This window comes from Triturus cristatus, chromosome 4_1, assembly GCF_964204655.1.
Source record: "Triturus cristatus chromosome 4_1, aTriCri1.1, whole genome shotgun sequence".
NCBI classification, from domain to species: Eukaryota; Metazoa; Chordata; class Amphibia; order Caudata; family Salamandridae; genus Triturus; species Triturus cristatus.
Window position 1 is genome coordinate 1,168,945,120 of NC_140585.1, and position 144,179 is coordinate 1,169,089,298.

General features: G+C 45.1%; 1 protein-coding gene across 2 annotated transcripts; it reads right to left on the minus strand.

Moving 5' to 3' along the window:
- Positions 1-15,645: 15,645 nt before the first annotated feature.
- LOC146856276 (C-type lectin domain family 4 member G-like) lies at positions 15,646-89,519 on the minus strand. Of its 2 annotated transcripts, XM_085654371.1 has the most exons (9): positions 89,392-89,514; positions 79,774-79,917; positions 60,503-60,628; positions 59,187-59,249; positions 57,617-57,679; positions 51,829-51,918; positions 49,099-49,247; positions 43,407-43,513; positions 15,646-15,954 (listed from the first exon to the last, which is right to left on the minus strand). In XM_085654371.1, the coding sequence occupies exons 1-9, from the start codon at positions 89,468-89,470 to the stop codon at positions 15,822-15,824; spliced, it is 954 nt and encodes a 317-aa protein (XP_085510497.1). In that variant the 5' UTR covers positions 89,471-89,514; the 3' UTR covers positions 15,646-15,821. The 2 variants fall into 2 exon arrangements, with proteins under 2 accessions (XP_085510497.1, XP_085510498.1); XM_085654372.1 differs by lacking the exon at positions 57,617-57,679 and having other exon boundaries at positions 89,392-89,519.
- Between the last annotated feature and the right edge of the window lie 54,660 nt (positions 89,520-144,179).

Sequence of the window (144,179 nt, forward strand, 5' to 3'; positions counted from 1 at the left end):
GAGAGCTAACAGAGTGGAAGAGAGGCCTAGGTCCCCTTCAAGGGAATCTAACCACTCATATCACTCTGACAGAGAATATGTCCATCAGAGGAACTCATACTCTAATAGAAGAGAGCCCTCCTCTGAAAGAAGGTACAAGATGCTCCAGTATGAGGAAGCAAGACTTGCGCTCAGAACCAAGCAATTGGCCTTAGATATAGAAGCCTTCGAGCTCCAGAGAGCTTCTAAGAAAGAGAGGTTAGAACCCCCTGGTGGCAGGAACAGTGTCCCTAGAGGCAGAGATTACATTTCAGACCATAGGAACCTGTCCAAGGTTGTTCCTCCCTACCAGAGTGGGGATGATATCCACAAGTGGATAACTGCTATGGAGAGGGCCTGTAAAGTTCAACAGGCCCCCCAGAAAAAGTGGGCAGCAATCTTGTGGCTCTCCTTTTCAGATAAAGGTAGAGACAAGCTCCTCACTGTTAGAGAAGAGGATGCTGATGATTATGATGTCCTGAACAGTGCATTAATAGAGGGGTTTGGCTAAACCACTGAACAGTACAGGTTGAAGTTCAGAGACACCCAAAAAGCAAAGAATCAGGACTGGACAGACTTTGTAGATTGTGCAACCAAGGCTCTGGAGGGTTGGCTGGTTGGTAGTAGAGTTACTGATTTTAAGGGATTGTATAATCTTATGATGAGAGAACAGATCCTTAATAATTGCCAAAACCAGTTGTTGCATCAGTACCTGGTGGACTCTGATCTGACTTCTCCCCAAGAATTGGGAAAGAAGGCAGACAAATGAGTCAGAACCAGGGCGAGGCAGAAAATCCAGAACCAAGGGGGTGACACTAAGAAGCAGGATCCTAAAGGCTCAGAGAAAGGAGGGGATAAGGCAAAAGACCAGAAGTCTTCAGAAGGGCCCTAAAAATCTGCATCTGTGGGGGATTAACAGTCTATAAAGGGAAAAGACCTAAAGAAGCCCTGGTGCAAATTCTATAAACAGAAAGGGCACTGGACTTCTGATTGTACCAAGTCCAAAGACCAAACCACCACAACTCCTGCCCCTAAGGCAACTGTTCCCCCTAATGCAGCTACTGGTGGCGGTGGTAATCAGAATAAGGGTGTAGTAGGGTTGACCCTGGGTTCTGATGTGGACTCTGGCCTTGTCAGAGTACCCACTCAGGCATTGCTGGTTTGTGAGGGAGACCTTGACATGTCCTTCCTAGTGAGCCCCAGTAATCTGGGCACATACAAACAGCAGCCTATAATAAATGGCAAACAGGCTTTGGCATTCAGAAACACAGGTGCTAGTGTCACCATGGTGGCAGAGGATCTAGTGGACCCTGCATAGATCATCCTGGGTGAAATTTACCAGGTTACCAATGCAAGCAATGTCAGGACCAACCATAGTCTGGCAGTTGTGAATTTCTCCTGGGGAGGGGTAACTGGCCTCAAGAAGGTAGTAGTCAGTGCAGACCTCACTGTTGAATGTCTGTTGGGCAATGATCTGGAGACTTCAGCCTGGTCTGAAGTGAAGTTAAGGACTCATGCTGAGATGTTGGGCATACCTGCAGAGGTATTTGCTGTGACCAGGTCACAGGCCAAAATGCATAAAGCTGAACCAGCTCTGGATCCTGAAACTATGGACCAGATGCTACCCAAGAAGAGGAGCAGTAGGGTTAAGGCAGTGCCTTCCCCTCTGTCTCAGATTCCCCTCCTGAGGGAGGAGAAGCAGAGCCTGAAGAAGGAACTGCCCCAGAGGAACTTGAGCCTGGTCAGGTTGAGTTCTTGGGGGCAGGGGGATCTTCCAGGGAAGATCTGAGTAAGGAGCAACAGTGCTGCCCCTCTCTTGAACCCCTCAGACAGCAGGCTGCTGCTGAGGCTGCTGGGAGTGCTAGTGGGTCCCATACAGTTTATTGGGAAGAGGGACTCCTATATTCTGAGGCTAGAGATCCTACCCTTGGACCCACCAGGAGGTTGGTAATACCTCAGAAGTTTAGGGGGTTCCTCTTGACCCTAGCACATGATATCCCATTGGCAGGACACTTGGGCCAAAACAAGACCTGGGGTAGGCTTGTTACACATTTTCATTGGCCACACATGTCAGAGGACACAAAGGAGTTTTGTCGCTCCTGTGTCACTTGCCAAGCCAGTGGCAAGTCAGGTGGCACAACAAAGGCCCCCCCTGATACCACTACCTGTGGTGGGGGTTCCCTTTGAAAGGGTAGGGATTGACATTGTTGGTCCCCTTGACCCTCCAACAGAATCTGGGCACAGGTTTATCCTGGTGGTAGTGGATCATGCCACCAGGTACCCAGAAGCAATTCCCCTCAGGACCTGTGGTGGCAAGAGCCCTCATTGGAGTTTTCTCCAGAGTGGGTTTCCCTAAGGAGGTTATATCTGACAGAGATACAAACTTCATGTCAAGGTATCTAACTGCAATGTGGAAGGAGTGTGGTGTAAACTACAAGTTCACTACTCCCTATCACCCACAATGCAATGGGTTAGTTGAAAGGTTCAACAAAACCCTAAAGGGAATGACTAAAGTCCTCCCAGAAAAGCTTAGGCGAAAATGGGACCTTTTACTTCCCTGCCTTCTGTTTGCATACAGGGAGGTTCCACAGAAGGGGGTTGGCTACAGCCCTTTTGAACTTCTGTTTGGGCACCCTGTAAGAGGTCCATTGTGTTTGGTGAAGGAGGGCTGGGAGTTACCTCTCAAATCTCCCAAACAGGATGTGATGGACTATGTACATGGTCTCCGCTCCCGGATGGCTGAATACATGAAGAAGGCAACTAAAAACCTGGAGGCTAGCCAAGAACTACAAAAAGCTTGGCATGACCAAAAGTCTGTACTGACTGTCTATCAGCCAGGACAGAAAGTGTGGGTGTTGGAGCCTGTGGCCCCAGCAGCTCTCCAAGACAAATGGAGTGGCCCCCATACAATTGTTGAGAAAAAGGGAGAAGTCACCTACTTGGTGGATCTTGGAACTCCCAGGAGCCCCCTTAGGCTGCTCCATGTCAACAGATTAAAGTCATATGTGGACAGGGCTGACATGGGCTTGCTCATGGCAACTGATGAGGAACAGGAGGAGGAGAGTGACCCTCTCCCTGACCTGTTCTCACAGAACCCTGATGATGGGTCAGAAGATGGTGTTGCTTTGGCAAGCAGCCTCACTGACCATCAGCAAACTGAGTGCAGACAAGTTCTGCGGCAGTTCAGACATATGTTTAGCCTGACCCCTAGTCAGACTTCCTGGTGCACCCATGAGGTGGACACTGGAGACAGTCTGCCTGTCAAGAGTAAAATCTACAGGCAACCTGACCATGTCAGGTACTGTATTAGGACTGAAGTCCAGAAAATGTTGGAATTAGGTATGATTGAGCCTTCAGATAGCCCATGGGCTAGTCCAGTGGTCCATGTGCCTAAACCTCATACCCAGGGTGGTAAGAAAGAAAAGAGGTTTTGTGTTGACTACAGAGGCCTCAATGCAGTCACCAGGACTGATGCCTATCCAATTCCCAGGGCAGATGAGCTCATTGATACTTTGGCCTCAGCCAAATATCTGAGTACATTTGACCTAACAGCTGGCTACTGGCAAATCAATTTAGCTGATGATGCTACGGCCAAAAGAGCATTTTCAACCCCTGGTGGGCACTACCACTTTGTGGTGATGCCCTTTGTTTTGAAAAATGCACCTGCCTCTTTTCAGAGGTTGGTGAATAAAGTTCTGACAGGTATGGAAACCTATTGCTCAGCTTATCTAGATGATATTGCTGTCTTTAGTTCCACCTGGCAGGATCACCTGGTCCACCTCAGAAATGTTTTGGAGGCCCTGCAAAAAGCAGGCCTCACTATCAAGGCCACTAAGTGCCAGATAGGGCATAGTCAGGTTGTGTACCTGGGCCACCTTGTAGGTGGAGGCCAGGTTCAACCATTGCAGAGCAAAATCCAAACCATAATGGAATGGGTAGCTCCAACAACCCAGACACAGGCTAGAGCCTTTTTAGGCCTGACTGGGTACTATAGGAGGTTTGTTAAGGGATATAGATCTATAGTGACCCCCTTGAATGATCTTACCTCTAAGAGAATGCCAAAAAAGGTTCAGTGGACAGCTAGCTGTCAAAAGGCATTTGATGACCTGAAGCAGGCCATGTGCACTGCTCCCATCTTACAGAGTCCAGACTACACAAAAAAGTTCATTGTCCAAACAGATGCTTCTGAGCTGGGTGTGGGAGCTGTACTGTCTCAACTGAATGATGAAGGTCAAGACCAGCCAGTAGCTTTTACAAGCAGGAGGCTGACCCCTAGAGAGAAATGTTGGTCAGCTAGAGGGAGGCCTTTGCTGTGGTATGGGCCCTGAAGAAGCTGAGGCCATACTCGTTTGGCACTCACTTCATAGTTCAGACTGACCACAAGCCCCTCCTATGGCTCAAACAGATGAAAGGTGAAAATCCTAAACTGCTAAGGTGGTCCATTTCCCTACAGGGGATGGACTGTACAGTGGAACATAGACCTGGGACCCAACATGCCAATGCAGATGGACTCTCAAGGTTTTTCCACTTAGAACACGAAGACTCAACTGGTCAAGGTTAGTTTAGTGTCCCTTCGTGGGGGGGGGGGTTGTGTAGGAGAGTAGGATCTGCACTTATGTTGTCCCCACTTTCTTTCTGATGTTAACACTGGTTTCTGGCTATAGTCTGGCTGGGTACCTGCTAATCAGGGCCCCAGTCTCTCTGTTCTCTCTAAACAACTTGGAGTGCACATTAGATGCACTAGTGATTGGATACTCTGGTACCTTATGAGCCCCTAGTATATGGTATATTAGGTACCAAGGGCATAGGTACTTCACAGGCCTACCAGGGGCTGAAGCATGCATTATGCCACCCCTGGGAAGCAGACTAAATCTGACACCACAGGCCTGCTACTGCAGCCTGGTTGAGGTGGTGTTAGCACTCCTCACTGAGGTATAGATTCCTAAATCTCACCATACACACACATATAAACCTATCAGTCACCCCTAAGGCAGGCCCTATCAATCCTGAGGGCAGGGTGCTTGATTTACAATGTGAGGGGGTGCCTCTGCCTGAGCAGGGCCCCTCTGCAGCTGGCATGGTCTATTCCCTGTGGCTGTTTGTGGATGCGGTTAAACCATATACTCTTAAGTACATTATAACCTCCCGGTAAATGCTAACTTTGGAATGACTGCATCAAAACATGTTGTGCTTGGTGTCAAACAACTTGGAATCATAGCCCCACACCAGTAATTGGTGTGGGAGTATGATCCCACCCTTCTAGAGGGGATGGCATGTACCCACTGTGGAAACACGGTAGAAATCTGAAAGAGCCCTGGCATCACAAAATGGATGCCACCAGCACAGACACTGGGCTGCCCTCCTGCTGCTGACTGAAACTGGCAGTGGAGGAAGCCCAACAATAGGCATCCTGTCACAGGGAGGTGTCACCATCTTCCAGACAGGAATTAGTGTATTGGGGCTGGGTGGGTGCACTCCTAGAGGGCTTTGAAGCCCTGCACTGGGGGAGCAGTAGGCTACTCTGTGCATATGCCAGCTCAAACCGGTTCAGGGGCTACCTGTCCCTGCTCTGGCCCGAAACTGGACAAAGGGAAGTGGTTGTAACCACCTCCTACCCTGACCCTCCCAGAGGAGTGGTCATAGAGCTAGTCCCTCCCTGTCTTTTAGTAAAAGATAGGGAACCCTTGCCATGGTAAGTTAGATATCCCTGGGCAACGCTTTACAAGAAGAATCCTGGTACTTCGATGTTCCACTACCTTTGGAAGACTCTCCCTTGGAGTCAAGGAGTGACTCCCCTGCTTGGCAGGCACCAAAAACTTGAATCCACGGTCAAAAACGTTCCCGCTCCTGCTGGAGCCCAAAGTCCCTGCAGCCCCAGAAGCAGATCTCCTGACTTCTCGACGGCCATTGTGAGCCTCAGCAGAGCTGAGACGAGTGGACCCCACGAGTGACGAGGAACAGCAATACCCGGGTACCGTGCACTATTGTCAAGTGCAACCCCTTCTCGATGTTCTACAAACTTGTGCTTTAGACCATTTATGGCCCAATCCTCCAGCAGGTTCTGCATCGAAAATCAGAGGCCTACCCTGTCCCGAGTGACCGTGGGCTCCTGTGAAGCATTTCCTCAGAAGGCGTCTTTGTGATCCCTTGCTCGTTGGCTTGTGGGTCCCCTGAAGACTTTCTGATCAAACTAAAGGACTCCCCTGGTTGCTCCAGGCCTGCCCTCACTTACCCTCGCTGGGTGAGTCCCTCAGACCTTGCTGGTCTGCACTATTGACTTAATTCCCTTTTCATGAGACTTGCTATTGCCAAGGCTTGTTGACTCCAATCCAGTTGCCGACACCGCAGTCAGCTGCAGACCTTGTGGCACACTCCAAATCCAGCTGCTGGTCATCATCGATCTCTCCTGGTCCTCGTGAGCGAAGAGTCAAAACACCCTTGATCGCCTGAAATCACCCAACATCTGTGGGCATCCATCTTCCTGGCCCCGGGTCACTGGCACGTGACTGGGAACACTGTCCCTTCTGCTTTCAGGTCATCTTCATCTTGAATCCAGCCTTGGATTCCACCGGACACTTCTTCAGTCTTCGCAAGCAGCAAATCTTCTTTGGCTTCCATAGAAAACAGCGACGCGACCCGACACCAAAAGACACCTATGCACTCGGCTTCCCTGGGTGAGGTAACTCGTGCACTCCGGTGCCGTAGTGTGTGTTGGCCCTCGAATTACTTCCCTTGTAAGTGGCTTGCTTGTAGACTTCCTCGAAGTACCCTAAACCTTTAAAAATCCAACCGCGACTTGCTCCATTGAAATCAATAGGGAACCCGCGGCTGTGTTCTCACACTGTATGCGCCTCCCGTGGGCCTGTTATTTACCTGCTTTTGCTGCATTAGTGAAGCCCCAGCGATTCTACAGGCCCTTTGTCTTGTCTCCTTGCAAGTCAACTTTCCTAAACCTCTTTTTTAGTATATGGTCTGGTACGCCCCTAGTGCCCCAGCCATATGTGTGCTTAACTTATTGTGAAACGTTGATATTTGAATGTGTTCCTGACTTCTAATCTCATAAAGAGATTAGTAGAGTGTGTCTAGAAATAAATACATATATATTTGATATATATATACCTGTGTGGTGTCCTTTCATTTGGTAATTCAAGAGATTATAAGGTAAAACAAGCTGCTTTACATTCCTCTGAGACCTAGCCTGAAGGCTGCTCTCCACAGCTACCACTAGGATAGCTTTCTTTAAAAGGTTGTCTTAAACCTATCTACCATAAGAGTCGAATTGGACTGGTGCAAGGTGGCCACTATAACTAGTGACCAGCATATGCCAGGCCAACTTCTCACAGTGATAAAGCCCTGCCCTTAATGACCGCCCCGAAGGCCCCCCATAGCGTCTCTGCAGAGTCGACTGAGCCAACATTTTCTGCAAAATAATCCGTGTCTTTGTGGAGAGCATCCCTAATGTGTGGAATTTTCAGTGTCCACGAATGCACGGAAATGGAGCAGGGGCATCCCCCAGTGCGAGAGCCTAGAGCCGTCAGGACAGGGTAGTGATCAGAGATACTGCGGGCCAGGCAGCCGGACATCGTAAAAAACCAAACATCCTGGACATGAGTGAATAAATAGTCTATCCTGGACTGACTACCATGCACCCCGGACTGGAACATAAAGCGGGTGTACGATGGGTTGAACCACCGCCAAATATTCACAACCCCCACAGCATTCGCAAACTCGGACAATTGTGATCCTCTCGAAGAGTCCTCCCGGGGAGGAAGGCGGTCTACAGAACCATCCATCGTGAGACTGAAGTCCCCTCCCAACACCAACACCCCGGGTGGCAGGTCCAGCAACAGGGTCCCTAAGCCATGTAGTGTCGGGCGCTGCAGTCCAGTGGGGGTGAGACCGAGACGACGTTAACAACATGACCTCCCAGGTGCCCAAAACCGCAGCGTATCTGCCCTGGGGGTCAGTCCAGGAGTTGTGGATAATGCAGGGACAACCATTCCGGAGTAAAATCCCCACCCCCCTGGAGCCCGAGGTAAAGCCAGAGTGGACCACCATTTTGTACCCTTTCCTGTTCAGGGCACCACATGAGTTGCCAATCACGTGTGTCTCCTGCAACAACACCAGGTCAAACTTGTTGCGCTTAGCGTACTGCAACACAATGTCCCTCTTAATTTTATTGCCCAATCCATTAACATTCCAAGTGGACAAATTAAGCGCCAGACCACGTGCCGCCATTTCCATCTAGTGGGAGTCCAATAGTGATGGATAGTCAAGCATGTGAGGGAGCGGCCTAGGCGGAGGCCCCATATGCCCATGACAAGTGAATGGAGGAGGAGAGTGGAGAGGTGAACAATATTGTGTACCGGTGTGGAAGAAAACAAAAACAGAAACAAATAACATACCTGAAACAAAAACACTAAAAAGAACACCCCAAAACGATCCCCCCCACCCGCCCCACCTTCCCAAATTGAGCACCCCAAAACCCCCCACCCTGCCTCCCTGCTCGGCGGTAACACAACCTCCCGCCCCCCAAACTAGCAGAGTGCCTATCGCCCACCCTTCCAAGAACTTACAGGACCGTAAGGCCGAGCCAAGCACACAACCCCAAGGAATCAAATAGTGTCCCAAAAACGAATCAGAGCAGCCAACATGTCTCTAGTACGAACAATGAGAAGGGCCAAACCCACATCCCACCTACCCATACATGGTCAGCAGGGGAACAGGGTAGGCGCACTGAGTTGAGGCCAACTAGGACAGCTATCACAGACTATCTGCGGTTGATGAGTACCAGACCATGCTTTATTGAATCAGACTCCGGTGCGAACTGTTCATATAGAGTAACTGCGCCCCTCAAAGGAGAAAAACATATGCAGACCACTTATTCGGCCCCTCCCGCAGCTTCCAGCAAGTCTGTCTGTGGCGACCCACCACCGGAGGCTGGGGATCATCGTCCATCCTTGCACCCCGGGTACGGTGGGAGCGGCAGCTCGCCATTCGCCATCCCTCCAGCCAGTCCCAGGTCTCCTCCGCAGTGGTGAAGAACCAGGATTTCCCCTCTGTTTCCACCCTCAACTTGGCCGGGAACATCATCGCATACTTCAAGTCCTTATCACGGAGTGCCTTCTTAACTTCCAGGAAGCTTCGCCTTTGCCGTTGCACCCTGATGGGGAAGTCCGGAAAAAAGGTAATGCGACTATTCTGGAATTCCATTGGCGGGGCGGAGCAGGCACATTGCAGGATGATATCCCTGTCATGGAAATTAAACATGTGTGCGAGGAGCGGTCGTGGGGGGGCTCCAGGCCTCGGGCGGCCCCCGGGCACACGGTGCACCCGTTCCACCGAGAAAAAGTTGGAGGGCCTGCGTGGCTTAAGGTGGTTAGTGATCAAGTCCTCCACGAAAAGGTCTGCAGATGGCCCCTCCGCACGTTCCGGCACCCCAATTATACGGACATTGTTGCGCGTGGAGAGCCCTTCGTAATCGTCCAGCTGACCCTCCAGCTTTGCGGTGTGCGTTTGCAGGTTTCCCACCTTCTTTTGGAGCTCAGACGTATCTTCCACCAGGGAGGTTGCCTTAATTTCGACATCCTTTAATCGGGAGTTCATGGTGCGCATATCCTCCCTCATGAGCGACACCTCGGTGGAGACCGCGTCGATCCACGACTCCAAGGACGTACAGATGGTAGTAATGGCGTCAAGAATGTCCTTCAATGTCGGGTCTTTCTTCTTTCCGTCGGGCTTGGGGTTGTCGGACATGGCGGGCCCTCCATTCGGGCTCGAGCCGGGACCTCCGTCCCAGGCGAATTTCCAGAGTTTGGTCTGGAGTGCTGCCCTTGAGCCGCGTCCCCCCGCCATAGAAGAAGCAGGACGTCACCACCGATCTTCCTGATAGTGGAATCAGAGCACAAGTTGTAACAGCTGGGAATGAGGTCTCCAGTAGCCTCCCATCGCACCAGACAGTCAGCGAGGAGGTGGACTGGTTCCGTTAATGGCGCTCTCTGGGCCGACCTTACAGCCATTGGGCGCGTGCACTCCAGCGTCTGGATCGCCCAAGGTAGGTATCACGGCCGTAAACACTGGGAGAAGCACAGGGGGGGACAAGGTCAGTCCAGCATAAGCCAATCAATGGCGGCCGACGGGCAGTGGTGCAGCTATAGCAGCGGTCAGGTGCACCAGGCCGCAACGCGATTTCACTGGGCAGTCACGGGGATCCTCACCGCGTTTCTACGCACGCTGCAGTCACGTGGGAGACCACAGGCCGAAATGAGCCACCCAACACCGGCCACAGCCCGACTGGCATGAGCATGTAGGGCGGGCACGAAGCTATGCCGCCAGCCATGATCTTGGGTCCACACCCGCACAGATTTCACAGGGCCGCACAAGGCCCTCCTGGAGGTCGGGAGTGCGACCTAACGTCGTGCCGCACACCCAGCTGGCTCGGGGCAGGGCACCAACCTCGCTCCACTCGGTATCTGGTAACGGCTACTGCGTCAGGAACCAACACCGCCACCCCTGCCGATCTCGCCGAGACGCCCCGACAGGTTTTCCAGTCTTCCGATTGCTGCAGCACCAGGTCTTCAGCGGCACACACGTTGTCTCGCAAGAGTCGCAGCGAGCAGCAGCAGTGATATGTGTCTGCCCCAGTGGGGAAACTCTCGCTGGTTCCCCGTCCTCCACTGGCACCAAGGGAGTCCGCCGACGCCAGTGCTCTCAGCCCGCCAGCCGCACGGTCGCACACACGGCCCCGTCCATCCCAATGTCGCAGGTCATGGCGCCGAGTCTCCACAGCCCCGTTCAGACCACAACTAGCAGCAATCAGACGTTTAGCCCTTCCGGAGAGTGATTTTGGTAGTTCAGCGGCAATTTGGGGATTCAGGATCGGATATTTTGATCGGATGTAAGCTCGGTCGGCAGAGCCGATAGATCAGACGGCCATCTTTGTGCTTGGCTTGGCCACGCCCCCGCATATTCCTATCTTGAAAGAATTGTAGACAGGGATGTATGACAACATCCTGTGCTTCCTTGAGGCAGGCGTAAGGAGGGGAACTATTTTCATTTCTCCTAGTTTTTCACTGTTTGCTTGTGTGCTGCATTCTACATCACCAATGCAAAGTGGAAAATGCCTTAAAGCATAGTTTTTGTAGTGGAAGGGCCCCTTACTGTAAAAAAAAAAGAGATGCTTGTCACAATATAGACACTCTTGCGCTATAATGTAAGGGTGTCTGCATTGACACATAACAGCCAAAAGCGCAGAGAGCAGGCCGGTGCTACATCTTAGTAGATATGGTGCTGCCCTGCATTCTCCTGTTAACACACTGCAGTGCAGCAACTTTGTTTGCTGTGCTGCTTTGTGTGATCTTTTTTAAATTAACCTGGGCCCTAATACGTATTTTATTTTTACTTAAGACCCAAGCTACCATGGTTGGTTTCTAACCTGGTTTGATTGGTGTCTCCTGTTACCTTCTTTACTTCACAATGTCTTAGCATAGATTTTGTCATCTTCATCTCAAAACTACTATAGGCTTACTTGCAAAACCACTGCGTGCCATTTCCTTATCTATGAGTTTTGTGTAGTTGTTAAGTTTAATGTAATTGTTAAGGGTAATTGAAATGTAAGGGTGATTAGATTAGGGTTTTGTTAGTGTCAGGATTAGAGTTAGAGAAAGGATTAAGGTTACATTTAGGCTAAATGAGAGAGGGTGAGAGTAATTTACAGGGTTAGTCCTAGCATTAGCATTTTGGGTTAGGATAAGATTTAGGGTTAGTGTTGAGTTAGTGTTGGAAAACGAGGCAGCATCTGTGAGGCCTGCACAAATAACATGACTACATTTGTCCTTCACTGGGAACCAAACACCCAATTGTTGCTCCTGACTCTCAGAGAGTAGCGTTGCAGAGCAGTCTGAGGCTTACTCAAGGGAGGTGGTGTGGGCTAGTAATCGCCATTTGCAGGTGCACAAAAATAACCCTCAATAATTGATTGTCCAGTCTGTACTTTGCTTTATAAAAGTAAGAGTACATTTATTAAACACACACACTACTCAATACTATGCACCAATTTACAAATACACATAAGCTGTTGGAATTACTTTGTGACATTGCATAACATCTCCACCCCTCCCGCAAAGGGAGGGGTGGGGTCTAGTACCACCTCTCCCATGTATGCACATCAACTTGACCTCCAATGCAGATAGTTGAACATAACCTGGAGCGAGGGCTCTGCGCACTGGCACCATCCCAGTGGCGACCCACCCCATTACCTCAACAAGCATTAAAAAGGGGTAAACATGCCTTGGTGACACATGACCCTGACTGAGCATCTCCTGCTGACCATAAAGTATGCACCTCTATATCTTAAGGGCTAGCAGTCTGGGGTCTTCACCTAAGCGCAGCAGCAAGAATCCATGTTTACGCACACTTTAGAATGACAGTACTCATCACCTTGGTTGATCATTTGAATGCATTGCAATTACAGCCCCTAAAAGCATCACAGATGAAATCACAGGATTGCGCATATACAGCCAGACACCCTAGCAGGACTGTCTGGCAACATAGCCCCACTTGGCTTATGACATCTCCTTACACATGTGACTTACAGTCCCTTTAAAAGAAGTACTCCTGGCAACTACACTTCTCCTGCAGTGCGCCTCTTCACTTTAAAAGGAATCACAGGTAAAAGCATGGGATTACGTAAATACAGCCAGACCCCCTAGCAGGAAGGTACAGCAACATAACTCCATTTAGCTTAACATCACCTTACACAGGTACTTCACTTTACACATGTGACTTTCAGTCCACCTAAAAAGAAATAACCAATAGTAAATGCATTTCGGTGCAATTACACCACTTCACCTCCAGGGGATGCCCTTCTCCAGACATCCCCAACTCAGCCCTTCACTCCATGATGCACTTCATAGTACACCCTCAGCTGTAGAACATAAGTTCCAGCCTAGAAGGTGTTAAAGGCTGGCTGAGCCCTTGAGGGGTTATTCTTTCAGAAGCCCCGTGAAATTTATGGCTGGACTGTTCTTCTTTATGCTGGGGGAGACTGCGGTGCTCCTGCAGCCCCCCTGCACACCTTTTCACACAAGAGGGTGACCCCCTCCTGTGGGGGCCACCAGGCACCAAAATGTCAGATTTCTTCGTGCTGGGGGGGGGGGGGAAGACTGCGCTCCTCCAGCAGCTCCCCCAGCACCTTTTCACAAGTGAGGGTGACCCCCCTCCTCTGGGGGCCACAAAGCACCAAAACGGCAGATTTCCAAATGCCTGGCAAGGCATTATGGGGCGCTTCATGCTCCTCTTTACCAGCCCCAACCACTGGGAACACTCTCCTCCGCCCTCTGGGTCTCTGATTCAGCAGGGTGCTGTCTTCACTGGTTCCCTGCGCCAGCCTTTTGCCTGGCTCTCCTCCGTGGCCTCTCTTCTCCCTGCGCAGAGGCCACTGCTCCTGCGCACCGGTCCTGGGCTCTTCTTCTGGTGCTGTTAGGGTCCTGGGGGCAGTCAGGGGGTCTCTCCTTCCAACTGCCCATTGCACCAGGCTCTAGCACCTTCAGCCTCAGCAGACCACACCCCAGAGAAAGCTCCTCTTCCTGTGCAGGCACTTTTTAAAAGTTGAGTAGGGGGCTGGCAGGAAGTCTCTGTTGGTCCTATCAAACAGCGACACATCACGTCCCTGCCCCTGCTCCCTCCTTCTTGTCCAGTCTCTGGGTTTGTTAAAAATGGCGTCGTCCAGTGTCTCTGGCCACATGGCCTCTGAAACCCAACTCCTTCCCTCCTTGGTGCAGCCTGGTGCCTGGCACCTAGTGATAGATGAGCCTGTAGCCCCACCCATCATCTCTTCATGGAGAGGAGGCCCTCGCTTGTGGAAGAAAGGTTATCAATCCATTCAGCTGAGGTCAGCCCTCAGCCTGGGTCTGGTCATGGCTGGCTCAGAGAAATATGACAGTTCTGGATGACCCAAAAGCAGTACAAATATGACTTTGGACTCTGCAGAATACTTATTTTCACATTCGCTACATTGGACTTTAGTGCGTGTCTGGAATATGTAGGCCTAACGGAAGTTAATCTAGCCATGGGCCCCACATTCCCATAGGGGAATAATGAAGTGAAAACACAGTAAAACACACTGACTTTCCCTGGCATGTTTCTTTTCAGGGTATAAAGCCTATTCCATGTCACCACCAAATACTGCATAAGTCCTGCCACACCATTCACTTTGTAGCTGCTCCTGGACTGTGCACGCTAGGAATCTCCCCTGCGCAGCCCGTACACTTGTGCTCACGCGTGTACACATGTGTCTACATGTAACCAGCCCGTTGTCCCTTACTCCAGCTGCTGCGCAGTGGCCTGGTCAAGCCAGGGGAACACCAGTAAAATCCCCATGCAGTCTCTTACATCCTGAGTTCACTGTGGGTGAGTCCCAACTTATGAGGCTCCCCCACAGTAAAAGCTCCACAATTAGGTGCTCAAAAAGCGGAAAATCCGGGCGGCCCATAGTGTCAGAACCACCTTCTAACAGTTAGGTTAATGGTGTCACAGTTAAAATATTTTACATATTCATGATGTATGATGAGAAATTTTGTTAAGGCAATGGACATCAAGGTTGGGGCAGAAAGATGTAGTGAGAATATATTAGATTCAGAACATAGCTAATCATTGTACCTTTTTGGACAAATCAATCTCTCTATGTCTAAAACTTTCAACATTTGATATACAACGTAATTATTTTATGTAAATGCTTAAATCCTCCTTGATATTCACGATTTGGAATAGTCTAACAACCCCCAGTGAAGCATGGTTTGCCCCTCCCCCATTTTGGACTGCACTAAATAAATCCAAATACACCGGAGTGGTGGTGTGTGATTGAGTGTGACAGCACAACATTTTCTTTTGTATGAATCTATGAATTTAAAGGTTACTTTTAAATGATCACTGTTATCAAATGAACTAGACCTTGGTTAATGAGGTAATAGCCATCCATCTAAAGAATTAAAACAAATATCCAATAGACAGTGCAGACAGACTGAATTGTGAGCAGTAAGAGCTTGACAGAAAATACTGAGAGCCTCACTTACGGTTTTGATGCAGGGCAGAACAGCAAGTCACTTTTCTGCGATGTCCTGCGTCAAAAAGAAAGGGCAGGAATATGCCATATTAATGAAATATGCTGCATTCTTGTCCTTTCTGCCTACGCCAGTGCACAAATTTGTGCCTAGCGTCAATGCAGGCACCCTTCCACCATGGTGCACAGGTGTCTGCGTTGTTGGCACAATTGTTTTCCTCTTTCTATGTGTGCTGCACAATGCATAATACATAGAAGGAGGTAAGAATTAGGAGAAATAAAGCGATATCTTCTTGTTACACCTCCTCTGGGGAGGCGCACAATTTTAACACATGTCCAAGTTTACCGATCCTTGTACATCGGGGAATGTGTCAAACCCGATGGGTGTTGCAATCCATGAAGTAGGGCAAGGCAACGCAGCGATTTGTGCTGCCTTGCCTTACTCCATATCTATGAAGCATTGTATAGCCACGCCTGTGCCACCAGAGCGTCATAAAATGTGATGCCCCGGCGGTGCAGAACTCTTGTAAATGAGGCCCTGCATTTCAAAAGACAAAGGGTGAATTAAGTAAATCTGATATTGTTTTAATGTACATGCAATGCCATTTTTATTTACATTTTCATAATGTGTTCTTAATAGGATCTACATGCTGCAGGCCAAACAGGAATTGGAAACTAAAATTATTTTTTACAATCTCTTTACTTTTATGATTCTTGTCCATAAGGAGGCACTCGTTGGGTAGAGTCAAAAGTGACCCTTTTCACAAATCCACTTGTTGTACGTGCTGCAAGAGGCATCATTCCAGGTGGCGGTGTGTTCAATCTCGACACAGTCCTCAAAGCCTTTTGCATCGTTAGGTTCTCCAGTTCTCCAGAAGCTGCAATAGAAAGCATTGCGTAAGTGTTAACAAACTTTTTTTTTTTTTACATTTATTTATTCAAGTATTCTGAAACGTATATCCAGCATAGAATGTAGAGAACACAGGTAGTGCATGCTTGTCAAAGAGATTTAGAGAACAAGTAAATGCATTCTATGGTTCGGAGCAACGTGAGTATCAATAGGCACATCTGAATACTGTTCGTATGCAGCAACTTCACAGGTGACATCAGGGAATATATCTGAGCAAGCTTAATACACATTTTTGTTGCAAAATATAGACATATATCATACAAAGGCGGGCAAAAGTCAAATATTGTGTTCAACTGCTAGCTACGTGTGTAGAGTTGATTGCATCAGCAGGGTGTTCTAGAAGATACGCCTTTAGGGGGTCCCAGATATCTCGAGGGCGCGAAGTGATAAGGAGGGGTTCTGCATATGTGTACATTTGCTCCTTCCAGAACAACATATCATTAATCCACTCCTTAAATTTAGGTGTCCTACCACAACCCCATCGGCATGCTATTCTTCTCTTACTTAGTAAGAGACCAAATGAAACAAATTTCCGATGCACCATGACCAGGTTTTCTGTGTATCCTAGTAAGGTCAACATGGGAGATGGCTGGAGTTTTAGGGAGATCATCTGCTCCAGTGCTGTAAGCACTTGACAACAGTAGGCTTGGACAGCGTTACAATACCAGGCAAGGTGCAGGATGTCTGATACTCTGCCCCACACCTGTCACATTTGTCGTTGTCACGTAGTTTATATTTGCGCATTTGACAGGTGTGTAATATGTGCGATGCAGAAATTTGTAGTGCGTGGTGCGCAAACGGCCGCTAGAAGAGACTTGTTCTGTTTGTAGACAACAATATGTCCATTGCTCGTCAGTGATACCATGTCCTAACTCAGTAATCCATTTTTCCCTAGAAGCACAGGAGGTTGAGGTTATGTTGGTGTATAGACTGTGGTATAGCGCGGAGACTAAGTGTGAGGCAGTGTCAGTACGCAACATTGTGCGCAAAGGGGTGACCTCCCGAGGTGCTAGTAGGTATGAGGAAGTTTATTCTTTGATACCCTGTCTCAACCTGACATACAGGAAGATATCAATAGTGGAGGATGGTTGTTTTGAAAATAACTGTTGAAGAGTACAGAATTTCCCATTTAAATAGAGATCTCCCCAGCTAGTGATGCTGTATTTAGCTTTAGTTTTTTTAAAGGCACCCTCCTGCAAAACTGGCACGTTGGGGTGGTAAACAAGGGGAAGTAGAGGTGAGTACAGCATGGGTGCTTGTAACTGTCTGGCGATGTATTGCCATGCCTTCACCGTGCAGGCAACAGAGGACGGGTCAGTCGCCTGGGGTTAGACTGTGGTGGATATGGCACCTTCCAGCGGGACGGGATCCGCCAGCCAATGTTCCGTTGCCACATGCCATTTCTAGGGGGGTGGAACCAATAGTGGGCATAGTGTGCCTGAGCGCAAAGATAGTAAAGTTCCAGATTAGGGATATCCAACCCTCCCTGGGAGTAAGGTCTGGTAAGTGTTTCCCACTTCAGCTGAGGTTGTCTGCCCCCCCAGGTCAGTCGGATCAGCTCCGAGCGGAGTGCGGAAAAGAAATGTCTGCCCGGGTCATACGGGATGTTTAAAAATAGATAAAGTAATTTGGGGAGGACGACCATTTTTATGAGAGAAGTACGACCTGCAATGCAAAGCAGGAGAGCAATCCATCTTGTTATACTGCTTGCAGTGTTCTCCAATGCTCTGCCGTAGTTGAGCCGCATAAGTTCTTCACGGTTGGCAGTGATGTGCACCCCTAAGTATTTCCCCTCAGTAGTGCACCACTCTATGGGAAAGTCAGGGGTAAATGCTGTCACCGAAGTAGTGAGTGGGAAAATCAGGGATTTCGCCCAATTAATGTGAATTCTGGAAAGTCTCCTGAATCGCACAAATTCACGGAGCAGTGGGTTAAGGTTGTTGTGTGGTTCTCTAACATATAGGGTGAGCATAGAGAGAGATAATTATTGGGTTGAGGAAGCAACGTAGTGCCTTATCTTGATGATGCTGTTTAATTTTGGCCGCAAGGGGTTGGATTGCTAGCGCAAAAAGGAGTGGAGGAAGAGGGCATCCCTGGCGGGTACCCCAGGCAAAAGTGAAGGGGGTGACATGTGCCCGTTGATTAGAAGCCTCGCTTCCGGAGCCTTAAATAAAAGGCGTATCCATGAAAGGAAGCCTTTAGGCAGCCCCATACATTGAAGAATGACAAATAGATAGTCCCATTCCACGCAATCAAAGGCCTTTGTGACTTCTAAAAAGACCGCCACTAGTGCCAGCTGCGGATCTACGTTTTGTAGGATGGAGAAAGGGTACGGAGGTTATAGGACGTCCTCTACCTGGAATAAATCCAGCCTGATCTGGAAGGACTAACTTCTCCATCAGGAGCCTAAGCCGGTTTGCCAGTATTTTGGCGAGGATTTTGTTATCATTGTCGATGAGAGAGAGAGGACGGTAGGAGTCACAACTGTCCGCTGGTTTTCCAGGTTTCAGAAGAGAGGTGATGAGAGCCTCTCTCATCGAGCCGGGAAGTATTTCAAGCTCTTGAGCCTCTATGAAGACTTGTTTTAGTATTGGAAGTAAATGATCGATATAGGTTTTGTAGAAGTTGATGGGGAGGTCATCTGAGCCCAGGGCCTTCCCAGACTTCATCTGCATAATTGCAGCACATATCTCGTCGTCTTTAAAAGGTGCTGCAAGGAACTCTCTCTGGGAATCCCCCAGCCATCCCAGAGCTATGTTCTTCAGGTATATGGACAGTTCCGGGGGCTCGTTTCTACGAGTGCTATATAAGTCAGCATAAAACTTGGTGAAAACACGAAGGATATCAAGACTGTCTCTATGACATATACCTTCATTATCACCAATTTCTAGGATGTAATTAGAGAAGCTGGGCTGTCGAATTTTCATCGCTAATGCTCTGCCCGGTCTCTCACACTCCCCCTATTTAAGTGCTGCAATGTATTTTCCCCAGAATCTAGTTTCGCACTCTGCAGTCTCTTTGTACTCAGATAGTTTCTCTCTAAATGTTGCCCACAGGGAACCGGAGGTGGCCTGCCAAAGGACACCATCTAATTGTTTCAGCTTCTCTCCAAGTTTCTGTAGACTACGATGGATGTCTCTTAAGACTCCGAAGCTTTGAGCTATACAAAAACCCCTGATCTTACTTTGAATGCCTCCCAAATCGTGCTAATGTGCATAACTGAGCCTGTATTTCTCTGGAAAAAATCAGTAATTTCTGCACCAAGTTTAGCCTTAAATGCAGAGTCCAATAAGGCCTCTGGCATGAGTTTCCAACACCTTGGGGTGGCAATCGAACTGGGGGTAAAATCGTTATACGAACTGGTCAGAATATGTTCTGGCTAAGTGCTCGACAGTGTGTATCCATGGCCCCCCGGGAGACCACCCAGTAATCTTAGCGGGCCCATGTCGAGTGTAGTGCCGTACAATGTGTGCCTTCCTTTCTATTAGGGTGGACGTGGCGCCACGCATCTATGAGACCGTGAACGGAAAACATATTTGCCAATGCGTCCTGTGTTTTGGTGTAGTGGTGAGGGAGTGGGTTAGACCTGTCAACAGAAGGGCAGAATGCAGTATTAAAGTCACCTCCCCGGATAATATGAGTGGATCCTACCTTAAGGATTTGTCCCCACAGTGTAGTGAAGTAGCTCGGAATATCTAAATTCGGCCCACAACAGCACACTAGTGTGACCGATTGTGTACCCAGTGTACCCCAGATCATACAGCTCCTACCTAACGAGTCATGATACGTACCACCCAAAATGAAAGGAGTGCTTTTTTTAATAAGAATTACGGTGCCCCTCGAATATGTAGAGTACGATGAGAAGACTCAGTCGGAGGCCCACTTATTAGCGTAACCAGGAGTGAGGTGCGGGTCACGATGTGTCTCCTGTAGCGTAGCAATGTGAATCTGCTGTCGGTCAAGATATGAAAGGATTTGTCTGCATTTAGGAGGATCTCCCAAACCCCTGACATTCCATGAATGTGTTCAACTTGCTGTGTATTAGGCATATCGCTGTGAATGCATCTCTCTATGAATGTTTGCATGTCTGCCTGCTGAAAAGTGAGCATAGTTCATACTGGAAATAACAATAACCATCCCCCCCCACAACAGCACCCCAATCGTGCTGGCATTTGTCCGCCCACCCACCTCCCAAACATCCTTAGACATAGTAGTCTAATTCAAATACCCCTGGAAAAGAAAACAGTAAAGGGGGAATACCCACGTGGGGGTCGCTAGTGGGCCACGAGATTCTCCCTTCTTCCAGATCTGACAAGGCAGCCTCCCAATGGTATGGGATAGAGGGGGGGAAGGGGGCGCTCGGCTTAGTTCAAAGTTTAGAAAAAACATGGGTAAGACCGTGCCCGCTGCCCAACAATGAGTACATATTTCTTGTGTTTATCACTTATCTGTCCTTGTTGTTCCAGCAACCAAACGACTATACCGCCATGGAATCATGGCATGTTGCACTCAAAAGGGAAAAATCTGTTTCACCTTGTCGCCGCTCGGGTCCCACCAAGCCTCAGATGTAGTACGTGCGAGTCATGTAGTTGTAGGAGATGAAGACCTGGAGGGGCTTTCCCTGGGTTCTCGATGTGGCGAGTGTTTCTTGACGTGTTTGAGAAAAATGTCTACTTGTTGTGAATTCGTAAAAAAATGCTGTTTGAGCTGATATAGGACCCGCAGGCATGCCGGGTACATGAGCGCATACTTAATTTGCGCCTTCCGGCGTTTTTGTTTGGCCGGTATGAATTTGCGTCTCGCCTCCTGAACCACAGCTGTGAAGTCAGGATAAATGGTGAATTCGGTGCCTTCATGATGGAGTGCAAAAACACTATTGATGGACAGAATGCAGAACAATGTCATACATTCACCCCAGTACAGAGATCTGGGCCTAAATCCATCGTTTTTTTGCTCACCATGCCATTCCAGTTTGGACCCAGCCATATGCAAATCAGTTTTGACCCTGTGCCTTATGGGAACCGTCCAGCCCGAACTGCCAGTCCAGGTCCTCCCTGGACTGGAAACAAGCATGCTAGGACCAGTTTCGGGGTTTCACCCCTCTTCAGCCAGGATAGCTTGATTCCAGTGACATGGAGAGCACGGGACTCACATCTGAGCATACCCGTCCCACTCGGGGTGACAAATGCAAAAAGAACTATTGATGGACAGAATGCAGAACAATGTCATACATTCACCCCAGTACAGAGATCTGGATGCTTCGTTCCAGTCCAGGGAGAACCTGGCTTGGCAGTTTGGGCTGGACTGTTCCCATGAGGCACAGGGTCAAGACAGATTTGCATATGGCTGGGTACAAACTGGAATGGTATGGTGAGCAAACAAACGATGGATTTAGGCCCAAATCTCTGTACTGGGGTGAATGTATGACATTGTTCTGCATTGTGTCCATCAACTGTTGTTTTTGCATTCCTGATGGAGCGTCTTTTTTTCTCTGGCCAGTTTGAGCGCTACATCACGGTCCTGGTAGTTAAGGAGACGGGCTACCATCGGGCGTGGGGTGCTGCCTGGTGGTGGCTTGGGGCCAAGTGATCTGTGCGCCCTTTCCACTATTAAGTGGAGAGAAAAGGCCTCAGTGGCAAAGGCGTTGCACAACAGGCGCTCTATGTATTCCCCCATACACCCAGTGTTGGTGCTCTCCAGTATCCTAATGACGCAGATATTATTACGACGGCCGTGCGCCTCTAAATCCTCATTTTTGGCTGCAAGAACTTTAAGAAGCTTGTCCATTTGTGCAATTTGTTGTTGTATCTGAGTTGTTGCATCTTCGTTATCCGAGATCCGATTATCCGCCTCTTTGATTTGACCATCATGTTTATCTACCTTCTGAACTTTAAAATCCATGCGGCTATTCATGGAGTCCATTTTGCTTGAAATGTCTGTGAGGTTATGTTTCATGGACAGCAGGAGAGTTTTGACTTTGTCATCTTGAGTGGTCTGTGGAGTCTGCACATGTTCTTCGCTGGGCTGCTCTGGTTCCTCCAAACTGAATCGCGTGACAGCCTTCTTGTTTTTGAAGAGGAGTTTGGATTGACGACCATCAGGTTCCCCATTTGAACGCTGCAGGTAAAGTAACCCAGGGGAAGGAAATGGTTCATGTTGGTGTGTCTTTGAAAAAGGGAAAGCAGCAAGGAATTGGGCTAGCCACACCGTCAGTGCTCTTCCCAGAGTGCGTCCAAGTAAGTTAATAAATCTCCGAATGACAATGTCCTGTAGCAGGCAGTAGGGCCTCGATCAGTAAATGGAGAGCCGGCTGAACAAAGTCCAAGAAAGAAGAGAATTGAACAGTGCACCTCTCATAACAAGCGTGTTGACTGTAGACCCTCGCGTGCTCAGCAGAGGAACGGATTAGGGCTGCAGCAGCAGTGCATATGGAAGAGGCAGTTAAAATGGGTGTGCCAGTATTGAGGGTGCGTTTGCCCCGCTATAATAGGTTTGAGATTGGAGCCACAGCAAAAGCAGGTGCAGAGGTGAGCAGTTCTCTGTCCCCCTGCGGTATGGGTCTGAGACAGACTATATGGCGTCTGTGGCAGTTAATATCTGGCCATTAGCGCTCCCTCTCCTCGCATCCAGCTCAGTGTAGGGAGGGCAACGTTGAGCAGTGTGCAGTAGAACCGTCTTTCCCAAAAGGGATCAAGTGGACTGGAGTGGCAGACCCTCACACAGTACCACGCTACGTTATACGCTTAATTAGGTGCACCAGACTACAATAGCAGCGTCACTCAGACGGTAAAGTGCGTGGTGTCTGGACAACTATGCATCCACAGGCAGAATGTCTTTTTGTTTTTGTTTTTGTTGTTTTTTTTCCTCCCTCAACTTAACTTGATGTCCTAGTAGCTCACTAGCTGTACACACAAGGGTCCGATGCAGCGCACTCAGAGCAGTGTCTTTTTTTTGTTTTTTTTGTTTTACGGTCTCTAGTGAAAGCTTCTGCCTCTTACTGAGGCCGCCCAGGCGAAGGATGATGGGTGTCTCAGGGCGCGTGGCAGTCCGAATCCATACGAACAGTTCAGGAAGCCACCGTTATCAGTGCGAGACGACCGGGGTCTACACACCATGTGGGCACCCCCAGGACTCGTGTGGCGGGTGCAGCCGGGCAGGTCACTGACCATGTCATGAATGATGTAATATGTGACATCATCAGCAGTGCATTGCGGGCGCGCGAGTTATAGTTAGCAGAACTAACTATAACGGAGGAATTTCTATGGTTTTGTACGATTGAAATGTCAAGCTAACTATAACACTCCTGAAACCTATGGTTTTTTCTGTGAATTTCTAAGGTTTTTTAAATGCTAATTTCTAACTATAACATCTCTGAAACCTATGTTTTTTTCAGTGAATTTCAAAGCTTTTTTAAATGCTAATTTCTAACTATAACGTCTCTGAAACCTATGGTTTTTTCAGTGAATTTCAAAGGTTTTTTAAATGCAAATTTTTAAGTATTATAGTAGTTATACCTATTTTTTTGTACTGATTTTCTACAGTTTTTTAACTGTTTATTTATAAATATTTTATTCATTAAATAACATTATATATTTTTCTGAAAATTGCAAAACAAAATAAAAAATTAAAACTGAAATATTATTAACTTTTTTTGTTTTATTTTTTTATTTTACTATGTTTATATTATTTTCATTTTTAATTTTCCAACTTTTTTTCGGAGTCGCGCACCCAAAGCGTACACATCACGGTGGGTGCACGGATTCTAGCCGCCATTTTAGAAACGTCGTCAAGGATCCGCGTACGGTGTGCAACGGCTTTGTGTTTTTCAGTTACATCATATACATTTAATATTACGTGATGTGCGCGATTGGTATGCGACCAGTTCGCGACTCCTTCTCCCACGCATTTGCGACACATGCGCATTACGGTACGCGACGCTAGCGCGTGGTGGGTCCCGCGTGATGTCATATATGTGCTGGGGCGCGCTGGGTGCGCGACTGCCGCAAAAAATGTTTATGTTCTAAAATGATATGTACGTGTATTTAATATCCATATTAGGGCAAGAGATATTCATAAAAATGATATATTTGTACTTATAATAAACGTATATTATTTTTAAATATATTTTCACAAAGTCGCGTCGGGTGCGTGCTTCATGAGCGCAGAGTGCACAGATCCCATGTGACCTCAAAAAAAAAGATTTCATTGGTTCATAACATTTACCACTGTAACTATGAAAGGACCGCACGCATTTTATTCATTCTTGTTGGAGCATCTTTAGAGAGACATCTCTTTTCCTTTCTTTTTGCTTGTTTTTTTTGGTGTTCTTCAAAAAATATCAAACAAAATGGCATCTGGACAGCAGCAGCAGCAACAGGAAGTAGCTTCTGAAGAAGAATTCTTGCAGGAGGCACCACGTCCACAGAGGCCGGAATCTGTCGTGTGGAAATTCTTCACTGGAGAGAAGAAAGTAAATGCGAGAAAGGTGACGTGCAAAATTTGTGACCGATTCCGTCAAGAGGCAGTGAAAAAAAATACTTTTGTGGCACTGCTTCTATGTACAAGCATCTCCGGACCACACATCCTCTCAATCTTGCTTGGGAGGAAATGAGGCGAGCTGCTTTGAATCCCTCACCTGCTGTGGCAAGTACATCTGGAGCGTCCTCAGTAACACCTGCAATGGACATTAGGCCGGAATTTGCCTTTCTCAAGCAACACTGCGTGAAGTGTAAGAAGCTTATATGCATCGGTGAGCAGTCGGTGGATGCAGTTTGTGCTCTGCAACGCAACCATCGTTGTTAATTTTTTTGTTTTTTGTTTTTGGAATGAATTCCATATGTTTCCTGTTTTATTCGTTCTTTTTTTAATTCATTTTTTGAAAAAACACCAAAAAAATACAAAATTGTTAAAAAAAATACAAAAAAATACAAAAGAAAAAAGAAGAACAAAAAAGTTCTTATCAGAACTACCTTATCTGATTAAAGAAAGAACTATAATTGCAAGGTAATGTGTGAAAGTTTGGTTGAATATATGTATACAGCATGATTGCATTAGTAGTGTATGGTGAATTTATAGGTGAAGATTTTTGAGGAAGTACTGCAGCATGACAATGCAAGCTCTTTAGCTGCACTGCACTGTGGCAATTCCGCAGCACAGGGATGTGACATATGTACATGAATATGTTGCAACTCTGTGCTTCCCTTTGCACTGCTGCACAAACTTCAGCCATGCGGTTACACATGTGGAGATTGTTTTAGTGTAGGAAGGGACACCTTCCTGCACAAAACAATCAGTAAAGGCATTTTCCTCTTTCAATGTATGCTGTGGAATGCATTATGCATTGAAAGAGGAAAAAATGAAGAGAAATGAAAACAATTCTCCTCATTGCGCCTTGCTACACCAACTCGAAGAAGGCACAGAATTCACACACATCTCCAGATTTACGATTTCTCATAAATCTGGAGATGTGTCTTGTTCTATGGGTGTTGCGTGGGAACACCCACAGCAACACCTATGGGATGCCCCTTCAACGCAAAGTTCTGTGTATGAAGGGGTCGTATTTACAAGGAGAGGAAAAACCACGCAGGGTGGCTTTTCCACTCCTTGTACATATGAAGGAGTGCATGGCGCCATCACTACGTTACAAAAAGTGACGTACTGGTGGCGCAGGGTGCTTGTAAATCTGCCCCATAAGTGCTTAGGTATTGGCAGACTGATACAATAAGAACATAGTGCTGGATGGGTGATTGAAGAATTGCATGAGACTGACAGGAGGTATCCTACGCTGCATGGGTACTACTTCAGTGTTTAATGGAGTGGACCAATAGTATGTATCTGCTTACAGATGTGTAGGGATTATGCACAGAATATTTTATGTGTACTTGTGTAGGTGCCTAGGTCATTTTATAAGAATACCACTAGAAACTGGAATGATGACAGTGCTGCAAACAGAGTGAACACTTACTTTATAGGTGCTTACGTATTGGTGGAGTGATAGGATAAGTAGATAGTGGTAGATAAGTGATTAAAAAAGTGCATGGGACAGACTGGATGATTCCTACAGTGCATGAGTACTAACTGGGTATTTAGAAGAGTGTATCAATAGTATGTAGCTAGTTAGAGGTCTGCTTGGATAGTGCACAAAATATTATAGATGTACTTGTGTTAGTAGCTAGGCCATTCCATAAGTTCATGACTAGTAACTATAATAATTACAGTATTACAAACAGAGTGTATAGTGAATTTATAAGTGCTTAGGTATTGGTGGAGTATTAGGATAAGTAGATAGTGCTGGATGGGTGATTGGAGAAATGCATTGGACAGACAGGAGGATTCCTACACTGCATAGGTACTAACTGGGTATTTAGAAGAGCGTATCAATAGTTTGTAGCTGGTTAGAGGTGTGCATGCATAGTGTACAAAATATTGTACCTGCACTTGTGTTTTTGACTACACCATTCCTTAAGTATATGACTAATAACTGGAGTAATTTCAGTGTTGCAAAGAAAGTGCGTGCTGAATTTATAAGTGCTTAGGTATTGGTGGAGTGATAGGATACGTAGATAGTGCTGGATGGGTGAATGGAGAAGTGCATGCGACAGACAGATGGATCCCTAGACTGCATAGGTATTAACTGGGTATTTAGAAGAGTGTATCAATAGCATGTAGCTGGTTAGAGGTCTGCATGCATAGTGTACAGAATATTGTACCTGCACTTGTGTTAGTGGCTAGGCCATTCCTTAAGTATATGACTAATAACTGGAGTAATTTCAGTGCTGCAAAGAGTGTGCATGCTAAATTTATTAGTGCTTAAGTATTGGCAGAGTGATAGGATACGTAGATAGTGCTGGATGGTTGAATGGAGAAGTGCATGGGACAGACAGAAGGATTCCTAGACTACATAGGTACTAACTGAGTATTTAAAAGACTGTATCAAAGCTATGTAGCTGATTAGAGGTCTGCATGCATAGTGCACAGAATATTGTAGCTGTACTAGTATTGGTGTGTCTATGGTTTCGAGAATGGTAGTCTGTATTTTAGGGTGTGAGGAGGTACATCAGATGAGCACCTAGATGATGTCATCAGTGATGTCATTAGAGATGTCATCAGTGATGTCACTGACCATGTCATGAGTGATGTAATATGTAACGTCATCAGCAGTGCATTACTTTAATCCAAAAAGCTGGTGGCCATATTGGCCTGGTCACGATGTGAAAATTCAGGAATTGATACAATAAAGAAAATAAAACAAGTGTTAATATGCACACAATGTCATTTCAGCATATCTTGCCCCGTGACCACCATACCTGTATGTTCGTCAACGTGACTTATTCATAATAAACATACTTAGAATTGCAACCATCAACATAAACAATGGACTACACATTACTTTAAAGTGAAAGGCTATCGGCCATATTAATCTGGGCACGTTGTGTATTATAATGGTTCTTACACGAAAGAAAATGAAAAAAAGGGGTGTTAATATACACACACTATCCCTAAATAAAGTTGTAGCGATTATAGTTCCATTCCATTCACAGCTCATTTGAGATGTCATGAGTGATGTCATGAGTGATGTAACTGACCATGTCATGAATGATGTAATGTCTGAGGTCATTAGCAGTACATTGCGGGGGCGTAAGTTATAGTTAGCTCAGGTAACTATAACTGTTGAGTTTCAATGGTTGTGTATGAGTGAAATCTGAGTCTAACTATCTAACTATACCGTCCCTGTAATCTTTGTTTTTTTCAGGAAATTTCTAGGTTTTTTTTAACGTTAAGTAAGATGCATATCACAATGGATGGTGGGGGGTTGGAAGCAGGGCCTGGCATTGTGCTGCCCCCACCCAAGCTTGCTGCTCCTGCCTTTCCTCCTCCTAGCCATCCATTGTCCAAGTCCATGTCCCTGCTCCCTTATTACAGCCCTGTGTGGCTACTGGCCTTCCCGCCTTCTCTGAACAGTTAGCTTGCTGCCCCATCCACCTCCTCCCTATCCTCTGTTTTCTGAATCCATGGGCTAGCCTCCTCCCTCCTGCCATGCATGGTCTGATGTGCTGCCACTGCCCTCCATTTAGCATGATGTACCAGTCCACTCCTCCTGCCCTCCATTGCCCAATTCTATGCCCCATCATTGACCTCCTGCTTAGCCTCTGTGCTTAGCTTGCTGCCCCTATTCTCCTTCCCCCTGCCCTCCGATGTCTTTGTGCATGCCCCTGCTCCATCCTTTTTGCCCACCATGTTCCATGGACCTGCCACTCCTATCTACTCTGAATGTTCTGTTGAGCTGCCAATCCCCTCCCACTTGCCTAGCATTGTCAGATGACTGTAACCTGTCCCTGCCACCTCCACCCTGCCTGTCCACATTCCATACCCCTATCCCCTTCCTCCTGTCCTCCATTGTCCATTTTACTGCCACACCCTTCTGCCCTCCCTGGTCTGTTGTGCTGCAACTGCTCCTTCTGCCTGCCCCGCGTGGTCTGTTGTGAGGCCCCTTCCCCTGAACTCTCTTGTCTGTGCCCAGGTCCTGACCCTCCCTTCTATCCTCCATGGTCCTTTGTGCATGCCCCTGCACTCTCCTTCTTGCCCATCATAGCCATTGTGCTGCCACTAATCCTCCCGCTTGCCATGCATGGTCTTCTGTGCTGCCACAGCCCCTCCCACCTTCCCTGTGTGGTCAGCTAGCTGCCCCTGACCCCCTCCCACCTTCCCTCCATGGTCTGTGGGTATGCCATCATAGTCTCACTGTTGCTCTCCATGGTGTGTCTTGCTTTTAGTGCCCATTCTGCCTGACCTACATGGTCATCTTGCTGCTCCTGCCCTTCCCCCTTGCCCCCAGCCCTCTGTTTGCATGTGCAGACCCCTATTCCCTCTCTCCTGGCTTGTCTGTTCCATTGTAATGCCCCTGATCCGTCCCTCCTGCCCTTTATGGTCTGTTATGCTGTAGCTTTCTCTCCTGTCTGTCCATTATGGTCAGCTAGCTACCATTGCGTCTTTCCCCTCTGTTCTCTGTTGTCCATGTGCATGGTCCTGTCCCCTCCCTATTGCTTTCTATGGATTGTTGACAGGAGACAGATCAAATAAAGCCCATTTGGGCTTAAAAACATTGAACGTTTCTTGGCTGAATCGGGTCTGTTGGCATGTATGGTTGTACTACCACTGCCTCTTCCTTCTGCCCACAATGGTCTATTATATTGCCACAGCCTCTCTTGCCAGTCCTGTATTGTTGGTTTGTTGCCCCTGCCCCCCTTTCCACTGCCCTCCATAGTCTGTTGTGCTGCCACTGCCCTTCCTGCCTGCCCAGTGTGGTCAAATTGTTGCCTCTGCACCCTCCTCCTTGCCTTCAATTTTCAGAGTCTGTGCCCCTGGCCTCTGCCTCTCAACAGTATCCTAATGAACAACTAGATTGCTAACATTCTATATGTATTACAAAAGTGTGGAACGCCTGACGTCATCTTGATGTAATCAAAATTGTAATACCCAGAGCATTTCCTTTAGAAATTACATATATGAGTATATGAGAGGGCCCTATTTGCATCAAAATTATGGTTAGTGCTCTAAAAAACTAAAATGAGGACATATTTTCTGAGTTTTCAAATAGCGACAAAGCACTTTTTAATTATTTGTTATCTTTATGTTTTTTTATCCAGTTGACCACTTGATTAAATGTTGCACTTAGGGGAGAGGATGTGGTGTTACTTCCAGAGCTGCCGACTTTGCAACTGTGGAACCAGGTTGGAGTTTCTGCTTCAGCTCGACATTCTGTGATTCCGGTCAAATCACTTAATGTCCCCATGTCTACAACCAAAATGAATTTGTTCTTGTGTTATGTAACCAATGCTCATGTAAAGCACTCCAATACCTGACAAGTCTGCACTATATAAAACTGCAAAAACACAAAAAATAAAAAGTGTTTTGCACACTTCTGTCATTGGGCTACATGTAGGCTACATCTGGGTGGTATTTGTGCTACATTTGGGCTCTTTTGTCTCTGGTGGCTATCTAGGGAGATTTATTTGTTATGAAGTTTCCTAATTTCCTCATTTACTGCAGTCTCCTCAGTAGGAAATGCTTTCAGTTTTTTACTTTGATTCCATCAAGAAGGTATTCAGATATGTCACACATTTGCCATAAATTCTGAATGTTAGTACTCTAGTTGCTCATTAGATCACTGTAGTAAAGCTACTGCTCACCACAGAAGTCTGCTGCTGGTATTAAAAGTGCATCTTTCAGTCTGCATGTCAGAATTTTTTAATGAAATAGAAGACGATTTGAGAAGTTACTCAAAATGTGCCCTAATTTTTCTTTCTTCAGCACTAATCATAATTTCTATGGCAAAATGAACCCCCTCATTGTGTTCCTTTTTAAATTAAATGTTTTAAGTGTTACCAGTTTATTCCAATCAAGATGGCTTCAGGTGTGCCATACTTTTGTCATAAGTAAGACAGTAAGCGCTCTAGTTGTTCTTAAGAACACTCTTGGACATTCTGTCATTGGGCTATACTTGGGCTACATCTGGGTGATTTTGTGCTACATTTGGGCTCTTTTGTCTCTGGTGGCCATCTTGGGAGACTTATTTGTTATGAAGTTTCCTAATTTCCTCATTTACTGCAGTCTTCTCAGTAGGAAATAGTTTCAGTTTTTTACTTTGGTTCCATCAAGAAGGCATTCAGATTGTCACACATTTGCCATAAATTATGAATGTTAGCACTCTAGTTGCTCATTAGATCACTGTAGTAAACCTACTGCTCACCAGGGAAGTCTGTTGCTGGTATTCAAAGTGCATGTTTCAGTCTACATGTCAGAATTATTTAATGAAATAGAAGAGGATTTGAGAAGTCAAAAGGTGCCCTAATTTTTCTTTCTGCAGCACTAATCATATTTTCTATGGCAAAATGACCCCCCTCATTTTGTTCCTTTGCAAATTAAATGTTTTAAGTGTTATCACTTTATTCCAATCAAGATGGCTTCAGGTGTGCCATACTTTTGTCATAAATAAGACTGTTAGCGCTCTAGTTGTTCTTTAGAACACTCTGGGACATTCTGTCATTGAGCTATACTTGGGCTACATCTGGGTGATATTTGTGCTACATTTGGGCTCTTTTGTCTCTGATGGCCATCTTGGGAGACTTATTTGTTGTGAAGTTTCCTAATTTCCTCATTTACTACAGTCTTCTCAGTAGGAAATACTTTCAGTTTTTTTTACTTTGATTCGATCATGAAGGCATTCAGGTGTGTCACACATTTGCCATAAATTCAGAATGTTAGCACTCTAGTTGCTCATTAGATCACTGTAGTAGAGTAAAGCTACTGCTCACCAGAGAAGTCTTCTGCTGGTATTGAAAGTGCATGTTTCAGTCTGCATGTCAGGAGTTTTTTAATGAAATAGAAGAGGATTTGAAAAATGTGACCTAATTTTTCTTTCTTCAGCACTAATCATACTTTCTATGGCAAAATGAACCCCCTCATTTTGCCTTTTTAAATTAAATGTTTTAAGAGTCACCACTTTATTCCAATCAAGATGGCTTCAGGTGTGCAATAGGTTTGTCATAAGTAGGACTGTTAGTGCTCTAGTTGTTCTTTAGAACACTCTGGGAAGCTGCAGTAGAACACAAAGGAATCAACAGACAGTCTCTGCCCTTGTTGGATGTACATGTATTACTGAGAATGTCAGACTTCATTCTCACATGACTGAGAAAGATACTGTGAATTTACAGAAACTATGCTCTCAGTTCAGCTTATAGATCACCTTCCAAACCTCTGTGGGAAAAGCATGAGAAAATTGTTTTCTCTCAAACACGATTCATGATATCCCAGCAGAAGGCTTTTTCACATGGTAAAATCACCTTAGAACACACCACAATTCCTAAAATGAGTATGGTACCATCAACAAATGATTTATAATGTAACTAAAGTCTTAAAACCTTATATTAACTGCAATGCTTTTCAATGAGGTGCTAACATGTCTTTTGGTCCCAAGATGGCTGCCAACACTTCTTGGATGAAGTGCTGACAGCCAATCAGATCTCATGATGAGATGTGTTGTTAGGCTTCGCCCAGATATATATATTTATTTTTCCATTAATATTAACTACTGAACGGATTTACACCATTTAATCAATCAATCAATCAATATAAACTTTATTCGGATACAAATACATATCCATAAAAGTGCAGACAAACAGCAGCATATTCAATGAAAAATATCAGCAACAAAAGAACAGTTAAAAAGAATCCAGTTGAGATTAAAATTAGTCCTCCAGTAGTACAGTACACAGGATAGAAAGTGCAAAGTCCAATAAAATGAGATATAACTTAAAAGTTAAAATATCAAGGTAAAATACAAAGGATTTAGCAGGGGCACATAGAGTTCCGAGTACGTACCGACGCCTTCAAGAAAGAGCAAACCCGAAAGGTTAGCTCATCATTTTTTAAAGCAATGACCTTCCCATATGCAGCCTTATAGTCAGTCTCCAGTGAGGCTTTAAAATACGGAAGAAAAAACCTTTTAGTGAGTATTGAATAATAGCAGCAGAAAAATAAAAAGTGCAACATCGATTGTTTCTGTTGGCTATTACATGGACATGGCAATAGATAAAGGTTAGAGGTAAACCCAGTGGGAAAAGAGAGCATAAATTTCATGGTGTCAGTCCTCAGCCGGAAGAGTAGCCCCCTTTCCCAGCTACTAATTGGTTTTAATAAATAGCTAGAAGGTGTACGTGAAACATTCTCAATACACATATATCTAGCGACTGACACTTTCTTGCGCTCTTTATCCAATCTGGCATCCCTATAGAATGCATAGAGAGCCATCTGAAGGGATTTACTGCTAATAGTGCCGAGGTCTAAAGGATTAGAAAATAAGTGTTCGCAATTCACACTGGATAAACTTTTGTGTACCACTGCCAACCAAGGTATGTTCATTTCCTTATCACATTTCAAACAGTCTGATATTATCTTTCCGGTTAGTTGGGCCGCGGGATTTCTCCAAACTCTCAGCCAAAATAATGCTGGGCGAGCCTTAATGTAATCTTCAATATATGGCAGGTTAAGTTCACAGTGACAGGCATATTTAGAGGAAGAAATAGATGCACCCAGGATTTTGCGACAGAATCTATTCTCCTCATCCTGGATGATGCCACTATTAGTATGTCCCCAAACTTCAGCGCCATAAGTGGAGATAGGTATACATTGGAGTCTAAAATTTTTTAACAGTGGCAGATACCACCTATGTATTCCTCGGCTTTGATAGCCCGAGTATCGTGTTAGTAGAGTTTGTGAACTTCCTCCTGCAATAAGCCACATCGTCCGCCCATAATCCATTTGAGGCAAATACCAGACCTAGATATGGGAAAGTGAGAGTGCTCTGTAAACTATTGGAATTTAAAACTATTGATGACTTAAAATACTTCTTTGACCCACAGCCATTAAAAAAGATTTTTTGAAATTAGTGCATAAATCCAAGGCGGCCATAAACTCTACAAAACCACGAACCAGAATACGAAGGGCTTTTGGGGTGCGGCCCATCAGCACCGCGTCATCGGCATATAACAGGGCCGGAAGTTTAATGCCGTTAATGCGTGGGTCGTCTTGGGTCAGTGTTATCAGAGACTTATTCAGATCGTTGATATACAAGATGAATAAAAGAGGGGCCAGGACACATCCTTGCCTGACCCCTCTACCAACTTCAATAATTTTTGAGACCTCCCCGTCCCTGCTTATGCGCACTCGGGCGTGTAAGTCTTTATGCAGATAAGCTAAAAAGGATACAAGGGACTCATCCAGACCATAGTTTAAAAGGGTAGTCCACAGCCGAGACCTGTTAACAAAGTCGAAGGCCGACGTGAGATCCATGAATGCCAGATATATAGGTGTTTTCTTAGCTACATTATATTTGCCGATAATCAAGTTGAGGTTGAGGCATTGTTCAACAGTACCAATATTACTCCTCAACCCCAACTGGCAAGGATTTAAAATCTGACACTCCTTGGCCCATGACCTAATTTTGTTATACAGGACCCTCCCCAAAATTTTCAGCGTATTATCAATCAGGGAGATCAGCCTGTAACAACTCGGGTTTGAGCGGTCCCCCTTTGTGAAAAAAGGCACAATAATACTGGATGACCAGGTAAGGGGTATAGGGGTATTAATTAAATTATTAAAAACATTCAACAATAGGGGCGCCCAAAAATCAGGATGACTTTTGATAAGGTCGATGGGCAAGCCATCTGGGCCAGGGGCTTTACCTCCCAGGCTCTGATCGATAGCCTCCTCTACCTCCGATAGGTCAATCGAAACCCTGTTAGTCATTATATACTCATTAATGATTTTAGGTACAGCCAGAGCAGAATAGATCTTACTAAAATGCGCTTCCCAGGACTCACTAGAGATATTGCAACTAATAGGAGACATAGGGTTCCCTAGAGACCTCATGCCTTTAACAGCCGACCAAAAATCCTTACCATTTTTTAACGCGGTGGCCCGTGCAAGATTGTCCCAATGCTCTCTTATGATTGCCTCCTTTCTAGTTGCTATAGCTCTTTTATAACATAATCTAAGTGATTTAATAAGGGAACTATCTCTGGGTTTGTTAACAAGTGCCCTGCGCAGGGCTCTATTAGCTGAGGCGCAATCAACATTGAACCAACCTGGGTCCAGGTGGGCTTTCTTATTAGGCCTAGACAAAAAGGTTTTAACTCCTGCACAAAGCTGTGAGAAGGCGACGACTACCTCCGGGTTATGTTCCTTAAACGACAGACAAGTGTCGATCAATTCAGGGTGAGTTCTTACCATCCTGCCAAATATGGCTTTGTTGTCTATTCCACGCCAGACCAATCTGAGATTGTCAGTAGAGGGGGACAAGTCCCTAGCACCACACTCTATATCATAGATTGATCTAGACATAGAACTCAGGGTTAGATTGACAGGATTGTGATCCCCCTGTAGTGTGGGAATCACCTCAGCTTTTAATACACAATTCCCTAAAGGGGCAGTAGTAAAAATATAATCAATAGTGGAAGTCGAGCCCCTGCCTCTATAGGTGGGTTCAATATGGCCCTCTCTAGTCGACACTTCTGCGAGCTCCATTATGTTTGTAAAGTTGTTAATACTTATAAGGTCTAGTAATTGGGCCCCCCTATGACATAATGGTGCCATGTTCGTAGGATAGATAGCAGAGTGGATGCCCCTCGGGACCTTAACATTAAAATCACCCCCTAGGCAAATGCCCTCAGGTTTAATGCCGCGGTTAGATGTCTGTATATTGGAGATGAAGTTAAACAAACCAATATAGTTCATTTTGGAACATTCTTAAAATCATTATTATAAAAATTAATTAAATAAAACGAAATTCCCCGTTTGTAGACCAGGGCTTGAAATTTGTTGTTATTGGTGGTGAGCGCCCTAGCACGGCCCCCTGCCCTAATTTTAATCCAAATTGAGAGGCCTCCAGCTGGTCTTCCAGAGTCTGGAATGGGGGCTACAGTATTAAAGCATTCAAACACCTCTAAAAACAACTCTTGTGTGGCCCAGGTCTCTTGGAACATTACAATATCTTGTTTATGAATTAACTCCAAACAGTCAGGCAAATTCATTTTAGACGCGAGACCTGCCACATTCCAACTCGGTATTTTGAGAGTGGGTTCAGCGTTAAGGGTGGCTCGGGTGTCGAGTTCACAAGACGGGGATACAATTAAAGAGGGGACTAGCTCTACTAAATCTAATTCTGGTCGGGGAGAAGATAGTCAGTCCTGGCTATCCAAACCAGATAAGGGCGTGAATCTGTTGTGTAGCGAGAGGGGGTGGGCGGCAAAAGGCATATCAATAAGAGATGCCTCCAGGGAAGGTTTATAGAAATACCCCAATGGCAGGGCACAGATACAGGTGTTTAAATTAGGCTGGGCCTCCTGGGACTATAATATTGATCTAACCAATGAAGGTCTGCGAAAATTAATAGCTATACAGTCCCCTTTAATACGTTTTAGGGAGTCTCCCACCCAACCAACTCTCCGTACCATAATAATATGGTCAGTAAGTGATGCCCTGAACCCTTTATGTTTGGATAGCCAGTCTAAGCTCTTATGGCGTAATTGCTCCCATGATTCTGTCTGATTTGGCCTTAATGGGGGCACACCTGCCATGACCACGACATAAGGGCACGCCTCGGTGGGTAGATTTAGCACCTCCCTACAGCACAAAGGGTCTGATGATCTTGAGATATCAATACCACCCTCTCGTGGTATGCTGCCAGCATCCTGAATATTAGAACGAGCCACAATGGGGATACTGACAGTAGGCGTAGTGCGAGTCACGTTCTTAGCAAGTGGGCGATTTACACAACCATTGTCAGAGATGCCGTTTTCTCCACCATTGCCCTCAGGTGCAAAACACAGCTTAATTTTCTTACACACATCACAAGAAATAATTGCTGAGTTCAAGTTGGTCGCACCGGTCAAGGTATTTGTACAGGTTGACATATTATTACAAGATATAAGTGGCATTCCCAAAGCAGTAGACGCAATAGAATCAGTGTGGGTGGTAAGAGTCTTGTTTGGGAGCTCAAGCTGAGGCAAGGGCAGATGTTCTCTCAAAGTGGCGAGGAAACTGTCAAGTGCACTTTTAATAAGTTCAGTGACGGTGTCCACAATATAACGCATGACAGCTTCGCTACAGCCCTGACTTTCAAAAAGAGGCAAGCCATTCTCAGTCTGAGTTCCAATAGAGCGGCAAGAGTCAATAGTTGGAATGTGAACCTGGGCAACAACTGTTGGAGAATTAGGAGGAGGGCGTATCCAGGAGCTCAGTACTGAGCGAGATGAGCAAGGGCGGTTAGGCTGCTTCCTCTTAGCAATTGTCACTTTTGCTGGCTTCCTTTTACGTTTTGCCCCAGTAATTGCCTCAGTGCCCACTGGGGTGTCTAATATAACCACATCTTGGGAGGGAGCTTGGGATGTAGTATCGCCGTCAGAAACTGCACAACTGGTAATAGAGCTGTCTGGTGCACTGTTATTCGAGTCGGCGCCCTCCAGAATGGGAAGTGGGGGGAGAGGGGATACCCCCAAACCAAGGGAAAGATGCCTCTCGGTCAGTTCAATCTCGTTACTCACAATACTAACAGCTCTGACATCAACCAAAACCGCAGCCCGATCTTCTCGTTATTTCCTCTTTGTAGTTGTGTTCACCGAAGTGTCTGCTTCTGGCAGCCTACGCGATAACTAACGAACCACGTTTCCCAAAACGCTAGCGCGCTGCGCAATTGGCTGTCAATAGGGTCAGCAGACCCCCCTTAGCGTGACCTCGACGACTTACTCTTGTTGCAGGGATTTCAAATGAAAAGTAATTGTTTTGATTAAAATTTCTAAGAGACCAGGTTTCCTGGAGGCAAACAATTGCTGCATAGTTTTTCAAACGCGAGTGTAATTTTTGCGGTTCGCAATTTAGGCTGAGGAAATGAATGAGGGTCATCCGACAATAGATAACTGCAGTGGCTGCCCTCACCCGTGAGACAGGCCGCACCGGCCTAATTCTGGCTGCTTCCGTCTACATGGGGAGTGGGTAGCGCTGCAAGCCTCATCTGCCTTTCTTCTCAGGCGTTACTCCTTAAATGGTTCTAGCCTCCGTGGCACCCGGGTCCCCTTTACACCTGCTCGCTCGCCATTTAACTAAAAGAAATGACTCTGAACCAAGGGCTACCTTTTTGCCAAATTTGGTGTAAGTACGTTCAGCAGTTCGGGTTGTAGCTGCGACTAAGGGTTCCTAAGGAAAATTGCATGAGGAAAACACGTTTTGGGACCCCTCTTTTTTCTCAGCCCCCGCTTGCCGAATCACCCCGAAACTTTCAAGATAGGAGCCGACCGGAGAGCCCCACGAGTTTTGAAAATTTCACAAAGATTCGTCAAACGGCGCCAAAGTTATTGGGAATAGAATGTTGCGATTTTCCTATGGTAACTAGGTCCTAACTATAACTACCTACTGGCGCCTGCCAGTAGGTGATATATATATATATATATATATATATATATATATATATATATATATATATATATATATATATATATATATATATATATATATATATATATATATATATATATATATATATATATATATATATATATATATATATACATGGAAAGCTTTGGGGTGATCCTTCAAGTGGGGCAAAGATAAAGGGGGGTCCCAAAACGAGTTCATATTTTCATAGGAACTTCAGACACAGCTACAGCCCAAACTGCTGAATAGATTTACATCAAATTTGGCTGAAAGCTAGATCTTGGTCCAGACTGAGTGTTCTTTGTGATTTGATGTAAATCTGTTCAGTATTTTTTGAGCAATTAATGCTGAAAAACGTTGGATATTTCACACCACAGGGGATATGCAGAGCTGACAGATCTCCTGCTAAAATCTGATTAACTGCCAGCAGGAAGTGGTGGCAGCCATCTTAGGACCTCCCCGAGCTTCTGAGAGGCCCCGGGGACCCCATTACCCGGGGCTGAGGTAAAAAAGAGAGATCTCCCTCCCAGAGCCTAATCAGGCCCAGAGGACCCACCCCCTGGGGCTTAAGTTCATTAAAAGGGGAGCGGGCCTTTTGGCTGCCCTCCGGCAGCCTAAAAAGGCCCCAGGGGCTGAGTAAATAAACAAAGGGAGGGGGCCTGCCCCATCTCTCTGGGCTGAACTATAAATAAAAGGGGAGGCAGCATTGTGATCCCACTGCCCAACCCTGTAAAAGGGCTCTGGATCCCCCATCCCCTAGGGCCGTGCAAGTAATTACGAGGGAGGGGCGCTGCCCCTCTCCCTAAGCCTTTAAAGACCCTGGGGAACCCATCCCCAATGGCTGGCTCAGTTACTGTGCCTGAGGAGCTCACCCCGGCACACAGTAGTTTCCCTGTCTGCACCGAAGTGGGCTGGAGCAGACTTCTGTTCTTTTCACTGCCCACATTCCTGCGGGCAGGGAAACAAAACACATATTGCTTCCACCCAGAGGGAGAGAACATAAATAGCGGCTCTTTTCCGATGGGAGCAATGCAGGCTCCTGTATCCTATGGGGAGCCAACTGGGGTCACAGGGGCCCTGGGGCTTCCCCATGGGCCCCTGCCAAACATGTTGTTTGGCGTGTGCCCCGGGTGGGCACAGTGGCACCCATCTATAATATGAGAGGGGATGGGGTCTCCAGGGTTCAAGAAGGCTAATTGAGAAGGCCTGCCTGGCCCCCTCCCCGTTTAAATGAGATAAGGCTCTAGGGCATGGGTTCCTTGGGGCCTATGAATGCTCGGGGAGGGGGAGGTTGCAGGTCCCTCATCTTTTTAGTTGAATTTGGCTATGGGGATGGGGTGCCAAGGGCCTAATGAGACTCAGAGAGGGGGGGCCCGTGACCCCTACTCTTTTTTAAATTTAATTTGGCCACAGGGATGGGGTCACCAAAACATAATGAGGCTAGAGGAGGGGGGCACATGCTCCCCGCCCTTAATCTAAGGGTTGTTGGTGAGTATGCTTTGGCCCACTGAGAATGGGGTCCACGGTGCCGGAGGGCCAACCCTAAGCTGGCACACCAAAGGTTGTGCACAGCATGGGGTTGGCAGCCTGCGCTGGGTGTTGACTGCGTTGAGATGTGTTGGCCACAGGGTCTGGCCACAGTCCATGCACAGTGTGCGGTTGGCTGACTGCGGGCCCTGTGGCCAACCTCTCGTCGTGCACCGTAAATGGCCATGAGCAGCGTCTACAAGGAGGATTAGCCACAGGGCCTGGCCACAGGCCGGGTCCTGCAGCCAAACTCGCAGCATGGGGTTGGCTGTCTGCAGAGGATTGGAAGCAGGGCCTGGGCACTGGAGAGGCCCTGTGGCCAACCCCCCGCCACACATGGCCGAAAACTGTGCATGGCGGGAATGGCTTTACGTATGGCAACAAAATATTAAACCCTAGAAATTGACTGAACAAACCAAAGATTAAAGTAACGTTATAGTTAGGGGAAATGTTCACTAACAATGTAACATTTGAAACAAAAAAAACACAGAAATGCAGCAGTTGTAGTTATAGTTATATCAAGATAACTATAATTCGTGCCCTCACCACTACCCCACATATTAACTCACTCATAACATCTTCTATGGCTTCATTGATAATATCACTGCAACATTTGCAATGAAATTATTGATGAGAAAAATGTGCATGGCGGGGGCTCGAGTTATTAGGAGAGTGACATTCACTTAAGTAACAGGCATTGGCAAAGCAAAAGGGTCTCACTGTAGACACCTATTGGCTCTGCCTATGTTTTTCTCTATAATGCATAGCATCAAAGCAAATGCTGTACCGCATGATAGAAAGGTTTTTTTTTTATTAAAAGAAGGGATACAAAATAAACCCAATGATGAAACAGCTGGGCTGTATCATTTTGTAGGGGCTGCATGCTTTTAACACATAAAACGATGCAGCCCAGTGACCGCACCATAGACCTTTTAAAAAAACAAAAACGATATTGGTGTCCAATAGCCAGTTCATGAGGGCAGCTACTGGAGAGGTGGGGGACCAACATGGAGGAGAACAGGGCCACTGAAGCACACCCTGATGAACGAAAGCAACATGAGGAGAGGAGGACAAGGAGGAAATGGGTGAGAGAGGGTAACTTTAGTGTGGGTGGTGGTAGAAGACTACGGTGAGAGAGTGACACAGAGGGAGAAGCACAACAGCTTACGAGTGAGAGATGGGATGAGGGACAAAAGCATTAAAGATATGAGGAAGACAGCTTGCAAACAAGTGCACTCTCTTGGAGAGCTTCTAAAAACAAAAAAAGTAGCTCTGAAATTCCAAGAAATGGAAGGACACAAGTACTTGGACCATGCTCTAGTGCAGTGGTTCCCAAACTTATTCAACCCACGGCTCCCTTCACCTATTGGCCATTGGCCGCGACTCCCCATTATGTTACCTGCTTTTTGGTGGGTGGGGGGATGTTAGCCCAGCCTCAGAAGGACTTACATTTTTCACCCTGAAAACATTTGGGATGAAGCCGATGAAGGTATTATAATCATATATGATGTACCAAATTAAAAAAATAACAATTATTTAATTAAAAAAATGTAATTGGTTATGTCAGGAACAATACTCTTCAGCAGTGGGGTCTGCATATAGAATTTTTAAAAACTATTCTTTGTTTTAAAAAAATGTTCCTTTAGAGGGAGGGGCTCAGTGCTGGAAACTAAGTGGAAAGGGAGATAGGTGGGGGACGAAATATAACATTTTCATTGGCACCTTTCGTGAGATCACGAAAATGTGCCAAAGCATGCCAGCAAGAGTAGAGTGAACATAGACTAGTCTAGTTATCCATAAATTAGTCATGTAGTTCAATGCAAGCATTCAAGTGGACATGGATAGATACACTGAAAAAGCCAAAAGCATTAGTTAGCAATAATATAGAATAGCCGCATCTTTATTAACAATTTTTCATTTTGCCCTGAAAAAGGAAAAAAGGAAATGGTTGTGGCTTTCTAACTTTCTGTAAATGTGCCTTAAATTGTTTTATTAAATACTGGCCAAAAGCATGTAGAAACTGTTTTGATAAATTGACAAGCGGTCTAATTATTACAGACATATGAATCGACTCTACTTCCCTATTGTGGCAACCCAGAATTTACTGAATTTAGAAGTGCCACTCTGTTCCCATTTACAAACCTGGTTCAATATATTTCGGTCAGGGAATGGAAAAATTCCATTAAAAAAACTATGCTCTACTACACATCTGTTCCCATTTGCAATAATCCAAAAACTAACTTTTTAACCTTTCTTATTAACCCGTGCAAATTCTGCCCCCTCTGTATGTTTAGCACCAAAACACTTCGGTGAAGCTGTGGTTACAAATAATAAATCCAAAATGCATAGATTTAAATCTTTATCTTTAAATAGCTACCAGGAACTAGAAATGTTGTGGCATAGAAAAAACTGAAAGCCCAGGGTCTCGTGTGGTGTTTAAAGTTTGAAAGGAAATACGAACAATTCTAAAATATGGAAATGACATAGTAACCATATTAAGCCTTGTTCGGTGGTGCGCCCTAAAAATGTAAAACATCATTCCTCATGATGCGTGCGACTAGCTGTCAGTCTCCAGGATAACCTGTAATTTTACCGTACTTACAGCAACCGTTTTCACAATTGCCCCACATAAGAAATTGTTTGAGTGTTTTATTTCCTGCCAGTCCGAGCATTGTGCTTACAAAACTGTTCAGTCAGGCAGCCATCTGGCTTCTAAGAGTCCGTGCTGGCTGGAGGATGCAGGCCTGTGATCTTTGCTCATTGCTTCTTCCAGTGGTTCCAAATCTGTTTACGGCGCCTCTAGCTAGATTTTATGGCGCACCAGGGTGCCACGGCGCACAGATTGGGAACCACTGCTCTAGTGGATGGCCAGGTGAGGGCCAAACCCTAGAAGAGAAAGTGAAGCCAGCACATACTGACAAATAAAAAGCAAGCAAATGAGAGAGACAATGAAGCTAGCAATGCTAAGGAGTGGGCGGGCTCTAAGCTCACTGTAAAATGTCTTGCAAGTGACAGTGGATGGGCTGTCTCAGCGAGACCTAAAAGGGTAACTTGAAAAATTAAGGCACGCAGATAATAATCATGCTACAATAGATTTTCTGGCAATCTGATAGTTCAGAAGATATGGTTATCTTTAAGGCTAGCTTTAATGTCTGAGATCCTGGCCAGCGTTCTCTGTGCCAGACACTAACTGGCATTTGTTATAAGTGGTCACCTGAGACAAAAAAAGGTGGCCACCCAATTACATTTGCTGAAAGTTTCAGGTGACAAGATCCTTAATCCATATTTCACTTTCTAATATATTAAACATGCATTTATGTGCTACCGATGATCAAATCTCTGTTGCCAGAAACTATAACCTTTTTCCAGGAGGGACACTCCCTGGTAATGAGGAAACTTCTTTCATATAAACTGAGACCTCAATGGTGGAGCTGTGTGGGGGAGAGCAGTGACACTGACCGGGGAGGTCTGAGGTCTTGCTCCATACCCCCAAGAGAACCCTCAACTCAGTCTCCCTCGCCCTAGCCACTGTTCCACGTTTCTAGAGGGACAGAAAGGGTGGAAGGTACTTCTCCTATTTTGCAGCCAAGACCTGGAACGATCACCCCCTCCACCTCCAGTGAAGCCTGACACTGCACCATTTCAGGAAAGACCTCATGACCTGGCTCTTCGAATGACCCCACCGAAGCTGCATACAAACCCCCCCCATGCCTTGAGACCCTAACGGGTGAGTAGTGCGCTTTACAAACCCCTGATTGATTGAACCCTCCTTTTTTCCTGCAAATCAAGAAGGGTCATTGTTTTAAAACAAGGAACTCATGGATGCCATCATTTTACACTTTGTGCTCAAACAAGTAACCACATCAGAGACACATGCTGAGGATACTAGTACTGGAATATAATAACCTGAGCAGTACAGGCTCCACGTTGACCCACTGCCAGATTCCTTCCTGGGCAGAATCACTCAGACCAATCCAGTGTACCTGTCCATTCAAATTCTGTGCTAAAAACATCTGGAAAACATAAGTAAAAAAATTCAGTTTCTTCCAATAAGACAACTTAATGTTTCGATCAGCGATTGCATGGCTTCCTTCCTTTCCATTCTGTCCTATTAGAACAGGATCGTCCCTAAAATCCCCTTTGTGTCTTCTCTCTTTTCCATGTAACATCTGTGGTCTGTACTCTCCAACTAGCCCTATACGGTTTCTTCTTCTCCCCATTTCCTCCGTAAGATGTCTATCATTCGCTCTCTTGCCTATGAAGCTTATGTTTCTTTTCATGTAAAACCTTTGAGTGCTGCTGATGCTGGCAAAAATTAGAGGCGATTTTCAAAAACATTTGTGAGTTCAGGGATAGTATTATGAGAGTGCTCTTTTACATATTCTTACATGCGTTTGTGAATCGGCCCTGAAAATAACAACTTTCCATTAGTAAAAGTACAACGATGTTACAGTCATTTTCATTTGCACTAATTGTATTTATGAATATTTCATTAATATTACCATTTCATTTCAATTTAGTTGTTTTGGGGACAATTCACAAATGCATGCAAGAGAACATAAAGAGTACCAAAGGAGTACTACTTTACATACTCCAAAATGCCTTTGTGACTACATCCTATAATATGCACAAACCTTACTAAAGATGAAACAGTATACATTGGGCAAAAGAAATGTGATCTAGGCAGATTTTTTTCTGGGTCTTACAGTTGCGTTATGTTCTATGTTATATGCAACATACTCCTCAGGGGCTCACCAGAGTGTGTTTAAGAGACTGCTCAATCTGCTTTATGGTTTCAACTGTGTTTGGAAGGTGTATGTAGCACTCGTTTATGGCAAGAAAAAGTGTTTTTTTTAAGTGCGCGAAAAACAGTATTTTTCGTGGCTTCAGAATTGGGCCTTACCTGCAGGATTGAACAGTAATTACAACGTGGGAACTGAGCCTGTCTGTATCCAAGGAGATTCTGATCCAGGAGCACCTCCCTACCCCCTGCACACCAGCCTGTGCTTTTCTGATTGGCCCTTTAGCTCCCAAGCAACACTTAGCCCTTCCTGAACATCTGCATGTGCCCTTAAAGTTTGTGGAGGGAACCCCAAGTCAGCGACCTCCATTTTGTGACCCTTCTTCTCTGTGCCCTAAGCAGCACAATGATCCAAACACAAAGAAGGTGGACAAGAACACAGATTTGTGCTTTTTTGCTCTTCCATAGACCGTTTAAATTTACCCTTTGGTTTCTGTGTATTATCTACTTTAAAACTGCTGTTTTTGTATGCCTGTGACAGTTTTAATTCATCTCCTAATTTTCCCCTTACTGTGCAAAGGCCTCTAGAAGGCAATCCACCCCCCTTTCTTACAAGGTAAAAAGGCAAAATACACCTGAGAGGCTAACCAGAGGTTGTACGACACAAACATGCATTCCTAAACCACGCGTGTTTAAACCATGCGGTCTTTACAATGACTGCTTCTTTACCTTGCATGCCTTTACCACGTACCTTTTACAATGAATTTTGTTGTAAAGGCATGATTGGTAAATGTATAAGTGTAGTAAAGATCCCACCCCAGCCTCCCCGGAGCCCTAAAATGCGCCCCTCCTGCATTATAATGTACCCATCCCAGTCCTATAAACTACCCTGACCCCCTGCCCTGAGCCCAACAACACAGCCCCCTAGCCCAAAAAAAACTACCCCCACACTGAACCCTAAAAACTGCCCACAGCCCTGAAAACCACCCATTCCCCACCTGCCCTGAACCCTAAAATTCAGCCCTCTGCCCAAAAACTACCCCGACCCAAGCACTGCACCCTCAGCACTAAAACCTGCCCCCAACCCCAAAAACTGCCCCTTCCCCCTGCCCTGAGCTCTAAAATTCGACCCACTTGCCTAAAAACAACCCCGACCCCAGTGCAGCTTACCAAGCCGCGTCCCAGTCCCCCTTCCTGCTGCGATCCTTCCAGTTCCTCTCCTCGCTCATCTGCTCAGACAATTAGAACACTGACTGTTGTGTTAACCACGTATATGCGTGGTTAAGGCATATGCAGGGAAACGGCACTTGTGCTTAAGGCCGCATTGTAAAGGCAGGTTCCCCTAACCGGAGTGTGTTTAAGAGAGTGCTTCAGTTGCTTCATGGTTTTAACTGTGATTGTAAAGTGTATGTAGCACTCATTTATGGCTGGAAAAAGTGATATGTTTAAGTGCCCGGAAATGAGTCAAGGGCAAGCTGCAAGGAACAGCAATGAATGTAATCGCTGAATGTCTTGACTTTGGTGATTGTACTTAACACATTACCATCACTTTAACTGGGGTTTTTGAATTGCCACCTGGACCTTTCACGAACTCCGAGAGCGGGAAAGCTCTCTAAAGCTAGCGGTACACGCACTTAAGATTTTGTCTGAATGGTGTTTTTGCCTTAAGACATATCATTTTCTTTTTTACACAGTCTGTATATTACATTGTAAACTGGAAAATTGACTGTAGGGGCTGCTCAGATAATAGATAGCAACAATGTGTTTTGTGAGAATGCTTCTTAGAAAAATCATATTGCATAATGAATCATACAGTAGAAGCATAAGATAGACCCCCTAGGTATAAACCTATATCGAGGAGTGCCTGAATGACGTGGATCTACTTCAAAATACAAGGTCTCTAAAAACATTTATAGTCCAAACACACAGTCACAAGAACTAAGTATCTGCTTAGCCCAGAGACAAGGCTATTGACTTGTTAGCAAGCCATTACAGAGCAGAGTGCAGTGTCTACTCAATCAATCAATCGATGAATTGTAAGCGCACTACTCAACGGTGAGGGTCTCAAGGCGCTGGGGCGTGAGCAGCTCCATTCAGTCGATCAGCAATGTCTTGAGTGACTTTCTGAAGTTGTTTAGGGAGGGGGCATGCCTGATGTCAATCGGGAGCTCGTTCCAGGTCTTGGCCGCAATGTAGGAGAAGGCTCTTCCTCCTGTTCTGGCTCTGTGGATGCACGGTATTTTGGCGAGGGTGACGTTGGTGGATCTGATGTTTCTTTTGGGTACGTGGAAGGAGATTCTCTTGTTGAGGTATTGGAGTCTGGTGTTGAGGAGGCATTTGTAGGCGTGGGTGAGTATCTTGAGGGTGACTCTCTTTTTGACGGGGAGCCAGTGCAGGTTCCATAGGTGTTGAGGGATGTGTTTGTGTCGGGAGATGCCGAGGACGAGTTGGGCTGCGGTGTTCTGTATTGTCTGGAGCTTGTGGAGTAGAGACTTATTGATCCAGGCGTAGAGGGTGTTTCCATAGTCCAGTCTGCTGGTTATGAGCGCGTGGGTGACGGTCTTCTTTGACTCAGGGGTGATCCATTTGAAGGTCTTTCGAAGGATGCGGAGGGTGTTGAAGCAGTTGGAGGCGATGGCGTTGACCTGTCTATTCATGGAGAGGGAGGAGTCGAGTAGAACGCCGAGGTTCCGGGCGTGGTCCGTGGAGGTCAGGGGCTGACGAGGTCGGTGGGCCACCAAGTTTTGTCCCATCCTGATGGGGAGGTTCCAAGGATGAGGACTTCTGTTGTTTCCGAGTTGAGCTTCAGGCAACTGTTGCTCATCCAGGATGCTACGTCCTGCATTCCTTCCTGGAAGTTGAGTCTGGTGGTGGTGGGGTCCGTGGTGAGGGAGAAGATGAGCTGGGTATCGTCGGCATAAGGCACTATGCTGAGACCATGCTGTCTGACGATGGTGGCGAGGGGGGCCATGTAGATGTTGAAAAGGGTTGGACTGAGCCAAGATCCCTAGGGTACTCCGCAGTTGATTTCTGTAGGTTCGGAGAGGAAGGGTGGCCATCTGATTCTTTGGGTTCTCTCGGTGAGGAATCAGAGGATCCGGTCGTCTGCGGTTCCTTGTATGCCAGCGTGGTGGTGTCTGGCGGTGAGTGTGTGGTGTGAGATGGTGTCGAAAGCTGCTGAGAGGTCAAGTAGGATCAGGGCGCGGTGTGTCCTTGGTCGAGGAGGGTGAGGATGTCGTCTGTGGCGGCAAGTAGAGTGGTCTTTGTGCTATGGTTGCTGCAGAACCCGGATTGGGAGGGGTCACGGATGGAGTCTTCGGTGAACCTTGTTAGTTGTGCGTTGACGATCTTCTCAGCGACTTTTGCTACAAAGGGGAGGAGAGAGATGGGATGGTAGTTTTTTAGGTCTGTAGGATCTGCTGAGGCCTTCTTGAACAGGGTCTGACTTCTGCGTGTTTCCAGTCATCGGGGAAAGTGCCGGTCTTGAAGGTGGTGATGATGGTGCGCTGTAGTTCTCATGTGATGGCGGTAGCGGCTCTGTCGTAGATGTGTGATGAGCAGGGGTCTGTGGGGGCCCCCGAGTGGATGCTTTCCATGGTCTGGGCAGTTTCTTCGGTTGTGACCAGAGTCCAGGAGGAGATGGTGGGCTGGCTGTTGTTGTCGGCAGCGGGAGTGGTTGTGGAGTCCGGTGTCTGGCCGTTGAAGTTATCGTAGAGGTTCTTGATTTTCTATTGGCCTCAGAGGCATTCAAAAAGGTAAATAAAGTTACAGCTGAAATGAATTTGGAAATAACATGGAAGGCCTGCATTCATTAAAATTTGAGGGTATGAGCAAAACAAATGTATTTGTTAAATTCGGCATGTCAGATGGATTTAAACTTCCATGTAAAATAAAATGAGACTTCTTTCGTTTTGATGGAATTTCCCCAAGATAAAGTATATATTTTTTTTACTTTTTGTATGCTAGGCAGCCTAGGTTAAAACAGAGTCATCTGCTCTTTGTTGCACCCACAGCTGTTGAGAAACTAGGGAAAGGGCATATTTATACTAGGATTTGAAGACGCCGCGAAGGCAAAAAGCACATGCTCTGAGGCCTCCCAAACTAGGACATGAATATTCCTTCTTTCTTCACTTCCCCTTCTTACCCCAGTAGAATAGCATTAAAACTAGAGCGGTAAGGCCGTTTCTAACTAGCCCCTTCCTCCCCTCGTCTGTTTTTGTTCATTCCTCTCCTCTTACTCCCCTCCATAAGCTGTACATTAGAACCATCTGGTACTAAAGCAAACAGCATAATTTCACTCAGCGCTTTACACTTCCACGCTACACAATTCAACTCTCCACAGTTGCATTCCACACCACATAACTCGACAACAAACCACATATTTCAACACAGCAACACAATTAAACAACACATACATCCAATCCGCACCACAGAATTCCACATCATGCCACATAATTCAACAGCACACCACTTAATTAAACTACACAAAATACCACTCCAGCACACAAAATGGCATTCCACATAATCACACTCTGACACACAATTCCACTCCACATAATTCCAGTACACTCAGTAGCACATAATTCCTATCCACATATTTCCATTACACACATTGCCACATAATCCCATCACACAAAAACAAATCCACAGAATTCCACAACTGACATAACAATTGCGAGCCACATAATTCCACTCCACACAACATGCATAACTCCAATCCAAAACACATGAGTAAAATACATTCTCATTTACAGCACCAATACCTCTAACTCTCACAAATGTGCGACCAATCTCCACTGCAAATGCTTGTTTCTGTGTATTGCAGATCAGTCGATTTCTGTTCTTCCGGTGTCTTACCTGTTCTTCCGGGCTTTCGACTGTCACCAGTCGTGAGCCACGTCCAATGCAGTCCCTTTTTGCACTTTCCCAGGGTAGTATTTCTGAAGAGAAGTAGTAGCAGCTGATTGCATGTGCTTTCCACCCCGTTGGACATGTGTAGAGAGAGTCTGAAAATTATAAATAACATTTAATGAAAAGAATATCCTTCAGACGGATTTATCTCTACGCACCATTAGAAATCTTGGACATTGATTACAATCCGGATGCCTCAACGAACCCTAAAGACCTCACCCAACATTGACAATGGGTGCAAGACCTGCTGGACAATCTCGCAAACCTCGGACTCAAGCACCTGGTGACCACCCCCACCCACTACGCGGGACACACACTCGACGCCATCTTCTCATCCAGCAAGGACATCTCCTTCAGCCACGCCACTGGACTCCACTGGACGGACCACAGCTGCGTCCACTTCAGCTTCAGAAGGACCACGATCCACCACCACCAGCAACAGGTTGCACGCCGCAGCTGGAACAAGATCACAGCCAACCAGCTCGCAACCTCCCTGAGCAAGAACCCACCCACCAGCGCAACGAACCCCAGCCAAGCGGCCACCAACCTCACGAAGTGGATCAGCGACTGCGCAGACCACCTCGCCCCTCTGAGGACCCCGCCTAGCAGACCCGGCAGCAAGAAAGCCCCATGGTTCACCGAAGAACTCAAGAGCTCCAAGAAGAACTGCCGAGCCCTCGAGAGAGAGACTGGCGCAGAGACCTAACACCTGACAACATGACGGCCCTGAAGCTGGCCACCCGAAAACACCACCAACTGATCCACGCCACCAAGAAGACAGCATTCAAGGAACGACTGGACAACAACGCACACAACAGCAAGGAACTCTTCAACATCGTTAAAGAGCTCTCCAACCCCAACGCCGGAAACAACGACATCACCCCTTCGCAAGACCTCTGTAACTCCCTCGCCTCCTACTTCCACAACAAGATCGCGGACATACACAACAGCTTCAGCACTCTACAGTCGCACGCCACGTCCGAACCACCGCCCCCCACCACCACCCTCCGCGCCTGGACCCCGATCAGCTCCGAAGACACCGTCTGCATGATGAACACCATCCACTCCGGGTCTCTGACCGACCCCTGCCCCCACCATGTCTTCAACAAGGCCGACGCTGTCATCGCACCCCACCTGCGAGACATCATCAACACCTCCTTCGACACCGCTACCTTCCCGGAGAGCTGGAAGCACGCCGAACTCAGCGCTCTACTAAAGAAGCCATCAGCCGACCCCACCGACCTCAAGAACTACCGCCCCATCTCGCTGCTCCCGTTTCCAGCAAAAGTCATCGAGAAGACCGTCAACAAGCAGCTGTCCGCCTTCCTCGAGACTAATGGATCCCTCGACCTCTCGCAGTCTGGCTTCCGAGCCAACCACAGCACCGAGACCGCCCTGATCGCAGCCACCGATGACATCCGAACCCTGCTCGACAACGGAGAAACAGCGGCCCTCATCCTCCTAGACCTCTCCGCAGCCTTCGACAAGGTCTGCCACCGTACCCTAGTGCAGCGTCTCAACAACGTCGGAATCCAGGAGAAGGCACTGGAGTGGATCATCTCCTTCCTCACCGGAAGGACACAGAGAGTCCGCCTCCCACCGTTCAGATCAGAAGCCACCGAAGTCATCTGCGGCGTTCCTCAAGGCTCCTCGCTTAGCCCAACCCTCTTCAACGTCTACATGAGCCCCCTCGCAGCCATCGCACGCCAGCACAACCTCAACATCATCTCTTACGCCGATGACACCCAGCTGATCCTCTCCCTCACCAACGACCCCGACACCGCCAGAGCCAACCTACACGAAGGGATGAAAGAGGTAGCCGAATGGATGAAGAACAGCCGCCTGAAACTGAACTCGGACAAGACGGAAGTCCTCATCCTGGGTTCCTCACCCTCCGCCTGGGACGACTCCTGGTGGCCCCCCGCCCTAGGCAACACACCCAAACCAACAGACCATGCTCGCAACCTGGGCTTCATCCTGGACGCCTCCCTCTTCATGACCAGACAAGTCAACGCCGTCTCCTCGGCGTGCTTCAACATCCTGCGCATGCTACGTAAGATCTTCCGGTGGATCCCCACCGAGACCAGGAAAACGGTCACCCAGGCCCTCGTCACCAGCCGTCTGGACTACGGCAACTCCCTCTACGCCGGAACCACCGCCAAACTCCAGAAGAGACTCCAGCGGATCCAGAACGCCTCTGCACGTCTCATCCTGGACATCCCCCGCCGCAACCTCATCTCCGGACACCTGAGAGACCTGCACTGGCTCCTGGTCAACAAGAGAATCACCTTCCGTCTCCTCACCCACGCACACAAAGCCCTACACAACCAAGGCCCAGGATACCTCAACAGCCGCCTCAACTTCTACGCTCCCAAACGCCAGCTTCGATCGACCAGCCACGCCCTCGCCGCCGTCCCCCGCATCCGAAGAGCCACCACAGGAGGAAGGTCCTTCTCCTACCTCGCCGCCAAGACCTGGAACTCCCTCCCGACCCACCTCCGCCTTACCCAGGACCACCTCGCCTTCAGGAAGCAGCTCAAGACCTGGCTGTTCGAGCAGTAGCGGACCCCCTCCCCTAGCGCCTTGAGACCCTCCGGGTGAGTAGTGCGCTATACAAATGCTTTGATTGATTGAAGACAAGCTAATTGGTGTGGCGCTCCATGACAGCATCCTTACCCACTTTAACGCGCAATGCTGCCACGTCTGATTCCAAACGCTGTCTCATTTCATTGCGGCTGCTCTGGGCATCGAGGAGGCCCTTGGACACTGGAGAAATAAAGAGTGTGATTTATTTGCTATTATACCCATTTATGAGCAAATGAGAAATGCGATTTGAAAGCACACAGACATATTTGTATTTCTGAAGCTTCTACTGCACCTAGAATTAGCCCGCTCTGCACTATGCCCTCACATAGAAACATGCACTCACAATCCTTTGATGCACTCAAACGTCCCTCTGAAATAATGGACTAATGTAATATGACATTGACTTGTAATATGCTGCGTGTGTCCTTTTTGGAGAGATGTCACGAGAAGGGGGAAGATTGGGCATTATTCTTTGGGTGCTGTCATTTCAGTGCTCCTGTTCCATCTGCAAAATTATAACTTTAGAACGCAAAGCCTGCCTTGATTGCAGAGAACTGCAGCCAAACTCTCCCATATCACCAAAAGAAGATATATTCAGGCCCCCCAGTGATTTCTGTCTCAACTCAGGGCTTTTTTAACAAGCATTTGCAATGCAATAGGTTTCGCGTTAGTAAAATGTAGAGCTATTGGCTTTGGAAATGTAAAAGTAATACGGAGGCTAAACAACTTTTTTCTTTTGATTTATTCACTTTTATAACAATGGCTGCCATTGCTACAAAAGTTAATAAATAAAAAATAAATAAAGTAAATTTTTAAAAAAAATTGTTTGCCCGCCACATTACTTTTCCATTTGCAAAGTGAATAGGTCTGCATTTAATTGATGTGGGACCTATTGCATTGCAAATGCTTATACTGGAAACAATGGGTGCTCGGGAGGCTGCACACAGGATGTGCGCTGAGTGGGAGAAGAGGAGCTGTGGGAGGGAGAAGGGGGTGTGAGGGGAACAGAGAGTAGGAGCAGGTAGCGGAAGTCGGGCAACAAGAGAAAATAAGCACACAAAAAATAGAAAAATACCATATCTCAGCGAGTGCTGTCTCCTGTGTGGCACTGTCTCCTGTGTGGCGCTGATATCAGGAGAAACCATCAGGTTGACCATAGAGCAAGCGAGCAGTAGAAAGGAAATAAATAAAAAAACGCAGGTGCTGCCATTAGAGTGCAACCTCTGGCAAATGGAGAACTAATGTATTCCACCGAACCTGGTGGCAGGGAGTTACTAATTCGTGAAAATAAAAAAGGACAGGAGCCCGAAGGTTTTCTTAGCATTCTGCTAATTGGGATACTGCAAGGTGGGGCTTGAGAATGCTCAAGAGAGTTAGTCGAGCAGTGCCGAGGAAAATAAAGGCGTGGCTCGCCAAACTCTTTTAAAAAAATATTATGATTTTAGTAAGCAGTGCAGTATGCCGCCTGTGCCGCGCTGCTTATGGAAAGCATAAAATATTGAAAAACATTAAGTTCGGCGAGCCGTGCCTTTCACTGGAGTGGGGTGATGCTTATGGAGATGGAAAAAAAAGGCAAAAGGCAAGTTTTTGCTGCCAACTCCCCCCCCCCCCCCCCCCACAAAAAAAACTTTACGTTGCAGGCAAAAGGCATGCAAGAAATGAGTGCTGACAGACTGTAACTAAAGCATACTGAGTAACAACACATGTCCTTCTGGGAGGTAACAACAGAAGACAGGGAGGTACTAAGGAGGGACTAATAAGCCTATTAACAAATCAAAAGCCAACATTTGCAAAGGAGAGTGGCATTAGCAAATTAAAAAGATGGGTGGAGTGTGGGCAGAGCTTCAAGTCCATACCTGAATACAGCATGTCTTGAAGAGACAGTGCGAGCGCTGCCTAGGTGAGACCTAACAACGTAGAGGCATAGTTACAACAGAATAGCGGAGCGTGGTGTTACGTCATAATTGGTAACGCTGCGCTCCGACATTCTGAAAACGCAGGGATGCACCATTTTTACAATAATACAGTGCACCCCTGCATTTCTCCTACCGCTGGCGCTAAATTTAGCTGCCTAGCACCAACGCAGGCACCCTTGCACCATAGTCCAAGGGTGCCTGTGTTGCAGGGAATGATTGTTCATGTGCATGAAGGTACACCTTCCTGCACATGAACAATCACTGATGGAGATTTTCTCTTTCAATGTGTGCTGCATTCTGCAGCACTCATAGACACAGCAAAAACAAGGAGAAATCAATCATTTCTCCTTGTTTCGCCAGTTTAAGACTAGGTTTTCCCTGGTCTTCTCTTTGGCACTGCCCCATATTTACGCCAGCCTTGTAACAAGGGGGCAGCTTCACAATGCAATGGGTGTTGCGGTGGGAAGCCCATTGCAACACACATCGCCCGCCACTTTCTCGCTAAGTGCTGCGTGTATAGGGGCATTATTTACAAGGCAGCATTAAGCAATGTTGAATGGCTTAACGCTGCCCTGTAAATAAGGCAAAGGGGTTATCGCTGCCAGAACATTCTGGTGGCTATAACCCCTTGTAAATATGCCCCCAATATCATATACATTTGTCTCCTGCCATAAACAAAAGGTGTCCAGTTGAACATTCTTGACCAAGGTCCTGCAAAACGTCTGAAAAAGCCTGTCGATTTGCAACTGTCTTCAACCACATTTTCAATTTTTCTGCATTGACCTACAAAAATATCAAATTTAGAATATTGACTACAACTATTTTGTCAAGGTAAGTACAGATGTACTATTCTTAACTACACATCTATGTCTCTTGTCAATCTATATCACCAATGTATGTCAATGGGAGTTGAGAATAGTTTATCTATACCTACATATACTTACTGTAATGATATAGTGACACTTAATTTCCTAGATTCACTATTTTTCTAGGTTGAGATCAGCAACTTAATATTTTGACACACAACCCTTTGTGAAACATGCACACTCAGTATATTCAGGATTTAGTTTTATTTTCTTATTTAATTTACCTAAAGGTCACACACCACAAATCATATTGTCTCTATGTGCTAGGACCTGATATTAAACTCAACAGTAACGTGCACAGTCTTTTGGAGTTGTCATACCCCGGCCTGCTTGTGCTGTTTGTTCCCCTTAGCTGTCACTGTTTTCTAGCTGAGCAGATGCCATGTACTCTGCTGTGCACTTTTCACTATTTTCAAAGTTGGGCAGGTGTTATGTACTCTGCTGCGCACTTTATTTAGCATGGTATGGACATTAGTTTGAGTGCACTGATTCGACAATCTTTATTTGATCAGCTGTCCTGCCATCTAATTAAAGGTCTCCACTCCCTGCCTCAGTTTCCTACCAGAGCCAGCCTTCCATTTGACAATAAACACTCAATAATCGTCAGGAAGGCTCCAGTGCTTGATGTGTTTGTTTACTCAACCTTCAATTTCCTGTCCCAGACACCCACCGGAAATAGCCTTCTAATTGACTGGAAACGCCCAGTAATGTTCTAGAAGGCTCCAACTAAACACTTGTATAGCAGGCTATAAATGCAGCTTTCAAACAGCCCTGTGCTTGACTTCATTGGTCCACACTGGGAGAGAGCTGTGTCTCCCGTCAGAGCCGTCCTTGGGTTCTAGGCCCCACCACCTGCAACAAGAATAACCTGACATCTTTTGCCTGGAAGTGGAGGGTCAGCAACCCCGTTATGATCGTCTTGATCACCTTGGGGGGAAATGTTCATCTCGCAATATGAAAGTGCTATGGTTTGAGCAACTGGTATTCTGTGCCACCTCTTGTTTTTGGGGCACATGGTGCTTCAGTGGGCATGGAACTATAATCGCTCATTGTTGCTGCAGTACCAGCATCGGCTGCCAGGGTAAGTATCACTAGTTCTCAGTATGAAGGCGGGGGTACTAAACTGGGGTCAGGAGGCTCTCAGCTTACTCGATATCCCTGCTTGGCTTCCCCATTTCCAGCTGCTGTAGTTTGGATGTGCTTACCATCACAAGGGTTAATGTTGTTCCTTGGTGATAGCTACACATAGATGTTCAGCCTGGCTGGTGTTGGATTAGCCAGAATGAACGCAGGAAGAGGTGAGGGGTCCAGCTAAGGCCATAGCAACCCTGTGCACTTGGTGTCCATGGAAAATCATCCTCTCTCCTGCGCCTGCGCTCTGCCTGGGCATCTGGAAGTAGCAGCCAGACAGCTACTGCTGAATGTATGCAGGAACACAAAAGAAAGGAGGAGCTCTAATTGAGTGACTAATGACTTTCAGTGCAGTGATGCGGGACAAGCACTGAATGGCGTTATTCTAACCCCTGATGCGTGGCACTTGGCAGGGCTGCAGAGTGGAATCCTGTTTCTTTGTATGCCGTGTGCTGGCTCACATGACATCCTTTCAAGGTATGAGGGCGGACCCTGTGACATCGGTGCATTTCTGAATGTATTTCACTTTAAGATGATACTGACCTTTGACCTCACAAGCAGTAGGTATTAGGTACAGCAGTCTTTAGGAGGCTACAATGACCCCATAAAGATGCCAGAAGGAAAGGCAGAATTCGAAGGTGAAATCAGTTTCAACTAATTATTTACAAGGGGATTAGGGAGCCTAGTAAGCAGTGGTGTCTTACAATGGGACTAGGGACGCAGGTTGGCAACTGTGACTGACAATGGGGTTAGGGACCAAGGCTTGTAACTGTTACTATGAGGCTTGGAATGATTGTTGGTGGTTTGTTATTGGAGATGGTGTTAGAAGCCATGGTTTGATGCCAATGAGGTTTTGGACCATGGGCGTGGGTGGACAGTCACAGTTGGGTTATTGACGTGGATGGTAGATATCCCTTAAAAGCAGCATTTAGGGACTGAAGCTGCTAATAAGCTTTGACAAAGTCTTTAGGTCTCACTTATTGGGTTGACCAATGCAAGTCGTCATTGGTAAAAACAAAAAAATGGTTATTACTGATGCTGAAGAGAACTGACATGAAAAATAAAAAGAGATCACCAAGGCAAAAATGAATATGCGCACATACGTCATAACACGGGTATTGCTTCTCCAGCCATGTTTTTTTGCTGTTTCAAGATGGTGGATGCTCGTCTTGGAGCAGTAAATTGAAAACCTATTTATAGCGAATGAAAGTGCAGCATTATTTAGAAAGAAGTGCCATGCAGCAAAGTGCAGCTCTGGATGGCTAGCAACAGTGGATCGGGTAGGAGAGGAGGTGAATAGTAAATGCAAACAAGCAGTGTGAGCAACCAAGAGCAGAGAGGTATGGGGCAATGGAGGAGCTAGATGTGGTGTGATTCAAGAAACAAGTTGAGTTGAAAGAGGACGGAATAGCAACAGACAGTTCGGAGGATCAGCAATAAGAGTGCAGGGAGGTTTAAAGATGTTAGGAAAAGCAGCACATATGAGAGATCAATATAACATGTGCACTCCAATGGTGCACTGAAAGAAAAATGTAGTTCCCTGGTGTGGAGCCAGGGAAGAATACAAGTTATCCAGTCAGAAGGAAGGTAAAGAAGCTATGCTCCAGGGGAGGGACAGACATAAGAGGAAGTCAAACCATCAAATAAAAAGCTAGCACACAAGATTGACAAAAAAGTCAACCAATGGTAAGAAATGGTCTGGATCAAAACCCACTGTAAGTATTGGAAGTGTTCACAATAGTTGTTTGACTTGTAGGTCTTTATATGGGAGACCAAAAATGGTTAAACTATTGGGTTATAATTCATTGTTTGCACGCCTTATTGACAATGGGATTTAGAGACTGCGTTGGCAGTGATAATTAATACCATTGACTGTTTTGCAGGTCAGCATAATTTTCAGGCAGTATGAAGACATTTGTTGTAATTGTCCCTGTTTTGATATGAAAGGCTGCACTGTTGACTCACTGTTTTCCATCATTGCAGAAAACTTCAGTTCTGCTGCCTTCAGATTTCCTGACAGTTCTTTATCTAGAGCGAAAGAGATGAGGAGATGGTGAAAGAAGACACAAATATTAATTGTGGATATCAAGAAGAGATCAAGAACCAGAAACCGATAGAGAGCCACATGTGATTCTGTCAATTTGAATCTTACCAGATGAACGCCTTCCCCTGATAAACAATAGACCCCCATTAGACCTTGGTAAAAGAAACCAGCCCAGGAGACCACAGTCAGTTCATGCAGCTCAGCCATCCTCCAGTCTCATATTGGCCTGGCATAGACGAGACAAATGGTACTTAAATCATATGTAGGATGAGGGATTTCCTGTGAGGGCTCCTACCCCCATCTTGCAACTATCATGCACTGCAGAATGTCCATATCATCTTAATCATTGACCGCGGCATCGAGTTGACCCCAAGCTTTGGTACAGTTCTCAGCGAGTCGTATGCGGATGCCCTTGCAAGGGTCTGCTCGTTGCATCTGCCTTCTGATGCAAAACTGAAAATGTGCTTCTGGGGGCACTATTGTCTAATGCAATACTGCCATGCTGCAGAGGAGAGGTCACTCATGCCTCTCTCATACAATACTAAGGTACTTCAGGGAGAGATCTCACACTGTTTCTCCCTTCTGATGCAATACTGCCTGGCTGCAGAGAGAGATCCTTCACGCCTTCCACCTTCTGATGCAATATTAAGGCACTTCAGGGAGAGAACACTCATGCTTTCTACCTACTGATGCAATATATACTTCCTTGCTGTAGAACAAGACCACTCATGCCTTCCATATTAATATTAAGGTAATTCAAGGAGAAACTACTCATGGTTTCTCGCGTCTATTCCAATACTGACTTGCTGCATGACGAGACCATTCATGACTTCTGGAATAGTAGATGCTACCAAGCCATGGAAACAACATAGAGCAGAGAGGGGAGCAACAGAGGAGCTGGGTGAGGGGAGTTTGAAGAAACAAAAAAAGTGAGTGGGAAGAGGTGAGGGAAGAAACAGACGAGCTGGGGGAGAACCACAAACAGCACACACAGGGGCAAGGATGTAATGGGTGAGTGGCACACAGGGGAGAAAGCATGGATTCTCATTGAGTGATGAAAGTAAAAGAAAAAAATAGTTCCCTGATGTGTAGCCACGGAAGAGTACAAGGCATTCAATCTAAAGGATGGTCAAGAAGCTATACTCCAAGGGAGGGGCAAACACAGGAAGAGGAAGTTATGTCAATGAAGAATATGCAAGCAAATAGGATTGACGAGAAAGTCAACCTATGATAAGCAATGGGTTACCCTAACGCCCACTGGTGGTACTGTCCACAATAGGCCTTTGACCTACATATCTTTGAAGGCAAATCGTAAGAATGATTTCACAATGGGATTGTAATCTGTGGTTTTCCGTTCTCATTGACAAAAGGAGTTAGGGACTGCGTTGCCAGTGATCATTAAACCCACAGCATTGCTTAGTGACTGACAGTTAGTGTACACTTGTTATGATGTTTCTTGTTTTGATGTGAAAGGCAGCACTGTTCACTCACCGTTTGCCATCATTGCAGAATGGTCCAGCTCTGCTGCCATCTGTTTTGCAGAAATTTCTTTATCTTCAGAAAAAGAGAGGAGAAAATAATGAAAGAAGAAACAAACATTAATTCTGGACATCCAGGAGAGATCAAGGGCCAGAAACAAACTGGGAGCCAAGTGTCATTCTTTTGGTGTAATATTGACCTAAAGAACCCTCGTCCACTCATAAACACACAGACCCCCATCTTGTCCCTTGTTACATGGATCTGGCCCGGGAGACTTATAGTCTGTTTTTTCAGGGAAGGCATCCCTCATTCTCCGGTGATCTGGCAGAGAACAGGTGAGGGGTAAATACAGATGAGACACGCGGTTTGTTTTCTGGGTGGGTCTCTATTCCCTTCTTGCAGCAATCATGCGCTGCAGAACGACCACATCCATTCAACCAATGACTGTTCGGGACATCAAACTGACCCCAAGCTTTGTTAGAGTTCTCAAAGAGCTAAATGGGCTGTGCTTGGGAGAGGCCACTGATGGCACCTGTTTTCTGAGGTGTTCTAGTGCAAAATTGAAAATGTGCTTCTGGGGCAGTATTTTCTGCTGCAATGCTACATTGCAATAAGGAAAGAGCACTCCTGCCTCCTCTCTTATGAAGCAATATTTTAAGTACTTCAAGGAGAGACCACTCATGGTCTCTAACTTGTGATGCAATACTACTTTGCCTCAGAATGAGACCACTCATGCCTTCAGTCTTCTGGAGCAATATTAAAGTACTTCAGAGAAAGACCACTCATTGTATCTAACAATCCGATGAAGTACTGCCTAGCTGCAGGGAGAAGCCACTCATGCCTTCCACCTTCTGATGCAATATTAGAGCACTTTAGGAAGAGACTGAAAACACCATAAATGCCAACTAAGCTGTTACGATTGAGAGGCCATGCATTGTTCCTTCTCATCTTCTTCATTGTTGACTCTATGCATGTCTTTGCCCACTCCACTGCCTTTTGACCAGGTTTGTGCTATAGAAATACCATGTACATACATACATACATACATACCTTCATTTTCTGTAATTTCAGGAACGAAATGGAGAGGAAGGTCAAAAAGAAGTGGTGTTCTGTAATGTACAGGGCAGTGAAGAATATTGTCCTAAATATTGTCATATTATTTCCTTATAAAGAGGTGGAATTAATTACACTATTAGATATGTAGAAATTATTTCCCGATGCTTTATGCAATTGACTTTTCCATAGAGGTAATCAGGAACTCAATATGAGACAGGGTCACAAAACACTTTGCATACATAAATAAGAAATAAACCGGGAACAAAGCTCACATTTCACCAGCATCAGTACAAGGAGGATGAGCCACATCAATAGAAAAACAACCAGCAGGGGCAAAAACTTGACGACCAGTCTCTTAGCACGGTGGCTGTATCGTATTCCTCCACGTCTGACAATACCTGCAAGAAAACAACTGTCATTAGTGTGGTTGTAGGAAATCAACAGCCATCAGTATGGTCACCTTTGGTAGGTTTTTAGTAGCTGGGTCGAGGTCAGCCCAACAAGTGATCAACTCATCTCCTCAGGTGGGCAGTGAGTCGCTGACTGGGGGCTTCATTTTTTGCTTTACTGCCGTGTCTTAATAGACAAGGGGATTAGTTGATACTAATAGATGATAATGAATTACCTTCACACTGTTTATTCCAGCTGAAATAATTCTGGCGTCAATACAATTTGTTTTCCATTGGTCATGAAAACGTTTGTGAGTAGGAAATGTGTTTTTGTTTTTCTTCTTTAACATGCCCAATCTATTTATACTGTCTTATCCTGATAAAGGCCCTGTTATTTTCATTTCTTTATTTTTCGAAGTGCAAAGTTGACCCGAAGGTATCAGAGCGCTTTACATGAGCACCAGTTGTGTTACACATGGACACATTCATTTTTATTAGGCACAGGGAGATTAAGTGATGTGCCCAGAATCACAGGATGTTGTGCGTCATTGCCGAGACTCGAGCCCGGTTCCCCAGATTTGAGATCAACCGCCCTAGCCGTTAGGCTACATCCTCTCCCTTATTAGCAGCTGTCTATTGGTTGAACATTGGTGAATGTATCAACGCTCCCAAACAAACAACGGTTGAAAACAAGAGGGTCCTGAGGAAATTTTAAAGACCACCTTGGATTTACTCCCCAATCACAACTATGATAACAGTACGAAATCCCTGGGTCGAAACAAGAAGCTAATGCAAAAATGTGTACAAAACTACATGGCAAGATGAAAAACTACAAAATCACAGATACCACCAAAATAAGTTGGCCATTTCCCTTTTAAGGACAAAATCCCTCACTCACCAACAGGTGACATGCTTCATCATAGGGACTCTCCTCTCCAAGGAAAAACCTAGTTCCTTTGAGTGCTACAACCCTCTCATAGGAAGAGAGGAGCTCAGGGATGTTTTATATCAAAAAGGATAATCTAAATCCTCTTATGAAGAGCACTAAGGTTCTTAAAGTACGCACCTTGTTTCTCTGCAAACTTGAACATCTACTTGCAAGTAATTAATCAAATGATGCTAAAGGATTGTATTTTTTGCATGACCTTTTGAATGTCAAGCTGCTACACGTGTTTTAACTGACAATTATATTGTGTTGTTGTAGTGATACACTTTGCTTCATCAATATATAGGGAGGAATAGTGTATATTTTATGCGTGAACATTGGTTTTTAGGTTGAGCATTCGAGACCTCTTGTATATACTTTAGTATATACTTATTATATACTTATATGTGTATGTACTTTGTGGACTCTGGAGATCAGCCCTAGGACTTGTCTGCTTCCGCTTAGGGACTTTTTTTCTGTTCAACTTCCAGTAAAATACCAGAATTGCTTTCTGCTGAGGGACTCTTATTTTTTATTTTTCTGGCAACTGCCTCTATTTAACTTTTTGATAGAAAACGACCAGATTTCAGTAAAATACCAGAATCACTTTAGTATTCTCTATATTCCAGTACATAGAAATTGTCTTCCACGAGCACCCATGGACAATAATATTTTTTTCAAATCTCGTATTTTCAGTGATATGACCACTGTAGGCCCTGATTTTATATTAAAAACCGAGCTTTGAACTATACCATTTCCCGCTGAAAGGCAATATTTCTCTCCATGTGTTCCCATACCTGGCGTGTCACACAGTTTAGTGCATAGTTTCCCTCCATGTTAAAGAACAGTAGATGTTTCAACACCCAGGCTAATGTGCTGGAGTGCTAAATACATAAAAGGTCCCAAAGGCGAGACCGATTGCATTGCAAATGCTTGTTTATATTTTTTGGTACAAACAACTGCCTTTCAACAATGCACTCCAGGCGCCCAGGAACCCAATGCAAATCGGAGTTCTTCATGCCCTCATCATGGGTATAAAGCACTATAAAATAATAAAATTGACACACCCAGAACGTTTTGATCCTCGTAATGGGTAGCAAATTGTTATTTCAATACCAATACAATTCAATACAAGTATACAACCCTGTACATTTCCTATTAATGATACTGAGAAGACAGGAATGTAGTTAAACAACAAAGTTCACAATCAAGCCAAACATGGTAGAACAGGCCATGACAAGGTACAGTCAGAGCTTTAAGTGGGATGAAAACACTAGGAGGGTCTCTTAAAGAGGCGTGGCCAATATAATTAAGGATGTGGCTTAAAAACACATAAGCTAAAAATCTGTGCTTAGCACAGTCTGCCGCCTGACTGATTTTGCTGTTTTTGTCATTGCATCCAAATATATGATTCAGCAAGTAACATCATACCTACAAGTCAGGACTATTGGCTTTGTCAATGGTTGTTAGTTGCATAAGATAAATAAGCAGCAACTATGGCTTGTATATAATATTTGAAAAAACTTCCACTTAAAGCCCTGGTGACACCGCAACAATGTTGCTGCTCCTGAGTTCCAAAAAGAGAAGGGAAATACAAAGAGAAAATGGCTCTCTTTAAAGGATTTTCCTTCGCCTACAACGCTCACCTGGCATGACGTCATACCGTCATGCCATCACTTCTCTACTATTGAAAAGTGAGCAGTGTGAGCACTCGCACATCGACTGCCTACTGTCATTGCAGTATGAAAAAAAACGGGCCTCTTGTGCCAGGGCACCAGTGCTTAATTTGTAAAATAACAAGTGCCGGGGCTCTCTTCAGGAGGCCACTGCAGCTTGCAACACACGTAGCCCCTGCAATGCTGCCAACGATAGAAACATCACAAGTACTAGCCATCAAACTCCCACAAGTGTGACTAATCGGACTATTTCAGGCCCCCAAAGCTATAAGAATGGTTTGGGAGGCAGGTAATAGTCATTTTAATGTTTATTGAATGAATGAATCTGTTGTGTGGTCATCTCCAAATTAGCCAGACAGCACCACCTTGTGGCAGCTGTCACCAGCGCTGGTTTTGAGAATTAAGTGCCGATCGAGCACTGGAAACCACAGCTCAAATTAAACCCTGGTTGCAAATCACACCTCCCACTGATGAGGGAGGGATAGCTTGGAGCTTATGTCACCAATTGAAGTTAATGACCTCAACCAAATCAGGAGTTTTCTGTACAAGTAATTCACTGGCTCAAGAAACAAAAGAAAATCAACCATTAAAATGTCAGCACCTGCAACACTCCTCTGGAGCATGCCCATGGCTCTCAATTATATAGACCCGGCCCTGTGAAATAAGTGCTGGTGCTTAGCACCGGAAAGCACTGGCACAAATTAAGCACTGCAGGGCACAAAACAGAGCCCGATAGAGACCCGTTTCGAGGACCCCTTTAAAAAACTGCCGATGCTCTGCACCAGTGAGACCCGGCCCACTTGAAGCCCTGGGTACAGTAAACCACACATAATATGCCCTGTGTGTCAATGCCGTGGGAGTATGCCCTAAGCCAGCACAGTTCTGTTCTCAGCTACCTCTAATTTTAAAAAATAATGTTGTGCAAGATGGCGACTGAGAGAGAGTTGAGTTTGAGTTCACCAAAGATAAGACTTCAAGGACGGGGCGGAGGAGTAGGAAAAAGGCTGATACAAGGAGAGCTGGTTGAGGATGTCAGAAACAATTGCAACACAGGGGCCTCTTTGTGGCCTGAGGGCCCGGTTTGCATGTTTGCTCTTTAGCGGCTGAGCGGCCACCGTGCACTCGGGCGACTCGGCCGCATCTAAGTAGCTCACGGTTGAAGGAATGGCCGAGCCCGTGTGCATTAGAGGTCGCCCACTTGACTCTCCCGCCACACTCGTTTCCTCTTGTGGAAAGGTGGCAGAGAAGTGCCGATCTGTCTTTACCAATGCCAGAGTTTCAATGTCCAGCCCCAAATAAGCGCAAGTGTGCATGTAGTTATGTATTTAGGAACGAGCGAAAGAAAATGTTTCTCACTTTTGTCAGTGCAAAAGCTGCATTTTGTTGAGTGCATTCTGCAGAATAGGATACTGAAAAGTTGAAGGCAAATTGGATTTTTGGAAAAAAATTCTAAATTTGAACTGTGGTCGGAAAACACAGCGTTGGTGTTCTATGACTGGGTCACTGATTGTGTCGTCATAACCAGACGATTCAGGGGGAGTCCTGCATCTGGTTAAGATGACCCTGGCTACAGGCTCTTGAGACTGGCCCACTCGCTTCCATGGGGAAACTGGAAATATCTCTTTCTAAAAGAGCCTATCCCAGGTCCTGTGTAACTGGCAGTGTCTTTTAATGGGTATGTGAAACTTCCAATGTGCCATGCTAAGGGTCTAACTTACAATTTGGCACTTGAGGTTCCAACCACTGTTGGGGCATAAAAACCGCCTCGCTACCAGTGGTGGAAGGTCCGAAGGCAAAAACACAGGGAATTCCTTTCAACACTGTCACCATGGCAGGAGTTGTTTCTCCACTTCAGGTGGCTCCAATCAGCATGGCATGAGCTGGTTTTGGCAAAAATGCCTGTGACACTAATTCCAACACGCCTGGAGAAGTGTGGCTCAATGATTAGAGCGGCAGACCCTGATGCAGAGGTCTAGCCCGGGACCAGGGTTCAATTCCCTGCCTCGGTGGGTCTTGGGCTCAAAAATTCCACGGACCTGATAATTCTTGCCTCGGTGCCATTCCAATCATGGAGTCCCACTCTGCAACTCTGAGCAATAGCTTGCTTAATCTCCACAACGGCCCCCACAACGCTAAGGATGCCTGGCCTCCACCTTGGGGGTGCCCAGGAGTGGACGCCTCACAGGGAAAGCCAGGATGGGTTCCACAGCGGTATTCGTACAAGCGCCTTGAGACCCTTGCGGGTGAGTAGTGCGCTATACAAGTATCAATTTACATTTACAATTTACATTTTACATCGCAAGGTGGAATTGCCAGCACAACATGTGGTGATCCCACGAAATGTACTCCTAAGCAGGAGTGTAACGTGGGCCTTTGCAGCTGGTGCAGTGTGGGGGGGCACTCTTCACAGGGTCTCCATTCTGTAAGACATAGTAGTCTGAGGACCCCCCCACATGACATACTGCATGGGGGTCTCATCAGTTTGCATACACCACTACCCTAGGAGGGGGCACTCTTCCGTATCCACATAAAAAGTGCGCCAGACAAAACAGAAATGTTCTCTCAGCAAGTCATGGACATTTGTGTGCAGATCCATGCAGATCTGTGCAAGATCACCATGGTCTACATGCGTTCTTGCATGTAGGAGAAGCTTCTGAAATCGGTGGCGGACTGGCATGCCTAAACTGGATGGATAATATGTCATCATTTTTGCCAGTGTCTGCAAATTGGGCATGTTATTCCCAATGACAGACCCGGACGTGATGCTGCCATAATAATAGTGCTTTCCCGCTACTTTTTATTTTTTACTTCAAACCTTTTTATTGAGGGTATTTAAAAACATCCAAAAAAAGCATTGGGATTGTCAGCGTATAAAGGACATCCAAGATCTGCAGATTGTAGTAACATCTGAATGACTGAGGCAACGGAAGCATAGACCATAATAAGCCCTTCACGAACTTGTACAAAATACCCACCAGATATGAAGGAAGTCACTGGGTGCCGATTGGCAGCGCCATCATTGAGACGAGGTAGTGGGGAACATCTTTCATAGGCGTATCAGGGTGTAATACCATCTAGCTATTAGTTTGTAGGCCATTTTGCGTTGAGGAATGCTTGTATAAATCTCGGTGTTATCACACCAGAGCTGCTCCCAATGTTTCTGGGACACTCATTCTGTAGAGTCAGAGTGTCCCCCACTTTTCAAAAATAAAAGACAGGATGACGGACTTGTCTACTGTTATTTTTTGGTTCTGATCCCATTACTTAGTGTAGGACCGTGGAGTATTATGTGGTGATGCTGGTTAGGCTTCACTATGCAGTACTCTCACAAACCCCAAAGATCATTCTTGGATTCACAATAATAAATCCTTAGCTCACTCCTGGTGGTGTGGCAAAGAGCTTTACTAGAGGAACCTGTGTTAAGCATTTCAGAGTTCCAACATGAACGATAAGTAATTGACACGACTCAAAATAAATACGAAAATACGACACAAATTTATCAAAATAAAGCAGATTTTTATCTTAACCTGTTTACCGCGACGGTAATTCCGCCGCGGTGCGGGGCAGCACTACCGAGGTAGTGCTTGCGACGGCCGTTGACCGACGGGCGCTACGAAGGGGTTAATTTAGATACCAAAACAATCGTGATTAGATACATATAACCAGAGTTATGGATTTTAGAAGCAAAATAATACTGTGAAACTTTATTATTGCGGTCAATGATAAAAACCACCAGTGACAATCAGTCACCTGCAGGTTGAGTTGCGTGGAACTCAAGGAGGGTAGAGGTGAAGCGGGTCCCAGAACCAAGCCACGACAGTCAGTTCAATTATACGTGGCCTGTGGAGCTCAGATGCAGAGCTGTCCTGGCTGTCCCTGGTGCTGAATGAGAGCCGCTGGATAGCTGCTTTTCCCGCTTACATGGTGCTGCAGGGAAAAAAAATGCAAAAACTCAACAACGGGCCGCTGCTGATGCCAGCCAAAAGTTGGATGGTGTTCCCTTTAGGTGCAGCGTTGAGTGCAGGGGTCGGTTGCTGGACTGGCGACCAAAAAGCCTTGGCTATGGTAAACACAGCAGATAGTTACTACGATGTTCGGTAGACCCGGGGGAACATGGTAGCTGCCTGAAACTTTGTAGAGAGCAGTACTACAGTTCCCACAATGCACTAGATCATCTGGATTTGGGCGATTCCTCAGAGGGGCTGATGGCCAGTGATTCTTCAGATTCAGAGCGTTATTTTATCTGCAGTTTGCAGGGGACTAGTACCACTAGTTCAGGGGAGTCTGAGATTGCTTCTCACTCTCACAGCAGTCCATCTGTCTGGGGCAACTGACCTTTATCCTAGGAGGAGCCTCGATCGAACAGTTCCAGGAGTGTTGCCACAAGTACAGAGTCTCACTCTTTTCATTTGTGCAAATCCTCTTCTGGTCATCTCGGGTCTCTTCTTTTCCCTATTTGATGCAAGTTGGATTAGAACTGAGGTTCTGGTGTCAAAGTGGCCAATGGGCTACTAGCCCCAGCAGCTAATCCGCCCCTTAAGAGACCTCATCCAGGGGTGTAGCTCACCTTTTCCACCCAGAACCCACTAGTTTGGCCACTTTTAAAAATGACAAAAGACTTCCTTAGCTGTACAGACCAGGCAGTCCACCTTAGATGTGTGGCTAGACTTCTGGGGGTGTACATCTCCTGCATACCTAATTCCCCACCTGCCTGGGAGCAACTGTTCCTGGGGCAGGGCTGTTTCCTACTTTGAGAAGCAGCCCTGGGGCATATCAGAGGCGGTGTAGCCTTTGAAGCTCACCGCCTTGATGTGCCACTTCACAAGCCAGTCTAGGAGGGAGGAGCTGTTGCCTCCTTCCTGCCCAGGCCTTTGTTCCTGACTCTTGGGAGTGTTCACACTGTCTGGCCGGAGGTCAGAATTCTGTCCTGGCGGCATCCAGCACAGGCGGACAGTCAGAGAACAGGAAAGCTGGGAAACTAGGTGGGCAGCCTCTAAGGTAGCCACCTAGGTGCATGCCCCATCGCCCCCGACACAACGCTCATGTCATGGGTGAGGAGGCACCTTGTTTGATACCAAACTCAACATATTTAGATGGTATCATAATGGAGCTAATGAATCCGGGTTTGCCTGGGTGCAAGCCCATGTTATCCTATGGATTGTCTATCATTTATAGTGTACTTTAATGGTAAAGGCCAGTACAAGGACATATAAGCTTACACTTATCGGGATAGAAGAGTGGTAGATTGCAACGCCCACAACAAACGGAATTGAAATAGTTCACCTTGTTGCTGAGACAGAAAAGGGGAGTATAACCCACCTTGAATCTCGTATTTTTATAACTTTAGCCAACGCAGTGATCTAAAACGGCAATTCCCTTCCTTATATTTAAATACAAATTCAAACGCCCAGGGTGTTTTACTTGTGTGGACACAAAGCTGTGGCTGTGTAAATTTTAAGTCCCTCATCCAAGTTTGGAAATGTCCTTCATCCTTGGCAGTCGGTGAGAGTCCGCTGCTCCGCAGAAACAGGACATCTGCTTTCGGGTGGCGGGAGGTAAGGCCCATGTTCTGGAGGAATTTCTTGCCTGCTTTGCCCCAGGGCGCAACAGTGTTGCAGGTGGGTGCATGCAAACAGCCATCAGCCTATCCTAGGAGTTAGTAAAAGGTGGTCTGTTGGTGCCGCCACCACCGCCAGAGTCATTTGTGGCCATCACCGATTCCCGGGTCAGGGAGACCACAGGGAACTACTCATCGCAGCAACCCTTGCGGCACGCACACCACCCATGCCATCGGAGAGCGTCAGGAGGCGTTCAAAAGGCTAACAGGGCTCCCGCAGTGCGGGAGCTCGTAAATCTTACCTGTCTGTCTGTTGGTGCCGCCACCGCTGCCAGAGTCATTTGCGGCCATCACCGATTCCCGGTCCAGGGAGACCACAGGGAACTACTCATCCCAGCAACCCATGCGGCGCGCACGTCGCCCACACCATCGGAGAGCGCCAGGAGGCGTTCAGAAGGCTAACAGGGCTCCCGCAGCGCGGGACGTGCGTGGGCGTGCCCGAGCCGCGCCCGGGCAAAGCCCGGGCCAAGGGCAGGCCCATATGCACCCATCAGCAACCGGAGGAGGCCAGGCGGACCACCCCCTTGATAAGAGGGTAACACCTTTGGTCTACGTTACACGAGCTACAGGTACAATTGTGCGGTAAAAAAACGTTTTGGGGTAACTGCTCACTACTATCTTTAGCAGACTGTAGCATCATGTGGTGGCTAGTGAGCTGTTGAGCAGTTCGGGGTTCTGATTGAATATGAGTAAGACAATGTCCAAGCACACGGGAAGTGGCAGGTATCCTAGATGCTTTTATAGTCCGGGCAGAATCACTTTTGAGCCACGAAATAGAAATGACAGAGCGGCGACTTTCTTTAGATCCAGCTGTGTTACAGAGACGTTTATCACTAGGTCTATTAAATCCAGGAGATTCCTTACAACCGCCACTGCCTACTATATCGCAAGACACATCTATGATACCTCCCGTACCTTCCTCGGGCATACCCCCACCTACAACGTTGAACGGGGCAAGAAAACGGGCATCTAATTTATCTGAGGAGACCAAGGGGAGACAACTACCAACTAAACGAAGGCGGGGGGTGATCTTCAAAAGGGGGGTGGTCCCCAAAAGAAGAAGAGGAGTACAAAAGGAACTTGCGCCGCTGATCGAACAATAGCTCATACTGTCAACACAGTTGATCTGGCAGTTACCTTGGTTAATTCCGCTGGCACACAGACGGACTTAGACATGTTCTTATTTTCATCACCACTACTAAGACAAGAATGTATTGGGGACTCCATTACTACCTTTACTATGGAGTCAGTTCTGGGAACTGTGTTAGCTCGCTCACATTAATGAACTATTTGTTAAGAATTGCAATCCTTTAAGGGAGAAGTTGGAATAGGTGAATGCTGTTATGACTAATATAAGTGGTAGGATTGAGAATTCAAATGTAATTGCCGCTGAGGGGGAAAACTCTTCAGCAATAGTACCAGTACCAGTACCAGCAAATGTGAACTCTTCTGATAATTTGTGTAGTATAAGCTGCAAAACAAAAGAACCCCATATACCTAAACCTAGATCGAAACTAAGGATGGGAGAAGGAAACACACAGGGAAACACACAGGGAGTGGTTAAAGATCAAAACACAAAGTATAGAGATGTACCTGAACGTTTGCCCTTGGAAACTACACTGGGCAACCAGAGTAGCAATACCTTAGATGGTTCAATGACAATTAACTTAAAACCTAATACTGATAATTTGAGTCTACCTCCAGCTTCTTGTCCTTACGTATTTATTCTGTCTGGTGTTCCTGTTCCTAAAAGCAACCAGAATGAATCCTGGGTAAACTTACGCAAGAAGACGGTGGATTGGTTATTAAAACATAAAAGATTTCGCCCCTCTGACATGGAAGAGGTTATTATGGTTCGCAGAGTTGGGTGGGTAGGCCAATCCCCCAAGAATATTGAGGGTGACTGTGTGGTGGTTAATTTCCGCAGGCCACAGACAGTTTATCGTTTACTAAGTTTAAACGAACAAACTTTTAGTCAAACCACTAGTATCTGTGCCTTGCCGTTAAGTTATTCTTATAAACAACCAGCTAGGGATGGTGGGTATGATGGTGTTCCTTCTTTTTTACAAAATAGGTTTCAGGTTCTCTCAAACTTAGATACTCAAGCCTGACAATCAGTCATAGTAGAAAGAGAATTACAGCTCCCTAATAATCTTCAAGTTACTATATCACTCCTTGCTTTAGATGACTATATTACCCCATCCAACAATAAGATAAACTCAGATGTATGTACCCTGAGTAAGAGTTTAGAAGATCCACAAGGTATAGTAAAGTTCAAAGAGACACGAAATACGCCATTGGTGCCCGGACTTAGTGAAAAGGTGGTAACATCTGAATTCAATCTGACCCAGCACAAAAACGCAATTATCCTCTCTGATTTGGTTATTGAATCCCATGTAGTTCATGAGACATGAATAGAATCGTATACTGTCGTGAATTTAGGAATGGGGGAAAGGAGCTAATGGATATACGGCTCACGTCATGGAATATTGCGGGGCTAAAAAGGAATTTGCAGGATGCAGAATAGCAGGAGTACATAGATCAGAGTGATATATTCTTCTTCCAAGAGACATGGGCTCTAGAAACCCCCCACAAGCTTGGGTATAGAACCTATAGCGTTAATGCTATTCCTTCAGTTAGAGGTAGGCACTCAGGTGGCCTTGTTATATGGGTAAAAATCTCCGTCGGTATTGATATAACCCAGTTGGACTTCCCATCACAAGATATAATTGGTGTGAAGATTTGTGCATGGGATAAAACTGAAATATATCTAATAAATATATATAACAGACCAAGACCGTCCAACAAGGAATCTATGGTGATAGACCAGCTCGACCGCTTTTCAACGACAATTGATTCAAGGGCGATGATAATAGTGGGAGGAGATTTAAATTGCAAATTTGAGGCCGTGGTGGGTCTTGAAACAATCTTTGAAGATGAAGACATGGCAAATAATATTCCCTTCTTAGAGAGTAGTCTGTTAGTATCTTGTTCAGTTGCAGCAGCTCGAATTATGAGATTGGTGGCAGGCCATGGACTTAGAGCTTATAATGGACTATTACCCTCAGATAGTCCAAACGTTCCAACATTCAATAGGGGTAACTACAAGAGTTGTATTGACTACATTATAACATCAATTGGATTCTGGCTGAATGTAAAAGATTTAGTAGTCAACGCTAGAATTGATAGCGATCATTACCCCCTGCACCTGACACTAGCAGTGGATATATACAAAATCACTCCAGGGAACAATGAGGATATAAATAATACTCTTTTCAATGAGCCATTAGTAAGTAACAATCGTAGAGCGCTAAAATGGCCAGTTATAGTGGGGAATATTGAGGCTATGACGCAAATATATGTTATGTTTAATCACGTTATCGCCCCATATATTGATTTGCCTGCAATAGAGTTCCCTGTATCAATTGTACATCAAGCACTGGTAGAAGCGTTAAAACCCATTTTTAGTAAAATCCCCAAAGTAGGTGGAGGGAAAACTGAAACAAGTAGTTTGGTAAATCCCTGGTATAACAAGGAGTGCCGTGAAGCAAAAAAAAGAGCTTATACTGGCAGCAAAAAATAACAATGTTATGGCCTTAAGGGAAAAAAGGACTAATTACAAGAGACTACTGGTACAATCTAAGAAACGTTGGGACGAAAACATCTGGTTGGAATTAATTAGTGCAGCAAAAAGTAGAGACCATATTGGATTCTGGCGGTTGATAGCAAAAGATAATAAAACTGGAAGATGCCGTAAAGACCTATTTTTGGCTGCAAACACATGGGTTAACCACTTTTCCCGTCTTTACTCTGTATCCACAATTGAAATAACATATGATCAGCAAGATTATGTACATGATTCTAGAACAGCATGTTTGCATTTTAGTTTGGAGGATACATTGGCAGCAATTGATGCAGTGAAACCAAGGAAAGCGCCAGGCCCGACAAGATACCAGGAGATTTACTGAGACACGATAAAACAATCTGGGGCCCTTACATTAATCTTCTTTGCAATTCAATAGCAGCTGGTGCACCTATCCCCGAATCTCGGAAGGGGGCGGAAATTACTACTATTTTTAAAAAGGGTAATCGTTATGATCCCTCAAATTATCGACCGATCAGCCTAATTGATATTTTACAAAAAAAAATTGCAAGGCAAATTTTAACAAAACTAAACTGGATTGAGGATAATTGCATTCTTTCTTAATTACACGCTGGATTTCGAACCAGAACCAGCACAATCAACCAGGTTTTTAGATTTCTTTGTAGAACCTGGAAATATACGATTTTAAAAAAAGGTCACTTGTATATTGCCTTTGTCGACCTGAAGACCGCATTTGACATTATTATCCGAAAGTTACTATGGAAATCATTACAACATCAAGAGGTACCAAGCGAGTTCCTTGTGCAAATAATATGGTTGCACGAGGACAACTATGCAAAGGTCAGATGGGGTCCGAGTGGCGAACTTACAGAGGCAATACCAGTAAAAAGAGGTGTGAGGCAAGGATGTGTGCTGGCTCCCACCCTATTCGCATTATATGTGAATGATATCCCAGAATATCTAGTGGGTTGCGCACACAATTCACCAAGGTTAGGAGGGGGGCCAGTACCAGCTCTTTTATTCGCAGACGATACTATACTAATATCTCAAACTCCAAAGGGTCTACAATGTTTATTAAATACCTTTTGTGCATACTGCGATACCAAGGGCCTAGAAATTAATCCTAGCAAAACTAAATATATGGCAATAAACCCACATAGATCTTTTAAAAAGAATGTTTTGGTTAAAAGGCAAAAACTGAAATATGTGCATAATTTTAATTATTTAGGTATAACTAGATACTAAAATGACCTAGAGACCGCAACTGGAGAAAAGCAAGGCTGGCTTGCTTCAAAACTCCCTACCGATAGTTGAAAAAGATGGGAGTAGCACTTCTAGAGCAGTGTCCCCGGCTCTGGAGGTTTTTAAATATAAGGTACAATCAGCAACCATGTATGGGGCTGAATTATGGGGCCCGTCAAGCAAGAATACCTTTGCGGCAGGTGAAAATACGGTTTTTAGAAAGTTACTGTGCCTTCCAGTGCGTACACCATAAAATCCCCCTTGTTATGGACCTAAACATTAAACGTACAGATCATCAAGCTATACTGAGACCACTATTGTTTTGGGTGCGATTGTATGCCACACCAGAACTTGTACAATATAAAGATGGCTTAAAGGAAATATTAAAATTTGATCATAGTATGAACCTCCAGTGGTTTAAGCATGTTTTCCATTGGTTCAGCAAATTGGGGTTGCAATACTTTTGGGATGAACCATCAAACTTGATACTGGCTTCTAAAAAGCTATTAAAGTCCACTTTCTGGATATATATACAAAATAGTGTGTCCCACAATTCTAAAATTGGCACACTAACCACCCAATTTTTATTAATGAAACCAGTAGCGAGTTTTGAGTTATTTTTGGATGAAGTGCAGCCACAGTTAGCAAAATCAATATACTTGAAATTCCAATATGGTATTCTACAATCAAACTTCAATACATTGAAATGAGTCAGTAACTCTGGGGAGGAGAACAGTGAGTGCTGCGCATTATGCCAACCTGACATTTTGGAAGACGATTTACATATATTATTCTTCTGCCCTGTTTACAACAAACCCAGGAAGAAATGAATTAAACCAATATGTAGAAACATGGGTATTAGGGCTTGTCGGTAGGCAGAAAGGATATTGAAAACTGATAGTTCCCAAAAAAAATTTTCAGTGTTGGTAGGTATTTGTTTAATGTTGGCATAATAAGAGCAAAAGTAGGCTTGAAATTTTAAATGATTTTAAATGATTACGTATATATGTATCTGAAAATATGCCTTTATATAGTAATGCACTTGCACTTTAAAAATTGAAAGACTACAAGGGTTAAATAGCTAGTTGTTCTATTGCACTTAAAAAAAATATATAAAAAAAATATATATACATATTTGCACTCTTTTATGGAACATTAACCTGGAGGTTATATAAAAGGAATGATTGTATAGAAAACTATACCTTATTGCATCCTAAAGGAGTCAGCACTTTATCAGAATAGATCCCTTCTGGGAAATGTTACTGATAGGAAATATAGATAGCTACTTATAGTGCTTGGTTACAATAGGGTTAATTGATTGATTATGTTATTCCTCAAATATTTTCAGATATTAATCACGCCTAAGTTTTAATGTATATATCTATATTTATATATTTTAAATTAGTTCAAAGGATGACCAGTCATTACTTTAATTTGATAAAGAGTTTACCTGCTCTTGCACATTGTTAAAAGTGGAGCCTCTTTGGTGTAAATGTATCTGACTGTACTTTTTAAAAATTGCAATGTGATTACTTTGTGTATCTTTTATGGTTTAAACTAAAACCGAAATAAAGAATAATGAATGAACGAAGCTTACACTTACATGCCCACACCTTTATTATAAGGCACCCTGCCTTCTGGGCTCAGGAGGCCTTCCTTAAGGTTGACTAACATATATTAAAAGCAGTGTATTGACTTTGCCACACATCGTGAGGGCAAATTCGAATGAAACAGTTTACACTGTTGCTGCAGTCTGCAATGACAGGCCTGCTGTCAGGAGTTTATTTGGGTAACTCAGGGTGGCACAAACAGTGCTGCAAGCCCTGGGGACCCCTTTACCACCCAAGCTCTAGGTACCACTGGTACTAAATACTGGGGACTAATAAGGGAGGTAAAGTCCTTGTCAATTGGGGTAGCCACATTGGACATAAGTGCGTCTACAGCAGAGGGTGTACTATGAAGTGCATCATGGAGTGAAGGGCTGAGTTGGGGATGTCTGGAGAAGGGCATCCCCTGGAGGTGAAGTGGTGTAATTGCACCGAAATGGATTTACTATTGGTGATTTCTTTTTAGGTGGACTGAAAGTCACATGTGTAAAGTGAAGTACCTGTGTATGGTGATGTTAAGCTAAATGGAGTTATGTTGCTGGACCTTCCTGCTAGGGGGTCTGGCTGTATTTACTCAATCCCATGCTTTTACCTGTGATTCCTTTTAAAGTGAAGAGGCGCACTGCAGGAGAAGTGTAGTTGCCAGGAGTACTTCTTTTGAAGGGACTGTAAGTCACATGTGTAAGGTGATGTTAAGCTAAATGGAGTTATGTTGCTGGAGCTTCCTGCTAGGGGGTCTGGCTGTATTTACGTAATCCCATGCTTTTACCTGTGATTCCTTTTAAAGTGAAGAGGCGCACTGCAGGAGAAGTGTAGTTGCCAGGAGTACTTCTTTTGAAGGGACTGTAAGTCACATGTGTAAGGAGATGTCATAAGCCAAGTGGGGCTATGTTGCCAGACAGTCCTGCTAGGGTGTCTGGCTGTATATGCGCAATCCTGTGATTTCATCTGTGATGCCCTTAGGGGCTGTAATTGCAATGCATTCAAATGATCAACCAAGGTGATGAGTACTGTCATTCTAAAGTGTGCGTAAACATGGATTCTTGATGCTGCGCTTAGGTGAAGACCCCAGACTGCTAGCCCTTAAGATATAGAGGTGCACACTTTATGGTCAGTAGGAGATGCTCAGTCAGGGTCATGTGTCACCAAGGCAGGTTTACCCCTTTTTAATGCTTGTTGAGGTAATGGGGTGGTGCCAATGCGCAGGGCCCTCGCTCCAGGTTATGTTCAACTAACTGCATTTGGGGCAAGTTGATGTGCATACATGGGAGTGGTGGTACTAGACCCCACCACCCCTGCGGGAGGGGTGGAGATGTTATGCAATGTCACAAAGTAATTCCAACAGCTTATGTATATTTGTAAATTGGTGCATAGTATTGAGTGGTGTGTGTGTTTAATAAATGTACTCTTACTTTTATAAAGCAAAGTACAGACTGGACAATCAATTATTGAGTGTTATTTTTGTGCACCTGCAAATCGCGATAACTAGCCCACACCACCTCCCTTGAGTAAGCCTCAGACTGCTCTGCAACGCTACCCTCTGAGAGTCAGGTGCTACAATTGGGTGTTTGGTTCCCAGTGAAGGACAACTGTAGTCATGTTATTTGTGCAGGCCTCACAGATGCTGCCTCGTTTTCCAACAACTCTATTTTACAAACTCAGAATGACGATGTATGTGAAATAATTTCCACTATTATTCACCCCGACCAAGCTGCCCAAGGTATTCAGAATACTTTTCTAGAATTTTACGTTCTACAAAGCTTTTCCAAGCACAGTGGCAAATGGCTGCAGATTTTTCTTACATGCAATTATAGCTTTTGCAGTGTTTTTCTATGTAAAACGCCACTGCAAAGCAAAGGAATACCAATGGCCTCGTTTAGATTTGGGTGGTAATAGGACATCCGGCCCATCCACCCAGCTTTCACTCCTCCTGCTTCCTTTAGACCATGTAATCACAGCTTTGTATTAACAGGTTTTACAGATGGTAATTCATGACAGCCAATATTCCTATTAGAAGGTTTTTATTGCAAAGGTTGTTATGCTGGCATTTGGAGACAAGGGGTGGGCAGATCTTGTGGAGTTTAACCACTAGGAATTCTGTGGAGTTACCTAAAAACTCTGCGAGATTCTGCAAAGCTCTAGGAGCGGTAGTAGAGCGGTGGAATTCCGGTCTGTTGCACTGCTCGTGCTGATTTTTAGTGCTGGGAGCATGTCGTGCACTGTAAAATCAACACAAACTGCATCATGCAGTGCGCCAGAGCGTGTTGCTTTATTCTGCTGCTCAAGCCGATATTCTCCTCGAGTGGCAACATTCACAACACAAGCTGCAACTTTCTCAGTGTGAGCAGTAGTGACCTGTCGCGACCGTCCGCTTTGAGAAATCTTGCCGGTAGGCGGCCTAGCGCTTGTTTTTTCCCACTCACGCTTGCCAAACGAGCCGCGTGCGAAAAAAACTGCATGGTTTTTGCCAAAATCAGTGCTCCAAGCAGAGCTCAGAGTGGACAAAACTCTGCAAACTCTGCTGGCGGAGCGGTGTTTACCGCTTACCCCTATTGGAGACTCTCCCTTTGCACTGTTCAGATGTAAATGGCCAGTTATATTTTATCTCTTATTAAGAGCTGCAAAAGATGACAGCTGGCCCTGCTCTTTATTTAATCCTGCTTGGTGGTTTGGCTTTGAAAAAGGAAAAGTACGCTGGCCACTCTATCCGGTCACTATCACCTGGCACACGGACAGGCATAGTGCAGGTTCATCAAAAGTACTTTGTGCATATAGGAAGTGAAATATACTTGTGGCCTGTGACTCATAGCCTAGACCATGCCAGCTGCTTTGCGGCGCGCCAACCATATTCCAAATCAGGTGCTGTCTGCTATCTGAAAAGTACATTTTATGCGGAACCACTTTCTTACGAGTTAATTAAGGATGTATGTAATATAAATTTGCACAAAAGTCCAACTTTTCACGTATTAGTATAAACCAAAAAAATTACAATCTTCCTGAAGTTGCTAAATTGTCTACAGAATTTTACAAAGTTTCCAGAAAAAACAATCTTCACAACATTCTAAGGGGCTTATTTACAAGCCCCTTGCGTCACCCATACGTCACTTTTCCCATGTTAAAAATGACGCAAAAGCGGCCCAAGAGGCTTGTAAATACGCCCCTAAGACTGTTCTGCAGTCCCAACAGCATAGAATTCCTTCAGTGAACTCCGCATAAGATGCTCTCCTCCCACAAATTAAGTTTGAAAATATTAGGAAAAACACAACGGGCCTCATTTATGAAAAGTGACGCATCACTGCGTGAAAACAGTGATGCCCCACTTTTCACTGCGCCCTCCCTGCGACTCCAGTGATGCGTCATATTTACAGTATGACGCATCATGTCGCAAGGAGTCACAGATACGTCAGTATTTCTGACGTATCTGTAGGCGCAAAAGTGACGCATCGCTGGAGTGTGTCACAAAAGTGACGCAACTCCAGCAATGTGTCCTTTCACATGGGGCAAGCCCCATGTGAAAGGGCCTGCGTCAGTCTTACGCCTGCTGTGAGGCAGGCGCAAGAAATTGACGCATTTGCACCCTAGAAGTGGCGCAGTGAAATCTCGTAGATTTCACTGCGTCACTTCTACGACCCTTTTTTGCGTCAAAACGCCCCCCCTTGCATACATTATACCTGGCGCAGGTATAATGTGGCGCAGGGGTTTACAAAGTGACGCATCTACCTAGATGCGTCACTTTGTAAATATGGCGCAACATGGCGCATGTTTTATGCCACTGGTGCGTCACAAAAAGTGACGCACCGGCGGCGCAAAAGTGACACAGGGGCTCATAAATGAGCCCCAACATTTTTATTTGTAGAACTGTCACTCTACTCAGGAGCATAATTTTCTTACAGAAACAAATCCAGCCCACATCGGAGCACTCCGGTGGGAAGTCTTTCGGGTCTGCTCTATGTACCACTGAACAAGGGCCGTCTCACCTCGTAGACATGGGGCAGAGAGGAGAATCTATAAATACCTTACATCCCCTATCTGCAGTTATTGATACAGAAGAGAGAGAAGAAAATGGCCATTCTGGGTTTTAAGTAAGCTCAGAGAGTCCTGACCTTCACGGCTGCTTATATGAGATGTACCTGTTTTCCTCACAAATGCATACCGCCGTCCCAGCCATTGTTACAGGGTTGACTGAGTTTTTAGAAGAGGTGCTGGGCCTCACAATGTATGTGTCAGAGCCTTTATACTTTTACTTTTATAAACAATCGTATTACAAACCTATGATGCAGATTGCTAATAAACTCTAATTCATATCAGTCAAAAGGCCCGAGTTGCTGAAAGATGAAACATCTAAAACGACTTTTAAATATTAGCAGGGATGGTATTCGCTTCCCCAAATGACATCCTGACCACAAGGAGGCACAGACACCTCCCACCTAAAAGTGGGTTGGCTACAGACATGCCAGTGAAGCACGCTGTGTCTTTTACTCACGTCTGCCTGGTTTCACTTCCCCCTTGGCCCGCCTCAAAGTTTCGGTTCTCGGCTCCTGGAAAGAGTTTCCTCGGTTTCGCCCCTCAGCTCCAGCTACAAGAACGTCTTGATAAATGTTGCTGTAGCTGTCATCGTCATTGGTACCTGAATGAGAATAATAGAGTTACTCCTCACAAAGTGATAGGAGAGGGCGTGCAATGTTTCTATTGCATGATTCTCATTTTTTTAGTCATGAGTGTCCAACATAGGCCCAGGTAGACAGATCAGTTTTTCGCTTTCAGGCTATGTACATATGTGACATTTACATGTATAGAATCTCAATGGAAATTAACAATATGTTTACTGGCACCGCCTGAGCAAGGATGCTTCAAGACTAGGCCTGGGCCAAAATTCCGTTCCGTTCGCGGAAATTGCGATAATTTGGCCTTTTCGCGTTCCGCGGAAAGCGCAAAAATGTCAACATTTCCGCATTCCGCAGTTTAGCGATAATTTGTTTTTTGCTCGCGCTGTAAAATATTACATTCTCGCGTGCGCGCGATCGCCTTACCTGAATCCCGCGTTCGCCAACAAGTTTTCCCGATCCGGTCGCGTTCTCCACGAGATGTTGGATTGTTGGTAGCCATTTGCGCTGCCTCGCGACAGTTCGCGCCCGCAGTAACGTCATGCGTCACGCGATCACGTCTTTCTTCTCGCGATCATGCACCGCGAGACAAGTGAAAACAAGATGGCCGCGCCCGCGAGCAACCGCATGGGTAAGTTGGCGAGCCGCGACCACGCAGAAAATACCGCAAACGGGCGGGAAGAAAACTTCCGCATCTTCGCGATATTTCCGCGTGTTTGCGGAGATTTTTAACATTTTTGCGATAATTTGCGAAAGTGAATTTCGCAAATTCCGCCCACCCCTATTTAAGACCACTATGGCTGTAGACCACAATTACTTGAAAGATGGTTCAAGCTACTGTGGTCTACAGCTGGTAGGATTGTGTTCAGCAGCAACAAGTGGAGGTTTTTGGGTCAGTTCATGTAAAGTTTATAGCTAAAAGAGAATGAAGACACATTTTCCAAGAAGAGATTTCCATCTATGTATCAAAATGAAAGAGAGCTGAGTTTGAAGTCAACAAAAGCATAGTGGGTGTTATAAATCATGTTCGTGAACCATAAGGTCTGGGTGAAGTACATTGGTACCATAGGTCAAGAGTGTGGCCACAGGAACAGTTAGGATGGATGTATGACGTTACAACGCATGCTATTACAACGCATACCTTTACAACGCATTTTTTACAACGCACAATCCATTACAACGCATGACATTACAACGCAGGACACTACAACGCATTTTTAAAAACTTTCTTTACAACGCATATCCATTACAACGCATACTACCTTTACAACGCATACCATTACAACGCATAATATTAAATTACATTTAAGGTAAGTATTAGATAGTATAGGGTTAAAAATTACTAATCTAACTCCAGGGGGTGCAACAGTAGGGTAAGTGTTGGATAGTATAGGGTTAAAAATTACTATTCTAACTCCAGGGGGTGCAACAGTAGGGTAAATGTTGGATAGTATAGGGGTAAAAATTACTATTCTAACTCCAGGGGGTGCAACAGTAGGGTAAGTGTTGGATAGTATAGGGGTAAAAATTACTATTCTAACTCCAGGGGGTGCAACAGTAGGGTAAGTGTTGGATAGTATAGGGGTAAAAATTACTATTCTAACTCCAGGGGGTGCAACAGTAGGGTAAGTGTTGGATAGTATAGGGGTAAAAATTACTATTCTAACTCCAAGGGGTGCAACAGTAGGGTAAGTGTTGGATAGTATAGGGGTAAAAATTACTATTCTAACTCCAGGGGGTGCAACAGTAGGGTAAGTGTTGGATAGTATAGGGGTAAAAATTACTATTCTAACTCCAGGGGGTGCAACAGTAGGGTAAGTGTTGGATAGTATAGGGGTAAAAATTACTATTCTAACTCCAGGGGGTGCAACAGTAGGGAAAGTGTTGGATAGTATAGGGGTAAAAATTACTATTCTAACTCCAGGGGGTGCAACAGTAGGGTAAGTGTTGGATAGTATAGGGGTAAAAATTACTATTCTAACTCCAGGGGGTGCAACAGTAGGGTAAGTGTTGGATAGTATAGGGGTAAAAATTACTATTCTAACTCCAGGGGGTGCAACAGTAGGGTAAGTGTTGGATAGTATAGGGGTAAAAATTACTATTCTAACTCCAGGAGGTGCAACAGTAGGGAAAGTGTTGGATAGTATAGGGGTAAAAATTACTATTCTAACTCCAGGGGGTGCAACAGTAGGGTAAGTGTTGGATAGTATAGGGGTAAAAATTACTATTCTAACTCCAGGGGGTGCAACAGTAGGGTAAGTGTTGGATAGTATATTACTATATTATGCGTTGTAATGGTATGCGTTGTAATGGTTGTATGCGTTGTAATGGAATGCGTTGTAAAGGTAGTTTTTAAAAATGCGTTGTAGTGTCCTGCGTTGTAATGTCATGCGTTGTAATGGATTGTGCGTTGTAAAAAATGCGTTGTAAGTGTAGTGCGTTGTAAAAGTTGCGTTGTAAAGGTTGTTCCCCGTTAGGATAGATTGTGAGCTCAACAAGCTTTAGTTGTTTTGTTCCTAGGTGGCGGTGCTGGTCATGGGATCAGGAAGTCTGGACAATGTGGTCAACAAGGCTGGTTTTATCTGTTCTTTTATGACACCTTGGAATAGCAATATAATATGTTGTAAGAACTTGTCTATCTTAGTTTAAAATATGTTGCTAGTGTGCAGAAGGACTGTGCCCTGCTGGGTATCCTCAGTGTTGATTTGATAAGTTGATTCACATCTAGGCTTAGGTTGAGGCATAAACTGTAGGGATTGATTGTTTCTCTGGATGTGCTTTCCAGATGTTTTCCTCTATTTAAGTAATTCTGATCTATTTCTCCTCCGTTTATCTAACTTTGTCCAGGTATGGTGCTCACAGGTACGTCTTTACATATGTTCTCCATATTGTCTTCTCTTCAGAAATGTCTTAAAAATCTACTTCATCAATCACGACAAAATTCTAAGAAAACTGGAAAACAGGATGGGTTTATCTGGCACAGTCCTTCAATGGTTCAAATTCTTCCTGCAAAACAGAACACAATTGTTCATGGTGAACAAAAATCTCTCTCTCCTCACTGAACCTTCTAGGAGTACCACAAGGCTCCACCCTATCACCCACCCTATTCAACCTATATGTCGAACCACTAACTGAACTACTTCAGCAAGCGAACATTGCCTACCATATATACGCGGACGACACTCAACTTTACATCAAGATCTCCTCCATTGAAGACAAAAAAAAAATGAACCTGGCACTCGAAAAGACCATCCACTGGCTAACGACCAACTTCCTCAAGCTAAACTCGCAAAAGACAGAATTCCTTCTAACCTCCTCCCCCAATAACTCCCTGGAGACAAAGAAATGGACCAAGTTGATCACTGCTCTGAATTGCACTCCAACCTTGGTGGACTCCACCAAATCACATGGAATAACACTGGATAAAAAGCTTAACTTGCAAACACACATCAACTTGATAACTAAAAATGCACGCTTTCACCTCATTTGCCTTAAAAAAATGAAACGGCTCATCGAAAACCCGGACCTCAAAAAAGCAGTGCAGTCCTTACTCATCTCAAGGCTGGAATATGGATGCACCACCCTTGCGGGGCTTCCCAAAATCTCAACCCCCCCTCTAAAAGCCTGTCTCAATGCCGCAGCAAGACTCTTAACAGGATCTAGAAATTTGACCACATATCACCACACCTGAAAGCACTCAACTGGCTACCTTATGAGACTCGAATCCACCTAAAAATGCCATACATCACTCACAAAGCACTTCACCACAATACGCCCCAGTACCTATCCCAAAAACTTACCCTATCTGGAGGACTCAGACATTCTAGGAGCGTCGATAACCTACTCCTGAAACCCTCACGTTTCAGCAAGAAAAAAACATTGAACCAAGCATTCACAGGAGCAGCACCAAGAATATGGAACTCACTCCCGCCTTACATCAGAAAAATCTCCTCTACTCTTCTGTTCAAAAGAGAAGCAAAATCATTCCTGATATGCAAATTCCTCCGGTAAACTCCCACAGGAACCACTCCAGCTCTACATCCTTATACCTGCCTCCTTTCCCCCTCCAAGGACTCCCTCGCACCTATTACCCGTTGCTCAGATTATCTTTGTCGCCTATGCCCCTCCGTTCTGACAAAACATGTTGATATTATGTACTGCCTTATCTTGATACTTGTTTTTATTCATTCTGTTTACTCTTTGAAAAGCGCTCTGATACCCTACCCTGGGTCTGGTCCGCTCTATAGAAAACTCTAAAAACAAATAAATAAACATATGTCCACCAGTTTGTCTTGTTCTCTAATTGCATCTCTTATGTTGTCTTCTCTGTCTATTTTATCTATGTTGTCTTCCTCTTGAAATATGTTATCCACATCTATTACTTTTCTGGATAGATCCATCAGGTAGTCTTTTTCCCTGGCTACACCCTCCATGTCTTCTTACCTAGATATGTCCTCTCTTATTAAATGACCTCCATATCATTTTCCTCTTTTTTTGTATGTGTCTAGCACGTCTACTTCTTCGCTAGATTTGTTCTTCAGATCTTCATCTTCTACAGCAACGTCCTGAATATATTGTTTCTGATTTGCTAGGCTGGTGTGCATTTAGATCTACTCTATCATTTGTAAAGCAAAAACGGTTTTCTAGATGTTTTCTTTTCTAAATAGGTGTCCAAATTTCCCTTTTTCCTTGAGAGAATGCTAATAGAGATCTTTTAACATAGATGAGATGTGCTTGTACATAACAGCACCTTATATTTGCCTGCTAAATGCAGAGCAACTTTTGCGCAGTGCAGTTCTCACAAGTTCGCATCTGTATGCTGTGATGGAACGACGCATATGTGAGCATTTTGTGACCCAGCAATGCACATGTGGATGTGCTACGCCTAAACAACGCATGTAGGTATATACCACAACTGTGTGCAAGTTAACTTGTTTAAACTGAACAATGTGCATATCAATACGCTGTCACTGATAATTTACACGTGAATGACAAGGTCTCACAGAAAGATGTACATGAACACTGTCTCTGAACAATAGATGTGTGATTTACCTCCACCAAAAAACATGAACGTCTGGGGCTGTTTCCTTCCCATCAGCAAAGCCATGCTATTCTTCACCATCACCATATTTTCTAGCTCATCTACCTGACAATATCTTCAAAGTCAACCCACCCATTTCAAAGATACCTATGAACTTCCCCTTACTCTCTGAAGATTGGGCAAATCACTTCTATGTTAGAAAGCATTCCCTTTGTCCCTTCTGACTGGAATACGGTTAGGGTTCTCATTGGAGAAGACGTTGCTAATACATGAAATACTGCCATTGTCAAAGAATACCTGCTTGCTGGCTGTCAATTTAGCAGATAAACCACTAGCTGGATGATATACTACAAACATTAGATAAAGAAGGCTCCAACTTATTTGAACTTCTTGCTCTGCTGGAGGATCTCGACACGGTTGACCATACCAGGTGGATTCAAACTTTTTTAGACTTTACCTTGGCTTTTGTAGTCTGCTCTTGAGCTGTTTTTCATCCTTTCTCATCAACAGACACCAGGTTGAGAAGACTTGAGATTAAAGCTCACAAGAAAATGTAATTTCTTATGGTGTTCTCCGAGCTCTATTTTAGCTCCTGCCATGTTCAATCGGTTCTTGGAGCCACTGAGTCTGGCCATTGAGAACAAAGGCTTATCTGTACACCAAGTATCGAAAGATACACAAATAAACCTAACAACATCAACACCATGACTGTCTGTAGATGCCTGGATATGCTAGACACATGGAAGTTGGTTTTTTTTTTGGGCCCAACCTGTAAAAACGGATTTCCTCCTCTTTACACTATCCTATAAAAATAATTTCGACCTCTCCCTACTAACTTTGCTGAAGCTAGAAGGCTTCTCTTCTACAATATCTTCCTTTGTGAAAACCCTCAGCTTTGCTCTTCATTCGTCACCTACTCTTTTTTTTTTTTATCAAATTCTGTTTATTAAACTTAAAACAGTGGTCATGTTATACACATAAATGCTTCGTACATTTCAATAATAGAGTTCCTGTAAAGGCATTGGCATAAAACAGTCGCCATGGCGTTCATATTTACAGTACATGCAATGCATTTTACACCATACAGTGGTCATCCACGGATGAGATAGAAGGGGGTTCGCACAGCTCTCCCCGATGAACATTCCATTTAGTCCAGATTGCTATCCATTTCTTAGGACATCCCCGAGCTACATAGACTGTTTTCTCCTTCACCATAAACCAATCGATGTCCTCTTTCCATTTCTTTAATGTTGGTGGTGCGGCAGTCCCCCCATAATTGCACTATATCACGCTTCGCGATCATTTGCCCAAGTTCGTCACAGACTCTTATACCACAAATCAACAGAGTGGTCAAGTCTGTCAACGTCTATTTGCATTTCTCAAAAAACATCAAACACTTCTTCAGGTCATGTTACTTTTGAAGGAAGTATGATAGAGTCAATGAAGTCTTCTAGGAAGTCACCATCATATCTAATGTGGGATAATCCAGTAGTTTGGTTAACAGCTCGCATGCCATAAGTAACATTTGATCCGTGCGAGAAGACAGCGGTTTGGTTCATGGCTCTCGTGTCATAAGAAGCATTTGATCCTTTAAGCTTTCTGAAGAGGTACACTTGAACATTTGCCTATCTATAGGTTGATCCACATGTAGATTTAGTTCGAGGACTAAGTCTAGGCAAACATTTGAGATTTAGAATAAAAGTTCAATGTTTTGGTAAAGCACCGAAGAAAGGATTTCAACCCATTCATTGATGCTGATAATGGCTGATTTGGGATGTAGGGTCAGGTTTTAAATTTGATGTGCAGATTTCGGCTATTTCGATTACAGATTTGCCAATGAGTGTGTTAAAATGACCTGTATCTTTAAATAATATGTTTTTCAAGTTTATCCAGGTCTGAGGGTCTCCTCCATCGAAATATTCAGATTTAACATACATTTGCAGAGGTTGAGATCTGTGAGGCACACTACAGGATACATGTCTGAAAAAAGGGTAGAGCTGAGAAGGCATTTAGAATAGCTAAATATATGACATCATCAAGGAAGGAATGTTGGCCTGTGATGTCAGAGGAGAGGGATGGCAGGCATACAACTCAATCTCTCAAGTGCCAACAGGTTTCCATCTTTCTTTCCCTCGCCCACTTACCTCACCGCTCCTCTGCACCATTTCCCTATTCCCTTAACTATTTATCCTTCTCTCTTTTCACACTGTTTGTAACCCTCATATTTCATTCATCTATTTTAGTATAAAGGTCTGCAACCGCAGTCCATAGATTAATGGACCACACAACTTTTCTAGGACAATATGAAACACATCATTTGTATTATAAAATCCACACCTACAAAAACGTTGAAAAAATAATCTTTTCTATATTTTGACTAGTATGGAAGATCTTTATTTCCTTAATTCAGGGAGTAGCAATGCGAGGCTGAACTCTGAAAGGCACTTTTTATTTTTAGGTGTCATGGCAACGTTTTTCTATTGGACTCTGCCTTATCTCACTCTTCTACCCGCAGAGCTTAATTTGGAAAATAATGAGTGCCGATGCCCACAGCTCTGCTCAGAAGCCCGCGGCCGGTGCAAATAAATGTCTCGCGCCAAATACCAAAGCTCTGTAGTGTTAAATCCACCTCATTCCTCTTTAATGCACTACCAGACACTCCCTGCCCCTTCATCTCACTCTTGCAGGTTCCTGCTTTCACCCTGCATGTCTCTTTTTCCGTCTTTCTCTTCCTCCTTCTCACACCATTGTGTGCTTTTCCCTCTCTTCTTCTCTGCCAATATCTGATGCAGAAAAATAAGTGCCGGTCCCTAAACATTCGTGCTGGTGGCCACCACCAGCTCAAATTAAGTTCTGTCTACCCTCCTACTTTAGATTACGTTTTTAAATTTGTGATTACAACATGGCTTTCCTAAACTTGCTAGCCACACTCCCAATCCAGCACTTTTTACCACTATCCCTCTTTTTATGCCCCTACAATAGTCTGTCACTCCACAGATCGCAGCTTGCGTAATGAAGATAATCTCAAAAGTTCATATCTGTATGATGTCACTGAACAACGCATATGTGAGCATTGTGTGACCCAAGAATGCACATGTGCATTTGCGGTCACTAAACAATGCATATGTGAATATACCTCAACTGTATGCAAGTTAACTTGTTTAAACTGAACAATGCACATATGAATATGCTGTCACATATAATTTACATGTGAATGACAAGGTGTCACAGAAAAATGTACATGAACACTGTCTCTGAACAATAGACGTGTGTGCTTACCTCCACCAAAAAAACATGAACTTCTGGGGCTGTTTCCTTCCTATCAGCAGAGACAAGCTATCCTCCTTCACAAACAGATTTCCTAGAAATCTACCAACCCATTTCAAAGATACCTATGAAGTTCCCATTACTCTCTGAAGATTGGACAAATCACTTCTATGCTAGAAAGCATTATCTTTGTCACTTCTGACTGGTATCTGGTTAGGTTTCTCATTGGAGAAGACATTGCTAATATATAATATACTGGCATTGTCTAAACATCTGCTTGCTTGCTGTCAATTTAGCAAATAAACCACTAGCTGGATGATACACTACAAATATAAGCCAAAGAAGGCTCCAACTTATTCGAACTTCTTGCTCTGCTGGAGGATCTCGACACGGTTGACCATACCAGGTGGATTCGAACTTTAGGCTTTTTATTGGCTTTTGTGGTCAGCTGCCCGTGAGATGGTTTTCATCCTTTCTCATCAACAGACAACAGTTTGAGAAGACGAGAATAAAGCTCACAAGAGAATGCAATTTATTATGGTGTCCCAAGGGCTCTATTTTAGCTCCTGCCATTTTCAGCGAGGGCGAGGGGAGGCAATGAGTTTGATGGTACAAGGCACCCTTCATGACGTAACTTCCTGTCGTGACGTCAGCGTCCCCCCACTTCTGTTTTTTAGGATTTGTGCCCTCGCTGGTCCATTAAAATGTGAATAGGGTGTTACCGAGTAATGAACGCGAGAACTTGATGTAACAGACCCAGGTACATAAAGAATGCGTATGTAAACATGTTGTCGCAGCCACACGCACATTGAAAGAGGCAGTCACTGAAAAATATGCATGTGAACATGACGTCACTCAACAATGCACATACCAACCTGCTGTCACTGTACAATACCCAAGCAAACATACTGTCAGTGAATGATAACGTACACATGCTGTCACTGAACTATGTCCAAGTGAACATGTTTTCACTGACTAGTGTGCAACACATCAAAACTACAATAATAACACTTCACTTCCACTTTATTTCCAAAGCCCATGCTAACAAACATATTGAAAAACCACCAATTTCTGTCAACAAAAATCTCCACCCTAAGGTGCTGCTGTGACCACTTACAGGCACTTCACGAGTTACCACACGCTGCTTCCCAACCTCCCATTCCGTCGTTCTGAATCTCCCGCCCCTCACCTGCTTGGCCAGCTGCTCCAGTGCTCGTTTCAGAGGGTAGCTGCAGTGTGAGGCAGTTGCTGTACTCTGGAGGCTCCATGACCCAAGAGTGTGCTCTGATCGACTCTCCATGGGATGCACCAGCCGGCCTGGGGGAGGAGCTTCAGAGGAAGCGAAAGAGAGAGGGGGAGATCTGGGAGAGGGAATATGTCCACTCTGCCCATTTCCCCTTTTCGCTAAATTTGTTTCCTGGAGGTGCTGGTTTCTGTTCCTCCATCTCTTTTGGGATAAAATGTATAGATACATTAATACAGATACATTTACGGCAGTTGAATACCCCCAGTTGCCAATGCCGCAGAGTAGTGCATTTTGTCTGCCCATCCCCTTTCTTCCTGGTGGAGGACAACATACCCTACCGAGTCTCCAGCTTTGGTTTTACTCTTAACCTATCGTCTCTCCTATGTTTTGTCTATAATTTTGCCCACACCAGCCCTGTGCCAAGTACCAGGCCTCGCTGGTTTGCAGCTGTAGATTTTGCACTAGCTTCCTGTTGGTCCCAGAGCCCCAAAACCAGACCAGCTGACAAAGCCCCAGACCATCCTTCGTGTGGAGGAGTTTTGCTGACTTACAATTATAAATGCAAAAACAACAGTTGATGGGCAGAATGCAGAACAATGTCATACATTCACCCCAGTACAGCAATCTGGGCCTAAATCCATCGTTTTTTTGCTCACCATGCTATTCCAGTTTGAACCCAGCCATATGCAAATCAGTCTTGAACCTGTGCCTCATGGGAACAGTCCTCCCTGGACTGGAACCAAGCATCCTAGGACCAGTTTCGGGGTTTCACCCCTCTTCAGCCAGGATAGCTTGATTCCAGTGGCATGGAGAGTATGGGACTCACGTCTGGGCATACCCTTCCCACTCGGGGTGACAAATGCAAAAACAACAGTTGATGGACAGAATGCAGAACAATGTCATACATTCACCCCAGTACAGAGATCTGGGCCTAAATCCATTGTTTTTTTACTCACCATGCCATTCCAGTTTGAACCCAGCCATATGCAAATCAGTCTTGACCCTGTGCCTCATGGTAAAAGTCCAGCCCGAACTGCCAAGCCAGCTATCCTGGCTGAAGAGGGGTGAAACCCCGAAACCGGTCCTAGGATGCTTGATTCCGGTCCAGGGAAGACATGGCTTGGCAGTTCAGGCTAGACTGTTCCCATGAGGCACAGGGTCAAGACTGATTTGCATATGGCCATGTCTGAACTGGGGTGGCGTGGTGAGCAAAATAACGATGGATTAAACCCAGATCTGTGACTGGGGGTGAATGTTTTGCCAATGTGAAACATTCCGTCCATCATCTTGTGTGTTTTGCTGTTCGTCCTATGTGGGAAGGGTATGCCCAGACGTGGGTCCCGTGCTCACTAGCCACTGGAGTCAAGCTATCCTGGCTGAAGAGGGGTGAAACCCCGAGACCGGTCCTAAGATGCTTGATTCCAGTCCAGGGAAGACATGGCTTGGCAGTTCGGCCTGGACTGTTCCCATGAGGCACCGGGTCAAGACTGATTTGCATATGGCCATGTCTGAACTGGGGTGGCGTGGTAAGCAAAATAACGATGGATTAAACCCAGATCTGTGACTGGGGGTGAATGTTTTGCCAATGTGCAACATTTCGTCCATCATCTTGTGTGTTTTGCTGTTCGCCCTATGTGGGAAGGGTATGCCCAGACGTGGGTCCCGTGCTTACTACGCCACTGGAGTCAATCTATCCTGGCTGAAGAGGGGTGAAACCCCAAAACTGGTCCTAGGATGCTTGATTCCGGTCCAGGGAAGACATGGCTTGACAGTTCGCGCTGGACTGTTCCCATGAGGCACAGGGTCAAGACTGATTTGCATATGTCCATGTCTGAACTGGGGTGGCGTGGTGAGCCAAATAACGATGGATTAAACCCAGATCTGTGACTGGGGGTGAATGTTTTGCCAATGTGCAACATTCCGTCTATCATCTTGTGTGTTTTGACTTACAAGTATGGCCTCATCTACCTGGGTGCCTGGCCTTGACAGTACCAACAGAAGTGGAGGATGAAACTGCACATATGTTGAGGTGTAGGAGGTCAGACAGTGGGTCACAGTTTCTCACTCAGGCCCTCAGTTATGGGCACAAGTGCTGGACAGAAAATATGCATTAATAAATATGATATCTTGTGCTAGACTACAATCCCCAGAATCCTCAGGTACAGTGGCCATTGTGAGGCTACACCTAAAATACTGCTTTGCATTCCTAGAGAGAAGTTTAATTACGTTGGTTGTTTCAGGGACAATGCACAGCGGAAATTACATGTTAAGCTTTACAACGTGGATGCTGAGAGTAAGGACCAGGGCTCGAGTCGGGGTACCATGCGGGTGGACGGCGTCCCCCCACTTATTTTACCGGGAGCTCGATAACTGGAGCAAATGGAGCCACACATTCATTCTTTGGCCACTCTGGGGCGAGATCGGAGCTCATTCAGAATGCTGCTCACGCGCTGGCTTCTCTGATGCAAGCGCATCTAAGGGGTGAGCGAGGAGAGGCAATGAGTCTGATGGTGCAAGCCACCTTTCATGATGTCAGCGTACACCCACTTCTTTTTTTAGGACTTGTGCACTGGTAAGGATCGAAAGTTCTAATGTAAACAACTGGTAAGGAAACACATATAACAAAAGCTGCAATAATAGTAACACTGGAAGACAGAATGATAAGACGTTTGTTTATCTGCAGCTAGGAATAATGACTATGAAGACAAAAGAATAGTGTGAGAAATTGGGTTGTTGGTTGGCTGTGATGTTAACCCTGCTCAAGCAACAGCCACAATCTCTGTCAGGGTGAACCACTAAAGTCAGCAAATTAACCTGTGCTGAACCCTCTGGTAGCTTGGCATAAAAGCAGTCAGGGTTTACTCAAGAGGAACTGTGCAAAGTTTTTTATGCAGCATCAAGTAGTAATAAAGTGAAAACACAACACAAGAAAAATCCCACACAAAGTTAAAAGAGTACATTTTAATAAATTATTTGACTCTAAAAAGACAAAAATCCAATCAGTAGAACCGTATTCATGAATTTATAAAGTTTATGTTGAAAACTAGCACCTAAAAGATCGAAGCGCCAACCATAGACATCTAGTTGCACGAGCCCGGGGCAAAATTGAAAGTTATGGACTACCATGATGGAGCGCGGATCAGATGCAAGGAGTGTATTGGGCCAGGTGTGCTCTTACCTTCAGACGTAGAAGAAATTTGATGCAAAAATGCCTGAGTATGTGAAGTTTAGCGAGGCAAGGCTGCAGGTGGTGTCCAAGGAGGAAACATTGCCATTGAGGAGCCACTGGACCAAGTCACTGTGACGATTTCTATGTTCGTACTTAGTCTATTTTTGGAAGTCAAAAACCTGAAATGGGGCAAAGCTACAGGCTGTAGCTGATGAGGGTTCCACAATGCCAGATACCCTTTATTGGAGGAGCTGCTGAACTGGATTTGCTGCTGTGGAGAAGAATGTAGCGGGAGCTGCTATGAAGTCAGGCCAACCGGTAATGCACCTTGGGTGAATCGATGAGCAGGTAGGTCCCAGTCACCTCTCGGTTCTCAGAGCAAACCAAGGACTTTTTAGCCAAACATGTTCTAAATCCTAAGTTTTGAGTTTTGATTATTTAGGCACCACTTCCATGCATCCAGGACTACAGAGGCCACTTGGAGGGTCAGGATTCGCCCAGACTTTGTCCAGGGCTAGGTTCAAGATTGTTGGAGCCTTTTCTGTCCTTGAGGTTCTGACCAGGAGGCCAGCCAACTAGCCCTTGGAATCACTCTGGTAGTCCTGGGTTCAGACAGTGGAACAGGGCCGAAGCAGCTGGTAAGGCTACTGAGGGCTCAAGGCATGCTTCAGACAGCAGGGCAGTCCTTCTAGGTGCAGCAAAGCAGTCTTCTGACGTACACAGCAAGGCACAGCATCAGGCAGTCCTTTGAGAGTCCTTTTGTAGTTCCAGAGAGTGAATTGAAGAGTGTGTCTGAGGGTCCTATTTTTATACTTGGTCTCTTCTTTGAAGTAGGAGAATTTTCTAGAGATCTACTTTTGAAGTGCTTGTAATTTCCTGCCCCCTTGCCCTGGCTGGTTCCAGCCTGACGTCAGGCACTATCAGCGAGTGTGAAATCCTTTGTATGACGGTAGGGCGCAGCTTATTAACTTGTAGGTGGGTCTGTGTCCAGCTCCGACCCCCCCCAATCCTGCCAGTGATGGCCCATCTAGGCACACCTAATCCCTTTATTGCATGATGGGGAGGAATATACAAAGACGAACTGCCAACTACACCCAGTCATGTGACCCAGAAACAGGCTGCAGCACCAAATAGTTTGGCCAGGAAAATGTCAACTTTCTAAAAGTTTAACGTATTAAAAGGGGTTGAGTCCTTAAAGGCAGCTAGAATGAGCCTCTCTATTATGTAAAACAACAATATGTTGTAGCTGTCTCTATAAAAAAAAGAACGATTCCAAAAGCAGAGTCCAATAACTTGATTATCGTGGCCCTTGTGCTTATTCACTTATATTCCATTTTTCATTTCGACAAATATTACAGTTCATAACATGTCATAAGCGGGCCACCTTCTTTGTTTTTTACACTCAAAACTGTTATATACGAATAGCATAAACTACTGTGACAAATATTCAAAGAAAAAAGAAAAGAATTCAAAGAAATACAAATACTTGTGACATTTCATGTGTATATTTTTCAAAACAAGAACTTTTTCAACCAGTCATCTAATCATGAATTCAATCAGTGGAGGCAATGAGTCACTTATTCAAAAAGTTGACTCCTGCTCATAATAATTCTTGGGGACTGCTGACTTAATTCAAGTGGGGTTGGGAATCTACCAATATTTCCACTATTTAAAAAAACAAACATTTTATTTATTCACATTTTCATATTAATAACGTTCACAGGATACTGCACATAATCCCTTATACAAGCCTTGTTTACACAAACACATATTCATTAACAAAACTTTAGGACAGTCAATTACATCAGTCATATAATTCAATTGTGAACAGTAATAGTACTGATATCGGATACAATCATTTGAATCCCCAGGGTTGGTCATCAGTTGCAATGTTAAGACCATTTACCCAGCACAATTTGTCACTGGTTCAATTCTATCTTTGGGGGACTGGAATTAATAGTGCCAATGGCCTGCGTATCTAAATTTGTATTGTCTGAATCGTGCGCCCTCAACCACTCCAACATGGGTTTACAGATATATTTGAACCTGGACGTTGCGGGTATGAGTTCCCAGAATAACGAGCGTTGTGTTTGACAGTATGTAATATCTCAAAGCCATACCTTCACCTCAGGGGCTTGCATTCTTCTCCAGTAAATAGCCACTCTGCGTTTGGCGAGCAGTAGCAGCATCGCATGTAGTTTCCAAAGGCCCGCTGGAGTGTCTTTAACGAAACCCAGCAAACCTAGCTGCGGGGTGGGGATAGTTGGTGTATTTATGATTTCGCCGATGATGTGAAAGACCTCTATCAAGTACTTAGCTATAGTGGGGCAATCCCATGCAACACGCACGAATGTTGCAGAGGTCACATTGCATCTCCAACAATTATCTGTGGGCCTCAGACCCATACGGTGTGGCTGGGAGGGAGTGCGATAAAACCTGTGGAGATATTTAAAATGAATTAAGCACAATTTATAGTTAGGGAAAGCATCTTTAATTGGGTACAATAATACTTCCATTGTTCTATTGTGATTTGGGGCTCTAGTTCGGAGTTCCAAAGCGCGAGCGCATTGGGCTCCACTGCCGTGGCAGCGCTTTGCATACTACTGTAAACTTTACATATAGAAAACCTCCCACTTGACCTATATTTGTAATCTGCCAACTAGTTGTGACAAACATAGGAAGTGATACGGATCTGCAGTATCATATGGTAACTATCACCAGACAGTGTCTCCACTCACAGCACACAGTAGGTACAGATAGGGTATGCAAAGTAATTGTGCCCCTCTGCTTGTTTAGACATCAGTGACACATCGGAGAAACCTATATTTTTGAAATCCGAAGTAGTATCCTTCTATCGAAATATCCTCGTAAGGGGTGTTGTGGAGTAACATAGGTCCATCCATTGGAGGACCGACTACGCCCTTATCCTAGAACATCACTAGGTAATTATCAATAGAGTGAGTCCATACCTTTTAGACAAGAGTGTTAGAGAAGCAATAGGTTAAATAATCTCTTCCTCCTTTTAGACTCTTGAAGTCAATAACAGAGGCCTTGGTCTCACGAAACCATAAGCGATGCCCTCACGTCCCAACACTCCGGCTGACTGTTGCATTGAAGTCTCTCTGGACTAGTGCTAACAGGTACTGATACCTCTAGCAAGGGTGTGTGTGATACACAACATCACAAATTTGCCCTCACTTTCTATCTAAATTCACAACACGGGTATCAGATTTGTTTTTTATATGTATTCACAACACACTCTATAGGTGATGGTGGCACAGTGTGTATGCATGTATGACACTCATTGATTCTAAGCATGTCCACTCCATCTACTGAGGCGTATGCATATGGGTCTGGAGAAGCCCACTGGCTTCGCGTTGACAATCCAAGGGGGTCCTTTGAACTCTTCCCTTGACCGCATCTAAAAATACATTAGAGAGTCTATTATTTAGTGGCTCTCTAGGCATTAGTAGTTGCGCCATACGCAGAGCAACAGCATCATTCTTCTCTCTCCTTATGAAGTATGACTATCTGTCTGACTTCAATCAGCACTGGCGATCGTTCTCTGACTGTGTTTTTCCTTGGATTTAAACAGGATTGGAAAGTATTCACATTTTAAGTATATGCATAGAGCAATGATAGATAGCTCTTAGGGTCACTTATATCAAATCTCTTCTGTTGCCCTGTTGTTTTTAGATCCCTAATCTCCACTCATATAAAAACATGAATCATTGGTCATGATGAAGATGGAGATCATCAGTAATTTCCATTGAAACGTATGTCGACCGGATGGTGTGACATCTCAGTCACCAGCACAGCCACTGAGGGTTGATGTATCATCCCTTGTCATTCCACCTGTGTATGCAGTGTTGTACTGAGGTGTGTATGAGTGCATGCAGTATGTGTCAGTGATACGATTGAAGAGTACGGGAATGAGATGTTGGTATGGGGATGGATTGAGAGGAGAGTGGATTTTAGTCCTTTGGAATGATATGTTATATGTACATGGGATTTACAAGTCATACACTGATAATGTCTGCCAAAATGAGAAAAGTAAACTGATCAAGTGTATATACTGTTTAGGACATGAGGAGTATTGTCTAAATCATGTACCACAAAGCAAAATACTTGTTTATAAACTAGAGAATAAATACATTTTTGTATTATAAACTTAGTTTGGAGTTATGTTGTGCAACAGGAGATGACCCATTAATCTGACACTAGTTGGCAGCAAAGAAATATAGGACAAGTGGGAGGTTTTCTATATGTATAATTGCTTCTTTTCCCCTAACTCCCACCCCTGCATAAGTATTCTTCTTAGGGGGGTGCCTTTCTTATTCAGCATACTACTGTAAAGCCTTGAGACTAATTTATGCGGTGATGGGTTAGTTATAATCTGTTCTAGTGCCTGTAAACTGGCAGGTTGGTTAAGGAAGGAGTCGTGCAACTGGCTCTTACACAATAATATAGAAAAAGGCCTAAAAAAGTGGGCTTTGAAGAGCTTTCTGCATCTGGAGGCAGCAGGAATGTGTCTTACGGGTATAAGTCTGCTAATTTAGTTAAGCCACGTCCCCCAATATTTCCACTATTTAGTCTTTTTTCTGCACGCTTATTTCCCAAGAGATCGTGTCGACGCGTTTCGTACCTCCTTATGAATAATGGGGTTCTCCTCAGGACTACGACTGGATCCGTTCTGTAAATAGTCATGTATAAATCTCTATTAATATCATTACTCCTTATCACCCTCACCATACATTTTGATGACTTATTTCGACTGTATGTCATAGATACCTTTGGTTATCTGTAGCTTCTATGCTCATATATTAATTCAAGTACAAGTTCCACTCGGATGAATCGGGATCCTTAGCCCAAAGCCTGACATTTCACCTCTATCTTTGAATGGACAGCAAATGCGACAAGATATGAACAAGTTTTAAAGGCCTGTTTACAGATAGCGAGTGCTTACGGGAGAGACTAAGTCAAGCTGGACAGCCTAAAACAACAAGCAAACAACAGAACCAACTAGGAAAGATGCACTTTCTAGAGTGGCTCAACAAAAGACAAAAAGAGGTCTCAAAAGTGCGAGCAGTGGAAGCACACAAATATTTGGGCCATGCACTAGGGAAGGGATACATGCGAGAAGAGGGAAGTGCAGAACTGACCAGCAGGAAGCAAGCAATTGAGAGCTGCTTTGAAACCGACCAATGGTAAGTAATGGGAGGGCTCCAACCCCGTTAACAGTAAACAAAATGTCTTGAAGAGACAGCGCATGTGCTGTCTATGCAAGACCTAAAAATACAAGCATGACTAAAAAGTAAAAATGGATGCAAACAGAAAGAAACAATCTTTGGCAAAAAAGGACTGAACTTCCAATTATGGAACTGGCACGTGAGATGGTTACTCAAAGTGAAACAGAGCCAATTGCAGACGTGGGCTGACTCATAACCCCATTCTATATGCTGTGGAGGTCGGAAGCAAAATGTAAATGTGTTGAACCGACCAATGGATGAAGAGGACTAACTCAAAGCCCCACTATGTATTTAGAGACATCTGTATTGTTAATTACTTTTTATTGATTAAGCATGAGGTAAGTTCAATCAAAAGTTGTCTCTAGACTAGACCTAAAATCTAATGGCTTGATTAGGAATCTGGTGGTCTTGCGAGTGCCAGACTTGCAGTGGCGCGGGAGTTGCAGTCTACGTTTTGCAGATTATGATTTTGTACGTCGTATCGGCGGTGGACCGCCAGCTGCAGCAGGGAACAGTCATTCCCTGGCAGTAGTGAAGGAGCGCCACAACTCATTATGCTGAGCAGGACTGGCGAGTCCAGCTTAGCATATATTGAGTTCCTGGACCGCCAGTCTTTTCATGGCAGAGCGCCTGTAGGAAGGTGGAATCTGACTATATGGTTGCCCCCAACTTTTTGCCTGGTATTTGAATGGTTTTTGACTAGTCTGGCTGGGATCCTGCTATCCAGGACCCCAGCCTATCTGCTTCCTCCCTAAAACTAATGTGAGTACCCTAGGTACATACCAATTGGATACTGAGGACACCCTATCAGCCCCTTGTAGATGGTACCCTAGGTACCCAGGGCAAGGGTCCCTCAGAGGCCTACCAGGGGCTGAAGCACTTATTGTGCCACCCCTGGGACAGCCATACAAACTGACACCACCAGACCACTACTGTAGTCTGGGTAAGGTGGTGCTTGCACCCCTTACAGGGATATAGGCATCCTGTATCCCACTTAATACAACACATATACCCTCATAGGTCACCTCTAAGGCAGGCCTTGCTAATCCTACAAGCCAGGGTGCTGAGATATGTGTGAGGGGAAACCCCTACCTGAGTAGGGCCCCTCTGCAACCTTCGTAAAACTATTGCTGGGTTGTTTGTAGTGCAGCCATACCATATACTCTTAACCGCATTATAAGTAATCGCGATAGCGTGATAACTTGAGAATGGCTACACAGAACCATATCGTGTTTGGTGTCAAACATGTAGGAATCATACCCCCAATCCAGCCATGGGAGTGAGGGCATGATTCCCCCCTGCTAGAGGGGCGATATGAAAAAGCGGCAGAATTTAGACACCAATTTAAAAGTGCACAGGTAGTACAAAAAGGATGCTACCCGCCACCCACACGACTTTGGCTGCCTGTTGCTGGGCAGAACTCCAGCCACTGCAGCTGGACAATAGGGATCTTGTTGCAGGGAGGTGATCCCACCTCCCCAGACAGACTATGTGGATTGGAACTGGGTGGGTGCACCATAGGATGTCTTTCAGACTTGCACGTAGGCTTCTCCAGTGCCTACTTCTGCATACACCGCCTCAAACCAGTTCAGGGGCATCCTGTCCCCTGCCCAGGTGGGAAAACACAGAAAGGGGAGAGGGTGTAGCCACCCTTTCCCGCCTGAACTCTCATTGGTGGGCTCTGATCTGGACACTCCCCTAATCTTTGGATAAAGGTGAATACAGGGTCCCCAGAGCCTCAGATTATTCTTGAACTTCACAGACTTGAACTTTGACTTGCTGCTGCACAGCTAAAGGAAGAGATCTCCCTTGGGGTAAAGGAGTTACCCCCCTGCTTGGCAGGCACCTGAAACACTGCAAGTGACCTGGTTGGAACTTTGCTACTCTTATGGACATCGACGACTCTTTCCTACCTTGAGGTGGGTTTCCAAGCATCCCAGAGGCCAGTGAGTGTGCACAGCAAAGCTCAGCACCATGAACCCCGTGGGTGCCGAGATCCCCAATACCCCAGGACACCAGCCACCTCTTGCACAGCACCTGACCCCGACCAGTGGGGAAGTTGTGCTTTGGCCCATTATTGAGCCAAACTCTCAGCATCATCTGTGCCAAAGATCGACGCCCTAGCCCGGTCCGGCGACCCGTGGGCGCATCTTTACGCATGCCAAATTGCTGCCTCCTGCGGTCCCTTGTCTCTCGACTGGTGGGCCCTAGCAGAGGTCAATCTTCCCTTCCAAGAGTTACCCTGATTGCTCTAGGCCTGCTCTTCAGTCTCCTTGCTGGAGACTTTGCACAAACCTTGTGGGTCTGCACCAGTAGCTGCTTTGTGTTTCTTGCATGGGTTGCGGTTGCCAAGGCTTAGTGGATCCAACCTGGACACTAACACCGCAGCGACCCTCATCCTTTGTGGGACAGTTGCCCTCCAGAAGCTGGCCTTCCTTGACGCCTCCTGGACCCCGTGGCTGATGATCCAAGCTACACCTCTTCCACCTGGAAACACCCGACATTGAAGGGCTCCTTCTCCTGAGCCCCCTGGTCACTGTGCCGTGACCCAGACTCTGTCCCCTCTGCTTTCAGGTCCTTCTCTTCAAGATCTACATTTTCAATCTTCACGACATCGACAACGCTTCTTGCTAGCAGCAGTTCTTCACGTTTTGCCATTGAAAATCAGTCCGCGACCCAACATCGAAAACGACCTATGCACCCGGCTTCCCTGGGGCAGGTAACAGTGGTACCTCGGTACTCTCATGGGTGTGGGCCCTTCAAAAGCTTAACTCTAAAGTATTGAACTTGAACTCCTGCTAGAAGTGTTTTTAATCTTGTAAAATTCAACCGCGACATTCTCCATAGGCTTTAATAGAGATCCCGACAGTAGCTTCAGCCACTGCACGCGTCTCCCATGGGTCCCCTTCCTCACTACCTTGGGTGGTTTCACAAGGGGCCAGCGACCCTAAATGCCCTAGGCATTGTCTGTAGAATTGTCGTGGTTCTTATACCACTTTTTTGATATATGGTTTGGTCCCCCCCCTGGGGCCCTATGATTCCAGTGCTATTTATTGTAACTATCAATGCTTGTTTGAATTGTATCTTTACCTCCAGCCTCATAAAGAGACTAGTGGGATTATTCTTAGAATAAATACATATATTTTATATATATACCTGTGTGGACTACTCTTTCATTTGGTTATTCAAGAAGTTATCTATGGTATAACAATAAGCTTAACACTCCTTCAAGACTTAGCCTGAAGGCTGCTCTCCACAGCTACCACTAGGATAGCTTTCTTTAAAGGTTGTCTTTAACCTATCACCATAAGAGTCGAATTGGACTGGTGCAAGGTGTCCCCTATAACTAGTGGACAGCATATGCCAGGCCAACTTCTCACAGCGCCGCCATGAAAAGGCTGGCTGTGCAGGAACAAAGGGCCCCCCGTAATGGGAAAACATTTAGGGGGGCACAACATGTGCCCCTTGTCTGTATTTCCCCCAGTTCCAGCATGGCATAGACGTCATCATCCATGCCGTGCTGGAACCTTTTGGCCGTTTCCATGGCGGTGCCTGTTTTCAAAGCACCGCAATGGGAAAGGCCAAAGGACCACCGACCGTACCATGAGTTGTACTTTTACAACTCGTAATACGGCCGACGGTCCATGCATGGGTGTGGTGCAGCAGAGCTGGCATTGAGCCAGCGCCGTTAAGCCAAACTAGCAATCAGGCCCTAAGTAACTAATAAGAGAAACCAGAAAGAAAGCAGTCTGTCTTAAATCTTTAGGGAAATTGTTATAAAAATTATAGGTGGGACTAGGCTGGGCACTTGAATTGAAAGATAAAGCAACATCAGGACTGGCCCTCTCTACATTATACAAGTGAACACAGTGCAATTTAAAAAGTACTGCAAAGAGAAAGAAGCATTGCCATATCCAATATGTCTGGCGTTGTCCACCGGCCTTTTGGCAATTCTTCTGTTATATTGTCATGGTTTCCCCAAAAGGTTATTGTTTAGGAAGCTGCAGGTCATTTGTCAACGAAAAAAAAAACACATTGGAGAAAGGCCAAACTTTTGGGGTCTCAAAAAGCACACATTGCCATAGTACTCCCTGTCACTGAAGGGAACTACTTTGTGTGTGGATGTGCTCCTTGTGAAAGGGCAGCATGCTGTAACTCATAGTGAAGTCAGCCAGTAGCTGAAGTGGGGTGACACATTGACCCTTTATGCATGCTCGAATGGGTCGGAGAAAAATGTGAATGAAACTACCACAGACAAATGGATGAAGTGTAGCTGAAACCCTCTATACTTAACTAAGTTAAACACATAATTTTAGTAAAATCCCAAGATCTTGGCTAACTCAGACCTCAAAAATCCAATCATTCTGCCATTGGCTGTCAGAAGAAAGAAAGAAAGGACAGAAGGCATGTAAGAAAGAAAGAATGCACAAAAGAAAGAAGGAAAAAGTAAAGCAAGACGCAAAGAAAGAAGGATAGAAAAAAGACAGAATGAAACAAGTAAAGAAAGGAAAAAAGGAAACAATGTAAGAAAGCAAGAAAGAAGGACAGAAATGAAAGTCAGAGAAAGGATGGAAAGATAGAAAGAAAGATGGAAGAAAAGAGAGAAGGAAAGAAGGATAGAAGGAAATGAGATGCAAAGAAGGATAGAAGGATAGATGGAAAGAAGGATAGAAATAATGAAGGGAAGAAAGGAAGGACGAAAGTAGGAAGAAAGACAAAAGGAAGAAAAAAGAAGTCATATGAAAGATAAAAGGTGGCAAGAAAGAAAGAAAGAAAGAAAGAAGGTAAATAAAGAAATGCAGAAAGAAATAAATACAGAAAGAAAGAAAGAAGGAAACTAATAAGGGATAAGGAAATGAAAGAAATAAGGAAAGCGAAAAAGAAGAAAGGAATGAATGAAAAAAGGGAAGAAAGAAAGAAAGAAAGAAATACATTTTTAAAAAGGGTTACAAGTGCTACTAATTAAACACACTAAAGGCCAATTTTCTTCCATGACAAAGTTTAATAAAAAAACGTTGGTGAAACTGAGTCAATAATACATGGGTTTTGATGAATTGCACGCTAATGAATTCACATGTATAATATTGAAGCTATAAAACTGTTTCAAATGGACACAATCTGTTATGCTATGAGGCCAGATAAACATAGGATACTCCTATAGGAATTTACTACTGCATTGGCAAAAGACCGGAACTGACAAAGTATGAAATGTGGCCTGTGGTCACATGTGGTATAAATCATCCTGCTTTGATTTCAAACACAGCAGTAACAGTAAAGTCATTCTAAATTAAAAACTAAAACACTGGCGCTGAAGGGAACTACCTTGTGTGCGGATGTGCTCATTGTGAGAGCGAAATGCAGTCCCTCAAAGTAAAGTTAACCAGTGGCTGTAGTAGGCTGACATATTGCCCCTTGCTATAGGCTGTAGTGAGTGGAAACAAAATGTGAATGTCACAACAACAGACCAGTGGATGAAGGGAGGTGACGGAAAGCCCCTAGTTTAAGAAGTATATATCGCATATAATTTTTGTTAAATAAAAAAGTCTTGGCTAACGCCAGACCAAAAAGGAACAGACCACACATAAACACTGTAAATATATAGAACTCGCATGAAATATTTTATGCTCTAAAATGGTGATGCCCCTGACACATTCTCTTAGGAGGTGCACGCTGCAATGTAATCATTGGGCCTGCTGGTGCATATGGAAGTGAGTCCCCTCTTTAAACAAGGCTTGGCAAAACCAATCAGGATGCCTTTCACTGGTGGGATGGTTAATGGTTTCACTTTAAAAAAACTATTCACTGAGATGGCGACTTTTCTACTGATGATTTTAAATAAACAGCCTTTCGTTTGTGGCATTATTAATTAATATTAATATTTGTCAAGGAGGCAAGAATAGATCACCACCCGGCCAAGCGCTCAAATTGCAGGCATCTACAATGCTACAATGGGACTTCAAAACTTTATTTCAGCAACTTTACAAAAGAGATGGACAATAAATCATCATCTAACTGGGCACAAAAAAGGAAGCAAAATGATTAACTGACATTAAAACATTTCTACAACTAATTAAAATAAAGCTCATTTTGAATCTGCTTTGCCATGGAAGAGACATAAACTATGGGGCATATTATCAAGGACGGCGTTAAATTTATCGCCGGTTTAGCGGCAGAAAACTGCTGCTAAAGCGGCGATAATGGGCTTGATAATATGCCGCAGAGAATTCCCATAGAAGCCCATGTTGACACCAGAACATGGGCTTCTATGGGAATTCTCCAGGGCATATTATCAAGCCCATTATCGCCGCTTTAACGGCAGTTTTCTGCCGCTAAACCAGCGGTAATTTTAACACCGTCCTTGATAATATGCCCTATGTTAGGTGGATGTGCGCAGACTTTTGGGCATATCAGCAACAACCGGCGATAATTATCGCTCAGCGCTCTTAGCGTGAGGATAATTATCGTCGGGTAACGTGGATTTTTATCGCTGAGATAGCGTGCTATTAACAACGCTTATCTCCTCAGCGATAAAAATCCTCACGCTAACTGCCTAAAGTGAGATTATCGCTGGAAACCCAGCGATAATCTCACGCAATGTGGCGTTAGCTTGCTGATAGGGACTCACAAACTTAGCCATGATATCCACCTTCCATAGGATATCATGGCTAAATCAGTCCTGAAGCAGGCGTAAGGAAAGTAGCGATAACAGGGGTTATCGCTACTTTATCTGCCGCTATGCTTCATAGCGTGGGGCTTGATGATAGGAGAAATGTCGCTTAGCGACATTTCTCCTGTCATGTTAGGTCAGGAACGCCCACTTTGCATCTCATTAGAGATGCAAAGCTGGGCGTTAGGAATCCCCATGCTAAAGCAAGGTTTCACGTGTTAGCGTGGCCTTGCTTATTAGGCGATAAAATTATCGCCGCTTTTCGGCCAGCTTGTAAATATGCCCCTTAGTGCAGTCAATAATAATAAAGGGAACCAGTAGGTAAAGTGGGTGAAAATTTGCTCCATTCATTATGCTGCAAGTGGGTGGAAGTAAAATGTGAATGACAGTTGAAGTGGGCCGGCTTTAGTGCTGGTGGCACCCTGTGCGACAATGTTTGTTGGCGCCCCCCAATGACCATCTCCACCACAGATTCTCTCACTAGCACCCTTTAACAGTGATGAAGTCTCCATAACCACTCTCTCAGATGCATTGAGTTAGTTAAATAGCTCCACTCATACCAGTGTAGGGTGTCCGAGCACTTTGCATCACACACACATTACACAGAGACAATCAATCATACGTGTGTAAATCAGTGTATAGGAAATGTTACATAAGCCAAAGGACTGAAAGTGTAGGAGACACATGTCATCCATACTGGTAGGCAGTATAGTTTAAGAGTGCTTGGTGTGGCGAGCACAAACGCAGTCGAAAAAGAAACAGCAGAGTTGGGAGTTTTCTTTAATAATAAGAATCGATTTCTAGCCAAATTAACCCTTTTTGCAACATTAATCAATGTTCTAATAATGTATGCTTTGCAGTGTGTATGCAGTTCTGGGATGAAAGTTAATAGCTCACTATTCTATATTAGGACTTTACGTTATAAATTGCTAGTAACAAAAGGATGTCTCTTTTGAAAGCAGTAATCTGCTGATCTGTTTACATCATACCACTCTGTAATCTACTTGGTACACGTTCTTTGCAGCAGGCATATTAACCCTCTGCACTAACTTCACCTAAAAGTCAAAACCTCAACTATACAAAATGCTGATCTCTCTCTATGAAGATAATTAATCACAGGAGTTTTCTTGACATGTATGTGAGGCCTGGTAATTGCCGGCGGAAAGAAACGCTGCAGCAGGTGCTTCAAAAGCTTAATAAACTTTCAAACACGGCGCCCCCAGGAAGCCAGCACCCGGTGCGGTGGCACCGGTCGCACCGCCCTAAAGCCGGCCCTGCTGAACATACCATTGGATGAAATCTAATGGCCAAATGTCCCTCTATCTATGTCATGGATGTTTTATTTCAAAAAATGACAGTCTGGTAATACAACTTAATATTTTTTAAAGACCAGACAGACACTCGGGAAAAAAGCTCCCCAAGGCCATCCGGAGGGGGTTGCAAGGATACCGGGGAGTATTTATCTGGGAGCCTCTCCAGGTCACAGTAGCTTGGCAGGGGATAAAAGACAAGATAACAGGCCCTGGCTCGGCCTTGTGATGTCAGCTGCGGATGGGAGAGAGTGGAAGGGAACAGGGGGAGCGGTTCTCCTGTGACTGCCTGCCAGGCCCAATTAGAGGGCTCGCTCCCTGCCTAGAGCAGACCGACAGGATTATCAGTACAATACATTACAATACATATTGTAATGCAAAGCAAAAACACTTCATTTCCATGCATGCCCAGTCCGGTGAATACTGGGAAAGAAAAGTGCATGGGACACACGATGACAATGTTTTATTTGTTAAACACGAGAGAGGTGTAGTTTTAAGATATTATCTATGAAGATGTAAGAAATCTTAATGTGAGCAAAATAAATTGAGCATTTTCAAAGCAATAGATCTGGCTAGTTTATAGGTGAGTGTGTATTATCATTTATTGGACAGTTTGAGTATGTGGATGGGTGTGGGTGAGGTTGGATGCATGCATGAATGAATGGATGGGTGGCTGGACGAATTATTGAATTCTTATTAGGCAACTGAGTGATCTAATGAGTGAGTACATAGAGTCAGACGGATTATACAATTTTGACAGCTGAGGGTTCAGCCAGTATTAGAGTAGTGTGAGCAATTTTTCAAAACTTGGCACAAGTGGCCCAGAATGTCACAATATTAAACGAGTTGCCACTATTATGAATGTGTGTGCGCGTGCACCTTACCCAAAAATCCTTAGAGCACGCCCAGAATTTCACTATCACTCACTAATTCTACAGTGTATGGTAAGATTTCAACTACGACTCACTAATCACCAGTATTGTCAAAAACTTTTTTTTTTTATGAATTAAAATCATTACAATATTAGCACCAAAGTTGAGTTCCATTAAATTGGTCCAATTAAAAGATGACAAAGATATAGCACCGATTAGAATCCTTGAATATCGAATAGCCTCCAAGCGACATCTTATTCAATAAACAGGGGACGGCATTAAAAGAAAAGAAGCAAATGTCCGAATCCATTGCCCAATCATGATCAGGCTGTTATTTTACGAAATATTGGATTGCATTTATGGCTGACTGTTAAACACCTGAAATCGAATGCATTTTAAACGTCATGTTGTCATTGCCATTTTGCATACTAAGTTCCTTTACCATTTACACACCAGTAAAGCTTTTAATGCAATTTGAAGTTTTTAACAACCACTGCTCTTATGCTGTGGTTTTTTGTCTTTTTTAATAATGTGTATTGCTGTTGTAACTTTGAGATGTTCTATTAAGGATATTTTTATATCCAAATAAAGTATATATACAATGATCAGGCAGAAAATTCACTTTCAGGATATGAGCAGGCTCCCAAAACCTCAACCAAATGTTTAAATAGTCCCACAACCATCCGCATAATGCCCCCACCCAGTAGAAACTACTCACTATTGGGAAAGTTCACAATCCAGCCAATGTCAAGGATGGCTTTAGTCATAGAGGGCCTCATTTACGAGGTTTTGGCGCAGGGCAGCGCCGCAAGGAATCTGACAGCGCTGCCCTGCGTCAAAAGAAAAGGTTAGAATTGCACCGTATCTATGAAATAAGGTGCATTCCTGTCATTTTCTCCGGTGCTGGTGCACAATGGGCTGCCATGCACCAATGCAGGTAAATGTGCGCCAAGGTGCAAGGGTCTTTGTGTTGTAGGGGTGATTGTTTATGTGCAGGAAAGGACACCTTGCTGCACAAAAACAATCGCAAGAGGTGTTATCCTCTTTCCATGCATGCCGCGGAATGCAGCACCCATGCAAAGAGGAAAACATGAGGAAAAATAAGGATATTTCTCCTCGTTGCACTTCCCTAACGCCTCCCCTGGGGTGGCGTTAGAATCTGACGCATTCCCAGGTTTACCAGTCCTCGTAAATCTGGGAATGCTTCAGATTCCATGGGTGTTGCGTGGGAACACCCACAGCAACACCCATGTTCTGTATGAAAGGGGCACATATTTACAAGGCCATGAAAAGCCATGCAAAGTGGCTTTGCGTGGCCTTGTAAATCTGCTGCAGCATATTGCGCCACCGGAGCATTCAAAAAGTGACGCTCCGGCGGCACAAATGTGCTGCTAGGGGCCTCGTAAAGGAGGCCCCTAGTCTGTAAAGACATAACCTGACAAGGGTCGAATTGTGCTTCTGTAAATAATCTTGAGTGACCCTGTCAGCATTAGAGGAGGCAACAGTATCAGAATATTTTTGTGCCACATAGTCCGGCAGATCATTTCCAAAACTCTGTAGCTGTACTTTGATTGTTAGTGGCACTTTGTTCTCATGTTCAGACTTTCCAGGGAACCGATGCTGACCATGGACTTCATACCCTTTGAACAGGTGCACCTTGAACCAGCCTTTCATGGAGTCTGGAGGGTGACAATATAAGTCCCCCTCATGGTAGGTGCCTGCTGGCATTTGAACTAACACTCAAACATCTTGAATGCATGTAGATATATTCCCCATTATTCATCAGTCCTTAATGCAGGTTCAGATTGACCCATCTCTGGTGTATAATGCCTTTGTCAAAGGCTGGACTGGCCTATAGGACACAGGGGAAACCCCCAGTGGGCTGAGGACCAGAAGGTGCTCTTAGGGGTAGGTGAATCCAGGGATCATCAGTTATCCCGCTTGGCAAACATCCCTGAGAAAATACGGACATTTGTTTTGTAGACATGTATATCATTTGCCCCTTGTAATCTTCCTGGAGATCGTATGATTCTGTCGCTATGCTCACTCGATGCTCTACTGTCTGGCATTAACAGATTTTCCAGGGCTGCACTCAGCTTCCAGTCCACCACTGCCTTTGTCTGTAGATTTACAACATATTTTTCAACCTTTGCAAATCTGTCAATTTTTCCAAAAGAACGATAACGCTTTCAACAGGTCATCATGGTTTGTGGAGCTCCTAATACTCCTTGTGCTCCATATCCGTTCTTAGGCACTCAGTATAAGGCAGGAGATGTGAACATTTCTTGTATGAAAACATCCACACAGTGACATTGGTTAGTGTATTCCATTCACATGCAACAGGTTTATGTGCCCTGTTAAATGTCCATTCAAGCACAGGCTCCACAGGTGTGAATGGGGCTTTAGTGTAGTGCTACAAACACTGATGTAGTCTAGACGTTATTGATAGGGCCCCAGGTCATGACGCTTTTGACATTTCCAGCTGTATTTATCCATATTCATTTTTCCTCATCTTATTGATATCTATCCATGTTTATTTTTTGCTCTGTGAAAAAGAAACTGTTATATTTGACATTTAACTGGTAAATATGCACTCACTCTTTGATGTCTATCTGGATTTAGTGTGCTGTTCAGCCATATCCAATAAAATAATAAACTAACCGGAAAACAATAGCATTGTCATGGCAGACCATGTGCACATCCGCAGCCATTTAACTTCAAGTAGGATTGTCTGCCTTCTTTGTACCTCCTTATGCTGTCAAGTCTCACAGCTATTGGTCTGGCAGTCATAGATCCAATGCACTGCTAGGTGCACTGGTGGATGTAGTGGTAGATGCCGTGCTGGTATCAAGGCGGCGGTGTTTGGTGCAGTGGACGTTGCAGTACTGGTGCATTACTAAAGGCAGTATTAGATGCAGTGTTTATGCACTGCAACGTACTGCATTTGGATCAGTGAATTTTTCCTCTTCCATTGTGTTGGATTGAGTGGTGGTGCAATGGAATGTGCAGTGTTTGGTGCAGTGGTAGATGCAGTACTGGTGTACTGTCAGGCAGTTTTGGATTCAGTAGTGGTGGACTATCAGATTGGTGCAGTGCTAGATTCAATGGTGGTGCAAAAGTGGGCTAGGTAATTGGAGGACAACAGAGGTGTTGGATGCAGCATTAGATGCACTTCTGGTACAGTGCTGGGACAATGCTGCTAGTAGTGCATCCTATCCAGACCAGAGAGCATAAGCGATGGCATGTGGAAACCCGTTTTACCAAGATGATGAAAAAGTATCAGAGTCCATTAAAGTGGATTGTCAGTTCTCAGAAAATAATGCAGCATTTGCAGCTCATGAGTCAGCTGCAGTGAGATGTGTAGCGTGACCCAAGTGTTTGCAGCTTAGTGCTATGCAGTGTGGGTGGCACCATTGTGGGCAGTACAGTGTAAGCTGCAGCCCGGATGTGAGCTGCACCGGGTGCTCTTATGTAGATGTGAGTTGTACAGTGGGCGCTCCAGTGACTACAGGTCACTCTCAGCTCCTTTGATCCCAAGGACACTTCTCCACAGCCCTGCGTGGCTCATAAGATGCAAGCACGCTCAGACACTCACAGAGGTTGCCTTGCCTCTCAGCACTGCTTCTGTAGTGCTGGTTCGGGAGGTGGTGCTGCGGGTCACACGTCTACTCTCCTCCAAAGGACGTCAATTGTGCATCAAGTCCTCCCTAGGGTCTTGCTCTTTGTGGCCTTCGGAAGAGAGGTCGATCTATTGGCAAACCATGAATGTACCTTGGGTTTCAGTTGCCCCATACTGGAGTAGGGTTTAGTAACCTACGGAGTGGTCTGCTCGTAGAAGGCTGAGTGTAGTGCCATGAGTTGGCATAGGTCTATGACAAGGAAATTAGATGACAACATTATGATTTCCAAAAATTGGTTATAACATTGAGTAGGGCGCCTGACTCTGCATGATCCCATTTTAACCTTTGCTGGTTCTTTGTGGTTAGTTCATTGTCACAACCCTCACTGTATGACGACAGTTGTCTACAGTGCTTGTTAGATTCTATAGAACTAGAGGGTCATGGTCGCTTACATGGCACTCCTCGACAACCACATCAATCATGAGGTTCCAACAGGTTTAGTTCAGCATGATGTAATCAAGGTACATCTCCTGTAAAAGTCCAAGGCTGTTCTGCCATTACACAACCATAGACTATGCAAAGGAGTTATCACAGCAAGTTTGAAAGAAGCTCTCGACAGGTGATATGCCTGCCTGCTTGGCCAGGGACTATTCAAAGCCTGGTCTTCCTCCTCCTAGATATGCACTGTTCGAAGGGGGTATGAAAATCACCTGAAACTACTATCATGCAATTGCAGTACATACCGTTCTGGGTTCAGCATTGAGGCTGTTGTAACTGCTGTGTACGATTTAGTCCAATCTTGTGCAGACCATGATTTCCCTGTGGTGTTGATCCCTTTGGATCTTTACAGAGCTTTCAACATGGTTATTGGAAAATGGCCCTCTCCAAAGGACCATCCAAACATTTGGCCTTCCTCTCCTCTTTTTCTAACCTTCTTTTTGATGGCTTCAGTACTCTGGACACTTTACCACAGCTGACCAGTGCTAAAGTGCCTAGGGCCTAAGGTGCTTTCCAGAGGACCTGATGCATCTTCTCTGCTGAGCGATGCATCCCTGAGCAGAACCACCACATTTCCTTGGCTGAACGGAAAATCCCTGAGCAGAACCAACGCATTTCTGCTGTTGCATGGATTTGACCAATCGCAAAAGACTTACATCACCGCAGCCTGCAACATCTAGGACCAATGCATCGCCTTCGGAACTGCCGCTTAGCAACGCTTTCCCAGCGCAAGCTCCCCGCATTCCTTGTCGATGGCAGCCTTGGCGACGATACCAAAACTCCGCATTGCAGCTTCACTGCTCATCAGAATTGATGCACCTCCTCTTCTGTGCTTTGCGTCTTCGACACTGATATTTGCAGCACAAACCCCGTTGACAGGGTCCTCGATGTTGATTCATAAGGACTTCGCACCGCAGCCTTGTCTCATCTCAGAATTGACACATCGCTTCTGCTGCACAACGCATCTTCGACACTGATTAATGCAACGCTCCGCAACCAGGAATTAAGGTACTTTGTTCAACGGGCTTAACTAGGTCCCTGTAGCTTGCCCACACTCCATCGCGGTCGGCCTGAACTTGTGACTGTGTCCCTGTAAAACACAACTAGATACCCCTATACTTTTAAAGGACAAATAACCAAAATCAACATGTAGCACAATATTTAATAGTTTATATAACAGCAGTATCCTAGGCTATAAGTAAAGCACCTAACAAGGTAAATTTACATGTAAGTGGCCATTGCTTAATTATTTAATTGCAATGAATTAGTAGCTGAGTTCATGGGAGACCAATGGTGCATGCCAGTATCAAGTTCAACTGTGTCTCTCCATCTCCCTGTTACAAAGGGGACTTCTTGTGATGTTGCGTTAAGGTTCTGGCATGCAACAGGCAGAGAGATATTGTTTGTTTTTCTTCTGTGATTGAAGGACAGAAATGGAGGGATGTTATGTTTGGTACTTGTTATAATACTTCATTTATGTTATGGCGCTTTAAATGCTGGATTCTACTGTGTGTTCTAGCGTTGCTATGTGATTCATCATAGCTGTGGTCCTTTACTGTCAGTTGTTTGCTGGCTGCAATGGGGACACCAACGTTATTTCTGCGCTCTGAATAAAAATTCTATTTTATTGAATATCAACTTTGCTGTGAGACATCTTTGATTACAACAGATGGCGACGATCGACTAGCAACTAGTAAGAAGAGCGCAGAATGGAGCGTACCGTTGGTGAAAGAATCCACAAATGTGTTTAGGAATCGACCTGACACAAGGAATGTATTGAAGAAGTGAAGCTAAACGACCAAGGAGTGAAGCGGAATGAACATTGTAAAAGTAAGAACTAATTTGTGAAACGCGCAACCCGCAGCTGTTGTGATTTAGAGTGCTTGTCTTTTGAACTGTTAAAAGCCTGGATTTTAAAAATTGAGGAATATATCCGGAGCGGTTTATGTGATCTGTGGTCATAACCGAGGATGTAATCCCTAGAACGAAAGTGGATTTTCATACTGATCTAAGGATTATATCAGTCTAACACATTGGACATGAACGAATTTCATGTAAAGCAGTTACCTTTTTAAATAATCACAGCAGCGCGCAACCCTTGAATTCTCTAAGGAGAAGCTTTGTCATTGTTCATGTACTGGCGTTCTTAGATTTCATGGAAGATTACGCGGCATAGATGACGAAAGCGCAAGCGTGGTGAATAATTGAAACGCAAGCGTGCTGACATAGGAGACGTGCAGACGCAATTGACGGCCATATTTGTTAAAGTACTCGTTACCAAGTGAACCAACTCTTCGCTAAAGAAGCAGACGTCTCCCTACGCGTTCATCGCGTTATAGTCAAAAGTGAAACTGACATCCATCGAATAACAAACGAGTGTCAAGGAACGAGTTAAGAAACTTTTTTTTTTTTTTTAAATTTCTTTATGCGCATCAGTATTGGAACAGCAAGGAATCACCAACCGTTTCAGAAATAAACTTTAGCATTTTCCTTGAATATTTGTATCGGAAAAAAAGCATCAGAGAGAAGAAAATACCAGAGGTGTTACCATAACATTGACCATATACCATTATTTAACGACACATCTGTATATCATTGTCAGTTTTGAGTAACTTATAGTGATACTGAAATATGGAAAACACTAATGTAATATCACCACCTTTGTTCCTACAACAACCTGGTGACCCTCCTATTGAGTGAAATGAGTGGATAGAAATATTTGAGAATTACATAGAAGCACTAGATGGTAAGGACTTTAGTGCTTCAAGGAAAAAGGCCCTATTATTAAGTACGTTAGGAAAAGAAGGGCAACATGCTTTTAAATTCTTACCTGTTGGTGTTGATGTGGAAGGAAGGGCAATATCAAATGTGTATTGAGAGGCAAAAGAAAGACTAAGAAAACAATATGCTAAAGAAATAAACATAGTAATGTGTAGACATAAGTTTTATACACAACCACAGAGGCATGATGAAACTATTGATCAATTTGTAACACGTCTACGTGAATTGTCTTTAAATTGTCAATTTGGTGGCATGAAGGAAGAGATGATTAGAGATCAGTTTATTGTACAATGTTATAACAAAAAATGCAGGAAAGATTATGGGCTGCAAAGAATCCTACGCTTACAAATGCTATTGATATAGCCAAAGTGGTGGAGCAATCTGAGTTATGTATGGAAGAGATGGAAAAGAAAGAGAATACCACGACAGTAACATGCATAGGTAAAGATGAAGTAGCAGTGGTGAGCTCTAACAAAAGTACTGAGATCAATGGAAAGAAGGGTGGATCTGGTAAAAAATACAGTAATAACCCTAGTTTGAATCCAGACCATAACAAGACATATGAAAGAATGTGTACTAGGTGTGGTAGCACATACCATACGGCTGATTATAAAAAATGTTATGCCATTGACAAAGAATGCAAGAAATGTGGTCGTAAAGGTCATTTTTACAAGATGTGTAAAACATACAAACCTAAAATATCAGTAGTACAAAGCGAGGTAGGAAATATAACATTGTTATGTGAGGTTGAAGGTGTTAATAAAATCTTGTGTGTAGATGACGAAATATAACAAATCCTGTAGGAAGAAGATTGAGACCCAAGGCAATGTTTTTAATCCATGGAAAAGAAGTAGAATTAATGGTTGATTCGGGTTCGTTTTGGACAATCATTCCTCATGTATTGTTCAAACAGAATTGGCCGAACGAAAAGTTACTTCCTAAAGATATCAATCCGGGAGGGTACCAAGGGGAGAAAATAGATATCATAGGATTTATGGTAGCGGACATTTCTTTCCATGATAGATGTGTAAAGGGCAAGGTTTATGTGGCTCACAGTGGACCACCAATATTAGAATGGGCACATCAGTATGATCTACACATAATTATAAATCCCAGAGCAATACACCAGGTAATGGTGGTTGATGAAATCACAACCAACACAATTATAGAAGGAATGAACAATGTATTTTCAGATGAAATTGGTGAACTCAAAGGTTATGTTCATAGGATTTTACTCAAACCTGATGCAATACCTATGCAGCATAAAGTCAGGAAAGTTCCCATTATTGCTAGACAGGAAGTCAAACGCATGCTTTGTGAAATGGTGGAACAAGGTATAATAGAGCACATTGAAACTTCAAGTTGGATTTCACCTGTGGTTATTACGGGCAAACCCGACGGCAGTTACAGGTTCTGTGTGGACTTGCACACACTTAACCAAAACATTGTAGTTGATAATTACCCGCTACCAAATATAAATGAACTAATCCTATCTTTATAAGGGGGAAAATACTTTTCGAAACTGGACCTACGCAGTGCGTACCATCAGATAAAATTACATTCTGATTCAAAACCACTGACGGCATTCATCACCACGGAAGGTATATTTCAGTTCACTAGGATGCCGTTTGGTTTGGCGTCCGCTGCTGGGGTATTTCAACGAATGATGGGTTCAGTTTTTGAAAGACACAAAGAACGGGGTTTATTTTCAAGACGATGTCTTGGTATTTGGTGACACAAAAGAACGCCATGATCTTGTTTTAAAAGAAGTGTTGTGTAAAATAGACAATGCAGGTTTAACACTTAAAAAAGAAAAATGCAAATTTGCTGTAGAAGAGGTAGAATATCTAGGTTATACCTTATCTTTTGAGGGTATTAAACCAAAACGTGATCTTTTGGAAGCCATAAGGAAGGCTCCCGCACCCTCAGACAAGGATCAACTCAGATCATTCTTAGGACTCATTGAGTACTATGCGAAATTTTTACATAATTTTGTGGAAAAAATACTTCTCAGGAAGGGATATAAATTTGTGTGGGATACTGAACAACAAGAGGCTTTTGAAATGATTAAAAATGAATTCTGTGAAGCAAGGATTTTTACCCCATTTGACACTTAATTAAGATCGATTCTTACTGTAGACGCTAGTGCAGTAGGTATAGGAGCTGTATTAGCACAAGTTCACACATCAGGAGTTAAAACTGTAGCATTTGCCTCAAGATCTCTTACAAATTCTGAAAGGAATTATTCAGTGATTGAAAGAGAAGCTTTGGCAGCAGCATGGGGAACTGAGTATTTTCGTATGTACCTGTGGGGTTTTCAATTTACATTACAGACGGATCATAAACCCCTTATCAAGATCTTATCTCCTGGTGGGGCAGACAAGGGGTCAGCAAGGTTGGCTAGACTTGCAGCTCGCTTGCAAGAATACTTCTACAAAGTTGAGTATATTGCTGGATGGAAGAATTGTCAAGCTGATGGATTGTCTAGGTTACCGTTACCATGGGATGAAGTGGATAATACGAGAGTTGAATCATTTCAATGTGAGGGTGCAGTTGCTACAGTTGATGAATTAGTGGAGTTATGTGGTGGAGCCATAGATAAGAACCGGTGGAATGATGGCATGTTAAAGGATGAGGTCCTTCAAGCGGTTAAAGATCTAATTGTTAAGGGAAGTAGGAGGGAAAGTACACTTCCAATTAGTGTGAGACCCTTCTTGAAAGTTTTGGAAGAGTTATCCATTTTTGATAAAGAAGGAAATATTATAATGAAGGATGACAAATTCATTCCTCCACAATGTCTGAGGTTTTCTCTGTTTAAATTGGCCCATGAAGGTCATATGGGCCAAACTCTCACAAAAACAAGATTAAGGGACCACTTTTGGTGGCCCGCGATGGACCAGCAGGTGTCTGATTGGGTTGAGAGGTGCGTTGAATGTGTAGAGAGTGAAAAAAGACTGAAGGTAGGCAATCAACTTGACTTAGGCAAAATTGATGTTCCTGATTTGCCTTGGGTTACTGTATGTTTAGACTTTATTGGCCCGTTTGTTAGTTTAAATTCGGAATTGAGATTTGGAGTGGTCATGGTTGATGTGATGTCTAAGTGGCTAATTGTAGAATTTGTAAAGGAGATTACCACGAAAAACACCATTAGAGTTTTATCTAAAATTTAAAGGAAGAAGGATACCCTGTTAAATTAATCACTGATAATGGCACACAGTTAACTTCTGAAGAAATGACTTCATATCTAAAATCGTGCGGAATAGTACACACTAGAACATCTTTCTACAACTCACAGGGAAATGGCATTGTAGAAAGGGAAAATCGCATGGTGAAGGGAGTCATTCAAATGGCAATAATAAATAGGAGAGATGTAAAATCTATGGTCAATGATTTGGTGTGGGCTTATCGCACAACAGTAAATACCGTGTCTGGAAAGGTTCCGTTTGTTGTCATGAGAGGGCGTCCTGCCAGTACCAAGTTAATCCCAGCATGGATGAAAGAGTGCATTGGTTTAGCCAATTTGGATTATGACAAATTGGAGGATTATAAAACATCTCCACATGGTACATCTATAAGGCCCAATGATTTGGTAAAAGTCAAACCTGGACGTGTTGGGGCTGGGTTTACCAAATTTCGTGGCCCTTACAAGGTAAAAAATTTACATAGTAGACATGTTACGTTATATAATGGGGAGAACTGGAATTTAAGAAGAGTTGCTCTTTACAAAAGGAACAGCAGTCAGGGAATGAATGATGAAATTAAGCGAGACAGCAATTTCAATCCTTACCTCCTTATCAGTGACAAAGAAATATGTGACAATCAACCCACTGTTGTTACTGAGGATCGAGGTGTTAATATCAATAATAGAGCTTTGTCACAGAGATCAAGATGCCCACCAAGGTATCTACAAGATTACATATGTGGTGATAAGTAAGATTTTTTTTTTTTGTGTGTTATAGTTATTATTGTACTTCTCATTGTTATTGAAAGAAGAGATAAAGGGAAGAGGATGTGTTATGTTTGGTACTTGTTATAATACTTCATTTATGTTATGGCGCTTGAAATGCTGGATTCTACTGTGTGTTCTAGCGTTGCTATGTGATTCATCATAGCTGTGTTCCTTTACTGTCAGTTGTATGCTGGCTGCAATGGGGACACCAACGTTATCTCTGCGCTCTGAATAAAATATCTATTTTATTGAATATCAACTTTGCTGTGAGATATCTTTGATTACAACAAGGGCCCTAAAGGACAGTAGTTCAATGCACATTTTTTTCGCTTTGTTAAGACTCAGCACTGGCCAGATCAGGTACTGACCTACTTAAAGAAGTGCCCTAAGGAGCAAAAACATCCATTTGCAAACGTGCATCTCTGAAGCTACTACTATAGAGTTAACAAAAATCGTCTCTCAGGCCTTTTCTTCTGCTACATTCCAATGACAGGCAAGTACCAGTATCCTAATTCTGTGAAAAACACAGAGCCCCTTGGGCAGCATACTGGCATCAACCAACCTGGGCAACATATTAGTTTTACAAAAACCACACAACAGGAGCCAAAGTACTAACTTCCAATGATATAAGTGCCTGAAAAGTAGAAAGTCTGCTCATCATTTGAACAGTCAGTCAGTATAAACGCTATTCGATTTTTCTCACCAAAATCATAAAGGTACCTGCTGTGAGCAGAATTTATAAGGTAAATGTCCAGAAATTCCTACCCTCCTGTAGGAAGTATGGATAAAAAAAGACTCTCTTCTTAACAAGGTAATACTTTGCATTAGGCTCGTCAGAGGGTGTCGCTGAGTGATTCAAGATGATATTCTCGGTGCACGGAGATGCCCCACAGGAAGCCAATCCTATGATGTTGAATTAACTCTGAGGGATAGGAAGGTTGGAGAGAATTTGGTTGCACTAGATGCTAGAAGTTGCCCGCCAAACAACTCAAATATACAGTTTAAGTATGGAAGTCAAGGGAGTGACCAGGTTACTGGGCCTCTATGGGGTAGTAGGTACACATCTCGCCTGAAGGATGTGGATGGGCACGAGGCCTATACTAGAATTGATTTATCAAAGCGCTGTGTGACTTTATAGGACAGAACAGAGTGGCCCAGGTCTACGATTCTGCTGTTTGCTGATGACTTGCTACTGTTATCCAGGTCCCAATGGGACTCCAGAGTCTAATTAATAAATGTATGGGTTTCTGTGGGGCCAGGGGCTTGGAACTGAACACAGAAAAAACTAAATATATGGTCTTTGGCAAGACTGTGGGGAAGTGCAGATCAGTCAAGATAATGGGGAAATCACTAGAGAGGGTGTTTAAATGTGATTACCTGGGTGTAAGACTAACAGAAACCCTGAGTTGGGAGCCCCAAATAGACAAAAGTCAACTAACCTTATACCAAAGTCTCAATCTCTACTGGGCTTTCAAAGCAGTCTTTGTCCAAATCAATTACTCCTACCATAGAGATCCATAAAAATGAAAGAGCAAAATGCTGCACTTTATGGTGCTGAGCATTGGGGGCATGGCGACCTACACAAACTAGCAGTGAGCGAGAATTCATTTGCCAGGACCTTTATTCTAGTCCCAAAAAGTACCCTGTTGACTCCTCTGTTTTTTGATCTAGGGCTGAGGAGAATTGCTGATGTAGCAGTCATTAAGCCACTTAACTACTGGTTACGTATTTGGTCCACTCCAGAGATAACCCAATACTGCGAATCTCTGAACCTAAGTGGTGCCACACGGATTCCCTGGTTTAAACATATGAAATCATGGTGTACACTGTTGGGGATGTCTAATTTGTGGGGAAATCCCACAATCTATCAGTAAGAATGATATTCAAATATTGAAAGCTAAATACTGGGCATGCGTAGAATACCAGTATGCTACAAATAGATCAGCGGGGCGCTTGACCTCTGAGTTCTTGAGCATCAAGCCCTATGCAGAATCTGAGCCTTTTTTGTGATCAGATCTCACCACCTATGGTGATAAATCCTTTTGTGAAATTTAGATTTGGCTGTTTACCTTTAAGGTCATTTACTGTTTGGCGGTCGAATTCAGCAATAACTGTATTCCCAGCCTGTGATGATCCACAGGAGACAGTGGATCATATCCTTTTCTTTGATTCTGAATACTCTCTTTACCGCAGGACATGGATTCGTCCGATTTGTTGCAGACTGGGTATCAGACTCTGAGAATACTAAGATCTGACACTACACCTTTCATTGTATTTGCAGTGATCAGATGTTTGCTAAGCTTCTGATTTAAGCGTCAGAAGCTCTTGTCCCAGGTTGTAAGTGAGGTTCCTGAATTAACTGAGTTGAAAACGGAGGCACAGTCAAAGTGATCCTTATTCTATAGAATTTAACATGAGTATACTGTTGCCCGGAGACACATAGCACTGTATGCTTCTTAGTTAGAATGTATGAGGATACAATGATTATGACTTTACTTGGTACTTTTTAAAGTCTGATAATGTAAACTGTTACGTTTTACACTGTTTTTTCGAAGGATTACAGTACATTTTTAGGACAGAAATATATGCTGTATACTGATTTCAAAGAACTTGTATTATTGCTCACAATATGTACTGATGTACTCCCTGTATGAAGGACTGAGAGAGACAGAGGAGAGAGTTATCATGTGCCAATCTGTTGATAAGTGGGTAGTGTCCAAGCTAAATGAACTACTTTTTTATCATTGTCAATATAGATGCTGTTTTAATGTGAATTGTAAGAGTTTTTATATGTTTTAATGTATTTATTATAATGCACTTTAATGGTAATTTAACAGAATAAAGTGATATATATATATATATATATATATTCACTGAAAAAAACATAGGTTTCAGGGGTGTTATAGTTAGCTGGCTATTTCACTCATACAAAACCATAGAAATTCCTCCGTTATAGTTAGTTCTGCTAACTATAACTCGCGCGCCCGCAATGCACTGCTGATGACGTTCCATATTGCATCATTCATGACATGGTCAGTGACATCACTGATGACATCACTGATGACATCTCAAATGACATTACTGATGACATCACTGATGACATCATCCAAGTGATGATCTGATACACCTCATCATACACTAGTATAACCTTTCATCACTCATTGATTCCTAAGTCTACACACACAATTACCCATTCGGTGAGCAGTCGGTGGATGCAGTTTGTGCTGCGCAACGCAACCATCGGTGTTAATTTTTTTTTTTTTTGGAATGATAAGTAATTCCAAATCTTTCCTGTTTTATTTGTTCTTTTTTTTGTTCATTTTCTGAAAAAAACCAAAGAAAATACAAAATTGTTCAAAAAAATAAAAAAGAAGAAAAAAAAAGTTCTTATCAGAACTACCTTATCTGGTTAAAGAAAGAACTATAATTGCAAGGTAATGTGTGAAAGTTTGGTTAAATATATGTATACAGCATGGTTGACTGAAAGAATGCATTAGTAGTGTATGGTAAATTTATAGGTGAAGATTTATGAGGCAGTACTGCAGCGTGACACTGCAAGCTCTTTAGCTGCACTGCACTGTGGCACTTTCGAAGCACAGGGATGTGACATATGTACATGAATATGTTGCAACTCTGTGCTTCACTGTGCACTGCTGCACAAACTGCAGCCATGCGGTGACACAGGCACCCTTGCACCATGGTGCAAGGATGTCTGTGTCGTGTGGAGATTGTTTTTGTGCAGGAAGGGATACCTTCCTGCACAAAAACAATCAGTAAAGGCATTTTCCTCTTTCAATGTATGCTGTGGAATGCAGCATCCATTAAAAGAGGAAAAAATGAGGAGTAATGAAAACAATTCATCTTCGTTGCGCCTTGCTACACCAACTCTAGGATGGCGCAGCATTCACACACATCTCCAGATTTCCGATTTCTCATAAATCTGGAGATGTGTCTTGTTCTTTGGGTGTTGCGTGGGAACACCCAATGCAATACCTATGGGACGCCCCTTCAATGCAAAGTTTAGTGTATGAAGGGGTCGTATTTACAAGGAGAGGAAAAACCACGCAGGGTGGCTTTTCCTCTCCTTGTAAATATGAAGGAGTGCCTGGCACCATCACTACGTTACAAAAAGTGACGTACTGGTGGTGCAGGGGCTTGTAAATCTGCCCCATAAGTGCTTAGGTATTGGCAGACTGATACAATAAGAACATAGTGCTGGATGGGTGATTGAAGAATTGCATGAGACTGACAGGAGGTATCCTACGCTGCATGGGTACTACTTCAGTATTTAAAGAGGGGACCAATAGTATATATCTGCTTAGAGATTTGTAGGGATTATGCACAGAATATTTTATGTGTACTTGTGTTGGTGCCTAGGTCATTTTATAAGAATACCACTAGTAACTGGAATGATGACAGTGCTGCAAACAGAGTGAACACTTAATTCATAAGTGCTTACGTATTGGTGGAGTGATAGGATAAGTAGATAGTGGTAGATAAGTGATTAAAGAAGTGCATGGGACAGACTGGACGATTCCTACACTGCATGAGTACTAACTGGGTATTTAGAAGAGTGTATCAATAGTATGTAGCTAGTTAGAGGTCTGCTTGGATAGTGCACAAAATATTATAGATGTACTTGTGTTAGTAGCTAGGCCATTCCATAATCATGACTAGTTACTAGAATAATTACAGTATTACAAACAGAGTGTATAGTAAATTTATAAGTGCTTAGGTATTGGTGGAGTAATAGGATAAGTAGATAGTGCTGGATGGGTGATTGGAGAAATGCATGTGACAGACAGGAGGATTCCTACACTGCATAGGTACTAATTGGGTATTTAGAAGAGTGTATCAATAGTTTGTAGCTGGTTAGAGGTGTGCATGCATAGTGTACAAAATATTGTACCTGCATTTGTGTTTTTGACTACGCCATTCCTTAAGTATACAACTAATAACTGGAGTAATTTCAGTGTTGCCAAGAAAGTGCGTGCTGAATTTATAAGTGCTTAGGTATTGGTGGAGTGATAGGATACGTAGATAGTGCTGGATGGGTGAATGGAGAAGTGCATGGGACACATAGATGGATTCCTAGACTGCACAGGTACTAACTGGGTATTTAGAAGAGCGTATCAATAGTATGTAGCTAGTTAGAGGTCTGCATGCATAGTGTACAAAATATTGTACCTGCACTTGTGTTAGTGGCTAGGCCATTCCTTAAGTATATGAATAATAACTGGAGTAATTTCAGTGCTGCAAAGAGAGTGCATTCTAAATTTATTAGTGCTTAGGTATTGGCAGAGTGATAGGATACGTAGATAGTGCTGGATGGTTAAATGGAGAAGACTGCATAGGTACTAACTGAGTATTTAAAAGACTGTATCAAAGCTATGTAGCTGATTAGAGGTCTGCATGCATAGTGCACAGAATATTGTAGCTGTACTAGTATTGGTGTGTCTATGGTTTCGAGAATGGTAGTCTGTATTTTAGGGTGTGAGGAGGTGCATCAGAATATCACATAGATGATGTCATCAATGATGTCATTTGAGATGTCATCAGTGATGTCATCAGTGATGTCACTGAACATGTCATGAGTGATGTAATATGTGACGTCATCAGCAGTGCATTACTTTAATCCAAAAAGCTGGCGGCCATATTGGCCTGGTCACGATGTGAAAATTCAGGAATTGATACAATAAAGAAAAGAAAACAAGTGTTAATATGCACACAATGTCATTTCAGCATATCTTGCCCCATGACCGCCATACCTGTATGTTCGTCAACGTGACTTATTCATAATAAACATACTTAGAATTGCAAACATCAACATAAACAATGGACTACACATTACTTTAAAATGAAAGGCTATCTGCCATATTAATCTGGGCATGTTGCGTATTATAATGGTTTACACGAAAGAAAAGGAAAAAACGGGGTGTTAATATACACACACTATCCCTAAATAAGGTTCGAGCGATTACAGTTCTATTCCATTCACAACTCATTTGAGATGCCATGAGTGATGTAACTAACCATGTCATGAATGATGTAATGTCTGAGGTCATTAGCAGTACATTGCGGGGGAGTAAGTTATAGTTAGCTCAGGTAACTATAACTGCTGAATTTCACCGGTTGTGTATGAGTGAAATCTGAGTCTAACTATACCGTCCCTATAATTTTTGCTTTTTTCAGCAAATTTCTAGTTTTTTTTAACGTTAAGTAAGATGCATATCACAATGGATAGTGGGTGGTTGGAAGCAGGGCCTGGCATTGTGCTGCCCCCACCCAAGCTTGCTGCTCCTGCCTTCCCTCCTCCTAGCCATCCATTGTCCAAGTCCATGTCCCTGCTCCCTTATTACAGCCCTGTGTGGCCGTTGTTCTGTTACTGGCCTTCCCGCCTTCTCTGACACGTTAGCTTGCTGCCCCATCCACTTCCTCCCTATCCTCTGTTGTCTGAATCCATGGACTAGCCTCCTCCCTCCTGCCATGCATGGTCTGATGTGCTGCCATTGCCCTCCATTTAGCATGATGTACCAGTCCACTCCTCCTGCCCTCCATTGCCCAATTCTATGGCCCATCATTGACCTCCTACTGAGCCTCTGTGCTTAGCTTGCTGCCCCTATTCTCCTTCCCCCTTCCCCTCCGATGTCTTTGTGCATGCCCCTGCTCCATCCTTTTTGCCCTCCATGTTCCATGGACCTGCCACTCCTATCTACTCTGAGTGTTCTGTTGAGCTGCCACTCCCCTCCCACCTGCCTAGCATTGTCAGATGACTGTAACCTGCCCCTGCCACCTCCACCCTGCCTGTCCACATTCCATGCCCCTATCCCCTTCCTCCTGTCCACCATGGTCCATTTTACTGCCACACCCTTCTGCCCTCCCTGGTCTGTTGTGCTGCAACTGCTCCTCCTGCCTGCCCTGCGTGGTCTGTTGTGAGGCCCCTTCCCCAGAACTCTCTTGTATAGGCCCAGGTCCTGACCCACCCTTCTATCCTCAATGGTCCTTTGTGCATGCCCCTGCACCCTCCTTCTTGCCCATCATAGCCATTGTGCTGCCACTAACCCTCCCACTTGCCATGCATGGTCTTCTGTGCTGCCACGGCACCTCCCACCTTCCCTGTGTGGTCAGCTAGCTGCCCCTGACCCCCTCCCATCTTCCCTCCATGGTCTGTGTGTATGCCATCATAGTCTCACTGTTGCTCTCCATGGTGTGTCTTGCTTCTGGTGCCCATCATGCCTGACCTCCATGGTCATCTTGCTGCTCCTGCCCTGCCCGCTTGCCCCCAGCCCTCTCTTTCCATGTGCAGAACCCTATTCCCTCCTTCCTGGCTTGTCTCTTCCATTGTAATGCCCCTGATCCGTCCCTCCTGCCCTTTATGGTCTGTTATGCTGCAGCTTTCTCTCCTGTCTGTCCATTATGGTCAGCGAGCTACCATTGCCTCTTTCCCCTCTGTTCTCTGTTGTCCTTGTGCATGGTCCTGTTCCCTTCCTGTTGCTTTCTATGGACTGTTGTGCTGCACTCCCGTCCCGCATGCCCTGTTTAGTGTATTGTGCTGCTGCAAACCGTGATGGCTGCCCTGTAGGGTCAGTTTGGTGCACCTCTCCATGTCCCTCCTGTCCTCTGTTATCCGAGTCCATATCCCTACCCCAATTCCTCCTGCCTTCCATGATCCAATGTACCATACTTGCTAACATTTTGAACTTGGTAAGAGGGAGATTGTGAAAAAACAGGGGTATTGATTTTGCCCATTGACTTACTTTGAAATAGAAGAGATTGTAGACAGGAGACAGATCAAATAAAGCCCATATGGACTTAAAAACATTGGACGTTTCCTGGCTGAATCAGGTCTGTTGGCATGTATGGTTGTACTACCACTGCCTCTTCCTTCTGCCCACAATGGTCTATTATATTGCCACAGCCTCTCTTGCCAGTCCTGTATTGTTGGTTTGTTGCCCCTGCCCCCCTTTCCACTGCCCTCCATATTCTGTTGTGCTGCCACTGCCCTTCCTGCCTGCCCAGTGTGGTCAAATTGTTGCCTCTGCACCCTCCTACCTGCCTTCAATTTTCAGAGTCCGTGCCCCTGGCCTCTGCCTCTCAACAGTATCCTAATGAACAACTAAATTGCTAACATTCTATATTTATACAAAAGTGTGGAACGCCTAACGTCATCTTGATGTAATCAAAACTGTAATACCTAGAGCATTTCCTTTAGAAATGACTTATATGAGAGGGTCGTATTTGCATCAAAATTATGGTTAGTGCTCTAAAAAACTAAAATGAGGACATATTTTCTGAGTTTTCAAATAGCGACAAAGCACTTTTAAATTATTTGTTATCTTTATGTTTTTTTATCCAGTTGACCACTTGATTAAATGTTGCACTTAGGGGAGATGATGTGGTGTTACTTCCAGAGCTGCAGACTTTGCAACTGGGGAACCAGGTTGGAGTTTCTGCTTCAACTCGACATTCTGTGATTCTGGTCAAATCACTTAATCTCCCCATGTCTACAACCAAAATGAATTTGTTCTTGTGTGATGTAACCAATGCTCATGTAAAGCACTCCAATACCTGACAAGTCTGCACTATATAAAACTGCAAAAACACAAAAAACTGCACACTTCTGTCATTGGGCTACATGTGGGCTACATCTGGGTGATATTTGTGCTACATTTGGGCTCTTTTGTCTCTGGTGGCCATCTTGGGAAACTTATTTGTTATGAAGTTTCCTAATTTCCTCATTTACTACAGTCTCCTCAGTAGGAAATACTTTCAGTTTTTTACTTTGAAATCATCAAGAAGGCATTCAGATTTGTCACACATTTGCCATAAATTCAGAATGTTAGCACTCTAGTTGCTCATTAGATCACTGTAGTAAAGCTACTGCTCACCAGTGAATTCTGCTGCTGGTATTGAAAGTGCACGTTTCAGTCTGCATGTCAGAATTTTTTAATGAAATAGAAGAGGATTTGAGAAGTCACTCAAAATGTGCCATAATGTTTCTTTCTGCAGCACTAATCATACTTTCTATGGCAAAATGAACCCCCTCATTTTGTTCCTTCTTAAATTAAATGTTTTAAGAGTTACCACTTTATTCCAATCAAGGTGGCTTCAGGTGTGCAATACGTTTGTCATAAGTAAGACTGTTAGCGCTCTAGTTGTTCTTTAGAACACTTTTGGAAGCTGCAGTAGAACACAAAGGAATCAACTGACAGTCTCTGCCCTTGTTGGATGTACATGTTTTACTGAGAATGTCAGACTTCATTCTCACATGACTGAGAAAGATAATGTGAATTTACAGAAAATATGCTCTCAGTTTAGCTTATAGATCACCTTCCAAGCCTCTGTGGGAAGAGCATGAGAAAATAGTTTTCTCTCAAACTTGATTCATGATATCCCAGCAGAAGGCTTTTTCACATGATAAAATCACCTTAGAACACACCACAATTCCTAAAATGTGTGTGGTACCATCAACAAATGATGTATAATGTTGCTAAATTCTTAAAACCTTCTATTAACTGCAGTACTTTTTAATGAGGTGCTATCATGTATATTGGTCCCAAGATGGCTGCCAACACATTTTGGATGAAGTGCTGACAGCCAATCAGATCTCACGATGAGATGTGCGGTTAGGCTCTGCCCAGATATATATATTTATTTTTCCATTAATATTTTAAAAACTGCTGAACGGATTTACACCATTTAACTAAAAGGCATGACTCTGAACCAAGGGCTACCTTTTTGCCAAATTTGGTGTAATTCCGTTCAGCAGTGCGGACTGAAGCTGCGACTAAAGGTTCCTACGGAAAATTGCATGGGGAAAACACGTTTTGGGACCCCCCTTTTTTCTCAGCGCTCGCTTGCCGAATCATCCCAAAACTTTCAAGATAGGATCGGACTGGAGCGCCCCACGAGTTTTGAAAATTTCGCGAAGATTCGTCAATCGGCGCCAAAGTTATTGGGAATAGAATGTTGCGATTTTCCTATGGTAACTAGGTCCTAACTATAACTACCTACTGGCGACCGCATGTAGGTAATATATATATATATATATATATATATATATATATATATATATATATATATATATATATATATATGAAGAAACACTTCCTCAGAAGTAGCCGGAACCCAATCAGCGGTGCAATCCCAGGGTCCAAGGCTCCCTGTCAATTAAATAAAGTTCCACGATGCACCGAAGTACACATGCACTCCCTCCGAATAACTCGCACAGGCTCGGGGCTTCAAAACAGTTTATTCCACAATTCTTTCAAGCCGCAAAATACCCAACGCGTTTCAGCGACAAGCGCCTTGATCACGGGTAAAAATACAATACAATCATTTCCCAAGTTATACACATCTCCTCTGTGCATGACGTAGAAAGTTTCAATAACAAAAAAAGAGGACTGAAAATACTACTCTCTTCAAAACCTGGTAGTGCCGCCATTTTACAGTGGTGAAAATGCATACATTAGTAGCAAGTACTACATCGAAATAATGAAAATACATGATATTACACCACAGAAATAAGGTCCAATGTTGCTATCACCAAAGACATCAATGAATCTGAAAATCCAAATAAAGATTATTCATATACGTTTTTTTGCGTTTTTTTATGTTTTATAACGTTTGTTGACATTATTATACCCGATTTAAAATATATGAACCGAAGTAGTTTAGTAAAAATGGCATGCCGGAAATTGCATACAGGTATCAAATTTACAATGTTTAAAATACACAGATATAAACATCCAACACCGGCTTCCAACGGATTCATGATCATGAAAGAAGGACTAATATCTACTTACAATCGCCATGTTGTTGAACAAGCGCGTTTAAGAGCTGCCAAATTTGATCACAATGATCTATTGGTTCCCAGGGACAAACCTAATAGGGACAACGATCAGATCATCAGGTATATAACAACCTTTAATTCAAATTCAATGGATGTTAAAAAAAGTCTAAAGAAACATTGGGCAATCCTAAAAACTGAACCTACATTGGAAGAGGTGGTTCAAGATTTGCCTAATATCACATTCAAAAAGGCAGACTCTTTACGCAACAAACTATGCAGCAACAAAGTTAGCTTTGCACAATCCCTTAATGCTGACATTCAAGGTTTCTACACCTGTATGTCGTGCAAAGCCTGTAAATTTAGTTCCAATGTAAAGAATGTTTATTACCCTGTGATAGATGCCAATAAAAGCATTGTCAAACATCTCACATGCTTATCAGATCATTGCGTGTATGTGTTGATGTGTCCATGTACTAAAAGATACGTAGGCAGCACTATGTTTGCTGCCAAAAAACGTGTCTTGGAGCACATGAGGGCAATACACAACAGGGACAAACTGTCTCCTATTGCACGACATTTTGAGGAGTTCCATAAGAGCAATCGCAATTTATTGCGATTTTTTGTAATAGATCGAGTACCCCCTAATTTAAGGGGAGGAGATAGAATCCGCAAATTACGGCAATTGGAATCTTTTTACATTATGGAACTAGACACTAAGATCCCAGGCGGTTTGAATTCGGAAGAAGAGCTGTCTTGGTTTCTGGGGGAATAACTTAGTGAGTTGTTCCTTGTCTGGGAGTCTTCATGCTGGTGTACTGAATCATTGTATATGACCTGACCCGCCGCAGTTTTTTCTATGCATCCATACCTCATTTTAATTGTTTTTAATTGTTCTAGTGTTTAGGCGTGTAGATTCATTATTTTTCAACCTGGTTTTTGAGCCATAATCTGTTTATATATTTTCTACAGATGGCGTTCATATATGAAGAAACAATTTTAAATGAAGATCCACTTTGGCTATTGCTGACTAAAGACATTGTGATTAATGTTATAGTTCTGTTGATAATTTTTTGTGATCACATCAACTGGTCAGTCTGGGATGGAATCACTTGGGAAGCTGTTGCAATTAACCATATATAACTTTTGTGTGCTTATTTTTGCCTCACTCCTCTCACCCACTTGGGTATTGATTATTGAAATTGGGCAAGATGATCGATAATGGTCTGACTTGTGTTGTGTATTGATGAATGTATAAACACAATATATGTTTTGGCCCACTTGGGCTTCATTATGTATAGGTTCACAGGTTTAGTATTTCATAATCTTGGAACCCTTTGTAAGTCAGACTTTCGTATAGGAGTCATGCTGCCTTGACTTATTTGGCATATATGCACATATTATTGGTTTGTTTGGCCCACTGGGGCATTACGAAGTTCCACAAACATACTGATAATGAAATATTTTTGTATATTATTTTCTTAATTTTTGCATAAACCGCAACAACTGTATTATTCCCTTCTGTTTGCCAACGTGGATACGTGGATATTGTAACTTTGGATCCTCGACAACCAGTCCTGATATTGTATGAAGAAGATATTAGTCCTTCTTTCATGATCATGAATCCGTTGGAAGCCGGTGTTGGATGTTTATATCTGTGTATTTTAAACATTGTAAATTTGATACCTGTATGCAATTTCCGGCATGCCATTTTTAAGAAACTACTTCGGTTCATATATTTTAAATCGGGGTATAATAATGTCAACAAACGTTATAAAACATAAAAAAACGCAAAAAAACGTATATGAATAATCTTTATTTGGATTTTCAGATTCATTGATGTCTTTGGTGATAGCAACATTGGACCTTATTTCTGTGGTGTAATATCATGTATTTTCATTATTTCGATGTAGTACTTGCTACTAATGTATGCATTTTCACCACTGGAAAATGGCGGCACTACCAGGTTTTGAAGAGAGTAGTATTTTCAGTCCTCTTTTTTTGTTATTGAAACTTTCTATGTCATGCACAGAGGAGATGTGTATAACTTGGGAAATGTTTGTATTGTATTTTTACCCGTGATCAAGGCGCTTGTCGCTGAAACGCGTTGGGTATTTTGCGGCTTGAAAGAATAGTGGAATAAACTGTTTTGAAGCCCCAAGACTGTGCGAGTTATTCGGAGGGAGTGCATGTGTACTTCAGTGCTTCGTGGAACTTTATATATATATATATATATATATATATATATATATATATATATATATATATATATATATATATATATATATATATATATTCACTTAAAAAACCATAGGTTTCACACATGTTATAGTTAGGTGGATATTTCCCTCGTAAAAAAACAATGAAATTCCCCCGTTATAGTTAGTTCAGATAACTATAACTCGCGCGCCCGCAATCCTGCTCATGACGTCACATATTACATCACTCATGACATGGTCAGTGGCATCACTCATGACATCACTGATGACATCATCCTTGTGATAGAGTGGCGGTCGCGCGAGTTATAGTTATCTGAACTAACTATAACAGGGGAATTTCATTGGTTTTTTACGAGGGAAATATCCACCTAACTATAACATGTGTGAAACCTATGGTTTTTTAAGTGAATTTGCAAGGTTTTTTAAATGCTAATTCCTAACTATAACGTGTGTGAAACCTATGGTTTTTTCAGTGAATTTGTACGGTTTTTTAAAATGCTAAGTTATGTATGTATTATTTTTTTTTAATATATTTATTTTGCAATAAACTACGTATTCAATTATTATTATTTTTTTTTCACCGTGCGCGCACGATGCGCGCACCCCCACGATTTTTTTACAAAAAAATTTAAATGTTTTTTTCTGCCTTCGGGGTCCTTCAGAGACCCCCTGACAAAGGCTAGGGGGTCAGGAACGCTCTACCCTGCCCCCTTTTCACGTTCGCCACCTTCCTTTTTCACTCTCGCACTGAAAACAAACAAAATGGCGGCCGACACTTCCTGATTTCGACCGATTCAAACGTTGACTAACATGTAACCACCAATCAGAATTACGCTCGCGCACGTTAGGGTGCTCGCACGGTGCTCGCACGGTGCGCGCACGGTGCGCGGCTATAGATATGTATGTGCTATTAACTGCAATTTTCTCAGGAACTACTGAACAGATTGACTCCATATATGCAAAAGGCACATCCCTGACCTGAGGACTACCTCTCTGCCAAATTTCAAGTAATTCTGTTCAGCCGTTCGGGCTGTACCTTCGACTAAAGGTCCTGTGGGAAAATGCATGGGGAACACGCGTTTTGGGACCACCCTTTTTTCTCGGCCCCCGCTTGACGAATCCCCCCCGAGACTTTCAGGGTAGGAGCTGAGCGAAGCGCCCCATTAGTTTTGAAAATTTCATGAAGATTCGTCAACCGGCGCCAAAGTTATTCAAAATAGAATTTTCAGATTTCCTATGGAAACACGGTCCTAACTATAACTATCTACTGGCGTCCGCCAGTAGATAATATATATATATATATATATATATGCCGCAAAGGATTCAAGCCGAAGGAAGAATTAAAGGGACACAACGGGGATCCAGGTAGGTGGTTTTATTCTCAAGAAAGCATCGGCATGACGCGTTTCCTCTTAATTGACTTTCTCAAATGCCTGCTAACAACAGAATTTCCCGCCAGTGCACTGACAATATACTCCCACTCGTTCTACCATTGGTGGTTGTCCTGGTGGGTAGGATTGAGTCTCACAAAATACTGTTCCTGCATCGGCAGACTACAGATCCCAGCATGCATCTGCCACAACATGCCGGGTGAGGTTCTCCTCCCGTTACCCTGTATCCATCTTTGGGTCCAAGACACAATCAAGAACGTGGTACAGATGCAATGGCCAACTCAGCTGCAGAGTCAAAACTTCCCGCTGGGTCCCCTAAACGTCTCAACCGCAAGAATCCACATTAGGGCAGACCTGGTACTTCGGATACAGTGGCCCTTGGTTCGTCCGTGCAAATTCACGGACTGGTGGCTGCAGCGGTGCTGTTTCAAATGCGGGTGCGGTGGGTCAGAGTGCTCCCAGTATCCTGGAGAAACAAAGTTGCAAACACTGCCCTATTTGACTCTGTCCACTTTGTGAGGCGGGTCCCTTCAGCGCGTCAAGGGCCGGCGCGCACAATATGCCAGAAAGGATTCAAGCCGAAGGAAGAATCAGCGGGACACAACGGGGATCTAGGTAGATAGTTTTATTCTCAAGAAAGCATCGGCATGACGCGTTTCGTCTTAATTTTTTTTTTCAAATGCCTGCTAACAACAGAATTTCCCGCCAGTGCACTGACAATATACTCCCACTCGTTCTACCATTGGTGGTTGTCCTGGTGGGTAGGATTGAGTCTCACAAAATACTGTTCCTGCATCGGCAGACTACAGATCCCAGCATGCATCTGCCACAACATGCCGGGTGAGGTTCTCCTCCCGTTACCCTGTATCCATCTTTGGGTCCAAGACACAATCAAGAACGTGGTACAGATGCAATGGCCAACTCAGCTGCAGAGTCAAAACTTCCCGCTGGGTCCCCTAAACGTCTGAACCGCAAGAATCCACATTAGGGCAGACCTGGTACCTCGGATACAGTGGCCCTTGGTTCGTCCGTGCAAATTCACGGACTGCTGGCTGCAGCGGTGCTGTTTCAAATGCGGGTGCGGTGGGTCAGAGTGCTCCCAGTATCCTGGAGAAACAAAGTTGCAAACACTGCCCTATTTGACTCTGTCCACTTTGTGAGGCGGGTCCCTTCAGCGCGTCAAGGGCCGGCGCGCACAATATGCCAGAAAGGATTCAAGCCGAAGGAAGAATCAGCGGGACACAACGGGGATCTAGGTAGATAGTTTTATTCTCAAGAAAGCATCGGCATGACGCGTTTCGTCTTAATTTTTTTTTTTTAAATGCCTGCTAACAACAGAATTTCCCGCCAGTGCACTGACAATATACTCCCACTCGTTCTACCATTGGTGGTTGTCCTGGTGGGTGGGATTGAGTCTCACAAAATACTGTTCCTGCATCGGCAGACTACAGATCCCAGCATGCATCTGCCACAGCATGCCGGGTGAGCTTCTCCTCCCTTTACCCTATATCCATCTTTGGGTCCAAGACACAATCAAGAACGTGGTACAGATGCAATGGCCAACTCAGCTGCAGAGTCAAAACTTCCCGCTGGGTCCCCTAAACGTCTCAACTGCAAGTATCCACATTAGGGCAGACCTGGTACCTCGGATACAGTGGCCCTTGGTTCCTCCATGCAAATTCACGGACTGCTGGCTGCAGCGGCGCTGTTCCAAATATATATATATTTTCATTTTCCAATCTTTATTTCGACCATTTGGTCATAAAAGATGCACATACAAAAAAAATCACATGAATTCTGTCAGATTTGTTAAAACATCAATACATGATTTTAAAATGAACACAGACAATAAAAACAGTTATTAAGAATTGAAGTGATTCTAAAATCTACCCAGCATTTTTTAAAAGACGAATACGCGTATACCAAACATTCGTAAAGAATTTGGAAAGTGCAAAAACGGTTGGGCCAGAAACATCGGATTTTAAAATCCTGTACATAGGTGTATATTCCCTGCCACCCAAATTCTTAATCAAGGGAAGCAGCCAATGCTTTCTGGCTGCCTTGTAGGCTGGGCAGAAAAAGATCACATGCAAATCATTTTCCTCTTTATCAACGCAAAGAGGACAGTATTTGGTGGAAGGGACTTGTAGCCAGGTGCTTGAAAAGGACCGAAAAGGCAATGTACTGTATCTCCACTGGAGAAATAGCTTTCTGGTGAGTATGGGATATATAGGATCGAAAGCCTTCTCAAATCTGTAGAGATCCTTAGTTTGCAGGAATATGGAAGAGAGGGACCCCTCTGTCTGGGTAGCTAAGGCCCTTGCCCTTTTGTGTTCGTGATACAGATTCGCCAGGGATCTCTTAGAGATTCCTGGTGCTACATTCGCTGGTTCGGTCCACAATTCAGGGAGCCCCAGATCGGTGCAAATTGACTGGATGTTTTTGACCCAGGGAATACTGAGCGCCTTGGGGTGCTTTAATAGTTCGGCCAGTTCCGCCCTATAGTCGGCGAGATCATCGCTGCTCCATAGCCTGCGCCAGAAGGCAATGGGTCTTAGACTTATCTCGTCGGCAAGTGGCCGTAGCCCTAGATCAAGCCTCAGAGGAAGAAGTGGAGTGCTAGGGGGAAGTGCGGATATTTGTCTTATAAACCTATTTTCCGTGGAAGACAGGTTCCGACATGGAATGTGGCCCCACAATTCAGCCCCGTACAAGATCGCCCCCCTGGCCTGGGCTTTATATATCTGAATTAAGGCCCCCAGTGGGCGGTAGGTCGAACCAATCATCATCCGGGATATAGCCCCGGTAATTTGCACTAATTTAAGGTTAGCCCTGCTCTGATGGATCCCCCAGATCATATTTTCGTTGAGCGTCACGCCAAGATATTCAAACGTGGCTACTCTTTCCAGCCGCACTGCTCCCAGTTGGGGATTCGGGCGCTGTTTGGGGCTCGGATTCAATACCATATATTTGGTTTTTGTGGCGTTGATTTCCAACCCTCTATCCAGGCAGAAGGCCACAAAGGCATCGAGTATCCTTTGGATGCCCATGGGTGTTTTAGATATTAACAATGTGTCGTCCGCGAACATTATTGCGGGCACACTGTTGCCGTTTAATTTGGGGGCATCTGTGTAGTCGGTGGCATTAAGATGGGCGATTACCCCGTTGACAAAGAGGCAAAACAGGGTCGGCGCCAGCACACAGCCCTGTCTTACCCCTCTGCCAATGGGGAATCTGTCAGTCAGTTCCCCCGACCTCCCACACCTCACCTGGGCATAATTGTTATGATGCAACCTCTGCAAGGTCAATAAAATATCTGGTGGTACGCCCATCCCTGCCAAAATAATCCAAAGTTTTCCCCTGGGCACGAGGTCGAAGGCGGCCCGTAGGTCCACGAAAATCGTGTACAAACTACCGCCCTCGAACCTCACTGTCCTCCAATAGACCAGATTCAATCTAAAAACCTGGTCCACAGTCGATACCCCTTTCCTAAATCCTGCCTGATAGGGACTGAGGGCGCCCACCTCCTCTATCCAGTCCTGGAGCCTATTCAGGAGAACCCTGCCGAACAGCTTCTGCGCTACGTCTATCAGACTAATCGGTCTGTAGTTGGCTGGGAGGAGGGGGGATCCCTTTTTGAAAATCGGGACCACCTCAGCCCCCAGCCAAGTACTAGGGATTTCCATCCCACCGAGGATACCGTTAAAAAGAGCAGCGAGGTAAGGCGCCCAGACGATGGGCTCCTGCTTGAACAGGTCTCCCGGTAGCCCATCCAGTCCAGGCGCCTTCCCCGAAGCCAGGCCTGAAATAGCAGCAGTGACCTCACTCAGTGTTATTGGATCCGCCTGAGGGCCCAGCCTCTCCGGTTCGATTGGCGCAGGGAGTTCTCCAGACTCAGCGCTATATAGGGACTGGAAGTGGGCCTGCCACACTCCAGGAGCTATATTAGGCTCCACTGCCGAGTGTAGACTCCCTGATCTCCCATTCACAATTCTCCAGAACAGGCGTTGATCTTGAATTGCTAGGGCCTTTGTAAGTTCTTCCCACAGATTTTCCTCCCATTCTATTTTGGCCTGAGCAAGAAGCTTCTTGTAAACTTGCCTGCGTTGCTTAAGGCGTTCCCCTCCTGAGCCCTCCTTAATTGCTCCAAGGAGTTCTGTTTTGGCCCGTCTACAGGCTACATTATACCATTGTGTTTTACCTTGGCACCTCTCCCTTGGCTTTCGTATGTTACGAGTAAAGTGGGGTGCCGCAACTTTTATAAGTTCCTCATGGGCAACAAACAGTTTGCTCCTTATATCTATTTTATTTGCCACACTGTCAAGATCCCCAACAGTTTCCAGGATGGGAGTAATCTCTGCATAAAGCAGTGGGAGTTTATCCTTGCTTGTGACCATATGCTCCCACCTAATTCTTCTCCTACTGTTGTCTATGAGGAGCGTGGGGCGATTCCCTTCCTCATGGGTCACTGGGGCCTGAGGTGCTGGATGAGCAAGATCTAACTCGAGGGCATTGTGGTCACTGTCCAACCTGTCTATTACCCTGAAGTCCTGTATTGTTTTTTTTTTTTTTTTTTTTTGAAACCGTTTATTGCAATCTCAAATATATACAGGTATGGGCCTACAACCTTCCGGCCGGCCGCTAAAGTGACGATAACAAATGACATACATACAATGAAGCACTTGGCTTTGCATAGACACTAAGGCAGGAGGTATCAACAACGCGGGCCATATGGCTCTGAGCCCACAATACGGTTTCATTTTATACAACACAACAACATAAATAAACACACACCCGCAAGGCAACCCACGATCGAAAGTGGCAGCACGTGCTCCTCAAATGGGGAACCCCAAACCATCCACTGAAAACCCCCGAGAGGGGAAGGGAAACAGGTCCGGGACTGGGAGAACACTGTGCTCGGAACTGGGGGAGGGAGTAAACTAGGGGGATGGAGTTGGTGAAGCGGGAGGCAACAACGGCGGCTCGCAGATATCCCCGCGGTAGGCGTTCCAGGGGCCCCATATCTTCACCCATGCCCCAGGCTTACCCCGCGCCACATACACCACCTTTTCTCGGAACATGCACCAATCCATGTGTTCTTTCCAGGCCGACACCGCCGGGGACCTCTGGGATCCCCACAGCTGTGCAACGTCCCGTTTAGCCACCATATAGCCCAGAGTCACCCATCGCGTCTGCGGAACCGAGTAATCGGTCGGTTCCCACACATTCAGCAAACATCTCCTCGCTTCAGGCAACAGCGCGACATGCGTAACCGCTCGCAGGACCTCATGCACACCACGCCAGAATCGCTCCACCCTCGGGCATTCCCACAAAATGTGCAAAAAGGTCGCTGAAGCACCACACCCACGCTTACACAATCCGTCCTCGGCATAGCCCATACGCAGAAGCCTTGGCCCCGTCATGTACACCCGGTGGAGTATCTTAAGCTGGACGAAGCGAAGGCGAGCCGGGATGGCCACCTCCTTCGGAGAGGCCACCGCGGAAATCCAGTCCTCGTCGTCCAACTCCAGCCCATCGGCAACCCAGGCCTCGCGGAGGCCAGTCAGTAAGCCCGAGCGATCATTTATCAATTTCTTGTAAATGAGGGAGATCGTGCTGTCCGGAACATGGCCATCTAGCACTCGATCCTCCAGGGGGGAGGACTCCGGGATGGAGGCCACGTCTGGGAAGACGGAGCCCAGTGCGTGACGGACCTGCAGGTACCGAAAGTGTTCACTGTCCCGCAGCTGAAACTCCGCCTGCAACGTCTCGAATGTTTTAAATCCTCCCCTCGTCCAGAGATCCCCCACTGTACTGATGCCTATAGTGTCCCACTGCTCAAAGCCCTTCGAGGTCCACAGAGAGCCCAACCTCTCAGACGCATACAGCGGTGACGCCCGGGTCAAACGGTCCTTCCAGCCCATAGCTGCATTAGCCGCGTGCCATACTCGCACCATGACACGCGTGGGTCCCGTCAAGCGGGAATCGGGCACACTAGCGTAGAGCGCTCGATTGTAGTCGCCACCGGGCAGGAGCATCTTGTCCATTTCAAATGCCGGGTTTAGGGCGGGCCCATAGAGGCCATGATTAATTGCAGCTAACTGGGAGGCCCAGTAATACCGTTTAATATCCGGGAGGGCAATCCCTCCGTCGTACCACGGGAGCGTCAACTTTGCCAAGGCTATACGCGGCCTCCCGTCCCAGAACAGGCGGCGCTGTAAACCTTCCACTTCACGGAAGTAGCGCGCTGGGACCAAGTCCATAGTGTTCTGGAGAGCGTACAGGAAGCGCGGCAGTGACATCATCTTGAACAACGCCGCCCGGCCGAGCGGCGAAAGTGGCAAGCGCCTCCAGCGCGCGACATCCTCCTTCAAGCGCTGGAGGGGGGGAAGCAAATTTCGCTCGTAGCGGGCCACCGGGTCCAGCGTAATGTAGACACCCAAGTATCGAAATCCCTCCGAGGCAATCTGGATCGGACAGCCCCGCGGGAGGACAGGAGCCTCCCCGGAAAGCACATAGACACAGGATTTGGCCCAGTTGATGACAAGGCCTGAATTGCGGCCAAAAGAGTGCAGAACATCGACCAGGACAATCAGTGATTTGCGCGGGGAGGCTAAGTACAAAAGGATGTCGTCTGCATAGAGAGACACGCGGTCCTCATACTCGGGGGTCCAACGGAGACCTCGGATAGAAGGGTGCCACCGCAGCCACTCTGCCAGGGGTTCCAAGGCCAGTGCAAACAGGAGCGGCGACAGGGGGCAACCCTGCCGCGTGCCCCGTCCCAGCACGAATGGGGCCGAGACTCGACCATTCACCACCACCTGCGCAAGTGGGTCCGAGTACAACAATTTGACCCAGCTGATGAAACCCGGCCCAAAGCCAAATTTCGCCAGCATCGCCCAGATGTACGGCCACTCGAGTGTGTCGAACGCCATAGTGGCGTCCAAAGACGCCAAGATGGCCGGCTCCCGCACGAACGGAACACGCGCTAGCACGCCGTGCAGGCGTCGCAGATTAAGAGCCGTATTGCGATGGGGAATAAAGCCGGACTGGTCTTGGTGGACCAGGTCGCCCACAACGCCGACCAGCCGGTTGGCGAGCACCTTGGCGAGGATTTTAGGCTCCGCATTCAAGAGCGAGATAGGCCGATAGGATGTGACCCGGTCTCGAGGTCTCCCCTCCTTGTGGATGACCACGATGGTAGCCAGACGCTGGTCCGGCGGGAGGGAGCCCCGCGAGTGGGCCGCAAGGAACATTGCGCGGAGGTGGGGTGCCAGTACATCCGGTCGCAGCTTGTATAACTCGATAGGAATGCCGTTCGGGCCCATGGCCTTGCCAGAAGCGACCGAGCGGATGGCGAGGGCGATTTCGTCCGAGGTGGGGGCGGCATCCAGCAACTCCCTGTCCTCCACAGAAAGGGAGGGGAGCGCGATGTCACGCAGCAGGGCATGGGAATCCTCCTCCGAGCAGGGAGAAACCGGGGAATATACCTCGCGGAAATAATCCGCAAAGCAAGAAACAATGCCTTCCGGCTCAATGACACGCACGCCATCCGTCCTCTCAATCAGCGGAACCACACGACTCGCTCTCTCCTTCTTATCCAACCACGCAATCAACTTGCCCGCCTTATCACCCACATCATACAATCGCCCCTGTTGCTCTCTGCTGAGGCCCCTGGCCGCCTCCGTGACGAGGGCCCTATAGGCCGCCTGCTTAAGGTGCAGAACGTGGAGCGCAGCGTCAGTCACCCCACTCCCCAAATCACCCTCCAATTCAGTAATTTCGGCCTCCACCCGGGTCACCTCCTCCTGTGCGCGCCTCCGGGCATGGGAAATAAAGGAGAGGGCCTCCCCTCTCAGCACTGTCTTGAAAGCCTCCCACAGGGAGATAGCCGACAGGACTGACCCCACATTCTCCTCGAAATACCGTTGCAAGGATTTAATCAAGTCAGCGCGAATAGTGGGGTCGCGCAGGTACCAAGCGTTGATTGGAGCTACCCTGCCCTCCCCCCTCGGGAAGACATCAAAGTGTAACAGGAGCGGGGAGTGATCTGAAATGCCCCTCGCCAAATGGCGCACCTCCCCCACCCTCCCGGCATAGGCCGCAGGGACAAGGATATGATCAAGCCGCGAAAGGCTACCATGGGCACCCGAATGGAAGGTGTACTGCAGCTGAGTGGGATGCTTTAAACGCCAGCAGTCCACCAATCCCAGTGTGTCCAAAAGGCCCGACAGCCACGCCTGTGCCCGGGGGAGGTCCCTAGGGGGATAACGATCCATAGTCCCAGAAACCACCGCGTTGAAGTCCCCCCCAACCACCAGAAGCCCCCCCGGAAGGTCAAGAAGGAGGCGTCCCAGGTCCGCAAAGGTGGTGGACTGTAACCCCGGTGGGACGTACACTGAGACAAAGACGACTACTTTGCCCTCCATTCTCCCCACCAAAACAGTGTAGCGTCCCCTCTCATCATGGCGCACCTCGTCTATTTCTAGCGGGAGCGAGGTCTTGACCATAATGCCCACCCCTCGTGAGCCTGACGTAAAGCCCGAGTGGGCCACCAAACGATAACCACGTCGATTCATGGCACAAAAGGAGTTACCAATAAGGTGTGTCTCCTGCAGAAAGACCACATCAGGCGAAATCCGTTTCAGATACTGCAGGACCACACCCCGCTTAATCCTATCCCCCAGCCCGTTAACGTTCCAGGACAACAAAGTCAGGTCCCTACCCCCCATCACATACAGAAGCCATCATTTGTCCCCCCGAGAGCAACTCAAAAACACCAGTACAATAAAGGGTTTGCCTTGCGGTAGAAACGAACCACACCCCACCCCAACCCACCCATCCCAACAGAACTGCCCCCACCCTGCACCCCTGCATGAGCCCAAACAGCCCCCCCAAAGTGCAGTGTGCCTGTCGCCCCATAGAAAGAAACTAACTAGTCCCCCAGAGGAGGAGGGAGATCCCCCAAGAGACCCCGCACGACCTCCACAGGAGGGGAACTTACCCTAACAGTCAATGGTGACAATAACACAGTCCGGAACAAGGCCTACCATTAGTCCCTTAGTCCTGATCCGGCGGGCCCTCCCCACCAACCGCTCCCCCCCCGCCCCCCCGGCCCCGATCTCCAGGCAAAGTGTCCAGCCAGTCCCCGGCCGCCTCGGGACGATCAAAAAAGTGCGTGCGGCCATCTACCTCCACCCTCAGCTTAGCTGGAAAAAGCATCGAATATTTGAGATTCAGGTCTCGTAGGCGACGTTTGACACCCAGAAAGCTCAGTCTCTGCTTTTGGACCGCCGGGGTAAAGTCAGGATAGAAATTAATATCCATGTTGTCAAGTCTGACTGGCCCTTGGAGCCTAGAAGTCTGCAGGATAGCGTCTCTGTCCCTAAAATTGAAGATCTGGGCGATGAGAGGCCTCGGAGGGGCGCCGATCTTAGGCCTACCCCCGGGGACCCTATGGGCCCGTTCCACTGCAAAGAATTTGCTCAGCCCCCGAGGCTGTAGGTGGGTGAGGACCAGGTCCTCCACGAACAGATCCGCTGCCTCCGCCTCCCGTCCCTCCGGCACCCCGATAATGCGGACGTTGTTTCTCCGGGCCCGACCCTCGGAATCCTCCAGTCGACGATTCATCAGGGCGCTCGCCTGGCCAAGCCTGCGCACCTCCTGTTGGAGGGCCGCCACGTCAGTTGTGAGGCCCGAGGTAGAGTGGGCCAAAGAATCGACCCGGTCATTTGTTTTAGACAGATCGGCTCTCACGAGGCCCACGTCCACGAGGACCGAGTCGATCTTCTGCGCCAGAGTGTCAAAGCGCTGGTCCACCGAGGCCTTCATCTCGGCGATGGCGCCCATGACGTCCCGGAGGGTCAGGTCCGTGGGCAGAGCAGGAGCATCAGTCGGGCCCGTGGGGGACCTACGCAGCGCCTCTGGAGATCCCTTCTGGAGGGTGTAGCGGTCCATGTTATTGGATTGTTGGGCCGTGCCACGACGGGTCGACTTCACCTTGGCCCGGTCGCCATCTTGTTTTGTGGCCATGGTCGCAATCCCCAAATCGAGCCAATTTCCTCAGAAAGGGGGCAGACAATCCCGTTCAAGGGCTCCGGGGGGGGGGGCGACCACCGCTCCTCAGGACGGATCGCAGCCGGCGGGCCGGCAGGGCAGCCCAACGAGGCCACAGCACCGCACACCGCCCCGCAACCCAACCTCGCCTGGCAGCAAGGAGGGCGCAAAAGCGAAAGTGAAAGTGCGGGGTACGCGAGCCACCCAGCCTTGCCCGCCGCTGTTGTTCACTTTGTGTCCGGATCGCCCCACAACTCCAGTACGGGGGGCCGGTGTGGAGAAGGCCGCAAACCTCAATCGATGCTCCTGCCGGTGTCCGAGGTCCGATTTAAAAACGGAAAACGGGCGTCACCTCTGCTCGGGCTCACAAATACAGTCCCCTCATCTGGGACAGGATTCTGTCAGGATTTATGCAGGAGGTCGCGGAGGTCCTCGGGAGCCTCGCACCTACGCGGCCATCTTGGTTGCGCGCTAGGCTCCTCCAAGTCCTGTATTGTTGACCATCTCGCCAATTGGACCAGGACATAGTCCAAATGAGACTCTCTTCCCCGCCGATTGTAAGTATTTTTGCCTGGTATATCGGATTTAATTCGCCCATTACACGCTCTGAGTCCAAACCTTAACGTAAGGGCAGTGATTTGCAGTGCCAGTGGGGTCCAAGCTTTCGGAGATGGCACATCAACCCATGGTACTGCCCACCTAACTTCTTCTTCTGATAAGAACCCTTCCTGGAGGCCGGGGAGTGGCTCAAAGTGAGAGTTAAAGTCCCCACCCACCACATAATATGAATCAATCGACAGTTCAGATAAGAAGTTCGAGAGTTCATCAAAGGTCGATGATTCTTTTGCCTTTCCCATCGGCCTGGAATAGATGTTGACCAGCTGGAGGTTAGCTTTGTTTGGCCATGTTAATAAGACCGCAAGGATGTCATCAGAGTTGAATGGGAGCCGTGTGGCCACACAGCCCAGGTGCGCAGCAACCCACGTCGTAAGGCACCCTGATGGGCGGCCTTTGCCTTCCCACCTTGCTGGGATGAAAAATGACGAATAGCCTTGATGTCCATAGTCCTCTCTGGCCCAGGTTTCCTGGAACATGCATATGTCACCAGTTTCTATGTACTTTGCCCAGGCCGGGTCTTCCAGTTTGTTAGCTAATCCCGCGATGTTCCAGGAAATTATCTTCAAATGTTCGGAGGTGGCAGATGCCATACCATGAGGGTTGGAGGAGGTGAGTCCATGCCCCACTTCAAGTGCGGGACCTATAGTAGGGGCAGCAGAAGATGCATGTGGCACCGGTGGTCTTGGCGCACCATTGCCCACAAGGAAAGGAACCGTAGTTATCCCCTCAGCAACAACTACCCCATCAGTGGCTTGGTGAAAAGATTCAGTTCTGCCATGGTCTGAAGCAGCTGGATCATTCAGGGGGCCAGAAATTGAACCGGAGGACACAGCGGGAGAGCCCGAGACCCCTGGCACTGTCTTACAGACGGTGAGTCAGTCGACCCCACCCAAACCGTTCAGGCAGTTAAAGCGATTAAAATCGCAAAAAGGTGTTTCAGGCGGTTGGAAGTACGGGCGTTGTCGAAAGCCTTTGTGTTTACGTCTGTGTTCCACCCTTGTCCAGTCATCGTGTGTTGGGACCTGGTGCCTGGGAATCGGGGGGAAGAAAAAAGATACTGGGAGGGTCTGTATGGTGGAATCAAGGGATCGGTTCATTCCTCCACAAATGTGTCGTACCGTTCCCGGATCCTTAAAGGTTACCATAATACAGTCCCCCACTATGGTTTTCCTGGTCTTCCCTAGCCATGGAACCCTTCTCACCATGATGATTTCGTTATTAAAATGGGATGGCAAGGGTCGGTTCCAGTTAAGCCATTTGATTACCTTTTTCTTAAGGGATTGGTAGTCCTCATTTTCCCATGATCTTAAGTGGGGGGCACCAGCTAAGACCACCATTAATCTATTAGCTTCAGGCGGGAGGTCTGGCCTTTGTGGTCTGGGAGTTGAGCAAATGGGCGTGGGTGGGGGGGCGTTAACCTGATCTTGATGTATTCCAGAGGACTCTATTTGAGAGCTATGGGAGGCTAAGTCCACGGGGTGGGTAGGTCTGTTGCTTTGATTATTGTGCCGTGCCTGGAGTTGGATGGCCATAAGGGGTTGCA

Coding starts and splice junctions, on each gene's coding strand:
- LOC146856276 (XM_085654371.1), bottom strand. CDS start 89,470: ATGGAGCCTCCAGAGTACAGCAACTGCCTCACACTGCAGCTACCCTCT. Junction 79,918..89,391: donor TGGAGCAGCTGGCCAAGCAG/GTGAGGGGCGGG, acceptor ATTCTCATTCAG/GTACCAATGACGATGACAGC. Junction 59,250..60,502: donor TGTACTGATGCTGGTGAAAT/GTGAGCTTTGTT, acceptor CTTTTTCTGAAG/ATAAAGAAATTTCTGCAAAA.